General features: G+C 45.4%; 3 protein-coding genes and 1 long non-coding RNA gene across 6 annotated transcripts; 1 reads left to right on the top strand and 3 right to left on the bottom strand.

Annotated features, from left to right (window-relative positions):
* The first annotated feature begins 446 nt into the window (after positions 1 to 446).
* ABL2 (ABL proto-oncogene 2, non-receptor tyrosine kinase) lies at positions 447 to 50,402 on the top strand. Of its 2 annotated transcripts, none has more exons than XM_056355922.1 (11): positions 447 to 932; positions 33,840 to 34,010; positions 34,775 to 35,070; positions 35,726 to 35,998; positions 36,774 to 36,858; positions 38,555 to 38,732; positions 39,373 to 39,557; positions 39,856 to 40,008; positions 41,494 to 41,583; positions 42,812 to 42,985; positions 43,626 to 50,402. In XM_056355922.1, the coding sequence occupies exons 1-11, from the start codon at positions 752 to 754 to the stop codon at positions 45,317 to 45,319; spliced, it is 3,480 nt and encodes a 1,159-aa protein (XP_056211897.1). In that variant the 5' UTR covers positions 447 to 751; the 3' UTR covers positions 45,320 to 50,402. The 2 variants fall into 2 exon arrangements, with proteins under 2 accessions (XP_056211897.1, XP_056211898.1); XM_056355923.1 differs by lacking the exon at positions 447 to 932 and adding an exon at positions 26,369 to 30,206.
* LOC130156914 (uncharacterized) lies at positions 35,080 to 42,789 on the bottom strand. Its single transcript, XR_008824644.1, has 3 exons — positions 42,316 to 42,789; positions 38,096 to 38,199; positions 35,080 to 35,403 (listed from the first exon to the last, which is right to left on the bottom strand). It is a non-coding gene; the product is annotated as an uncharacterized LOC130156914 (long non-coding RNA).
* Positions 50,403 to 50,509: 107 nt separating the features above from the next.
* On the bottom strand, positions 50,510 to 56,772 carry TOR3A (torsin family 3 member A). The gene is made up of 6 exons (XM_056356211.1): positions 56,520 to 56,772; positions 56,023 to 56,136; positions 55,002 to 55,267; positions 54,178 to 54,353; positions 53,424 to 53,548; positions 50,510 to 52,933 (listed from the first exon to the last, which is right to left on the bottom strand). Exons 1-6 carry the CDS (start codon positions 56,770 to 56,772, stop codon positions 52,683 to 52,685), a joined length of 1,185 nt encoding a protein of 394 aa, XP_056212186.1. The 3' UTR covers positions 50,510 to 52,682.
* A 4,500-nt stretch (positions 56,773 to 61,272) lies between these two features.
* Positions 61,273 to 90,338, bottom strand: FAM20B (FAM20B glycosaminoglycan xylosylkinase). Of its 2 annotated transcripts, none has more exons than XM_056356094.1 (8): positions 90,243 to 90,338; positions 80,412 to 80,942; positions 77,579 to 77,665; positions 74,379 to 74,488; positions 71,973 to 72,144; positions 69,041 to 69,232; positions 66,664 to 66,723; positions 61,273 to 65,019 (listed from the first exon to the last, which is right to left on the bottom strand). In XM_056356094.1, exons 2-8 carry the CDS (start codon positions 80,786 to 80,788, stop codon positions 64,788 to 64,790), a joined length of 1,230 nt encoding a protein of 409 aa, XP_056212069.1. In that variant the 5' UTR covers positions 80,789 to 80,942; positions 90,243 to 90,338; the 3' UTR covers positions 61,273 to 64,787. The 2 variants fall into 2 exon arrangements, with proteins under 2 accessions (XP_056212069.1, XP_056212068.1); XM_056356093.1 differs by lacking the exon at positions 90,243 to 90,338 and adding an exon at positions 81,045 to 81,369.
* Positions 90,339 to 122,785: the final 32,447 nt, after the last annotated feature.

Here is a 122,785-nt window from a genome sequence, read left to right on the forward strand (position 1 = left end):
TACATGCAGCCACACGATGACAGGCCACTGCTGCCAGCCATGCCTGGCCACCAACATGCCCATGTGCTCTCCTCTCCCCCCATGCTCCAGGCCAGGAGAGCGGGCCCGGGGCCTGCTGACCCACAGCAGGGGCAAGGCGCAGGGCCCAGGGCAGGGCCCCCACTGCCGGGCACTGCCGCGCCCCCTGGGCCTTCAGGTGACCGGCCCGGCCCCAGCCTCGCACCCCGCGTCCCCCGGGCCCGCGGGCCGGCCGGCCGGCCCCAGCCCAGGGGGAAGGCACGCTCCGGGGCCGGCGCCTGGCCTCGCCAGGAGCGGTCCGGCCCTGGGTCCGCGGCCTGCCCTCGGGTGGCCCGCGCCTGGCCTCAACAGTGGCCGAGACTGGGCGGCCCCCCCCGAGGGCGCGATCCGGCAAGCGAACTGGGGCCTTGCGCCTCAGCCCCCGCCAGCCCGGCCCCGCCGCCGCGCTGCGGGACAGTCCGTGCCGGGGGCGGGGTGGGCGGCCTCCCTCGGAGGACCGGAGGTGGCTGCGGGAGCCGCTCTGTCCCCGCTCGCCCGACGCTCTGTGGTTTAAGATGGCGGCGGGGGCTGAGGGGGCGAGTCCGTGAGTCCCAGGCCGGAGCGCCGCGGGGGCCGGCGGGGGCGGCGAGGCGGGCGGGAGCCGCCGGGCCGCGCCGGTGGGAGGAGCGGGAGGCCGCCTGCCGGGCCGGGGAGCGGCGGCATGTGAGCGCGGGCCGCGGCCGGCAGCGCGGCGATGGGGCAGCAGGTGGGCCGCGTCGGGGAGCCGGGCGCCGGGCTCCAGCACCAGCCGCCGCCTCAGCAGCAGCAGCCGCCGCGGGGGCTGCGGGGCAGCAGCGCGGCCAGGCCGTCGGGCCGTCGGCGGGAGGCGGCCGGGCGCACGGCGGAGGGAGGCTTCAATATCTTCACCCAGCACGGTGAGGGGCCGGGCCGGGGCCGCGCCGCCGGGCGGGAGGGGCCGGGCCGAGGGGGCGCCCGTCGCCGGCGGGCCGGGGGCGGCCGTCCTCCCCTCCCTGCCCTCCCTCTTTGTTGTTGTTGGTGTGACGGGGGGAGGGGAGAGCTGCGGGGGTGGGGGGGGAGCGGGGCTCGGCCCAGCCCGCAGCCTGGCGGCGAGCGCGGGGCCGGGTGAGCTGCCCCCGGCGTGGGGACGGGGCCGCCATCCGCGGCAGGAGCCAGGTGGCACCTCCGGCAGCCAGAACTTGCGGTGCTGGGAAGCTGTCACTGCGGCGGTTCCTAGCTCCGGGTTTGTTTACCAGGGTAAGGGTTACATGTGCCTTGTCAGAAATTCCAGCTTACTGAGGCGCTTATAACTTGCCCTTCTACATGTGTGGGTCTCTGTCGCTGTATAGCTCCTGACAGAGCAAACGATTTTGTTTAGGCTGGGGTATTATAGCTGCCATCCGATTCTCGGTTGGAAGTTTTTGCCTGTCCACTTCTATTCTTACTGCTGCACACTGATACCGGAAATGTTTAATGCAACACAAATAGTTTCTGTAATCTCTCCTAGGAGGACCCCACAACTTCCAAGTTCCCCTTCGTGACTGTGTTTTGTCCTTTTTTTTTTTTAATTATTATTCTGTCTGTTTGGCAACATCTTAATAAAAAGCATAGGTTTTGAAAGGTATGATCAACTGAAACCTGTCAGCCTTGACAAGCACGTTGAGAACAGATGCATGGATGCGCCTCTAATCCTAAACAACTGAATCTGTTATGGAGAGCTTGGCTGGTTTGGCTTGAGGTGGAGAGAGGTGTCAGTGTATAGAGCAGGGTTGCTTCTGACAATACGTATTTTCTTTTGCTCAATAGAATGAGCGTAGGCAAAAAGATTAAGGAACATGCAACCAACAGTCTAAATGTAAATATCATCTGCTGTGACTGCTGACACGTAAGTATCTATGAAAACAAGAGCACGGCGCTAAATCTGGTTCTTAAAATCGCGGTGTTATCAAAGCTTTTGAGTTCAGGGAGCAGTATCAACTTTAAAACCAAAACAAAACTCCATGCTTGCCGAAATGCCTGACCCGCTATTACTACAATTAAACCTAACGGTTACTATTTTACTGTATCTTTCAACCATAGTGTCATCAACTTCACGTTTTACTCAGTCATCTTTGTATTTTTGTACTTTAAAAGGCACTTTGGCAAAAACATTACTATAAAAGACTAAGTTCACAATGTTAGGAGCAGATCTCAGAAGTTATGCACATACCCTGCTTCTTTCTGTATGCTGAAGACTGCTTAGTGTGACTTAGCTGGCAACACCATGTCTGCTAATGACAAACTCTCGGTCTTTTCGTGTCTTGGTACCAAAATGACTACTTGGTTCTTGCTTTTACAAGGCAAGGACAGAAAGGACGTTTGTGAGAAGTGCGGTACAGCATTGTGAGGATGTGTAGTTACTTTAGAATAACACAGTTGAGACTGACTCAAGTGCATCTTTTAATTTATTGCTGCATGTTTTAGTAGTAATTTAATTCAGCATCCTACACAAATCCTTCTAGCTCCTCCCTACTACATTTTAAAGGTAGAAGGTAAGGAGAATTATTTAGATGTAGTGGCAGGGAAATGGAGAGGAGAAGCTTTCTTAAGCACGCATGCACACCAAGACGACAAATTATGTGCTCTGCCAGCCCTTCTGCTCTGTCTTCCATTGAACTAGAAAGAAGAATGAGCCTGGAAAGCCAACATGCTCTGAATAAAACTGTTCAGTGGCATGTAAAAAGAACATTTCTCTGTGATGACGACTGTATCTTTTAAAATAATTTCGCTACTATTTGTATGGCTTCGGTTATCTGCTTCAGTGGTAAGATGATGGATATAATTTTACTTAGGTTTTTGTTGCTTCTCTTATTTTCTTTGCAGACTGTAAAGGAAGATGTATCTATTGAAAGTAAGATACAGCTTTTTGTTCTGTTAGATTACGTGAAAGGGGTGGGTTTTTTTGGCAATCCAGTTTTTGAGAGTTTCAGGGCAGGCTTCAAACTCCTGTCCTGTCTTGGTGAATGCCTCAGCTGTGTTAAATTGTTCCCTGATTCCGTGCACATTGTACTAGAAATGAGCGAACAACTCGCTATTAATAATCTATACCAAATGCTAGCCAAAGTTGGGTACCTATTTAAATACTTGTCCTGTGCAATAACCAAAGATTTTTGTCATGTTCCTGAATCCTTTCTTTCTCAGAGAGGTTGTTTTCTTGTGATCCTGACTCCCCTTGTCTGAGGGAGGGGTGGTTTTCCTCTCAACTTCTGTTCTTATTTTTCACTTACTGACCTTGTTCTCCTGTTTTACTTAAGCTGGCTTTCTGCTAGTTTTCTTTAAGTGCTACACTGCTTTTGCTGCGATGCTGTTGATACTATGTGATCCAGATTGCTCTTTTCTAGTCATTTCTTTCTGAACCTGACCGTCCATCCTGTCTCTAGGACATGTATTCACAGTGTATGAAAAGTGGTGGAGAAAGCGCAGGGTTGTGGGTTAGCACTCTTGGACCAGTGACTAAGCCAGCCAGTCAAAGGATGAGCCTGGATTATCTACCTTCCTTGGCTTTCCTTGATACAGTCATTGATGCGAGGACGACAACCTGTTGACTCTGCTAGACTCTTACAGGTATAAATCCCTGTCTCAGTTCATGTTGGCAGATTTCATGCTATACTGTGCCGGGAGTGACGTGAATCCTATTAACTACTCTTGCCAAAGTTCATTTTGAGGGGGCTGGTGCTTCCGGATTGTTTACAGAAAGGATGGAAGTAAACAATGTTTTCAGCCTCAGACCTGTTTTTGTTTCAGGATTTTGAAGAACAGCTTGTGTCAAATCAAAAATGTGTAAGATCTGTTATGCTAGGCTACTGAAAACCTGCGGTGAGCAGTTCTACGCAACTAACTTGGAAGTGTAGTTGCCCTTGAAAAATTGAGAGATTGAGCTGAACCAGTTTGTCCCAAGTGTGTTTTCTGTGTTACAGTTGTGTAGGAGAAGCACTAAAGCAGGTATACAGGCACTACATACTTCAGGACAAATTTTTGGAAGAAGCAAAGAGATGTTTTGCATTCTTTCCTTGTTCTTACAAGGAAATCTGTATTGTAGCACCCCGCTATCCTATCATGAGAACAGTCACCTAGACTCTTGGGGGGTTTCAGCTCACCATTATACTGAGTTCTGTGGGCACTGCTATGAAGTTGAGCAGAGAAGTCCTAAGCAAGCTGATATACTGGTGTGATTTGTTAGCCATGGAGCAGAGTTCTCCAAGATGCAAAAGACAGTAATGGATTTTGCACCTTTTGCAGTTAGCCCTTCAAAGCGCCCCTTTCGAGCATTCCTAGCACATAATCTGTGGCTTACAAAAGCAAGCAATGGATCATCAAGCATGGTGGTTGCTAGTAACATACTAGAAAGGAAGAGTGTAGTGAGAAAGATCATTCAAACATCAGTGTTCCCGTGTATGCTGCATCAGAATTAACAAGTACCACCGGGACAACTACTCAAGAAGGAGAAGCTGTAGGGAACACTAGTTAGGATCAAATTCTTACAGTTCGGCACAACCAGAAAAGAACTACTTGGGGCCATTACAGGATGACCTTCCCTTTCAGAGAAGGAATGGGCGAGAGAGCAGGGAAATAGGTTGTCTACTTATGCTTTCGGTAGTTTCCGTGAGGGAAGGGGTACAACTGATGACAACCAGCAACTTCCAAGTTGCATGGGCTGTAGCCGGCTCCTCGTATGACCTTTGAACAGTGACATGCTCTAATATTCTTCCTGAAGAGCAGTGATAACTGCCTACCGTACCAAGATACTCTTTGGAATGGTGTTAGCATGCTTTTCATCTCTGAAAAGACTTGCTGAGTGTTGTAGAAAACATACTGCAGGAAAATCAGATTATTTAAATCCTGGCTGGGAAGACTTTGCAATACCTGTTTGCAATACTGCTACAGTTGCCTTGGTAATATATTTTGGGGTAGCGGAAGGCTCTGCCACACTTGAGCTTTTGATCCAGCAGGCGCAGGACATTTGTTCCCTGTTTTGTTTTCTAGAGGAGGAGTTTAGCAACCTTTTACTATGTGCATCAAGGTCAGGCAAGATAAGCCTATACTTTTAAAAATAAAATTATCATTAAAGCTCCCCTAAGGCAGTCAGAGTGCTATGCCACATGATAAAAACATTCTAAAATAGGAAGAAGCATAAATACACTATCCCTTTGAAATTGAGTGAAACTGAAGGGCTGGATGCAGGAAAATGGAAAGAAAGAGAGAAAATAGGGTCAGTTTAACAACTGCACTTTGTGGGCCGCCTAAAATGTTCTTTATTTTTCATCCCAGTGAAATGCAGCAAGCTCGGGCCAGAGCTACTTGCCTGCAGACTTTCCTGTCAGTAAATGCCCTGTGCAGATGGAATATAATCACTGTATTCAGTGCCTGAGTCTTTGTACTGTAAATCAGAAATCTTCTGGGACCATAATGTATAAATAACTCTTAACTAATTATTTGGGGAATAAAGGATAGTTCAGCTAAGTGTCTAGAGGAACATCTCCTGCAGAACATGAAATTATAGGCGTGTTCTCTGTTGCATCATTCTACGTGATATCTAAATTATTCCTGCAGATCCAGTTGCATTCAATACTTGTTTTTATACCTTGTCTTAAGTTGGGATTTTTGCGTACTGCATTTCGCAAACAAAAGGACTCTTATCAGCTCGGTGGAAGGGACGATACAATAGACTACGGATCTGTTGTAATTCCTGGCATATGTATATTTCCTGTGTACTTTTCACATAGTCTGAAGAAGGTAAGACTGAAATGAAGTTACTTCAAAGGATGTGAGCCAGAACTAACTCAAAAATCAAATTTCAAAGCCCAGACAGATCTCCGATTTCTCAGTTCTCCACATATAGCAGATGGTGTGGTACAAGTTGTTCTAGCAATATTTCACAAACTTGCTGTTGCTTGTGAGTGCAGTGTTTTGCAAAAAAAACATTTGTGGGATTTTTTTTGGAAATAGGGACATGGCCAAGTGAACAAACCGGTGGAAAGTGAACGTGTAAGGTATTGGACACACAAGCAAATTGTCACAAGCAGCCTAAACTTTTTTAATCTAGCAGGACTGACAGCTCACATAATTAGAGTTGGAAGATAGTTGGACTATCTCCTAGAGATGCTGTAGCAGGGTTGGCTTCAAGAATATTTTACGGCTGGTAGTAATTACGGATTCTGGGACAGTAGGCTTGAAATCATGTTTTCACCGGTGTTCAGGAGAAGTGACCTGTTCTGTGACCCACTTATGTCAGCATATGTCATGTTCGTTTGTTCTTAAAGCAGGCCAGTCCTTGCTGAAGTCAAATAATACTTTTTAGACCTTTGTTTTATAGATAAAGCTAGATGATCGTTAGTGTGATTTATTCTAGTCCATTTCTCTTAGTTGTGACAACTTAATGTTTCCAGTATACTTATTGTCTGTAAACTGTCTTCTAAGTACTGCTGACAGCTGACTAGTTCACACTCATAAGAAATGTTAAAATCCAACTAATGTAAAACAAGAAACAGCAGTTTGTACTTACACCAGTAGGGATGCATATGATAGTTAACTGAAAGTAATGCAGTTAGGATTTGTTCAGTGACTTGCCAAGTTTCTTTTCACCTGGTTGTATTTCAAAAAGCCAAGGCTAGATGGCCACAGACTAAAGCTTCACCTACATTATAACTGTTTCAGAATCTGATGTCCTAAATCACTGCCTGCCAAATGCTTAGTCGTTCTTTCAACAGTGTAATTATGAGTGACACGAAGCTTGGTAGCTGTAGTGCAGATGGCCCCTTGAGTGGCTTTGCAGGTGAATATGCAAAGTAGGCGAACAGGTTCCTTCTTAACAGCATTGAGGAGAGTATTTACCAGTAGAGGAATATTTCTCGTAGTTGTTTGGACCACCAGCAATCTCTCTTTCCCTCAACACAGCAGGAAAGAAACAAAAGCTTGTGTTGAGTTGGGTAACACAGTTGACTTGCTGGGTCTGAAGTAATGGTTCTCTCACGGTTACTGCATCAGCCCTCACATTCATCTGGTTTTGTGGTTATGAAATACTTTATTTTAAAGGCTGGTCTTGGTATTATCCGTAGAGATTATTCTCTCTAGAATAAGTGACTGTTACAAAACCATTGAGGCTTCCTGTTGGTAACACTGTAAACCACAACAACAAAGCTGAGTTATATTACCCATATCTGCTTAGGAAGTTTCATGTGCTTTGTGGGCTTTCTATAAAGACATGCACGTCTCCCAATAAGATTGCATTAACTTTTTAATAGGTGGCTTTCTGTATCAGCTAAATCAGCAGAGAAATTTGAAAAAAATGTCTTTTTTTAAAATGACTTTGCCATTTTTGAGGGTGAGACAAAGATGCACAGAAATACTTTGCTAAGAATTGGATTGATTTTGTTTCAGTCTTCTAGTGCTCTTTAAAGGCTATTTAAACATATTTATTTTAAGACTGAAATTTTTCAAGAAATTCCTTTCTTCTTCTCCTGCTCTTTCCTCCCAAATGTTGTCCTTAGAATCTTAATCTTACTATGATACGTCCATTAAAAACAATTACAGGTGTTAGTGAACTTAGAGCTTCACTTATGTTGATTTTAAGGTATTCTATGACAATAGTGATATGAGAATTGGGAGTACAGTTGCGTAAGAAAAGTAGCTCTTCAATGAAGGAAAACTAATTTTCTATAGGACAGTTCTGTATCTCCTCATCCTTTAATTTGACAATGTTACTGGTTTGGATTTTGTGCTCTTCCCTGGCTCGTTGTTATTTAATACTAAAGTGAAACTGAAGTAGCTGCTTCTTGTTATAAGTGATATATGGCAAAGACACAGGAACCATCTCCTGCTGCTGTTGGGGTCAAATTAGGATTCAACTTAGAGGATAGGAAAATGAGATCATTCTGGTTTTGTGACCCTGTGCACCTCCCAGTCTGTTTCTCCTTCCTTTCTCCTATAACAATCCCAACAACTAAGCATCGAGCATGTCTCTGCTGTTCCTATTTATCATCATCTCAACTAGAATATGTAAGATGAGCAACTGTGGAGGAGAGTGTCTCTAGAAAGACAGATAATGCTGGAGAAGAACTAATGGGAATAAGGGAAGACTGGAAAAAGAGAAAAGGGTAAAAGCTGATGTTGCACCTTCTCCCTGACAGTGCATTTTGATACACTGGAGATGGTATTTTAAAACATTGTCTGCAAAGCTGAACACTCAAAATACAATCATGGGCGTGTTTAATAATTGTTAAATGAGACAGGTGGGCCTTCTAAACCGATCTATGGTAAGTTAGAAGTGGTTTACTGACCGATGTCCTTGTAGTGGGCAGCATACCGGTTGGGGAGTTTCCCCACATAGAATAGAATGGAATAGACTATTTCAGTTGGAAGGGACCCGCAGCGATCATCTAGTCCAAGTGCCTGACCAGTTCAGGGCTGACAGAGCTGATGACTGGTATAAGGCACAAAAAGATGAGGAGTTCCAAGCTCCTTGAGCACAACCAAATGTTAATTTGCAGGACTGAAACAAACAGTCCTCCCAAAACAATGGGAAAGAAAAACCCACCAACAAGTTCTCCTCCTCATCATCCCTTCTTACCAGAGGTAGAATCAAGTACAATGGAATAGTGAATATGTATATCCACTCTTTAGAGTTCACATGTGGGATTTACAGTGGGTTGGCACGAGATACCAATAATCGCTTTTGTTGCAGGCTAAATGTGCTTAGCACCATGGCCAATTTTGAAACAGGTGCCAAGCTTGCTTCTGGTTGAAAGAAATTATATTAATATTGGCTATTATGGTGGTAGTATGTAGCACAGGTCACAAAGTGTTGCTGTTTTTTCACATTCCGTGTTCAATTAGATGCATAGTTTTTGGAAAAGTTGATTGTAGAGTAGCGTGCCTTTACAGGAGACACACCAGAACACAGAGGAATTGCAAAGTGAAGAAACACTTCTTCATCGCAAATCTGTGTACACTCCAACATGGCCCAGCCTAGAAGCTTGTTTAAATGTTGTCATATCCAAGTAGATTAGTATTACCTTCTACATTTACCCTAAACATCAGGCGTCTGAAAGGTGTTTAAAGAACACGGATCTGGTTTCTAGGCGAAACACAAAAAAATTTGTACATTCTAATTTTGTAGCCCCTGTATTGTGGAGATAACCCTTCAAACCCAAGCTGGAGTGTAAATTAATATAATGAAGCCTTCCTTAGCTTACAGGGTCAGCTCAGTTTCTCAAGATTATTTCAAAGCCTTTGCTGGTCAGGGTTTATTTTACCTACCAGAAGTGTCACAGAGTTAGCAAGACTGTTCAGTTTTACTGCTGCTATTCAGAAACCTGTGGGAGGCTGTGCAACTGATGAGAATATCAATTTTGAGTTGCTACTTAGAAAAGAGCAGAAGAAAAAAAGCAGAAGTAGAGGCAAGATACAGATACAGTAGTAGCTCTGAAATTTACTTTATAATAGAATAAAACTGGAAAAAATATTTAATTAGCCTTGAAGTGATTTAAAAAGAAATAATTGTAAGTGTTACTTCCAGTCCAGCAATCTAGTATGTCGGAACTTGCCAATTAATGAAACTATGGTGACTGTTTAGCAATAAAAAAAGCCTGTTCGTGCAAACTTTTAAAAAATTAATACAAGTTATTCATCTAGGAAGAGTGAAACGGATTCTTCTTTGAGATCTGAATAACCTCGAAGATCTTTTGAAATAGTGGCATGGCTTCCTTCCTCCATTAAGTCACTGGGTGCAGCGGAGTCCAAGCTTATACTGGCCTGAGCTGGATTGCGTAAGCATGGACTTACTTGCTGCTTGTGTTTAATGCAGTTTTTTCTTACAACGCAGGTTTTAATTGTAAAGCTTTCTTTATGTTCACTGCTCACTTCAGTACAAGTGAAAGAGAAACAGTGTCCTTTGTCTAAGAGCCAATTTGTGGTTCCTTTTCTCCTATAGATTGTTTTTCATCTTCTCACCTATAAACTGGCAAATAAAAAATTCAGTCTAATCGTTCACAGCTCTTGGGCTCAGAGTTAATGTAAGAAAGTTAAAATAGCAAGTTCTTAAAACTTGAACTTTAAATTGCTAAATGTCCTACATGTGCTTTTTAGAATGTTGTTGATATTAATAGTGTCAAGTCTTAGTAAAGTTACTCTTGGAGCGGCACCTTGATCAAAGCATAAAGGCTGTGGTATAGGCAAGACCTTGAACAGATGCTCCAAGGTTGTTTCTTTGATCATTTTGTGGTGATACCACTCAGTTCTGGTTTCTTTTCAAACCTGCTTTTTCACTGACTGGATTGGCAGTAAGTAAGCCACTATGAGCTTTATAATTTGTGTCAGTAACGTATATAAATAGTGGGAGCCAGCTCTCTGCATGTCCCAGAGAATTCTTGCGCTTTCTCCTGACTAGGAAGTGAGGTTTTGGTAGGTTTTGTCATTTTTAGGCAGGGAGATTTGTACAACTTGGCGAGGGATGAACCAGTGCTTTTATAATTGATATCAGTGTTAAACCTGTGCTCTGGCCCAGTTAGTTACCCAGTGAAGCACAGCAAAATACTTTTTCATTAATCATAAATTGTATGCTTGTTATTCAGGATGATATTTGTTCATTTTACTTAATTTTGATTTATGGCTTTGTTTTAAAAAAGCTAGGTAAACTGAGAAAGTTGAGATGCTTTATCTAGAGAAGATCCTTAGGATAAACAGGAAATTAGTATATAGCGTCCTGTGGTGCTAGTATTCCAAATTGTATTTAGGGTTTTTTCTTCAGGATCTTAAACTGTGGCTTTTAAGGTTTTCTACATAGCTGTGAGAAAGGAGCTGATTTTTCATGTTAGAAGAAACTGAGATCTATTTTTTTATGAGTAATCTGATATGTACTACAGAAGAACAGTTAGCCCACAATTCGTAAGTTTTTCTTCCAGAGGTGCATTAGATAGCTTAGGATTGATGTGCAAAATCAGCAGATGCGCGAATGATGATTTGAGTAGCGTGCCATAGCTATACTGTGAAACAGAAGTCTAGCAGGTTTAAGTCTTGCTTTTGTCATAACAATACTAGATGTGTTTCGTCAGAAAACTTTTTCATTTTCTGTGTTTATAGGTCATCATAATAAAATATATTTAACTTCTTTAGGGGTAAAATGTTTAAAGAGGGCACTACCCTCTATATTAGAGTCATTTAGTTGTGTGATAATTCCTGCACTTTAGCACCTAGTTGGAAGTCCAGATATGCTTTGAGAAGCTGAAATAGGCCACGAGCTTAAGTCTGTCGAAGCTTATCTTGTCTGTAGTCTTGTAAGAAGTTCTAATTCTTTCTTATTCTGATGTGAATAAGTCTGTAGAGCTTCCATTCGCTTTTTTTGTCAAACGGTTAAGCTAAACTTGAATATTATTCTAGGTATGTGTCTTTCCATCAACACACAAGCTTGCGCCATGGTAGTAGAGGTGCAATTACTTTTTCTTGTCATTGTCTGCACCTTGTTACTGTTTCTGCTAAATTAAATGTTTTTCTCATTTTAGGGGTTGGTGACAAAGCACGTAACTACTGCGAGGTGCAGCCTAGCTCTAGGTAATGCTTAGCTAGCCTCTCGGTACCTGCTCAGCCACAGGTGGATGGACTTAGCCCTGGTATTATACGCACTTGTGCTTTAGGCTGTGGAAACAGGTGTGCCTTAAGGCAACGTAATCCATAGGCTGTTTAGATTCAGGTGAGCTGTGCCAGTTCCCTTGCTTTACCCATGGGGACATGGTATCCCCAGGTGCTGATTTTAGCATGTTTTCTGTTGTGCATCAGCTGTGACAGAACTACAGTGCAGCTGATATGCTTGAGGCGTTGCCATTAAGTATTTTGTTCCTGAACAAGAACAGCACTTGACTACGAGGAACCTCTTAAACAGCCTTTCTCCTTTCTTTAGCCTTCTTCTCTCCGCACAAAGCTCACCTTGTTATGATGTTCAGGCAGGGAAGCAGGCTTTGAAACATGCACCGCATTGTCAGCGGGGAGCAGGTGAGTACGAATGAGTACAGACCCACGCTGGGCAGAACTACCACATGAACTGAGGAGCCTGGGCAGCACACAGGAGGCTGTGTGAATGTAAAGTAAGAAGGTAGAAGGATCAATTACATAGCTGCTTATGGAGAAGATGATTTTCCAGCCTACCACGAGAGGGTGCTACAATGCTTCGACTTAATTTATCCATTGCGAAAAAGTTTTTCTGGTAGGAAAAGTTAAGGGTGTTTTTCAACATTACTGTGTTACAGTGAAGTTTTAAGTAACTGTTGGTTTATGAAAGCGTGCGAGATCCATGTATCAAAATGCAGATGTAGCTGTCTTAAAATTTAAGGAAATACACGTTCATGTTGCTTTTGCTTTTAAGAGCTGAACTGCTTCCTTTGTAGTTGTTTTGTTTCTGTTGGGCTTTATCCTAGATAACTTCATCTGCCAGTAAGAGAGGATTTCCAACTTGTTTACGTGTAAGTGTGCAGGCAACCTTTCGTGCATGAAAAAGCATTAAATCGGATACTTCTGCTAGGTAATCTGAGCCCTCAAATTAAGAGGCACTTCTCATCTGTGAAATGGCAGTAATGCTTGCTTGCTTTTATGGAGATGTTTAGAATTAACTTTTGCAGAAGCAAACACAGAAAAGCTGTCTGCAGGCTAAATGTTCAGTCATGCACTCTTGTCTCATCCTGTAAGCTGGTTAGAGAAATGTGTTTGTTGTGGTTCTAGCCTGTATTTCAAAACACTTGTGGCATGGTAATGGGTCTGAAAGAAGTTTAGTGTTTGTGTAAATTGTTTAACTTGCCTTGAAATGGAAGCTCAAAGCACTGTGCTTTGCTGAATGTTATTTATTAAACATCCATAAAGAGGCTGAAGCTACAGAGAATTAGCAACAGATAGAGAACTTTAGTATACTGTCTTTGGTTGTTCAGCAGTAGAGCAATACAAACAAGAGAGTGAATTGCACTAAGTGTTCATGCAGTTAGGTGGGCTGGCAAAGAGATCCCAAACCTGGTGTTTAGGGTTGAGGCATGTAATTACTAAGAAATAAGATCACTTGACATTACTGTGGTGTAGTTCATCATTGACTGCTCAACTGTGGGGTAGTTGTTAAACTAAACTGAGGTGCATTTGTGTTTTTCTAAGTCACTTATCATTCCCTTCAATACTAGTCAGAAAATGAAAGACCACATTGAAAGAAACACATTAATCAGTCCCAAAACAGACTACTAGAAAGGAGATAAGAAAATCTGTTTAAAATGCAACCAAGACAGACTGCCTGGCTTGCATACTATAGTGTAAGAGCAAAGGCATGACTTCTGGTATGCTGTAGCTGTCCTTTTTTTCTCTCCTCCACACTTCCCTAATTTGTTAGGAGGTTGAGATTTTGCCTGCATTTCAGGCCCAGGCACCTGGCTTTGTTTCATCCATCCATCTGTTATTTCCTCATACAGAAAGATTAAAACACTCTTTATCACATGGTTACCCCCTGTACTTCACCCCCTGAACCTACAAGGAAGTGGGCTAGTGATTTTTGAAACCATAAAAGCTACTATAGAAGCAGCATCTTGGCGTTAGTATGTAGTATAAACTGCTCTGCTGCAGCAGTGTTCATATCACCAAGGTGAAGGTCACCCTTCCAGGGGATTGCTCTTGTGCTTTTAGAAGTTAGATAATGATCCTGTGCGGTGAGAACAAGTATCATTCCACGGTGAATACTGTGTGCAAAAGAGGTTGTCTGAGGCTTAAGGGGAAACAGAACTGAATGTCCAGGAATTGGTGCTGGTGACAAATTAGAAGGAACGGTTTCCTTTCCTATGAGCATTTAGCATTCTTACTCATCTGCCTGTATCTTTATTTGGAGTCATGTCTGGTCTGAAAATGAGACAGGTGATGCACAGTCTATCTGACTGTGTCTGCTCCTGGGGAAACTGTTCCCAAATTCCTTGCCTTTGCTGACAGACAAAGTATGCCAGCTCTAAAACAAGGAGTACAGATAAGCAGGAATAGAAGAAAATGGTTTCATGCTCGTGAAGGTACTATCTTTGTTTAAATATTAAAAAAAATGAGATAGTGTCATGAGTAAAAATCCCTGCAGTTAAGAAACTATTTTCTGTAGTAGTTAGCTATTTAGTCTTGCCCCCCTACACACTAGTAGAGTAGTAAGTTTATAAAAGGAAGACAGTGTTTTAAGTGAGAGGCATGAGTACACAAAATGGCTTATGCAGCAGGTCTCTAGCAGAACTACTGATGCAGCACCCTTTCCTCAGGACCATGTTTTCCTTTTCCAAGTTGGACAGTAGAGGCTTTCTATTATGCTGTGACAGATTTTCTTCCCTTTTTTGATGCTTGAATGTAAAGCTACTTGTTTTATTGCTACTTCATTAGTGTGATGAAGCGTAGGAGTTTTTGTTTAGAGAACATCAGTAGTTGAGGCAGTAGCTGTTTTCAGTGTTGCGTGTCTCTAATTGAAAGTGTTACTCATTAGGGAGATACTGAAAGGATTTTGTAAGGAAAGCTCCAAGTATTGCACTTCAGGAAGGATAGCTAATCAACACCAGTTTGAGTCCTGCTCTGCCCTAGTCTGATATTTAGCAAATGACTTTGTTTCCTTGCTTTAGATCTTCTGCGTAGTACAATTTTTACCCTACTCTGTAGGACTGTCAAGAGAATAAAATACCAAAACTGTGAAGCACTCTATGTATCAAGTGCAACAAAAATATCTCATGTAGTATCAAGTCATAATATTAGCATGCCCTGACTTGAGAATGTTCTGTAGGCTGTGAATTTAATGCGTGTGAGAGCCAGCATTTACTGCTGGTGAAGGGTACAGCATAATTAGCACTGGTGAGGGTAGTCGCCAACAAAACATGTACAGCCTCAGCAGAAGCCTGGGATCTGGTACATAGTCTTTCTCTCTTCTTAAATTATTAAGAAAGTGTTTCAGCAAAAATTGTGGATCTTATTGTTTAGTTGTAGATGTCTGAGCAGGCTAGATTGTTACCTACTAGAGGGTTTGGAATAAGTCTTACTAGAACTCATATTCTCATTGGGAAAATATTGCATCTTGTCTGGATAACAATTATCTAGATTTAGGAAGACTTCACTGCTTGGGATGAGATCCTCATGCTGCTGTTTCCTGATTGCCTCTTGTATAAAAGAACAGGCACATCACTGGATGTCTTCACTCTCAACATTGTATGTTAGCACTCATGCAGTGTGAAATCTGATAAAAATATGACTGTGCATCTCAGGCCTGAGCTCTGAGGAGGAATGCCGAGTCCTTTCAGCAGCGTGCCTCCAAAGACAGCTGCGCAGTTAGCATTTGTGTCTGCCAGGGTCTGTGCTCTCCACAACGATCCCCACCCCAAACCTCCGGACAAAAACAGGAGATGAATCTCAACAGCTGCAGAAAGCTCAGTTTATGAATCTTAATTAGGGTAAGGAGTTATTTGAAGTGCTTCTTTTTGTAAATCTCTAATGATGGTTGTAAGGGCTACGTATCCCCATTGAAGTTGTCAGGATAATGCTAACCTTTTTATTGAAGTGGAGTTCTGGTGGTCTGAGCTGCGCGGATGCCACATCTCTCTAAACATAAATAATGCTCACATAGACTATAGTGTTTTTCTGTGCTCCACCGGTGTGCTCTCAGTTCTCCTTCCTCTTCTCCCCTGTCCACGTTGCACCATTTTTTGCACGTGCTGATTTTTCCAGTTGTACTTTTTGCCTTGAGGAGGCTACCACCCTTACATGATATACTGCTTTCATAACATTGGCAAAATGCCCAATAAAACTGGTTTGAGACCTCCACACCCAGACCTGAATATTTTTCCTCCCCAGTTTAAAGGAATGACCTGCATTTTATGTATTTGTCTTAGATTACAGCAGACACCTTCATGTATTAAGAACAAAGCCAAGACTGTCCATTTCCCCATAATTATATTGTACCTGTCATTATGTAGGAAGCCCTGCCCTTGCTTTAGAAGTCATTAGATTCCATATATTTTAATTGGGTGAGTCATTTAGTTTCAGTCCAGCTGCTAGAGCATGCATCTGTTGTGTCTAATGTAATTTCCCCCTAATGGGGCCAGCAGTAGCCATACCAGTAGCGTGAAGTCTGTTACAAATAAGCTGTCTACAATATTCACAGTGCGTAATTTCTAAAAGGTTCACTAGGAATTTTCAAATTAAGAATAGCTGCATTATTATTTTTTTTCTGTTATGGAGAGGGTTATAACTTGATCTAGGAAATACTTAATCTTGAAGTAAACTTTTAAAGGATACAGCCTGTTTATATCCTGGTTGTCTGAATTACAATATGATAAGGCTTAACTGATGAAAACGTGTCAAAAGAGAAGCTTGTCCCCACCACCACTGTGCTCCGTCTTTACCAGGACTGGTTCTTGTCTGACCCTGTGGTGAGCCAGTCCAGGGAGCTAAACCAACAGAAAACTCTGAAGTGCTGGTTTGGTTTCCCGACCCAGGTCGCTGCACAGCAGATGAACGCGGTGGGTACGAGCACATGGGAAGCAGCCAAGGAGGCAGCTGGGAGCAGGGGAAACAGCCACAGACCTGGCAGCAGCTGCTTGCTGGGTTCATTTAGCCACATGCTCAGTCTGCACCCTCAAGACCTTAGCGAAATATTTCAGTGGTTTTGTTTTTATGTCTGGGGAGGGCTTTGATGAATCTGGTTTAGGATTACTAAAAAAAAAATAATAATCTAATAGGTTATACACATACACTTTGCATTGTATTTCTTTAGCAAGGCTGCTATCTGAAATAAGACCCTGAAATTTGTTCTTTTAGAAATCTTTGAAATTCAGAAATGTGTTAACTCAGATATGCTTAAAGAGTCAAAGGCAGTTATCTCTTCATAAGAGGTTACTTCTCTAATTTTCTAAGAATAGGATCACCTCTTATCTGATTTAAGGGTGGGGATTTTGTAACCGTTATTTTACTTCAGTGGTCACAGAGTTCTTGGCATTAATGGCCATACGTGTATGTCTTGAATGAAAAGCTGATTATTACCCAGTGGCCATAACAGCAGCTCTTCATTGCAGTCCTTGCGTTGGTGAGACTGACAGCTAGAGGAAAAGGCTGGCTGTCCTTCAGGCTGCTGACCTAGGTGTGAACTTAGAGTTGGATAATCAAATGGATTATTTAACTGCTGTTTCTGCCAAAAGAGGCTCAGTTCTGTGAATAAATCTGTTAGTCTAGTTTCTCTAGTAATTAGGAATTAAGTTCTTACACTGGTAATTTGCTGCATTTTAGTTACACCCAATTCTCAATATACAAGTTTTTACTAAACAGTCACATTTGGCGTCACAAGAGAATATGACAACCTAGATTAGTCAGTCCTTTTGAGGGCTGATTCTGCTTGATGTATTTGATCATGATAATTTGATGTTTGCTATTACTCAGCTTTTCCGGCTTTAGAACCTGAGGTTTGACCCTGCATGTTTAGTTTACTCGTATTTTAGTGAAGGAAAAAACCCCCACAAAATTCATGCTTTTTGTAGGTCTGTGCTGGATATTCTCCAGGCTGTCATCTTCTGTATTTCAGTCACTGATTTGTGTGCTGTTCACCTTCATGGATTCACCTCCATTGGTCTCTGTGGGTGCTTCAGAGGTTTTCTTTTTGGGGGGGACACAGGCAATCTGCTGTTCATGATGAAAGCACGACCTTAAAGGGTGTTTGCCCCAGCATCTCTGCTGATGCTTCATGCAGGAGCTTCAGCATCCTTGCTGGAGGAGTTTAAATGTGCTGTGTGTTTCCAGGTTTCTGAATTTCAGCTCTTGCTTCAGTTTTTCAGGGACTAACCATCAGGCTTTATAAAAATTTAACATTGTTATGCTTGTATGGTTTATTTTAGATTGCAAGAGACTTAGATCTTGAAGCAGTAATGTGTCCATATAAACATCTTTCCTTGCCTCACTTCCCTCACTGTTTTTGACAGTTTTGGCATCTGCTCAGTTCTATAACCTATCCAGGATCTTGTTACTTCCAAGCAGCCCATGCAGCACACTTACATTGGCTTTAAGTAGCTTGAAAGCAATGGTAAGATTGTTTCTGGCAATGATGTAGATTGTGCAGGTAACATGTCATTAATTCTAAAGACCCTTCAAATACTTTCAAATATTCATTAGCTTCTGGTTCTGTAAAGTTCTTCTGAGCTGAAAGACCTATTTTAAACCAACATGGTGTAGCGCCTTTCAGTCTGAAGTTATTTGTAACTGCTTCTGGATGCTCTGTTGCTTGCAGAGTAGTAACTCTTCAGCTGAGGCATATGTTGTAGTTTACCACAAGGGTACTTTTTCAAAGAAATTTGAGAGTTAAAGTAACATGTCACAACAGCATGGAATTCCAATAGGGAAATGCCCTAAAAGGCATGGTTTAGTGGCATCTCAGGAAGCTGGCAGCAATTGACCATCTTGCAGTAGCGCTAAATAAGATGTCTCCATAAGGATGGGACAGAGAAGCCCTAGGCTGGAAGCAGTGTCTGCATGGTTTGGCAAGTGTATTTCTTTCCAACTACTGCACTGAGAGCTACAGTTATTTTGAAAACATTCAAGTACAGGATGGCCATAGGTAACTGCTGTAAATAGTATTAATGTAACTGGGAAATCTTCTGCCAAGCTACCAAAAGCCAGGGCTTCTTTAGTTTCCAGTACCTGGACAAAAGGCAGGAGACGGCATTCTGCCCCTTTGCTTTAAGAGGCTAAGCCAGAATGGAGTACAAGTTCACCATGCTTTTGGTTATTCGGGTATCTGATTGGGAGTAGATTTGTACTGTAAGAGGCTCAAGAGAGAATGATTTTGAGAGGAGCATTTGCAGGACTGCCTGTTGTCTTGGAATTTCCAACTTCAAGACAGCACCTGGTGTGTTGGCACAGCCCAGTAGTGAGCCCTGGTCCCAGAGAAAGCACTTAGTGTGGCTGGTTCTTGAAGGGATACAATATAGCCCTGTGTAATCCAAGCAGTCAGCTGTCCCCACAACCTATATAAGCCGGCAACAACTGGGAATGTTTTTCTGTGGAGTAGGAGGAAGAAGGAATGAGGTGGAACTCTGTCAATTTAGGAGAAAAAAAAAATTACCTTAATTTAACAGGATAAAGGGACCTTTCTTGGCCTTTCAAACTGGAAGACATGGGGACGCTGCAAGCAAGGTCCCTTCTGGGTGTCACAGTTAGGCTTCGGTTTCAATCTCAATTCAAAATTTCCATTTCATAAAACAACACTCCTGGACTCAGAAGCAGTTTCACATACCTCCCTCAAAGCAAGCTGTACGGCACAACTGGCAAAAATCTTGCCAAGAAACCGAGTGCAGCTAATGTTCTTTTGTCAGAGACCTTATTTTCTAGCTTAGGTTAAGTCATCTTGCACTTAATCTTCGTTAATTTCCCTATTCTTTGATTAATAGTGATAGTAGAGTACAGATACCATTCCTCCTGTGGCTGCAAGTATCCTGTACACCATATGAATGGATTGATTTCTCCAATTTGTGTGACCTAAGAACATATTTTTGCCTTGTTCACATGTTATGTATCAGTGATGACTCGTATCAACTTGAATGGCAGTTTTCTGTGCATTTCTACTTGTCAATGTTACCATTGCAGGCGTAAAAACTATCAGTGCCGCAGGAGGCAAGGTAATACTGAAGTGTCCTCCCAGTCTGTGGTGTGCTGTACTCCTTGTCTCTATAGAAAAATGTTACCATGCACAGTAAAATCCACAAAAGCTGATGATGTAGATGGATGCAATTTAGGAGCTAACCAGTACTTTACAGAGTGAGAGGAAACGAACTGCTGAGTGAGCTGCAATGTTAGACCTCCCACTGGGAATTTCCAGCCCTTTCCCTCTTCCTTCCTCCCTGAGAATATATATAGTAAATGGAGTAAATTAAGCATTGGGGGAGGTGGCACCCAAAGGCAGAAGCAGTAATAGAGGCTAGAGTAACCTTTGGTTAAAACCAGCTGACAATATATCGACCAACCTACTCTGAGCATCCCAGTCGTACCACCACAAATACTGGCAGCAGGAGAGATGTCTCAGACAGCTATGCCAGTATTAAGTGGGAGGAAGGCTCTTTAAATAACTGGTAGTGGGTTATTATTCCCTGACTGTCAACATTGTTTTACCCTCTGAACAGGAAAAAATTAGTTAAATAATTGTGTGGCAAGCAACTGACAATTTTTTTTTTCTTTTTCTAGTTGCTGGATCTGTTTTAGATGATAGCAGATACTTTGTCATTTTGTATTTCAATTCAAAAACCTATAAACAACAGATGAAAAATCAGAACAAGAGACGAATAGATTGGTTGGAACTGAGGGAGTAGCACTCTGTTGTATTTCATTCAGTTGCACACTGAAGTAGTCCAAAAGAACACTTGTCTATGTGTTGGTTTTGGAATATTTGCATTTTGAGAGGGCTAAAGGTGGCATTCGTCCCTTCCTCTCTCACTGTTAATTTTAGCTTGCTTTTAAGTTAGTGTGCATAATCCTGTCTTGAGAAGCCTGCCTGACTCTTACAATATAGCTTATGTTGTCTGTCTCTTCTTATGCCAGGTGAATAGATGGTTTTGTGGTACCAATTCAATAAAATAGGATTTCGTTTCATTAGGATTGCCTCAAAGCCCTTTACAATCCTGGATAAATCCATACAACTGTTTTCCTCTTCCATATTTCCCTAGCGCAAGGGGGGGAAATGTTTGAAGTGTTATTTTGAAGTGTTATAGAAAGACAAACTGTTAGTGTTCAGGTTAGCATTGTAAGTTGGCAACAGAGCTTGGCTCTGGTGGGGATTTGTCTTTTGATGAGTTATTAGGTGAGTCTGGAATTGCAGCTACCTCTTTTTATGATGTTTATTCATCTATAGATCAGAATCTGGCCTAATTTAAGGTTAATCTAAGCATTTTCCATGCGGTTTCTGGTTTTGAAATGGCAGTCTAACTTAGTCAAAAGATGTGGGCTAACATTTCTGGGGAATTAAGTCACTCATTTCCATGCTGTTGTACGTTGTTTGCTTTTCTTTACTGCTCTGAAAACAAATTAGTAGAAAAAACATTATCTATGGGATGTTTCTGCTCTGTTTGCATGCAGGCATATTCAGGTTTCCCATCTCCTGGAATATTTCTCCCTGGAGCCAATTACACCTTCTTTAACCAGTCTTCTAGTCCAGCAGTTTCCCTTGCAAAGTAATTTTTGTCTTTTTTTTTGTCAAGTGCGCCTCACCATAAGACAGCAGTATCTGATGATACTTAACCAGGTCATTCACTGTACTAAACACTGATTGTAGCATATAACTTGCTGGAACACATTATTGGTTTTTGTTTAGTGAAATGGTGCTAGAAGTGAAGCAGCTATCAAACAGGAATAAAGAAAATGTCTTTCACTCAACTTTCTAACTGTTCTTCAATTCAACTGTTTAATTAAAATCTGCTATGAGACTAGGACAAATGATGCAAAGAGGAAGAAAACAAATAGCAAGGTGGTAAAGTTGCTAATATTATTAAGTTATTAAAGACACTAGAGGCAAAAACTGACTGAAGAATTGGAGAAGGTTCCAGGCTGAAGAAGTGGTACAAGACTCAGTGTAACCACATGGAAGGTGGTACTTAGAGGAAAACGGTTCTAGCTTTGCATGTGAGGTATTTAGCTCAGAGCTGACTACTATAACAATAAAAATAAATCTTTAAGCTGGAATATGACTGTATCGTGACAACATTTAGAATGATAGTCCAGAAACCAGGGCATTGGGAATAGAAAAATAGATCGTTCTGTCACTGCACAAAGTTATGGTTTGAATGCTGCGTGTAATACTGATCTAGTTATCTGGAGAGGGGCAGGTATAGTAGAACTAGAAAAAACTCAAAAGGAGGACTGTTTAAAGGTGACCAAAGGCAACATCATCAGACTGCCTAAGACAAACTCTTTAGCCTGGTAGAAAGGTAGCTTAGGTAGAATAAGATAAAGGCCTATAAAAATCACAAGTGACAGGGAAAGCACCAACAGGTAGTGATTGTTCAGGGTTCATCACTGTAGAGACTGAAGATCATCAAACGAAACTAGCAGATGTGTTCAAAACAAGTAAGAGCCTTTATTCCACATTATTCCACGATGTGCAGTTGAGCTATTAACAACACTGCAGCAGGATACCGTTTGTGATGAGTGTAGTTTGCACTACTTCAGACAGTAACTGGACAAAATAGTGGAAGAAGCCTATCAGGAAGTTTAACTGCAACGCCAGCTCTGGCTCAGAAAGACCTTGAGCTGCAACATGTTGGAGGCTTGGAAAATATTCTGGAATAATATCATTATCCTTTCCCCAGGCAACTTCTATTGGCAATGGTGACAGCAGGATGCTGGGCTGTAAGTGACCCAGTACAGTGATGTTACATGCCTGAGGAATCCCAGTTGTCAGCTAGCTGACTTGCTTGTGACATTCTGAAGTGTTCTGCTGAGTTCAAGAGGCAGGACTTGTTTTTCCTATCATACTTCCCTTAAATGTTCTAGAGTTTTGATGTTTACAAGTAGTACTTGTACTTCCTAAAAAGAAAAACTTATCTCAATGCCTGACTTCATAGTAGATGCTACCACTTTAGTAGCAGGCATACATATAATGAATGTTTCTGTCTTAGCTGCATAAAATTCCTTCCATTGAATATATTGGCTAGTCTTACCTCCCTTCAATTAATTATTTTAAAAACACTGGGTTTCTTTTATTATTTTGTCCAAAAATATCAGATCTACTGAGTAATATCCATCACAAACCTACAGAATTACATAAGCATTTTCAATCCAGATCCATTTATTCATAATCTTTGTCTATTCATTTCTAGTTATCCTTGTTCAATAAAACTGGCTTTACTACGACACCAGCAAGTCAAACAGTGACTTTTTGTAGCTTTGATTACCTTTAGAATAGGAGTATTGAACTTTCTCAGTCTGACTGTAGTTTCTGTTCCTTCAAAGCTGTATTAATTCTGCCATAACCCGGAAAGGATTTTCCAAAATTGTTATTTCAGTGAGTACGTTCTCGTCTTAATACTGGCCTCAGACACACGAGGGCTTAGCACTGCTGTTAGATTTGTAAAAGCAAATGCAGTGACACAGCCTAAAACTGCAAAGCTGTCGGTGCTGGGCTAGGAATTCTCCTTCTGCCGTGGCCGGGATTCGTGTTACCCTGGTTATTTAGCAGCTGTTGGACACGGCGCTGGTGAATGGAGGCCCTTGTCTGCTCAGCCGAGCCAATGACAAGCGCCTGGCGTTTGCCAACGGGCAGCAGCACAGAACCAGTAGCTAAGTTTAGTGCAACGGACGTGTTTCTTGGACTTCATACGTGCATATTTACACTGCCCCCCCCCCCCCCCCCCCCCCAAGTGAATCAGCCTGCAGGTCTGAGAAGGAGCAAGAGAAGTTAAGACGCCGTCAGCCAGGGCTCAGGCAAATGCCAGACTCTGGGGATCTCCTGATAAGCATCCGTATTAAGAGTTTTCCCTGGTTCTGACATTAACAAAATGGCATACAATTTTTGGGCAAGTATTCATGCTAAAGCTTGGCTTTTCTTGGAGGAAAGGAAATGCTGGTTTATTTTCTAAGACAAATATATTTCAAAGGAGGCAAGATCACGAGAGTATTTTACTCAAACGAAGTAAATACCTTAAAAAGGAAACCCCTTCTTTGTTCAAGAGAAGAAAATGGCTGTGGACAATGCTTGAACAGCATATTGGTTGCTGACAAATGAGGTTGACAGTTTTGTGATTTATTTTTAGCTAGAGATTTTTTTTAAAAAAAAAAACAACCAGAAGTACTGTGTAGCTTTGGCAGTTGCTGCATATTCAGCGTGGGTGGATGGAACTGAGAAGTCGCATCTGTGCTAACAAGCATTTTGGGATTCCATTAAAAAATTAACTCATGTACTGGAAACTGAAGCTATATCAGCTCACCTGGGGAGCGCTGCCCTCCGAATATCCTCCAGAAGGTAAGCAGTGCTGCCTGTCCAAGGCACTTGTAAAAATAATTACTTGGGCCTCAAGATGTGACATCAACTCAAATTTGGGCGGTTAGATCGACGTTTTCTTTCACTCCCGAGATTACAAGTCAGTGAGGTAGTCTCTACCCTCTTCTTCCAAGTTTTACTTTTTAACTAGAAAGGCTAAAAATAAACTTCAAAAAGCCAGCTGAGGAACAGTTTAATGTGGTCATTGTTCGGGTGCCGAGTCTAAGGAGAGTACCTAACACTGGAAGACTTCCAATAAGATGTAACTATGTTACTTGGAGAGCAGTTTGGACATTTATGTCATATTAACTCAAAAGTCTGATAAGTTGGTGCTTTACATCTGCAAAATAAACCTCTTGCCAGCTAGACTTTGTTAATGTAGGTATTTCTGGCTTGCTTAGAGGTTAGTTGAGCCATGATTTTTCAAGTAGTCTTTTTGCAGAAGAGCTCTTACTTCAAATGTTTTTCTTAACACTGTGAGTAAATGACTATTAATTCGATTTGCTAAGAAGCAGATAGTATCTTGACTTTGATCTGGCCGGTATTAACAACTCATCAGAAATTCTGTTTGAGTGAAGCGTAATCCACATTAAGCAACTTTTCTCCCAAAGTGCCGATTAAAAAAAGTGCTAAATGACTTGCTGTAAGCTGTCATAATGTTTGGCCATCCCACCTTTCCTGGAGAAGGACTGGGTGACCTAATCCTCCTTACCCTTCACAGTAGAGAGGTTTACTGGAACTTACTATGACAGAGGAAGGATGTCAAATAGACTTTTGATCTACACGTATACAGTTTCCCAGTTACCTTTGAATTCCGGTTGTCCCTTCGTAGCACTCCTTTCCCCAAAACTGTCGTTGTGGGAATTGTTACTCTACTATAGGCAGGATTCAGAGGAACAAAGCCTACAACTTCATCACCTCGGCGCTCAATGGAAAGAGGTATGTAATATAGAACATCTGAAGTTGGTGGTCTCACTACTTGTTTCTAGATACCAGCAACTGCAAAGCTGAGTAGCTTCATAGGAGCTGAATAAAACCTCAGTAATTAAGGTAAACACTTTGATACAGTATTCAAGATTTTGCAAAGAAGTTACATTTGTAGCTTTTTGTTCTAAAATTCTTTTTGTATATAATTGTACCTGCCTTAGAATCTCTCATTTCAGGGAGTGTTTTTCTCTGTTGTGTTGTTGGGTTTTGGTTCCTCACCTAGAGGCCCATTCAAGTAGTCATACTGGTAACTTGAGTGACTACTGGCCCTTGCCGGTACCGGTGACAGGAAATGTCCATTGTACCTTTTAATAGCTTAGGCCCAGCTCTCCTGGGTTTACATGAGTCCCTCACCCTAAAGTGTTCTTTAAATGCATGTAAAACCAGCATCATTTTGCTAGCTGCATATATCCCAGAGCAACTTTCCTGCCAGAGTTCTATGAGGACACAGAATCTTAAAAGGTAGTGAGAGCCAGTCTATTGAGTTAGCAGCATTCGTACTGAAGATGCTCAATACTTAGTCTACTTTGAAATTCTCTCTTAAAACAGCAACACTACCGTATGCTTTGATAGAAGGTTTGGTCACTTACAGCCTAGACAGTTGTTGATCTATGAAGAGAATTGTGCTTCTTGGATTCAGAAAGGAATGAATGAAGGTTTTCACGTGAATACTTTGGAGCTTAAGCTTGATTTATTTTATACTGGATTCTGTGCCAAAAAGATACTTGTTTACCAGAAATTAGTTGATGAAAAAGGTAGGGAAGTGCTGCACTGGGTTGATACTGGGAGAAGTGGTATACGTGTGTGTCACTGACATCTGAGCAAAGGAATGAGCTGAGGGACGCCTCTCTTTGTCTGATATTATTAATAAAAATGGTGAGCCTAACTGGAACCAGTGAAACAGAAGGCAGGCGGTTCCTTCTGTCAACACTGGTTTGTGTGGGTTTTGTTTTTGTTTATTTTAAATCTTAACATAGCTAATCTCTTGTAATGTTCAGGTAGACAGACAATGTCTTGAATTCTTCATACATTGGTGTAACTAAATAGAGATCAATTTGTCTGCCTCATCCTACCAAGTAAAATTCAGTAACACAAAAAACCAAACCTTGTCTTCCCTTGGAATTTTGTTTCAGGCTAGCTAAAAAATCACGTCTTCTAGGTAAAGTCCCACCACTTTAACCATTAAATAAGTGCAGAGGAATATCATATGCAGCAGTTTGTCATGTTGCAAAATAAATCTGCTCCTAAGAGTTGAGGTGTACGGAGAGCTTTTAAGTTTCTCCATATATTTGTCTCTGATACCAAAGATCCCTTTTATTAACCTTTTCTATGTAAGATATATTTTGATAACTGAGGCAAGGCATTGCCACCAGCTTGGCTTGAAATGTTTCTTTTTATATGATGTGAGCTGTTCATGATGCAATTTTGTCACTGATTCTGAAGCCTCCTCCCATTCAGTCTGTCCCAGCATGGTACCATAAATAGAAACCTATTCCTTGCCCATCCCAAGTTCTTGGCTTGGAGCTGTATTTCTTGGCTTTATTCAGTGGGTTGTTTACACTGCTTAAACCTTGCACCACTCTGTGGGAGGCCCAAAGGCTAACTATGGATCTGTGCTCAGCTCAAGCAAACCACGTTATTAAGAGTCTGGTTGCTTGCAGGAGAGGAACACCTAGGAATGGCATTTAGTTAGGTTGCCTGCATTTTACCAGAGCTGTATGTGAGCTGTCTGTCCCATTTAAACTGGTGTTTTTCATGGCCACATGTGTGTCAGCAGAAAGACTAGGTGGTCCATTTAGGTAAGGGCTGAAGTCTGTTACAGGGTAAAGAAAGTTCATCGGTCTGCTTCTGTGCCACCACATTATTAGACAGCAGGAACTTGGCCTGTTCAGCATTGGTTTGCTTTTTAGTATGTAGTTTGCCTTGAGTATATTTGGTTAGTAGGAAACGCTGAGACTTGGCTTCAGAAACAAAGCTACTGTAGAACTTGATACTTTTCCAATCGTGTCAGCAAAATAGGAAACCCGCTTGCTGCTGTGTTATCAATTTTGTTTCCTTGTATTCATTAAGGCAGAAATCCTCCCACTAACAAGCTGGGTAAAGATCTTGAAGTCTAGTGATGTAAAGTGATACATGTTTTGAAGATGCAGTGGAAAATACCAATTGTACTAGCCGTCTTTAGTTACTTGATGGTCTACGTTCTATGCTTTTAAGTTGACCAGTACCTGTTCTTTGATAGTCTTAAAAGCAAGCATATAAAATGAGCCTGTGTGTAAAATAAGCATCATGGATATTTATATAGGTATTTAGTTTAAAAACTCAAAGTGAAAATAAAGATGTGGTACATGCAGGAATCCTGGTGGGCTTGTGTTCAAGTGTCCCTTTGTGGAAAAAGGACTGTAAGAAGCCAGGAGATAGAACACCGTGCGTGTGTATATACACACCCACCCCCATGCTTTTTGATGTAAAATGCTAAGATACCAGGTTGAGACTGTATGCAATAACCAGGATTTACCCACCCTATAACCCTTACTTTGTCCGTCTTCCTTCCATTGACAAACTAGTCACTTTGGCCTGCTCCAAGCAACACCAAGTCCTTTTCAGAGCTGTATTTCCATTTACACGTTCTTTTGTTTAAAAGACATCAACAGTTGGTTCAGAAATTCAGAGTACAGCAGATTTGTTAGAAGCTTTAGAAGCTCCCTGAACTATATATTTTTCAAAGTAGCATAGTCAGCAAGATTTCCTTTTATTCAACTTCTTCCCACTGCTGGAAGAACAGAGAAATGTTTCTAAGTGGATGATTTAAGTTGTACAGGAAGGGTACCCAACCACTCTCAGGAAACTGCTTTGAAGGACACCACAGGGAATAGTCTAAAGAGCTGGGAAGAGCTGCTGTGCCTGAAAGGTGGATTCTTCCACCGAGGAAGTTAAGTACACCAGAATTAAGATTTTATATTGTGCACTTACTGCGAAGGGAATAGGAACAGGATGCAGATGTGGTGGATGCAGATGTCAAGGTGACGGCCTACAGTACTACAAAATAACTATCTAGGAAAATCAGTTGTAAAAGAAATGATGCTCAGGTAGAAAGATGCCTGATTTTGTTCTGCCTGAGTGCATTTGACAGGACCTTCTGAACTGCTACACACTGTGCAGGGACACTCCATATCCTGCCCATGGAGGAATGCCTTCAGGAGGGTGGCTGGAAGGATGCAGCCAGAGAATTGCCCTGTTAGGGGAAACTTCCAGCTAGGGTATTACTCATCCACAATGCCAATGCTGGCTATGACTTGGTTCCCATCAGGAGCTCATTAACAGACCAGCCAGCCCTTAGGCTTTGCCTGAGGATACTCTTCTGACAGAGGCTAAAATTGATAGGGTCAGTAGATGTATTTGCAAGTTACGTTCTTAATCCAACCTTTCTGCTAATCCTTCTTTGTTCCAAATACCAATTACTCATCTGTTTTATTTTAGCTAAGAAGTAAATCTGTGATTTTAGCTAAGGTTATTAACTATTACAGCTAAGACTAATTTAGCCACAGATCCACATGTAGCTTGCCATTTCCTGGTACCATTTCAGCAGTGTGTTTGTCACAAAGTTCATCCACGTGTTTATGAGGCTGCATTGTTTTTCTCTACAAATTCTGCTTATTCTTTGTGTATTAATAGAAACATAAGGGTAGTACTAATACCAGTGTAGTTAGGAGTACTTGGAGCAAATAAGGGGAGAAAACAATAAACTGCAAGAGACAAAACCAAAGATGAAAATGGATAAAATAAACCCTAGGCATCTCAACCTGTAACTACTGGCTAGCATGCTGCAGGATTCACTCAGCTTGGTTTTGGAGAAGGAAGGAAAGAGGTCACCCACTTGTCAGAACTTTAGGAAGACAACAGTATGTAGGTATCCCAAGGTATTTTGTCTAGTTATTTTTTCCACATACATTAGGCGATGGTGGTAGAGGAAATAACTTATATCGCAGACCATACAGGGAAAAGCAACTCCTCACCACCACAAGCATACCCATAGTTACACAGTGTTTTTCCGCATCCACAAAATGCAAACATTTGGAATAAGGCAGGTTGCTCGTTTCTTACCTTTAGCCTGATCTGAGGCCTCATCACGTGGTGCAGCAGTCTTTCTTACAGAATGGTGGGTTATAGAAATGCCGCTTCTTTTGTACTTCTTCCTCCTTGGTGGGCTGCAGCAGCTCCTCTCCCCTTACAAAGGCCAAACCATTGACTTTCCTTTCCCTGCTCCCTTTTATACCCCTCTGCAGCAGCCCCCACCCACCCCCCAGGTGTGATACTGCCATGGTGATTGCTTGTTCTTTAACCCTTCCTTGTCCACGTGTTAGGAGGAGCTTGTCCTGCTAGAAACTATACAGCCTTTGCTAGACAGCTATGGCTTTTAAAGAACTCATCCTATAAATCTTGTGTTTTTTGAGAGATAATTTGATGATGCCCTTTTAGAGAGCTGTCCTGAGTCTTACTAAATCAGCAAATATGCAGCTCAGATTGGGAGTGCTGTATTGCCCTTGCTCTCTGTTTCTTTCTGAAATGCTCAAGAGAGTTTGCTTGCTCAGTGCTTGTACATCTTAGATGTATGTTTTCATTAACATCATCCTGTGCCGATTCATGTAAATAGTGGTCCCTCAATGGTATGTGGAGTAGAAAAATGAATCAATCTGAGCCGTCCCCTTAATGGGTGATCTGTTTTGTAATTTGTACAAAGGAATTTCTCCAAGGAAACTGTTTGCTTTCTTCCCAAACACTTTGTTGCCCAACTTTTAGCCGAACAAAACTCTGTCTTCATAGCTTATCTCAAATTTGTTTCAACTTGCAGTCCATTCCCCACATCCTCTGTTTAGCGTTCCCTGGGAAGCTCCACCCTCACTTCCAGCTAATAACCACGTTAACCCGCAGCTCGATTTCCACAGTTTCTCCTTCGCCCGCTGGCAGCACTTGGTTTTTCATTGGCGCCAGCCTTGTCAGCAGTGATCCTCTGCACGTTTGTGCTGGCAGTAGCAGTCCAGGACTTCTCGTGTCAAGCAGCCTCTTCTGCTTGCTGCAGAGCACAGCATGATTGTGGGGACGGTCCTCTTCCAGTCCAGCAGCTATGGCAAAGAGGGTAAGCTGCTCTGCTGCCTTGGTGAGGAAACTTCTGAGCCTGGCGTGAGTTTCACAGGTATGATGCTCAGGGATGTAATGCTGTGCTATCCCTTTCCTGTATTTCTCCAAGTGTTTCAGAAGGAAGGTATGGGACTGTTCAAGTCCTATCTTTGTCTTGTAGAATGGGACCAGCCATGGGCAGGACTGAGATTCCCTGCTTTTATCTGGGTTTGGGGATTATTGAAATGCTGCATCCTTATGAGCATTTACACAGTTAGCATTTCAGAAATAGAGACCTCTTCAGCACTTAACGTGACTCTAAAATTTAAGAGTTAGCGTGTACTACCTCCTGCTCTTGGACCAAAGAGGTTGGTAGTTGCAGTGTTGGCAGCACAGGGTGGGGGACAAAACACCCCTTACATGTTGGCTGAATAGGAAAAGCATTCGTATCCGGAGAGAAGCAAATTGTATTGTGGGAATAAAGAAAAGGAAGGAGATGGGTGAAGCATAACCTTCTCGCATGACTATGTATTACTCTTACTAAATGATGATGTAAGTTTTCCATTGTATAGGAAATGAAAGTGGTAATATGTGATTTATGGCTAGCCTTTAAAAGGAACTGATATGAAACAGAACTTCCCAGCTCATTTCCTCACTCTTGGTGCAGACAGAGCTTGCAGGCTATTCAGTTGGAGGGGTATCATTTGTGATATGCTTTGGGTTTCTTAGTTTCCTTAATAAGGCCTATGCGATTATCTTGTTTCCCTGACCTTCCATATCTTTACTTATTGGATGGTATAGATTGCACACCATATTGAGCAGCATAGGTTATTATGTAATAACAACCTGCAATAGGTACTCGTATGTCCTGGTAGATTTCCCGTAAATACATATTGGGTAAACTTCAGTTACTTAAGCATCCAAGCCACTCTAGAAATGAAAGTAGAGGAAGTTAGTGAGACATGAACTCTTAAAAGCTTTTGATTTTTAGGTGATGTGTTTTTTAGGTAAGCACTATAGCTAAGAGATTGAAGCTCCTCATCGGACATTAACTTCTGCTGGCTTTTTTGGTACATAAAGTGGGTGTTAAGAACATGCGCCAGCCTCCCCGGCGCTCCCAAGGAAGTGGTGGTAGTCCCACACCTGCTTTGAATCCTTGCTGGCAATCCAGGACAGCACCAGAAATGGTTTCATGTGGGCAGAGCTGCTCAGCACGTGGCAGCAGGTGGCATTTCTGCTGGTTTTGCCTTGGCTGAGGTGCCTGCTGCTGGGCTCCCCATGGGCAGGCTTAGCTGGTCATGGCATTTGCTGCAGCAGCTCTAAGCTAAGCTGATACTAGGCTGCTTCAGGCTTACCCATCCAGTGCGTGGTTAAATGCTTCACTGTGCTGTCTGTTAAGTCAGGGTTGAGTGCTCAGTTCATGAGCTTTTCTGGCTTGAGAAAGAGACTTGAAGTATGCTTTGATTTAGAACAAATGCATGTAATTTTGTAATGCATGTAATTACAGCAGACATGTAATTGAAAATAAGCAAGTTATTTAAACACCATTAACACATTTTGGAGCTGAAAGTTTGAATGTTTTTTGGAAATGCTGCCTACTTTTGCGTTTGCTCCTCAGCAGAGATGCGTTAAGTCAGATTCCTTCTACAGCACATTTGCTGAGTGACTTTGCTTAAGGCACTGAAACACTCTCTAACGCAAGTCACTGTAGGAGTATAAAGAATGTATTATTTAATTAAAGATGTATTTTTACTCCATAAAGATAGATGGATTTAGGAACCCGTGTTATTTCCTTTTGCTTAAAAACTGGACATGCATATGCACACACTCAGCCCTAAAAAATTAGAGTGGGATGTGGGCAGCCATGCTGTAATGTAGGTAGCAGAGCAGGCATTGGGATTTCCTCTCTTTTCCATGATAGCATCCAGTCTGATGGGTTAGTATATTGTAAAACTAGTTGCAGTTGATAGTTAGGAACAAGTTAGGAACAAGAACCATGTGTCAATATTGCATCTGCAGACAATGAAGTCGAAGAAGTGACATTTTGGTAGCTTACTTTCTAGTCACTTCTGTTCTTGCCAGGAGAACCTTGATAGAGAGCAGCTTTGGCAAGGCTTGGGAGGTAGGTTATATTAAGTAATTGCAAGATGCAAGCAGTGTAACTGAGTAAGTACCAGAAATGCAGTCAAAAGCCACTTAGCTAACGTGTTTAAAAACAAAACAGAACAAACCTCAAGTATTTACTTTCTCATGTACTACAATAGGGTCAAAAAATTGCATATAGATGCTGGGAAACCCCTTACAATATCATTTTCCAGGCTTGAGCTCCGTCCTGTGACACAGATTTGGCATATGTTTGCCTGTAACTTGGCACGGGCCTCTTCCTGTTTTGTGTCTCACTGACTTCCCAGTTTTCCCGTCCTGTATTGCGTTTGAGCTCTTTGTTCTCTTTTAAAGTGCCTTATAGACTAGCTCACGAATGTTGATCTCATGGGAGCGTGGGGAAGGAGTAGTCAGACACGTGTTCTCTGGCAGTGGTCTGCTTAAAAACATCCTGAGCCTGACTCTCAGTCCCTCAGAAATGGGCCAAAGCAATGATTGTAAAGCAAAGAAATCCTCAGTTTTTTTAAGGAGGACTTTTTATATGTAATACACTTAATGAAATCTCTTTTACAATGTACGTTTCCATAAGTAAGTTCAGCAAGAGAATTCAGTAATATATATTGGGACGGGAACGTAATGTCAGTTGTGCCATCAGAGAAAATATTTATATTTTTACACCTTCTTTTTTTTTGCTTCCTTGAGCAGCCCAAATGTATGAAGCCACATCATTGCTCTTTCTCTTGTCTTAATATTGAAATTTATTCTGCTACATGTTCCTGGAAAACCTCTCTTCACTACAGTTCTTTCCAAAACCCTGTTTATTTAGATTGTTTTTCATCATCAGAGGAACTGTAGGGACTTTCTTCTTTTGTCTATAAAACAAGTCTGATTCCTCCCCCCCACTCCCTTGTACTATCAAGATTGCATCAGTTGTCCTTTGAAACAGCAAAATAGAACTGGCGGGGTATTCAGAAACACTGCTGCTAAATACCTAGCATCGCCCTTACTACTTTCTGTCCCTGTCAGTTTTCCACCTCTTATTTACACAGTCTTGTATGTATTACAAACACCGTAATTCTTGCTAATACTGAATCGGTTACTGTCCCAACCTATGGATCTCATTTGTGTCATAATTTGGTCTGGTTTACCTGTATTTGTAATGTCAGTTTCAGATCCAGGCTACCTACTTCAAACACAGAAACAGTAAAGACATGAAACAGCGTTGAAAGGTTTCCTTCACTACTTCACATAGTCAAAAAAAGCGCTTTTAATTTCTCACCCATTTCTTATCTGTGAATGCTTAAATACTTTCAGAGAGAGGTGTATATAAATAGAAGTATATCTAATAAAATAAATATAAAAGGTGTATACATAGCTTGCTGCTTGATATATAGGTAGTTAATCACCTTCTCCAGCCCGTTAGAAGTAACCTATAGAATGAAGAGGCAGCACGGTGGGGATTGAGAACCACTGATCTAAGATGTGTAGCTGTGGTGTTCCCCCTCCATAAAGAGCACATTATGCAGCAGGAGCTTTGCTGTGCTGTATGCTGGGTTTTGGTGTATTGACAATCATACACAAATTTACTTTTCTGCTCTTTCTTCAGAGGCCCTGCACCGCCCCTATGGTTGTGATGTTGAACCCCAGGCACTGAATGAAGCCATCAGATGGAGCTCCAAGGAGAACCTGCTTGGAGCCACTGAGAGCGATCCCAATCTCTTTGTTGCACTTTACGATTTTGTAGCAAGCGGTGACAACACGCTCAGCATCACCAAAGGTAAGGCTGCAAATCGCAGAGCAGCTACTAGGTTGAAAACTTAGCAACAGAAAATAGGAAGCAGAATCCTTCCCCGGATAGGAATAGGAGTGCAATTAGAGAAAGTTATTCTCTGAACTGATGATTTTAAGCAGACGGCCTGTGTCTCACTTGTGCTGGAGGGCCACCTGCCGGGCAGTTCTCCTAGTACGGAGACAGGCTTGTGTGACACTGCTGAACAGTCCAGCCCAGCTACGCTTGTTCCTGTTCTAGGCTGCCCAAATCACTGGTCCTGCAAGACACCTATTTTGGGGAGGGCCAGAGGAAACACGTTACATTATGGATGATAACAGAATTCAGCACTTTCAACTGGAGCAAAACTAAGAATTAAGAATTGCAGAGTGATTTTTTTCTATTTCTGTTCAGTACATACATCAGAACGGCCTGCGGCAGAACTGTTTTAAATCACATGCCATTTCAGGCTTCAAGAAGGAGACAAACCTCATCCCTCCAAGAAAAAAGAAGTCTTTCTAGTCTAAAAAGCTGGATTACGGGAAGCTTTTTGAGTTCATCACTCACACTGCAATAAATTAGGGAACAGTACCGTAGGTATTCTGTCTGAAACTTTACTTTGTACTTTATATATAGCAGTTTAGTTACAAGACCACTGCTGCAGACTTTTATCGTTAAGCTACAAACCCATGCTTAGTTGTGATGAGTTTGTCCCTCAAAGAAACCCAACAGATTGCACTGTGCTTATTTTGTTTTTTTCTTTCTGGTCATAGGTGAGAAGTTGCGAGTCCTGGGTTACAACCAGAATGGTGAATGGAGTGAGGTACGTTCGAAGAATGGGCAGGGCTGGGTACCGAGCAACTACATCACACCAGTGAACAGCCTAGAAAAGCATTCATGGTACCATGGGCCAGTGTCACGCAGTGCAGCGGAGTATCTGTTGAGCAGCCTCATCAATGGCAGCTTCCTGGTTCGTGAAAGCGAGAGCAGCCCAGGGCAGCTATCCATCTCGCTCAGGTACGAAGGACGTGTTTACCACTACAGGATCAATACCACCTCAGATGGAAAGGTAAGGATCTTGGCACAATGCTGTGGGAGAGGAAATAAAGATAGTAATTAGGAGCTGGTACAGAATCTCAAGTTGCAGGCTGTTAAGGGAGGGGTGTGTATGAGAGAAAATGGATCCACTGGCTGGTTAATATAAAAAAAAAAAAAAGAGAGCGAGAACATGTATGCCAAGAGTTTGGTGGTAACTCACCAAACACCTCTTTGGAAGAAGTACAGACAGTACTTACCCTGGCTGAAAGCAGCTAGGGAGCAAAGCAGCTGTGGTTTGATGTGGTGAGGTCTTTCCATTGGTTCACTTGGAACGCGCAGAGCTTGGTAAGTCACCATTTTTAACCTTGATGAAATTGCAATACATTGCATTGAGAGATGCAGAAACAGGCCTAGCGCTTGGCCACAAGAATTCCAGTTTCTAGTCCTGTGAAGTACAAGGCAGGAGGCAGTACTGCTCTCAAGAGATAGCTTACATGTAGCTGCCTTCTGCAGGTAAAAATATCCCACATTTGCCCAGCAAGATGAGAACAAATACTCTAAGATCTGGTTGTTTGTTGGGTGTTTTTTTAAAGATGTTAGAATGTTTTTACTGAACCTGTTTTCCAGTGTTAGTGAAAGCTTCCAGCTGCCTTCATTTAAGTAGATTCCTGGTTCTTTTTTAACAGGTATATGTGACAGCAGAAAGCCGTTTCAGCACTCTAGCAGAACTGGTGCACCATCACTCAACAGTAGCAGATGGACTTGTGACAACTCTGCATTACCCAGCACCCAAGTGCAATAAGCCCACTGTCTATGGAGTGTCCCCCATCCACGACAAGTGGGAGATGGAGCGGACCGATATCACCATGAAGCACAAACTTGGGGGAGGGCAGTATGGCGAGGTGTATGTTGGTGTCTGGAAGAAATACAATCTCACAGTTGCTGTGAAAACATTAAAGGTGAGTTTTCAGATTATTAGGCACTGTTCATTCAGTCACCATTTACAACAAGGGTAAGGGAACTGTAATGTTCTCAGTTATACCACCTAATGATAGAAATATCAGAAAGTGGAGTGTGCTATCTGAAAAAAAAAAAAAAAAAAAAAAAGTAGCTTTGCAGAACAAAATGAGCTTATGAAGCTTGTTTCTAAGCCACATGCACCGGTGCAATTTCTAACTTTGGCCCAGCACACACCTGCATGTCCAAGTCAGATCTGTAGAAATGGTTACCAAGTCTGCTTCCCTTCCCTCAGAAGAGCTGTGGAATCTTTCAGAAGTCAAAGGTGTTGGAAATATCTTCTACAACCTCTCCTCTATTCCTGGAAAAATTCAGCTTCCTGAAAAATTTCAAACCTTTTTGTTTGTTTCAACGGCTACAATTCTGTGTCCTCTCTGAGTAAGGAAGCTTTCAAGCCTAATTTTAATACAAGGCAGGGAAACTAAGAAGCAGATAGTCCTGAGTGTCTTCCTCTCACCAGCCACAACTGCTTTGGTAGCCACAACAGCTACCAGACGAGAAAGCCTAGAACTCCCTGGGTGCTGCAGGTCTGTCACTTAGCCATGCTGCAGGCCAGTCAGGCAGCTTCTCAGGGCTGTTGTATTTTGCTTTGGTAAAAGCCAAACTGGCAGAATGGAGACAAGGTTACCATTATTTCTATTCAGCTAGGATATGTGGTGTTAAGCAGACCTCGGTCATGAATATAAATTTTCCCTTCTTTTGTCTCTGTTTATCTAGGAAGATACCATGGAGGTGGAAGAGTTCTTGAAAGAAGCTGCTGTGATGAAGGAGATCAAGCACCCAAATCTAGTGCAGTTGTTAGGTTAGTGAAATACCTTGCTCTTTCTGTCTTGAGTTTCCACCAAAATGAAATCTGTCTTGTTCAAAAGCAGTGGCAGATTTTCTGTATTTATTTAACTTTTTGAATCAGGTTGGTTATGGGGCGGTATTTCTGACAGCTTACTCCTTTATGTCATATTGGAGCTGAGAGACACTAATTTTAAATAAAACATCAAATATAGTCACTTACATCAGCAGACAGCTTTGCTGTTGAGGCATGACTATGCATTATATAAAAGTGTGCAATATCAGCCTCCTGTTAGTTTGTACCCTTGGCCTTAGACGTACTCCAGGGTTCAGTTACCAGGGTCACATTACTTTTCTGTGTTAAATCGGATTTACAGAATTTTCTGTGACTTATTTTTCTGTTAGAACAGAACAAAGCTACAAGAAAATTCAAAGCGAAAGAAAAAAATTATATTGGAAGCACAACAAATACCATTCTTTATACTTCTCAGATCAGAGACATTTCTAGAAAAAGCTCCACTGAATAGAAAAATTAGTCTATAATGAAGCAGAACACAACCAGATCGCTGCTGCTATAAGGGACCCTTGGTATCACCAAATAAGTACATGAGAATAAGGCAACAGAGATGCAAGTCAGATCAAACAACACGTGACTGGAAGAAATCTGCAGGCTTTACAGGTTGGCTGTGCCCTGTTTGTCTCACTGGCGAACGCATGATATGCTGATCGCTATTAAATAGTCTGCATAGCAGTTAATTCTACGAGTACAAAGATTCTTAAGGAGACACCCTAAACCTTTACTAGTGTTTAATTGCCTCTGGACTTGCTGCTTTCAGGAGCAAAGCTGTCAAGCCAAGCCTAGGATAAAAGGAGAAATGTGAAGAATGTGAAGGCTTTTAAGAATGGCAACTATTCTGTACCCATTTAAAAAAAGGGCACAGATGAAGTGTCTGCCCAGCCCAGTCTGGTTCCAGGTGTAGAGACTAAAAGATTTCTCATCAGAGAGATGCATTTTTGCTCTTTCTGATGCACAGCGTAGTTACGTTTTACTGCTGTATGTGCGTAATGGTATGAGCAGGCATTCAGCAGTGCTGCAGTGGGAGTTCACAGAGATTTGACGTGAGTATCCCGTTGCCCTCCTCCTCCGCTAATACATGCTTTGTACATAATTGCAATGACTGTAGCGAGTAGTCATCTGAGGAATGTGTGAGACTGCTTCGTTAGGAGCAGGTCCCACCATGCTGATCACTTACCCTGCTAGCACACATAGGAGTGCTTCACATTGCTCTGTAGTGACATTTCACTCTGGAGATCTTGCCAGTTGACAGGTACCTGCTTCCAGTTGGCCACTCTTTAGCTTTACGAAGGAAGAGAGGGAAAGAAAAGTAAATCGTATGTTTCAAAATAGCTCCTGTTTCATTCTGTAACCCTCTAAAGAAAAGAACTGCTCCTTCACATTTATTGTACCGGAACAGTGGTGCTTTGATGGACGTGTTTCTCTCTGTCCATAAAGTGGATGGACAGATAAATAGACAGAAGCACTGAGTTTTAAGTTGGGCTGCATTGGTCTGAATCTTGTAGAGGGAAGTCTTCACTTTTCAGAGAAACACTCACCAGTAGAAAACTTGACAAATGGTTATTAAATCAGGAATAGTTGTAAGCTAGGGAAGAAATGGAAGCTTTGTTCACACGCTCCCTCCTCTCACTGCTAGGTGTATGTACCCTGGAGCCCCCCTTTTACATTGTGACAGAATACATGCCGTATGGGAACCTGCTAGATTATTTACGGGAATGCAACCGGGAAGAAGTGAGTGCTGTTGTGCTACTCTACATGGCTACTCAGATCTCCTCTGCCATGGAGTACCTGGAGAAGAAGAACTTCATTCACAGGTGGGCGAAGTCACATTGAGCTGGTACAGTTTCAGGTTGCAATGAACAGGGCACCAGCATGGTGGCCCAGGAATTCCTCCTTTTGGGGAGGTTTCTTCCAGAGTTAGGTTTCACTCTGGCTTATCCATTGGCTGTTTTGGTTTCAATACTGTCTTGCAGTACCTTCTCCCCATGACTTTTATAGAAGACTGACAATCCGACGCACAACTGTTCTGACAGCTGTGAAAGTTGGTGCTGTCCTGTTCTGAGGTATCCCCTATGTGCAGGACATTGTCAACCCCAAGTCCTATTTTAATCCAGTCAGATAAAGTCAGGCCATAATGCTGTTAACAGCATGTGATGAGCTGCTGATCTCATCCTGTTCTCGGGAAACATAAACTGTGCGTCGTAACAGCTGTCATTGCTGGAAATTTAATAGAGTTTAAAGAATGAACACTAACCCTGATTCACCTTATTGCTCCTAAGAACAAGCAACTCAGTTGCTGACACTGTTCAGAGCAAAGCTCACATTGCCTTTACTGATGTATAAAGGGAGCGCTTCCCAGTTCAGAAGAGAGGGACAGGCTGTGCAACCACAAGACTGTATTCAAAAGCCCTGCTCTTGCTCCAGTAATGGAGTGTGCTTTTTTCTTTTGTACAGAGACCTGGCAGCACGGAACTGCTTAGTTGGAGAAAATCACGTGGTGAAGGTGGCTGACTTTGGCTTAAGTCGACTCATGACTGGAGATACCTACACAGCTCATGCTGGAGCCAAGTTCCCAATCAAATGGACAGCTCCTGAGAGCCTGGCCTATAACACCTTTTCAATCAAATCAGATGTATGGGGTAAGAAAACTCCACTTCCATGTTCTTTTTTCTTTTTTCATTTTGTTTTTCTTTGCCAGCCTAGACAGTAACTTGCTTTCTGGCCTGGGCAGAAACGTGGGGATGAGATGGCCACATGCCAGGCCACAACTTCATTAATCAATAGCATTTTTATCATGTAATGTCTTCACCTAGACTGGCCTGAAATATCTGCAAGAAAACGAGGCTACCACAAGCTGCAATAAAGGCCCCAATGTAATGAGCAACACAAAAGGAGGGCAGATTTATGACCAGGAATTTTGTTTTCCTCCTTTTGCAGCCTTTGGGGTGCTGTTATGGGAAATTGCTACCTATGGGATGTCACCATACCCAGGCATTGACCTCTCTCAGGTGTATGATCTGCTGGAAAAGGGCTATCGGATGGAACAACCGGAGGGGTGCCCTCCAAAGGTTTACGAACTGATGAGGGCATGTGAGTATCTTCTTCCAGTTTGGGGGACAAAGCATGGGAGGGGTGGGAGAAATCTGTAGTTAACTCTGGAGTCTTTGCTTCTTACGTGCCGTTCCATTTGCTAACGTGGAAAAGGCCCTGTCACCTGAGACGTACCTGGTTACTGACGCACAATGATCTCTAGGGAACAAGAATTCACTCTCATTGTAGCAAATCGTACTGGTGTTTTGTCAGTAGGACTCTTTACTATGGAATCACCAAATTAGAAGGAAATTTAGTTCCCTGCAAATACAGCATCTGTGCAGGAGAACGTAGTTGATGAGATTGCACAAAACAAATCCTCCAAGCACGCCATGAAAAGCTCCCTCATGCTCCATAACGAATTGAAAATTTACTAATAAAAGGCCAAAAGATACAGTTTGCTAACAGAAGAGAGCAACAATGTTTAAGAGCACTGTGAATCTCCTTCAGTCCAGCAAGAGCAGGGAATACACAGGGCAAAATGCTGAAGATCCCAGGGAGCAAACTAGGCCATGCTGTTTAAGTAAGGCAAGCAGCTCTGAGCAGAGACCCTGTCAGTGTGACCAGGGTGGGAAGAGAGTCCTTGGCGCTAACTCAGGCAGTCTGTGTGGCCCTCAAGGTTAAACCATGACAAGGTACAAGACAGACAAACCAGGGCTTAAGAGACCATTCAACCTGACTCCAGCAATGCCTGATCCCCAACATGTCAAAGAAAGTCAGGGCAAATTTCAGTTATGGAACAAAGAAGCTGGGTAATGATGAAGGATATTGCTTTAGAAAACTTTCAGGAAGCTGATAAAAGCCCAAAAGCAGGGAATTCATATGATACTAACGCAACCCAAAATGAGCAGAAGACCAGGCACTTTCCAGACGCTATGGTAATATCGGCAGATAGTGCTTCCAGCATACATTCCCCTAGTGCAGATGTCTAACTACAGAAATTACACTTTTTGTGATGATACCCTTCTAAACTTTCCAAGATCCAACTTAGATCAACGCACTCTCTTGTACCTTCCCCCACAGGGGTGCATACATTCTCCTTTTGGAAGGCTCTGCCTGAATTTCAGTATTAGGAGCACGTGAGCAGAATGTTGCCTGGAGCTTTGCACACACAGTTATGTGTGACTGGGCTAGATGTGTTCAGTCCAGACTGAACCAGCCAGGGTAGCAAACGTGGAATTCTCCTTTGCCCAAAAAATTCAGAAGGAGGGACAGAGAGATCAGACAAACCTGTGGAGTTGACAGCTGGGATTTTCAGAATTGATTCCTTCCTCTCAAAATCTGTTTGTTAGGATATGGCAGAGTGACTGACTGCTGCTATGAGTTACTATCTGTGAATGAATCTAAAGCCTGTTTAATAGTAGGAGATCAGAGTCTGACTACAGTTGAGAAAGCGTAGGTATTTTCTGTCTCCTTGGACAAAATAAAAATTTATCTCCTGCCTGTTTCAGGCACTGCGACTTATCCTGCTTTCTCACATTGCAGGCTGGAAGTGGAACCCACCAGACCGACCTTCCTTTGCCGAGACCCACCAGGCTTTTGAAACCATGTTCCACGACTCGAGCATCTCAGAGGGTGAGACCCTGTTGCTTTCTGAAACAGTACTGGAGGTTATCCCCTGGCGTGCTGTGTCTTACGCACAGGCCCTTAAGTCTTGCCTGCTAGCAGTGGAGGTTGTGATGAAGCTTCATCTCTTACTTAATTTCTTAAACATAAGTGGGTAGATATGTTCTCTTACTTGCTGCACAAATACTGAATAACCTTTAGACATATATCAGCGCAGGGGACAGTACGGTTTCATTTGAGCGCTAAGGTGCCAAAGACTTAATTGAAAAAATACGAACTCCTCTGTTAGAGGCAGACTGAAGAGTATGGAACAGTGAGTGATGCTGAGAGAAAGATATATGCATATCACAGTCCCTTGCTGACTGAAGCAATTAGGTCATGAAATATTATTCTACCAGCCTTCACTTTTACAAAGCGCCTTAATCTCTGGATTTTCTACTTAGCTACTTCTAGGAGTGAATCCGTGCAACTCAGCTCTCAAATATAATTGGCTAGGAGGTAAATACTGGTGAGAAGTGTGATACTAGACAGCAGACAAGCAGAAGTGTCTGTGTATCTTCTACGTTTTAATATTAAATATGAAGCTGATCCATCCACTTCCCTACTACGGAAAAAACACACCAGGTCGAATTCTATCAGGGAGGATCTAGAATAGGCACAGCAAGTGGCCCACACAAATGCCACCCTGGGTGTGACCAGGAGGTTACAGGGTTTTTCCCATTTTTTTTCCCAATCACATACCTTGTGTTGATGTTGGGAAGGAAACGTGCACTCTTCATCTCTGACAGGGATGTGCAGTGCTTTTCCTTAAGCGAAGCAGCTTAAATCCAGATCCAGAGAGGACACAACTTTGAGGGGATCCCAGGAGCATCAACTGGAGGCACCTTAATTAAAAACAGGGGCAAATGCTTTCAGGGCTGGCTTTAGCTCTTGAGCAACCCTCAAGCCTGCAGAGAGCTAGATTCATACTAGACCTCTTGTACAGATCCTACCACTGGGGTTTTTTTGCTGAATTATGAAGATGTAAATGAGTTTGAAAGCATTATGATAAACAACTGACCCTGAATACCTCTAGACTTGAGCAAAAACTAAATCTGTAAGTGTGTATTTCTCGGTCGCGTATCTCTTCTTGCCAGTCTGCGTTTGTAGTAAAGACCAAGATTTTCTTTTCTTCTGCTGGTCTCTGTTCTAACTATTCCGTTTTTGGTTGTTTTGTTTGGGTTTTTTTCCCTTACAGAGGTAGCAGAGGAGCTTGGAAGAACAGCCTCCTCCTCATCCATAGTACCTTACTTGCCCCGGTTACCCATGCTTCCCTCCAAGACTAGAATGCTGAAGAAACAGGGAGAGAACAAGGAGAACATTGAAGGAACACAAGATAGTGTGGAGCACTCAGCTTCCAGCTCAGCACCAGGTATGGGCACTGGGCCAGTGGCAATGAGGCCATGTGTTCTGGGCTAGGATTGCTGCTGGTGTAAATTGCCAGAGGAACAGAAGACAGAAAAACGTGACATGAGAAGGGGCTTTGTGCTGCTACACCATTAGGGCTGTTGGCCTCCTCAGCAGCCCCACTATTCACTAGCAAATAGAAAACACTGTAGTTTTTTCAATGTTCTTTTAGTAAATCCAGTTGTATTTTCTCATTTTAAATTTAGTTCTGCTGCTTCTTTTAAATGACAGCTTCAAAATTAAAGTTGACAATGCAATGAGATTTTCTATTATGCTTGTGGTATTTGGGGAAAGAGGAAAAACTACAGGAAGGGAATAAGAAACTGGAAGGAAAGAGCAACTTCACTTTTTCCTGAACCCTCTCCTAAGTGGCCTCCTCGGTATAGACAACAGACAAATCACACATGCAGAAGCGGAAAAAAAGTTCTTAAAAAACTCACAATCACACCAGCCTCGCACAAGAATAAAAGCGCTAACTTCCTCTCTCAATTTATCTCTGCAGAACCTGTGCAGCTAAATACGCCAGGCCCACAAGGCCCACTGCAGGATAGGGAAGTGGGAATGGAAATTGATTTTGCAGATTCACACTTGTTTCTTCTGTCTAGGTTTTATCAGAAGCACACAGCTGACAAGCGGGTCTCCCGCGCTGCCTCGCAAGCAGAGGGACAAGTCACCCAGCAGCCTGTTGGAGGATGCCAAAGAGACCACTTTCACCAGGGACAGAAAAGGTGGCTTCTTCAGCTCCTTTATGAAGAAGAGGAACGCTCCCACACCTCCCAAGCGCAGCAGTTCCTTCCGGGAGATGGAGAATCAACCCCATAAGAAATATGAGCTGACGGGTAACTTTTCATCTGTTGCTTCCTTGCAACACGTGGACGGGTTCTCTTTTGCTCCCACACAGCAGGATGCAAGCCTGGCGCCACCCAAGTGCTATGGTGGGGGCTTTGTGCAGAGGACCTTCTACAACGATGACGGCACTGGTACCAGCAGTGGTGGGGGCGTAAGCACTGGTGGTGGGTGGTCGGGCATCACTGGTTTCTTTACACCACGTTTGATTAAAAAGACACTGGGTTTACGAGCAGGAAAACCCACTGGCAATGAAGAAGCTTCAAAGCCTTTTCCAAGGTCAAACTCTACATCTTCCATGTCCTCAGGGCTTCCAGAGCAGGATAGGATGGCAATGACCCTTCCCAGAAATTCCCAGAGGTCAAAAATCCAGCTGGAACGGACAGTGTCCACCTCCTCTCAGCCCGATGAAAGCACGGGGAGGGCCAATGACCTGCTTCCCAAAAGGTTTGAAGAAGGCCCTGCTTTGACCAGAGAGAGACCAAAAGCAAAACTCTTGCCGAGGGGTGCCACGGCACTCCCTTTCCGAGCCCCCTCCGGGTCAGAAGAAAAGGAGGGTCCAGGGCTAGCAGCAGCTCCTAAGGGCAAAGAAAAAAACAGCGGCCCACGGCAAGGGGCCCTTGAGGACGGTGAGAGACCGGGGTGGTCGTCTCCAGTAAAGGCTGCAGCAATACTTCCAACCACTCATAACCACAAAGTGCCAGTCCTCATCTCACCCACTCTAAAACACACTCCAGCAGATGTGCAGCTCATTGGCACAGACTCTCAGGGTAATAAATTTAAGCTTTTATCTGAGCATCAGGTCACTTCTTCCGGCGACAGGGACCGGCCCAGACGGGTAAAACCAAAGTGTGCTCCACCTCCACCACCAGTGATGAGGCTCCTACAGCAGCCAGCTGCCTGCTCCGATGCAGCAGAAGAGCTGAGCAACACGGCGGGAGCGCAGCACGGACTGGAATCAAGCGAAGGGAGTAAGAAGGCAGCAGCAGCAGCACCTGTTGGTGGAAAATCTGGGAGGCCTGTGATGCCTCCACCTCAAGTGCCTCTGTCATCGTCTTCCACCTCCCCAGTGAAAATGGCCAATGGCACAGCTGGTGCAAAAGTAGCACTAAGAAAGACCAAACAGGCGGCTGAGAAAATCTCCGCAGACAAAATCAGCAAGGAAGCACTGCTGGAGTGTGCAGATCTTCTCTCGAGTGCCATCGCCGAGCCAACACCAAACAGCCAGCTGGTGGACACAGGGCACCAGCTGTTGGATTACTGCTCAGGCTATGTGGACTGCATCCCGCATACACGCAACAAATTTGCCTTCCGGGAAGCCGTGAGCAAACTGGAACTCAGCCTGCAGGAACTGCAGGTGTCTTCAACAGCTGCTAGTGTCCCTGGGGCAAACCCCGTCCTTAATAACTTATTGTCATGTGTCCAAGAAATCAGCGATGTGGTGCAAAGGTAGCTACTGTCAATCTGGGTAAGAGAAATACACACGGGGAGGGGGGGACTTTTTTCTGTACTGATGCTTTCAAAAGGAAAGACTGATACTTGAGTATGTGAAGTACCTCAGATCACTGAGTTCTCCTCACGTTTACAGGTTCATCTCAAAAAAATGGGGATGGAGAGGGTAGATTAAAGCTGTAAGGGGCAGAACATCAAGTATTTGTCCCTACCTAGTCAGACTGATCTGCTTGGTATGGCAGGGGAAGGAAGTTCCTCGTTCCTCCCCTGGAGAGGCAGGAGAATCGATGGCAGGTTCTTGCTCTGGGAAGGATGATTTGATGTGTGATAGCCGGAGTACTGGAGCAGCTGCAGGCTACGTGGCTGTACGGATCCTCCCCGTCTGCACTAACGCGTGCTTTGGTCTCCTGACAGGGCAGAGGACTGGCACGGGGGCTGCGCTGGGACCACCGGCCGAGCAGCCTGAGCTGGAGTAGCTCGGAAGCGGGAGGGCGCGTGCAGCTGGGGGAAGGTCTAATGCACTGACAGTATTCAGAGCTGCTGGAGGTGGATGCACTAGCCCAGACGGCTTACTTCCACAGCGCTGCTGCTGCTGCTGTAATGAGAACTGCAAAATTACTTAATATATGAAACTATCCCTTTTTCCCTCCTGTCCACCTCATCTACCACATGTTCTCATCTTCGTTGTATTGGAAGCGTCAGGGATGCTGGGCAGACTTACCACTGGAATACCCCCTTCCCCACCACACAGCCTTCACTTAGCTGATACTGATTTCTAGTGGTCTAGCACGAGTGCTGCTTGATGGTCCTTTGTGGGTAGTTCGGGGCTCTTGCGCAACTCGCCAGTGTTGTTAGTGGGGTGGGTGGATTGTTTTTTGGTTGTTTTTTTTTAAGCTCTAGTTTTTAACTTGCTACCAGGTTGACTCCCCAGTTCAGTTTCATCACTTTAATGGACCCACGATAGGTAAGGCAGAGCCTCTGCCACCCCTGGCTGTTCCCCGCTTTCCTTTAGCAGTCATGGCACTGCAGGGCCAGCTGGAGAGCCAGAAGGCACAGCCTGGCCTGCCCACCACGCACCCTTGCTGCTGCGGGATTCCCTGGAGCGGTCCCTGCTCTTGGCCTAACACTAACACTTCCCTCCGACGGCTTCCTAGGATTTGTTCAGGTGCTTGCGGGTGCTTTCAGCTTCCCTGCGTATGGAGGCGACTAGGTGTGTCAGCACACAGGGGAACCATAGCTATCTTTTTTTATTTGTTCCTGTATTTTAAAGGCTATGCCAGAATCTCATGCAGTGGCATAGGGAACATGCACAGACTGCATGCTCCTCCGCCTGAGACAACAAATGTTACAGCCCTGCCTTGGGGAGCTCCCACTGGGTTACGGTCTTCTGATGCCTACCAACAACCCCAGAATGAAAGCAGTCACGTGGTTGAGATTGTTTTCCTTGGTCCTAGTGCTGTTTGTAGACTGCTGTGGCCTCAAAAAGCTGGTCTTCTGTGTATACGCACAACTCCCTGAGATTTAAATGTACTGGCAAGCAGGAAGACCTCAGCCAACTGTTGGTTTGCAAGAGGAAAAAAACCAGGCCTGATACCTAGCTCCAAATACACGTTACCCTGTGGGCTGCTGCTCACTTCACACTTTTGGTGATGATAGAAGATCTCGCTTGCTTTGCACCTTAAATCTTTTATTTTTGGCTAAAACGCTTTTTAAACTTGTTTTTAAAGTGTGACTGTGCTGCTTTTAGTTTGAGCATTTAGAGTTGAGCTGGGGCACAGGTGTGAATTTAGAAGATGGGCACTTCCATTTCTGTCTAGAAGTGTTGCCCTATTGGTGCTGTCTCAACGAGCGTTCCCCTTTTTTCCATGGAGCATAGCGAGACGGGGCCTGAAAAAGTCTTTATAAATGGGCTGGTGTCTGAGAATCCTCATTTTATTACTGGTCTGTGGTAAACAAAGTTGTGTCACAATGCATGAATGCACACCAGTGGAGCAGTATGTGAGATAAAATGGACCACGTGAGCTTTACTGTCAAAGCGAGTGAAATGGTGACGAAAAAAAAGAAAAGCAACCCCTCCACCACAACTGGCAAGCATTCAAGTGAATTAATTATTTCTATGAGTCAGTTTTACTCTAGTGAGCTGGTACGTAAGTGGCGACAAATGAAAGTACAGCGTGGGTTACTCAGCTTACCCAACAAAGCTGGCTGTCCAGTTCTGCAGTAGGATCTGCAGCTTGCCCAGGCTGTCCTGCAGCCCTCGGGCCAGCCGGCCGGGGGAGGCTGTGCTGGGGCTCTTTCACGAGCACCAAACCGTTATCTTGTAGACTTTACTGAGGGCTTTTGTGGTTTACCTTATCTCTTTCAGTCGTCTTTATCGAAGGTGTGCATCGCTGCACACCAAACTAACTGCCTTTGGAAAGGTGACCTGCAAAGGGAAGAAGGCTCGTGGTGTTGCTTCACACGGCCTTTTGAACAATCAAAAGGATTTAAAAGCTATGGGAGCTTTCTTTGGGGCAGAAGGGTAGGTCTTGTTTGGCAGACAATCGTGAGGTTTCATCATTGTACTACTACTCAGCCTAGGACAAACGGACCGAAACTGAAGTGATTCTCAGGGGAAAGGTATTTTAACCAGAAAATTTTAAAGCTGTTAGTCCGGTTCTGATGAGTATTTTGAAAGAAGCCTTTTTTTTTTTTTTTTTTTTTTTCTTCCCTGAATGCCAGTCTTCCAGAAAAGCTCCAACAAAAGTGATGAAATAGCAAGCAATTCCTAACTACTAAAACTCCCCTTTTGGCCCTTTCTGAAGAAACTAACTGTGCCCCAAGGAAGGACTGGTTCCCCCCGACTGGTCACCCCCACTTTCCTTCAGGTGCCACCTGGTTTCTCCTCCCCCACGGCAGAGATGCCATAGCCATCATCTGCTTTCACAGTCACGGAGTGGCTGAGGTTGAAGGGACCTTTGGGGATGGCCAGGTCCAACCCCTCCCCTCAAGCAGGGCCATCCCCAGCCGCGGCAAGACAGATTTTGAATGGCTCCAAGGATGGAGACTCCACAACCTCTGTGCGCAACACAGAAGCCAGTTCAGTTCTTATCCCTATGTGGTGGATAAACAGAACAGTGGGAGCCGGGAATGTGCCCACCATAAACCCTGTGGAGAGTGTTTCCTCCGCTCTTCCTTGTTGTCTCACATCAGGTACATAGATGGTGGCAGAGGCAGTGCTGACTTGAGCCTATTTTTTTTTTTCCCCTCAGGCAGGGGCTGCAGACTTGTTGCTGCTTCTGCTACCCGACAGCATTCTTCCTAAACTGGAATTTTCCCCTGCCCCCTGGCAGGATAGCAAAAGGATTGTATGTGGGAGAGCTGGTTCTGCTGTACATCACCATTCAGTTGTTCTTCCTTCCGCAGCTATTCTAAAATTGTTACTGTTCCTTCTCCCTTTTGCTAGGTTTGGCTTTCTGTTCAGCCCTAAAGGTCTCTACCATAGCAGTTTCTCTGCTTTCAGCCTTGCACAGTATGTTCAGAGGAACGTAAGGATGGTGAAGCCCCGTTGTTTGTCCCAGCAAAGAGCACTTCTCGCTCCGCTGTTTAGGGAAACAAGGCACAAACTCCTGTCGCGTTTCCTCACCACTGTCAGGCGGCCTTGGGGGGTAAGGATGCAATTGCAGCCGGGCTCTCTCACTTGCACTAGTAAGAGCTAGAATTTAACGTAGTCTTTGCAACAGGGGGTGGCATCACATAGGGCCTGGTAATGCCAAGCACAAAGCATGCGCTCACACGAGTGAGTTGATGTGGGGCACTTTCTCTTCCTGCACTGTACACCCTTTTTAACCCCAGAGGTGGTGCACGTGGCTGGCTGACAAGCAGCACTTTGCTTTAATCGTATTTTCATTAGTGTGGACGGGGGTGAAGCTGAATTAGGAGTCTGGGTCTTGGGACTGGATCAAATGTAGCCACTGGGAAAACGGAATTGAATGGGGCGGCGTTGCTGATGCAGAACACGATGGGAAAGGGGGGCAGGGGGGGCTGTCTGTTCCGGTCCTCCTCACAGGGGCATTTCTCCTGAGCACCGCTGGCCTTGTGGCAGTGAGACACGGCCAAACACACGCATGTTGACATTCCCATCAGGTGTGCTTTTGCAAGAGTTTTATGGCACACCACTCTGCAGGCAGCAGGAACTAAACCCCACAGCGTGGGGCGGCAGCTGCACCAGAACTGCTGCGTTAACAGAGCAGCCCCTCGCCCAGAGGCAGCAGGTGTGTGAGCAGGTAGGATGGGTTACACCACGGTGCAGTCAGAGAGGAGAGAAATCCAGACCCTGATGTCTGTACACTTACCTACGGCAGGCTTCCCCCGCAGCTGAGGCGCTCTGCCTTTTGCTCATGGGTGCTCTCGGGCATCAGCAGCCACGACAAGCACCAATGAATCCAGGAGATCGGTTTTGCAACCTACCAGGCTGCTCTCTTCTCTTGTAAAACGCCCAACCCAGCCCTGCCGCTGATCAGTAGCTGGCGGGAGAGCCGGAGGGGAGCGACTACAGCATGCTCGGAAACCTCTCGCTCCAGTGAGTGGCACCATCCAGCACAGATGGGCACTGGGCTCGCGCTCCGGTTCCCTGCAGTGGGCAACAAAACGTTCAGCCTATTCCCTGGTGGTAGGAAATAAGAGGTTATGGGACACCTGATGTATTAGTAATACCTACACAATAAGAAATGTCTGTACCAAAGGAGGTCACTCTTCCAAATGTGTCTGTTGTGCATGGGAGGGAAAGCCCAATCGGCTCAGCACGCTGTTTGTATCAGTAGTGAACTCATTGAGAGCAGGAATGGATTAAAATGAAACACGTTAATCACCAATCACTCTACCAGTGTTGTCAACTGTTTTTGTTTTTAATTGTTATTGTAATATATTTTGGTTGTTTTTCTAATTTAATTCTCTCACTATCGTCTGACTGTGAACTGCGAACAGTGTTAAACTTGATGTAAATAAGGCCCTTTGAAGGGCCTCTTTGCCTGTCGTTCCACAAAGTTTTGCCAATTTGCATTTTGTTTTAAATAAAGGTTGCAATATTTTATTGGCAAAAACCACTTTGAGTATATCCTGCTTTTTTTTTTTCTTGAAGGAATATTTCAAGCTGCTCATTACTAACCTGAAGTTGGTTATTTTGGGTAGAGAAGACAAGATTATTATAAGCTTGTTAAAAGAGAAATAATTTAATTATGTTGGATCTCAAAGAAAAGCAGTTTATTTATGCCTTAAATTAAACTTAATGTTGTCATGGTGGGGGGTCAGAGGAGAGCGGTTCTTGCTGCTGGGGTTGCGTAATCAAATGCTCACTTAATTCTGAAACATACACCTGTGACCTGACAGCGTGCAGGGTCTTGCATCATCCGTTTGACAGTTGCCCTCATTAGTGACACCACCTCTTTAATCAGTGACAGAGCGAGAACCGCTTAACACGCCAACTTCATACCAGCTGGTGAAATGGCCGAAGCGACACCCTGCCACGCCAGGCAGCACCAGCCTCACCTGGGCACAGACACTTCTCTAGTTAAAAAAAGTAAGTCTAAAAGTCATCTAAAGTAAGTCTAAGGTCATCCTGGCTTATAGACCCTTCAAAGCAAATAGCCTTCAACCAAATAACTAACAACTGTCCAAACTGCCTGCCCAGGTCACACAGCACAGCCCGCGCAGTGCCCTGCGGGGCCGCATCCTGACCCACGGGCGCAGCTCCCGCCGAGGGGCGCAGCGCCCACCGACATTTCCCAGGGGCGCAGCTCCCGCCGACCTGTTTCGGGCTGGAGCTTTAGGCCTGACGCTTGTGGTGAAGAGATTAACCATCAGCCCAGGCTGGCACGGGCCCCGGGGCCAGGCCGGAGACAAGGGGTCAGTCCGGGCTGACCGCAGCCGCCGGTGCCCGCAGGGAGCGGAGCTCAGAGCCGGCACGCCTGGGCAGTGTGCCCGGTCAGCGCTTTGCCAGGGGCTCTGCTGCACCGCCGAGAGGTACAAAGCCTAAAATAGACCCAAGGGCCGCGGGTGGGAGCCCAGCCTGGCCTTGGCGTGCGCGGCCTCCCCTCGCCGCCCTGCACCGCCGTGTTGGAAGGGAGTTTTGACCCAGAGGTCACAGAGCCGTTCCCGTAAGGCTGCAGGATGTTTTGGTCCTGCTGTAACACGCTTATCGCCTGGCAAGTACCCAGACAGCAAACAGCCCTGCAGCGGGGTAACGCTGACACCAGCCAAACCACCACAGCGTGCAACACAGAGAGAGGGAAAAGGAAGAGGGGGGGGGGGGAAGGGGAAAAAAAAAGAGAGGGAGAGGGGAAAGGGAAGGGGAGGGAAAAGGAAGGGGAAAAGGAGGGAAAAAAAGAGAAGGGAAAAGCAAAAGGTAAGAGGAAAAGAAAAAGAAGGGAAAGAGGGAAAAGGGGAGGGGAAGGAGAGAGAGAAAAGGGGAAAGGAGAGAGGGGGAAGGGGGAAGGAGAGAGAAAAGGGGAAGGAAAGAAAAGGGAAAAGGAGAGAGAGAGAAAAGGGGAAAGGTGAAGGAAAAGAGAGAACCCCAAGTTTACCACATCCCCAAAAATCTGAATTCAACTGCAACCTGTTCCTTCAGCCACCATGCTCCTCAACTACCCTTTGGCCTTGAAAGGGGAATTAGTGTCTGCTTTTTTCATTTTGCAGTGAAGCAAGCAGACTTTTCGCCAAACTGCTTAGAAAAATAATTTTGGCAGAAGTTCAGCTCATCCCCGCAGCTGCTTCCATACAATGAAAGACTCCAGTGAGAAGGGACACTGAAGCGAGGGACTACGGAGCTGACACCTCCCGAGGAGATCATTCCACCATTTTCTCTACACAAGGGCCTCCCCGCACAAACCGCGGCCCTGGCGTGCGCATCCCTGAGCAGCAGCAGGCACCTTGCGAAGGCGGGAGAGCAACAGAGAAAACCCCTCAACTCCAGCAAAACAGTTCTGTGCAATCATGTGAAGAGACAGAGAAAACCGGGGACAGGGATGAGGATGTGGCTTCTGCTGGACTGCCTCAGCAGGACCGGCCTGTCCAAGGGCCACCTTCATGACGTGCTAACGAACCAAGGATTTGGGCATCCCCACTCACACCAAACAAAGTGTCAGCACAACCGCTTCAGGCTGCTACCTGCTAAAAGAAGGGCCTTGAACCAAGGATGGGCTTCCAAGGCAGCCAGGTGCAGGCTGCCCTGTGTCCCAGGGGGGTGCCTCCTTCCCTGCAGACAGCCCTCGGAGTAACAAGGGGTTAAGTCTCTGTCCCTGTGCAAGCCGCGGCTGGGTAACCCACTGGCTGGGTAACCCACTGTGCGGCACCACCTTCACCACTGGTGCAGTCCCACCTGGTGGTATTCAAGGAAGGAAGTAATTGATGCGCTGGGATATAGATTTGCAGCCCTGTGCGGAGAAAAGCTTCACCTCTTTGGGGACAAACACCATCATCCTGGCCACCTCATCCAGGGCTGCCTCGGTGTATGGAAGTCCACGGGCCAGGAAAGCATCCCGTGCGCAGAGCTTCACGTGGTGGTACTCCAGGGGCAGAAACGGCACGAAGAAATCAATGAGGTTCTCTTTGATGAGGTGGCTGCGGGCGTAACTGTTCTCTGTAGCAAAACACAAGACAAAAACTTCAGAAGCTTCATCTGAGGGCTGTCATCGCTCTGCCAGGCCACGCTTGGCTCTTCCAGCCCTATGTGGTGGGAGAGAGACACCGCTTGTAAAGGGCTGGCCAGCACCTAGTCCGGACACAGAGCATCACTGCGGCTTGCCCATCTCAGGCCAAAAGAAGCCTCGATACTTCCCTGCGGTGTTCGGCTGCCGCCCACAGCCTGGCCGTTTTCAGGGCTGAAGGGGCCACAGGGGACTTGCAGCCCCCTCCTCGTGTGCCGCGGTGCTATGCTCGTGGGGCTGTGCCAGTGGGGACGAAGGAAGGGGCTCACGCTGCAAATAACCCTGGGGTGGGGGCTGGGACGAAGGCTCGTCCCACAGTGCACACACTTGTGCAGCACAAGGTGGATGGGGCCGTGTAAGCAGCGCCCCGCAGGTTTGGGGGCAGCCTGCCCACCGCGTCCCGCCAGCGAGCCCGGCTCTTACCTGCAGGCTCCTGCAGCTCCAGCCGCAGCCGCTGCTCCAGGAACTCCACGGAGATCTCCTCCCGCGCCCGGCCCGCTCGCCAGAAGTCCAGGGCTACCTCGTTGATGGTGTTCCCACCGAGATTGCTGCGGACACAGAAGGGAAGGCACTCAACGTGCGCGCCCCCAGAGGGGGGCTGCCAGCAGCCCCCCCATGACAGGCCTCAGCAGTTCTGCCAGCCAGGCAAGGTGTGCTGTGCAGGATCAGCACCTGAAACATCAGCCCATGGAGGAACCAGCTTCCATCCCAAAGCCCCTTTCTACAGGCACCTATACAGCCGTCTTCCACCCCGCCAGCTCAGCCTCTGGGGCAGCTGCTTTCTCCCCCCGGGGGGGATCAGGAGCCAGCAGAATCCTCCATCCCCGACAGCCCCCTGTCCTGGCTGGGATGCCATTGACCTCGCAGGTGACACTCGGCTCCACACCAAACTCTCAGCAAGCCACCACTGCAAATCCAGGTTAAAGGGCAGAGCACATGGCAGGAGTCCCACCAGCAGCAAAGGTCCAGGGCAAGGATTCAAGTGGCAGCCCAGGACCTGGCAAAACATCCCCTGCCCGAGGGACAAAGCAGCAAAACTGACCATGGAGGCAACCGCCTCTTGGAGGAGCCAGACATCTTCCCCTCCCCTGCAGCCTGAGCCCCTCCTGTCACACACCTCAGGAGATAAATCCCATCACCCTGTTCCTCCCCATCCCTTTGGGGACCCAGAAATCACCTGAGGAATAGGAAGATGGATCTCCGGTAATCCACCTGGCTCTTGTGGTCGTAGTGAGCCATGAAGGGCTTGATGGTGTCCAGGAGGCTGAAATGAAGTTTCTCTGCCTCGTCGAAGATGAAGAGGGGCTGCCTGCAGAGCTGCACAGTCTCACGTATCTGCTTCTCCAGCTGAGCCTGCAGAGCGGCGGGCAGGGGTCAGTCACGGCCGCCAGATCATCGCCCAGGGGCTGAGCCTGGGTGCTGGGGGCTAATCCTGCCGGCAGCTCAGCACCACACAGCCGCCTGCTTGTCACCTCCCACCCAGCAGGACAGGGCGCAGAGCAGGAAGAGTTAAAACAAGTGAGTCAAATTAGAGATAGTAAGTGAAGGGGAAGAAGAAAGGGAGAAAAGAGAGCAAGCGACACGGAGGCAGCCACTCACACCGACCGCAAACGGACTGATGCCCAGCCACTCTCTGAGCCATGGCCCCCTACCCCAAAACACCCTCCCCTCAGTTTTATTGCTAAGGACGATGGTAAATGGTGTGAAATATCCCTTTGGTCAGCTGGGGTCACCCGTTTGGTGTCCCCCCTCCCAACTTCTCATGCACCCCCAACGCACTGACCACAGGGGCAGAGGGAGAGAGGGAGGAAGCCTTGAGGCTGCAGGAGCACTGCTCAGCAGTAGCCGGAACATCGCTGTGTTATCAGTTATCAACGCTGCTTTACTCACAAATCCTAAACGCTGCCCCGGACAGGCTGCTGCGAAGAAAACGAATCCCACCCCAGCCAGACCCAGCACTCTGGACCATCCCCAGGGGCACGCCATGCTGCTGGCTCTCACCTTGTACGAGTCCATGTACGTGTGATGGGGGAAGTGGAAAAGCGAGATGAACGTCTTGACGCACATGCTCTTCAGCCCATCCCGGTACAGGTGACTGGCCACCATCCGCGCCACAAAATTCTTGCCTGTGCCGGACCAGCCATGGAAGGAGAGGACCAGCGCCTTCTCCGGCCGCGGGCTCTGCAGGAACCCTTGCACTGCCCGCACCACCACTTCTTTGGCCACGTGCTGCCCGTGGAGCTGCCCGGCGAGGTCTGCTTCCAGCCCTGGGGGGGAGAGAGCAAGAGCTCGGCCTTATTGCAAGCCCAGCTGGGGCTGAAGGTGGGGAAGGAGAGGAGGTGTAGCAGGGCACTAAGCCCACACCGCTCTGCTGGCGGGGCTGCCTGCCTGCAGGGACGCAGTGGTGGCACGAAAGCCACCGGGTCGGTGAGACAGGCTGCCCGCACCCTGCCTGCAGCAGCTGCTGGCCGCAAAAAGACACAGATCTCCCACTGACTCCCTGTTCCCTTTGGGAAGCGGAGGAGGTATCTGGCAGCTGCAGAGAGCACTGAAGCCCAAAGGCCCTCATGAGCTGCTGGCAGAGGGAACGGACACCAGAAATCTCAGGGCCAGCAAAATGCAGTGACACCCATGCAGGGCTCAGCCAGGCTCACTGCGCCCTCCCCACTGGGGGCTGGATACTGGGCCAGTTTGGATCTCCCTGCGTATGCCTGGGAGCTATGGGATGAAGGCAGGGCTTGTGGCAAACTGGGGATCTGCTGTACTGGAAGGAACAAACTCAGCCTCAGAACTACAAATGAATAACAGGGAATAGGACTCGGCTCAGCCCCTCGCCCTCCCACCAGCTCAGCACCCTGCTCAGAGATGCCATTTGCTTACATCACTTGCTAAAGCACACTGGTTTTAAAAGCAAAAAAAAACCCAACAAAACACCACCACCACAAACAACAAAAGAGACAACAGGGAAAGGCAGCAAAGGCAAGCACTGCTCAGCATCTCCCAAGCACAGCACAGCACCCACCTGTGATGTTGTTGACGATCCTGCAGTCTCCCGTCTTGCAGCACTCGCTGAAGCTGCAGTACCAGGCAGAGAGGATGGCCAGGTAATCCTGACCCACCAGAGGCAAGCTCCAGCCTAAAAAAGGCAGCGCTCTGAGCAGAGATGTTCCAGCAAATACCTTCTCGCATTCCGGGTGGACACTGAGCCAAGCCCGGTTCGGCGCTGCCCTCCCGCCAGGGGACCGGCCGCAGGGGCTCGGAGCTGCCGTGCCGGGCAGCTCGGGGTGCGGGGAGGGGGATAAGCCCCTGAGGGCAGCCGCACCAGGTGCCCGCACGCCCCCCCCCCCCCCCCCAAATAGGTGTTTGTGGCAAGCCGGGGCACGGCGAGTAAGGGGGGAGGCGGCCCGGGCAGTACCCTGGGGAGGGGGCGGGGGGCACAGACCCCGTGCCGGGGCACGCAGGGCGTTCGGAGCCGCCGCTGCTTCTGGCCAGAGGGAGAGAAAGGAGGAAGGTGCTTACCTGGGCTGGGGCCGGGCTCTCCCTCCTCCTCCTCGCAGCCCTCCTGCCACACCTTGCAGGCCAGGTACCGCCAATACCGCTTGGAGAGAGCCCCCACGGCTCCCAAGTGCTGCTTCACGGCTTCGTACCTCGCCCCGCCCCACGCTCCCCCCGCCGCCGCGGGGCCCTGCTCCCCCGCCCAGGCGGTCCCCCGGCCCCCCCCGCCGCCCAGCAGCAGCAGCAGGCAGCAGGCCAGCCCCGGGTGCCGGCACATGGCTGCGGGTGGGCGCCAGCCCTGCCCGCCGGCTCGGGCCGCCCCAGCCGTGAGCTCACTTCCTGAGCGGGGGGGTCACCGCCGCGCCACCGCCTCCGCCCGCCTGTCCCAGCCCCGCCGACGGGCCCCGCTACGAGCCACGCCGCGAAACCCATCCCAGCTGCCAAGGGGAGGCAGCCGGCACCCCCCCGCTCTGGCCGGTGCGGAACCGGGCCCCCGTCCCGAGCCCAGCTCCTGCCGACCCTCGCTGGGAGCGGGCTGGAGGGATGCCCCGGGGAGCCCCCCGACACCGCTGCCAGCCCGCTCCCACGGCCCCGCACCACCGCAGCCCCCCTCTGCCCCCGCGCCGCCCCACAGCACCGGCAGCAAACACCGGGGAGTAAGAAACGGTCCAGCAATTCGTGGCAATAGAGGGTTTCAAAGGCAAACGTTGGGACCTGGATCTAGGGGACCGGAGAACGAAGGAGTTTCCAAACGACGGTTAACTATTGCACGGGACGCTCTCTGCAATTTTTTTGCAGTTGCAAGGGACAAGTCTCTGACATCCAGCCAAGAGATTACCAAAGAAGGAAGAAAAGGAAACTGAAGGCCGACTGGAGGACAAAGCCTGGGAGGCAGACTGCGAGCCTTCAGCCCAAGAAACTAATTGTAATAACCCTGCCTTTCTTAGAAGTAGTGACGAATATGTATTAGCTCCGGAACATAAAAAACCAGCTGCCTGATGTAACACGTGTGTGTGTTACAGGAGCCCTGACTCCCCGCACACCCAGCGCTGTTTACTTGCCTTTTATTAACCCCATAAATATATAAAACTAAAAAACTTGTAATTTCTAACAGGGGGAAGGCAAATAACCTGGGTTTTAAGCAGCCCAGGGGCCCAGCCGAAGCTTTGCTGCCACATACGCAGGAGGTGGTGGCAGTTGTTGTTCAGCAGGGTCGCTTCCAAGGGGACGCAAAAACACAAGGGAGCAGGAGGCAGGGGATGAGGCAGAGCAGCAACACAGGGAGCTGCCCTGCACTGCCTGCCTGCATCTGCTGCCAGGCCAGTTTAGCAGTTAGATCAAAGCTCCAGGACGAAGGGGTTTGCTGCTGGCTCTGGGCCAGGCTTGCTGTGTGACACAGGTGTGTGGGGCTCCTCACCGACTCCCCAAAATGATGCCGTTTCGTTTTACATCGGCACACCTTCGCATGCCACGCACCCAAACACCGGGGCTGGCAGGGTAGGCTCCACTCAAGCAGCCAGGGGAAAAAAAAAATAAATTCAGATCAGCACAGAACTACCACGGAATCGCGTACAAGAACCGAGGTATCCCCTGCAAAGCCTGCCTCTGATTCTGCAAACAGGCACATACACCAACTCAGCCCCGGGGGGAGATGACAAGTGGATAAGCCCCATCTAACTTGCACTTTACCTTAAGCCATACCTACTGGTGGCTTCCGACAGGAGACAAACACCTCTACAAGTTACTGAGCATCAGGACAAGTCCACCCATAACTTATCCTAACCGAGCTGAGGACACAATGCTTTGGACATTGAAAAAAAATTTCCAAGGTTATCCCACATGTTCAGAACAATAAAAATAAGAAGCATACTAAATGCAATTCATCCAGCCTGGCAACTCACCCATCCAGGTGGGTGGGGAGCAGGATCCCACACGGCCAAGGCATGGAGCAGAGTGGATCTCCATCAACAGGTGGTTGTAAATATTATACATCAGCATTAAAGATACTGGTATTAACATGACTGCCCTCTCCAGCTTCAAAAATAATGAAGCTAAAACCTTAACACCAATTGCAAACTAAAGCCAGCCCATGTTAAAAAAAAAAAAAAAAAAAATCAATTAAAAATCGAACTCACTGTAGCCACAGCAAATAAAACTGCCATCAGCCTTTCTGAAAACTAGCTGAAGCACCTGAATTGAAGCATTTATATATATTTATAAAAAAATGCATAGCTGTAACATTCAAGCTCTACCCTCCTGGGGATAGGTGCTTTAGCTGAACAGAACTTATCAAAAGGGACAGACTTCATAAAAAAATAGGTGTTTCTATGTGCCAAAGGAAAAAAGAAAATTTTAAAAGATAAAACGACTGACTGTCCAACACCACACCAGCTCCATGGTACTATGGTGTAACTCCTAGGGCGTCAGCTTTGCTCACGTGCATAAAAGCTAGAAGGGAAAATAAAACCAGTTGTTCAGTAACCTGCCAGCTATGCCCTGCGGTTATCGAGGCACTGAAGTGCTGAGGGGGTGGGAATCACCCCCTTTGAAGAATTCAATTCCCTTCGTGGGACCTCAGGGGTGAAATTATCCCCATGGATTAGAAGGGATGCTGCAGGAGACTGGAAGAGATCCTAACGCACTACATGGAGGTGAACTCGCCTACACGCGGCTTGGGAAGGATGGGGCTAGGAAGCACAGCAGTCAGTGCCCTAGTACAGCTCGCTGGGGTTGTGTCTCCCCCCCCAGCCTCCAGTGTCGGGTTGGTTTTTTTTTTTTTGCTTCCTCTGCTGAAGCAGCACTCACTGTGGTATCTGCTCCTCCAGCTGCCAGCCTGGCAGTAAGAGGCAGCTGCAGGGCCCGGACGATGCTAGGACGCACGGCTTTTCACCTCACGGCTGGTCGTTCCAAGGTAGTCCTGGTGAGCTGCAACCACCTGATTAAAAATCCATCATCTTGGGTCAAGTCAGGCTTTACAGTGAAAGTGTCATCTAAAAAGGAAGGAAAAACAGCACCACAAAAACGGCGTTATGCCTGGCTTACTCAGCACCCCTAACACAACGTATTACAAGCAAACAGGCAGAGGGAACCTCGTAATCCACAATTTTATACTCCAGGGTGTATCTGCTGGACAGTCCAGAGATGCCATGTATCCATCCTTTTGTGTTTTTTTCCAGTTTCCACATAGCAATGCCTTCTGCACATCCACAGATGAACTCTGACAGAAGGCAGGAGGAGGAGGAAGAGGAGGAAGAGAGTCTCCTTCCAGAGCTCAGTACAACACAGCTACAGATTAGATCACTAAATAAAACGAAGATTGGGAATAAAGGATGTAGGGGCAGTCCTTTCCCCGCAACAAAGTCGTATCCCCAGTCTCCTAAAAGTATCAAGACTCCACAAAGAAAAAGCAACAGAGCACCAGTCCCAGACTTGGAATATAGGAACTAAGATCTTCTTTTAATTTCTAATTTTTAGAATCAATAAAAATTCGTAAGGAAAGATTTGAAAGAAATTCAGGGAAAAGGGCTAATTCTCAAAACCCTTCGGATCTCCACTGGCTCCAAGTTGTTCATAATCAGAAACACTCTTAACATCTTCCAGTTATCCGAATTCTCCCCCTGCTACTAAGACCAACCACTAGCAGTAACACAAGGGGCTTCTAAAAACAGCTGTCCAACTAGCAGTCTCAGCCTTTCAAAGCTTAAAAGCATCTGTAGTTTCTGCAAGTTGCTGAACTGTTTATACACAAAAGAATCCCGTCCTCCCCCCTGAGCAAACTGGCACCTCCGAAGCAGAGATGAAGAACATGAAAAATCATCGCCACACAATGCCAAGAGACACCCCCCACCCCTCAGAACATCCTCCCCCCCAAACCAGTTCTTCCAAAATTCAGCTATGCAAAGTTTCAACTGAGAAACTCTAGTCGGGGAAATAAATAAAATAAAAAAAAAATAATTAAAAAAAATAAAAGCAGGTCCCTTCGGTTGTTTGCCAACACGGAGCTGACGCCACAGAGCAGGTCACAGACACACACCCCCCCCCCCCCCGCGCCTCCCGGAGCAGCACGGCTCCGTGGTGCCCTGTCCTCAGCGCCGTATGGGCGCTGGCAGCAGCTCACCATCCTGAGCACACAGCAGCTCTCAGCACCTCCCGGATGCCCAACGTTCCCAACTGCGGGCATCGCCTCCTACCTCCGAACCACTCCTGCAGGGGGTTAAGAAAACCAGCCAGATTCAACCCTCGCACTCTGCGGGCACAGGTTCTGATGCCTGTTTACTTGGCCAGTCTCATACAAGGGCTTCAATAAAAGCTTGGAAAAGCCAGCCGTGAACACCTGCCGAGCCGACAGACGTCTCTTGCCGACTCTGTACACATCCCTCGCTCCACAGAACAAAGCCAACCTACTGGGGCACCACCAAGAAATCAGCCCAGGCGCTTGGGAGGTGCGGGGCCATGGGATGTGGTTTCAAAAAGTGTCGGAAGAGTCTCCTGTTCTTCTGCATCACTCTGGGACGCTCTTCTTACAACACATCTCTCCTCACCAACAAGGCTCTCGCACACAACCTGCACATTTGACCCCGTTCTCAGATATATGTGACCGGAATAAATGGCATTGATATTAGCAAATGAGTAACTATGGAACACCAGCAGCAAAACACTTTAAAAATTCAGTCCACCACATGTCAGAACAAGAGAGACAGACAGACAGGAGAGAGAGAGAGAGAGAGAGAGAGAGAGAGAGAGAGAGAGAGAGAGAGAGACTTAAACAATCTATCAATGTTGCTTTATTAAAATCTTTATTCACACAACGTTGCTTTATGCAGAATCTGACCCTGGGGGATACAAGTAGAACGTCATGATTGCGTTCCGTTTTCTTATTAGCAACCTCCATTTGTGCAGCTGCTCCCAGGGGCGATCCTCCGACAGCTCCAGGAGGGGTGTCTGTTTCGAGCATCTTGCTCCAGCTGCCACAGCAAATAAATTACCTTCTTAATAAATTAGTATTTTTCAGCTGAAGTTTGTTTGGCAAGACACACTCCAGTTCATTAGCTGCTGGAAGAGGAGCAGACTTCAGTGCCTCCTCCAGCTTGACTGCTGACTTAGGAAGGAGGAGATAAATAGCAGATGGCTGATGATGCTCTCTTTTTAATTAGTTCTTGATTTCTGTGCTTCAAGCACTCCGATATTACTAATTTCCACAACACAACCATTTTGTAACATCTGGAGCCAGTGGATTACAGCGTGCGCAGTGAACGAGAATTAGAAGGTGTCACAAAAACCTCATCAGCAGAGCTCAGCACCTGCCTCACAAATGACGCTGTTTTTCAGAGATTCACGCAGACCCTGTTCGCATGTGGATGCTGCTTCTTATTTCTTTTGCAATGGTTACAATCTAAAATTTCTCAGGGCTCTGTATTCAAGCAAAACAACAATCGCTGCCAAAATGCCAGAGTTTATCACAAGGCCAAAATCAGATCTTCCTGATTTTGGGTAAGAGAGAAATTTATTCTTCTTTCCTGCTGCAGAACACCAAGCTCCAGTGGTGTTTACAATGACCAGAAGCATCAATATGAAAAAAAAAAAAAAAAAAAAAAAAAAAAAAAGGAAGAAAAAAGCAACTCTTCGTTCCTTACTTCCTTTTGCTAACAATGCTGGACTTCAACGCCCTTTGCTCACAAGTAAACCAATACACTGCTGTAAACCTCTGATGTTCGTACCGGGGAAGAACTTATCCCCAGGCTCCATCTGATGGCAAAACCTTCAGCTTAGAGCCCCGTGAACAAGCAATACTAAGTCCTGAACGCTCATTGAATTTCCTAAAGACAGAAAGACTTTTTTGGGAATCCATTATTAAACCAAACATAAATGGTCAAGTGATCGTATGGAAATCAAAACATCAAATTTTGGTAGATCCTTCCCAAAATATTAAGTGCTTATGATTAAGCTCAAAGAGAAGAACATGCTTTTAAAAATACTACAAGCTGCTACCATGTGCTTCGCCCTCTCGCCTTTCTGTAAATCATCTTAAATTTCCTGGGAAACAGTTTACGCCAAAATGCCTCAGTATGAGCCTATTCTGCTTTCGAATAAAAGCACTCACTAACCACCCAGCTGTGGCCCACAGTACTTCCCAAAGCTGTCCTGCTCAAGCACCAGGCTGGCTCAGGCGGGGGCAACCCCTGCGCCGCTCCTGCCCATGCTCCCGCTGCCCCGGGGGAGCCCAGGCACAATCCACGGCGGTGGGCGAAGCTCACCGAAGGACCGTGGCTTCTAAAGCACGTGTTACATTATCAAGTGCAGCAATAAAGAGGCGCTAGCTTACCAGTGACCTAAAAGCTGGCTGCGCATTGCAGTTCTGACCAGTGACACCAGTAACTAACTCCAGATCCTATCCTGGCTCAGGGGTGGCTGTGTGACGTGGCCAAGTCCAGAAGAGGTCTAGCAGAACATAAAATTCAATTTCAGATAAACACTGGCTTTCAAGATACTCTGCTCATGCAATGACAAAAGGACTGCAACAAAATAAACCTGCGTTTTTAGAATAAGCTCTCACTAACTCCTCTTTGATCAGGTCCCTTTGAGCAGGCAGGTGCAACAACAGGAACAGCACTTTATCTGCCCACCACACTACAGCAGAGCTAGAAAGATTTTGACGGACAAATCACGGAAAAGGTCTTAAAGTGACATTTTGCTGCTCTTGCTCACAAGTCCAGTAATACACAATCGCTTTGGGAAGTCAGCTCTTATCCTGCTTCTAAGGACCACACCGTCCAAACTGAAAATTAATGCAAAGCTGTTCAATTTGGAAACGTAACCATGAAGCTGCTTCCCTTCTAGACATGGATTCAGACCAACAAGTGTGACAGGTCCTACGGCCACAAGCTCACCTGCAGCACAGGCAGACGGTGCCGAAGGGTGACAGGACTAGCACAAAATAAATGCTACAAGTCTGCCCTGAAAAGCCAACTTACACCAACTCTCCCCTATCTATGGCAAAACCGCTAGGAGTGAGAACCCCGAATGCCCACCCCAGTCGGAACATGGCAGCGGGGGTTAGGGGAAGCAGCTGGGAAAGGCAGAAAACTTACTGGAAGCTCTGGCAGCAGCCAAGCTCAGCCACAAGCCACCAGGTAAACCCGTGGGACTGAAAAACCTGCCGGTGCCCCACTAACAGCAGCAGGGAGCTGCGGGGACAACAGCGTGCTCTCTGCGTACGAGATGAAGCCAGACCACAGCTCAGGGTTCCCTCCACTCCCCAGGGCCTGGCCCACAGCTGTGGGTTACTGGGAAGCCCAGCAATACACCTCTCCCCCCACAGTGCAATGCCCCCAGACCCCCCACCTTAAAGCAGGCCCACAGTAAGCAGCATGACTTCGCGAAACGGAACCTGCTTCCACGGACAGATTCTGTCCTCCTCCTCCTCAGCTACAAGATAATGAAAGTTTGGTTAATACGGACACAGGACTGCAAGGGTATTTTCTCTACTCAGACCTTGCCAGATTCCTTATAAATGGAAAACAGTAACGGGAACACATGGAAACATACTTTAACTCCTTAGATGCCAAGTGCTGTATAACCACCCTGTCCTCCCCTGAATCTCCAACCCTGTGGATCAATCTTTGATAGGCCTTCAGCAATAACTCTGAAGCATTACCACGTACAAGGCAAACCCCTTTCCCAGCCTTTTATCGAGGAAAAGACAACTGAGCAGCAGAGGTCCTCTCTCCCACCCCTAATGGCATTTAGAAGAACATCCCACCCCCAGGGGGGTGGCACAACTCTTCAGTCTAATAATTGTTTTATTCACCACTTCCTCTCTCTCTAAAGAAGCAGTAAAATGCCTAACCAGCTCACAGCTGATTATGCACAGCCCTGAATCAGACAAAAACTCGCCAGAGTGTATGTGGGGAAGAGAAGGGGAGAGGATCGTACTGTTCGTCAACATTTGTCCCCTCTAGATTCAGTCCACAAATTGGCGTCTACGTTCCGCACGCTTCCACCGACACCAAGAGCCGTTTTTATCCAGTGCAACGTCCACTGCCGGCAATGGACACAGCACAACGGCCAAGATGCCATTACGGGTACTGAGCCGCCCGAGGCTCCAACTTGCCACCTCTCACCGCTGTCAGCCCAAGGTAAAAGCCAGTGCCACCTCTGTTTCTCCGGCTCGGAAGCTTTCCTGTTCATTTCAGTCCATCTTGGCCACAGCCTTTCTGAACCGATTGTGCTGTTTTTCTATCACTTTGTTTTGTTTGTTTTTAAAAAGGGAGTTTCATCTGTGTTCCACTACAATTACAAATGAGACAGAGTCATCCTGTCTTCCACCAGCACAACATCTGGCCCAAATTGGTCTGTGCACTGCTTCACTGTGGCCAGAATGCTGAGAAGCCGCTGGTCTAGGGCATCCAGATGCGGGTCAGAAAGCACTGGTGAGATGGGGTCATGCGACATAGCAGTTTTTAAGGCAGACTTCAGTACTCCATTCTTCAGGTAATTAAGTCTGTTCCAGGTAGAAACCCGGATGCTGCAAAAGAAAGACAAACACAGTCATCATACCACTGTCCAGCTGAATTCTCACCAGCAAACCCAGAGCCAGCCTGTCAAGGGAGCCTGCTACATCAGGATCGGAGTATTATTCCCCGGCAGTTTGGGGATGAGATGTCCAGGTACAACTGCATTATATGCAAGACCTAAGTGAAGCCTGAGAACTGAAGGTGAAGAGGAGGAATCTAGTATGACATAATTCCTGTGTTATACAGGGCCACTTCCAACTGCTAGCAAGGAAGTTCTTCGGTCCTGAAGATTTTCAGTTTGAAAAGGAAAGGAAATTGACAGTCTGGCTGTTAATTCAAACACAAAACTGGCGTCACCTCAGAAAGAGCATCGCTGACCAACAACTGATCACAAAGGACCAAAGTCAGAGGACTGAACTTCCAAGAAGGTGAACGCAGCAGCGATCTTCCCGCTTCACTGGTCACCGAACTTGTTCGTGTCAGCTCATCTGAGCTGTCTTGTTCCGTGAAGTCTCTTGGGATTCTCCCTCAAATTTTTGTGGTTTAGCACCACTGGTCTACACTCTTGGCTTTTGATGATCTCTAAGGAAACCAGAAATATAAGCAAGTGTCGTAACAAACCTATAGTTAAAACAATTATGCATAAGAATCGGTATGTGGCATTTGCCTGGTATCAGAAACAAAGATGAGAAAGACTCCAAAAGATCCTTATAAAGCAGGAAATTAAATATGCATTTAAAATTAATGCAGGAAAACTAAAGAACTGGAAAGTAACTTTAGTTTAACTGTTCTCCACATGGTTTCTAAGGGAATCTGGTAGAATGTAGGCCAGGTATACCACAGCACGCATAGAGCCTTGCTTAGTTCAAGCAGGAAGTGACAGCTCAGGCTTTCCGCATAGTTCCCAGGTTCCCTGAGGAATTTGGGAGACAGAACCTTCCAAGCACAGGCTCCAGGAACTCTCAACTAAATGGTTATTTTGGAAGCCTTAAAGGAGTTAATGTTATTTTGAAATAACAGAGGCAGGAAATATATACCAGCATTTTTCTCCCTGGAACTTTTATCTATTTGTTAGCGAGAAGAAGCAACGGCCTGGTGAGGGAGCGAACATGGAGAACAGATAGCAAGTCACAGTCTCGAAAAATAAAACGAACACAGCTCAAAAGGCCCAAGTCGAAATGAAATCCTGCAAGAAAACTACAAACTTCCTTTTGAAAGGAGCACGCTGAGCAGTGCTGCGGTCTTGTTTAGAAAGACCCTTTGGAAATGAAGGTAGTTAAGTTGCCAGACACGTTGAGTCCTTAGCTTCTGTCAGGGAGAACTCAAACTGTGATGTGAACTTTTATTCAGCAGGAGCTGGATGGAGACAGCTGCAGAGGCAAAGGACCTGTCATACTGACTAAGGAGAGAGCTGAACCAGTGACCTGGAGGCGAGACTACTTCCTACAGCCTACCGTCTGATTTACTACCTTAATGAAAATTTATTTCTCGGCTTCTTAAGCAGTGATAACACATCAAACGAACGTCGTGCCTCAAAAAAATAAAGCACTATGTGCCCAAGTGAACATTTTCAGGTTGCCAGAAGGCTTCAAAACTTAATTATATTGCAAACCTAAGGATCGCATAAGTGAACAGCATCCCTGCGTTTCACTTACATGCAGCACTGATAAAGAGGAGCCAAGATGCTTCTTTCATCCAGGGCAGGGTTTCCAAAGCTGAAAAACAAAATTAAAACCAAGTGAACCAGCTGAACTCCTAATGTTGTTCTCAACATCAATGGCATTTGTGAATAATTAAACAAATAAAAATAAAAATCAATACTAGGCAATTTCACGCTCCAACAGATCAAATAATTTACATTAAAATGTAAACAGGCCATGCCCAATTACAGATATAACTCTCAACAGCATCAGCTAACATACCAAGTAAACGGAAGCAACAACAGTGTACCTAGTTCTTTATCAGACCAAGGCACCTTAGAAATGAACTTCAGAGTAGTTTAGAAATTGAGCTCATCTTGCAAAGCCAGGGAAAAGAGTAATTGGTATTCTGGACACAGAGAGTGGGAGCTTTGCCTGCCTGACACAGCTGGACAGGGAATGAAGGAAACAGCAGCCACGTGCTGTTTTAGATGGCCAGGCTTAGATCAACAGTTCAACTAACAAGGTGATCAACTTTAACATTTCACGATCATGCTCTCTAAGGAAGGCCTGTCAAAAGGGTTTCATAGTATTTCAAGCCTCACCTAAATATTTCTTTAAAAAAAAAAAAAGTTTCAACCTGCTCATAATGCTGTTTTCAACAAAAAGCTTTCCCCTCAATGAAGATAACTTATTCTAGGAGTCTGGCATTACGCTGCTCAAATAGCTATTAGTAGCCTTAAAACTGGAACAGGGTCCCCAGATCATGGCACCAAGGAGTGTCTGGACAATGCTCTTAGTCATATGGTTGAGTTTTAGGTAGTCCTGTGAGGAGCAGGGAGTTGGACTTGATGATCCTTATGGGTCCCTTCCAACTTGAGATCTGTGATTCTATGAAAAAAAAGTCCCCCTGCCCTTTATCTCAAAGCAGCTAAAAGCACTTAACTTAAGCTTTCAAAAAAACAATTAACTTCTGGGCCTGCAAAGCTCCATCAGAAATGTTTTCATACCGTCATAAGCACGTACCATAATGAAAGGTATTATGACATTATGACAAAAACAAATGAATGACCTTCAACTACCACAGTCACTTCCAGTGACTTAACACATCAACTTCCTCCTAGCCCATTGCCAGAGCATTACAGAAAGACAATTTTTGCCAAATTCATCTAAAACGGTCTGAAAGCAGCAATAATTAAGCAGCCCCAAGGTGGAACACATCCTGCTGACATAACTGAAGGTGCGTTACTGAACAGGCTGATGCATAAAGACAAAACAACTCAGCCACTGCAGGCAAATTAGAAACAAAGGAAAGAAGGAAGGAAGGAATCCACTATAGGAAAGGCAAAAGGGGGAAGAAATCCTAACTCCAAGCCTTGCAAGGATCTGTCTAGAGGTCTCAACTGCTGTGCAGGCTTCGTACAAGTGGTACGCAGAACCGCAGCAGAACAGAGCCCTGCGCAGGAGCTGCCAGCGCTACCCATCAGAGGCTGCCCCATCTGCAGCAGGGGAAATTCACTGACGCTGCAGATGGCAGCACCCGTCAGGGAAACAAACTGGCGTCTCTGGACTAAATTGTGAGGAAGTGGAATAGGTTATCTGTGTCTTTAAGAAAAATTCAGCAAATTGTTGTGATTTAAACAAGGCTGCATATTCAATAGGATTTTTAACTTAAACTATTCCAGCCACTGTACAAAAAACATAGCAAAGACAGAACAGCTTACTTTTAAAACACATACACATCCTAGTCTGGCCACAAGAAGGACTTCTCATCAGTTCCTCCCAGTTACTACATGCTCCATTTTTGTTTTGGTAATAGTTAATATCCACGCTCAGGACATCATCATATTTTCCTCTCATATCAGTTTTATCTCCATTTTAAACTTCTAACCTTTTAAAGTCAGAGCAGACATATCCAGAAGGCAGGGAATGCCAAATCATTCAGAGACACTTTTTGAAAAGATCTGCTTTCACTACGGCACTCACTAATACTTACTGGGAAATAAGAAACCGTAAGTTTCTAATCTTCCATTAATTAAAAGCATAAAAGTGAGGGGCTTTTCTGGGGATAGGAGGAAAGACACAAGCAAACTCTTGAAAGTTGCCTGGGGGGAAAAAAGGTCATACTGTGCTAATTTGTGGGTTTCTGTAGTTGGGGTACGACTTTGCCGAAAGCAGCCACGGTATCTAGAGCACAGACTGAGCACCACAGCCTTTGAAGGACCCCAGCACTTGGCGAGGTAATTTCTGGTAAGAAGGAAAGCTTTAGGTTTTTAGCACAAAAGGTAATAATGAAAAAATCAGAGAGAAAGAAAACAGAGACACAGAAAGCAGATAAACGTGTGCCCTTGTGCTCGCCACTACCTGGCCACCAGATTTCCCTCACCCTCACCTTTTGGCGTTATCCAGGAGGATGAGCATACTGGCTCCTTCATCATCCTGGAAACTCTCGTAGTGATGCCGGTCAGCATTCCCAATCAAATAGTCAAAGACGGCGGTGTCAATGATGTCAAGGAGACGAGGGCCCGAGTCATATGGTGAAGTCTTTTTCACAGCATCACAATAGCTTTCGTCATACTCCCACCTGTGGGCCGTCAAGAGAAACCAAATCAGATCCTCAAGGAACGCTCCATCATCGCACACCAACACTATTTATAGCTGTCCCTTTATTCCCTTATGAGTGCATAAGGAAAAGGTGAGTGCAGCAGTCAAGGCTATATAAAGAAGAAAGAGTTAAACAAAAGTGTTTTCTTGAAAGAGTAAGCCCTGTACTAGCACCCTAGCGTAAGGGGCAAGCTGTAGTTTCAGTGCAAGGTTACACACCACCTTCCTACAGAAAACAAGGTCAGAGATTGCTTCCTCACTGCTCACAATGCAGCAGTGGCTGGGCTGCCTCATGGCATGGTTACTGTCACGACTTGCCTGCCTCAACTTCCTAACTAAGGACTCCAAGGCCGGTCTCTATTTCTATTGCACTGACCTGCTTCCATCAGTCTTGCCTTCCAGCGACCCTCTTCATTTTGTCTAATGCAAATAGCCTCATCACGCTTACTAATGACCTCCCGTGCCCTGAACAGAAGGGCCTCACGTACATTCGTTCTCTTTCACTCGCAGTTGTCCTTTCCTCCCTACTTTCCTTTCAGGGTATCTCACCTTCTTCTCCACCGGCAGGATTTCAGCTTCCCTTTTCTCTCCTCTCCTTCTACAGGTAACCTAGGCATGTACTTCTGGTCTTTAACATGGATGTGATGTCTCAGTTCTCCAAAGCTGGAGAAATTTCTCATTTTCTTCTTTACAGTTTTCAAAGCTATTCAACACCACCACCGAAACAGCCAAATCTCTGGTGGATATCCATTCCATCTGTCAACCTAGATAACAAGTACATCTATAACATCTTCCATGCAAGGACTGAAACGATCCTTCACAAAATAGCAGTTAAGTTGGAAATGCCTTAAACCATCTGTGACTTGGAAACAGAAATGGAGGAAACACAAGCTGGAGAGGCTCACTGACATACTCCAAATTACAAAGTTGTAAAAGCGTGGAGAAGATCAGAATTTAACTATCAGAACAGCCACATACCCCACGCCATCTTCTGGAGGTCTGGAGCCTAAGCTCTCGATATCCCATCTTTGCTCCAGTTATCCAAATCAGAGCAGCCAAAAATTTATCTTCTCGATGCTTCTGTTAACACATCACACACACTCCCTCAAATGCTGTCACTAGTTCCCTTTTGCATCAAGGTCCAACTCACATTCAACTTATAGCACAAATCCACAAAGCTACATTATCAGAATGTACCCCTCCTTGTACTGGATACATTTCTTTTATGCTACATCCCTCTCTCCCTCAAGTCTTTCCCTTTCCCTCATTTTACTTTAGATCAGTATTTGAACTCCTTCCAACAATTTTTCAGACATACTATGCTCTCTCCTCTCATTTTCCATTCAGTCTTTCAAGGCAGACCTTTCTCCCACATTTATTTCTGATAATTTATATTGTACTAGCACACGACTTCGAAGGTCGGGGATTTTATCTATTACACGTCCATTAAAAATCATGTACACTAATGTGACTATATGGATTACGTTCCAAAGGTTAACTCAGGACAGAGTAGAAGCAGCTAGATCAGGAAAAAAAAAAAAAAATCCCACAAGAGTTATTTTTCCATAATTACCAGACACAGAAAAAGGAGAGCACGACATCTAGAACGTTTAATCACCCTGCTGCTCTCAAAGTGAAAAGCGCGACATGACAAAGTGCAAAAGAACAGAACCACGTAACCCCATCTGAACCAGGCAGGAGCAAGCAAGTTTTAAATACAGTGAATGTCAAATTAGCATAAGTATCAGGGTAAACTCCAGTGTAAGCAGGCAGTTTATGGCGCAAAAGTCTCCCCAAAAAACCCCACACCTCCAAGAAAGAGTCCATTCATTACTGCAATTCACCAGGCACTAAATACAGCTGATGTTGACCTGTTGGAAAGGAGATAACATCTGCTGCTAAAAAAATCAGACTTTGTACTTAATACTCTAAAACAATTCAATGAAGCCTTTGGATGAGATTCTTTCTGAGAACAATCACATCATTGGAAATCAACGGGTATTTTAGATCAAGAGCTAAAAAAGAAAATAAAATAAAAAAATCTTTTTAATGACTTGTTCAGGGGACAGACTTGGAAAAATTTGCTAAGAAAAAAACATTTGCTCTGGTCATGGCAAAAATATCTCCAACCCAAATACTCAGACATGTTACATCTATCGTACAAGACTACCAGATCCCATGTTTGCTCTTCTCTAAAAGCATTCTTTAGATGCTGAGCATGGTCACCAAACGCTGACGGTATTCAAAGCAAAGAACTTTTCAGCGCCTACCTACTTAAGCTAAAACAGCTCCACAACTCCTGAAGCCAACTACAAGGACCATGAAATCAGGTCTGGCAGAAAATAGCACAGCGCTACCGTATTTTAGTGGGCCACAGAGAGGTGCAGGGTCAAAAGAAGGTCTAGTGGCACAAGAGAAGAGTCTCTGCTTGCCCAGAGCCGGGACTTCCAGAGCCTGGAGCGACTGCATGGGGGAGTTTTGTTCCAGCCAAGAAGCAGGAAAAGGACAGCACTTAGTATCGTGGAAAACCAGATTTCTTTCTTGTTCGTTTTAATTTAAATCTCATCCTAGAATTCTTGACTTTTATTGTCATATCAAGAAAGCTGTCAGGAAAACTCTAGGTTTTGAAAGCACATGCTCCTTAATTAGCCACTGTACTGCAAGGGTATTTCTAGTACAAATTACCATGCGTAAAGAACAACCTTATCATGCTCTCATACCTGGCCAGTTTGCCTTCACGGTAAGTCCTACCCCATGGGTGCCGATGTTTCTGAAGAGGCCAGACATCGGGCAGCCACAGAGTCACTGACCCCTCCATGATGTCCCCATCTGCACAAGCTGGTTCTGTTTCCCGACAATAGTAGCACTTCCCATAGAAGCAAGTGTTATTACCTTAAAAAATAAATAATACATATCAAAAGAGCAGAACTTAATGCAAGGGATGCCAACTGAAATTCAGGAGCATATTGTTGCAGCAGAGCCTTCCTTGCAACAGGATTTCCTCGCACTTGACGTCATGCTTCCCATCGCTGAGAGGGAGAGGCTCAAAGGAGGTTAAACAGACATCTATTAATTCAAAGGAACATGAAGGATTAATATTCAAAAGACAGTAAATCTATTTTCTAATGTTTCTGTCACTCAGAGTTAATACAACACTGCACAATCAACAAGGTTTTGTGACCCCTCCCTAGTCTTTAGGACCTTGACTTCGCAACCTTAGCACTGCTTGCTTTTTAAACTTCACGCTTCGTGTGTCAGTTTTCCCACTTTTTTGAAAAAGTTGACCAAAAAGAGACAAGTGAAAAAAATACTAAGCAGAACTCAGATGGATTTGGAGCCCTGACACCTGCCACACGCCTCAGTTACTTGAGCTGACTTAGCAGGGGAAATTCAAACAAGCTGTCATCCCTGTATGATCTAGGAATGCAGAGCTGTCAACATTTTCATGAGTGTCTTCTGACAAGGGAGGAACAATGAAATCCTGCCACCTTTAGTCCGTTAAGGCCTACATAGCCTGCAGCGTAAAGTAACCTACGTAGCCTAGATTAACATTTTCAGCTTTTCTGTTTCACCCTTCTAACCTGCCTTGGCTTGACGCTTGCCAAGTTAATTCCAGTTCCATATTCACAGATGTTCCTACAAAGTTCAACTGTGTCTCACTTCCTTGTCATTCCTCTTATTCCCTGCCCTTTCTTCCTTTGCCTCTGCATCCAACACCCTCCTCAAACCAGGCCCAGCTCACTGAAAAAATAAAAGCATTTCTCACTTTCCACCCTTACACACCACAACCCCTCAGCCAGCCAGCACTCCTTTGCTGTCCTCCATCCAGCCCCGGCTCCTGTGCTCCCACTAGCCCCGTCAGACAACTTGAGGGCATCAGAGAGATCATTACCATCGACATGGAGCTTGCAGCAGACCAGACCTCTTACCTGTGTGGAAAGCCCTGCAAGCCTCTCTTCCTACCCGCAGCCTGCAGCAGGTCTAGCCAGAGGCAGAATTCTTTGAGATTCTAGCTGCAACTCAAGCAAATCTGCACCGAGTACGCACGAATCATCTTTTCTTCAAAAAACTCAGAAACCTGGTCAAACGGGGGTTGACAAGAGATCACAACCTTGTCCCCAGATCCACCCGTTTCTTTGGTTCATGCTCTATACAGCAGGCGGTTCCAAGGAATCTATCTATGGGAAGGCACTGAAGTTTTGTGGAGCCATACTTTTCCAGTCAGCATTTCTGCTAGAAAACTGCTTAGTTATCTTGGCTGAAATTTGAAAAAGTAAAGTCTGCCTGAGGCAGACACCCAATCTGAATGCAAAAAGAGTTTGGCAAGGCAGAGCTACTCTCATCTGAAAGTTACACCTTATAACTGAAAGTGTTAGGCAAACTTAGTAGGTGAGAGTACCAACAGTGCTTGTAATAGAAATAAACACAGGCACGCATATTTACCAGCTGTAATGAAAAACCACCTCTATGGTCTTCTTATTAGGGGGGGGGGAAAAAAAAAAAGAAAAAAGTAGTAACTGGGTATTTTATAAAAGCCTGAAGAACTTAAAGGCTGCTGCATAAGTCATTTCTTGGTGCTTAATGACCACCTGGTAGGAGTTCACATTAAGAATTCCCATTAGGTGCCCTTCACAGCATTACTGCTGCAAACAACGTACGGAAGTTCTGACACATGTAGTTACAAATTCTCAGCAGACTCTGATGGAGCACAAACAACATCTAATACCAACCAACGCATCAGCCCTAAAAATCATCCCAAATCACCACTGTGTTTGTCTTACATACAATTCCGTATTTTTTTTTCCTTTCAGGTCTCATCACAGACTTTTCTAACCACCTCTGACAGCAGAGAGAAAATTCTTACTCAGAAAAATTCCCACCCATAACAGCAGCATGAGGGAACACAGAGAAGTTACAGAGGAAAAACTATTTGGAGAAAATGGAGCCCTCCTTCCCCACCAAATGGGGTTATACAAGCGTTAAGATCACTCTTGGCAGAGGAAGAGACTCAGCAGCTTCCAGCATCACAGTTAACTGTTCTGTCGCTGTACCAGAGTCCCACAGCTCCTTCTCCCCATTAAACAAATTTGTCTTACTGGGCTGCACAATCCACAGCCTCCACTTACCCACAGTCATGAAGGTGCCCAGAAGCTGCTCCGTGGCTACCGGTTTGATCTCCGTACGTAGATTCACAAACCTCCCAACCACCAGCGGAGCTCGTCGGAAACCCAGAATTCTGATTTGGGGGGAAAAAAAACCACATCATGAGAATGTGCAACATAGGCAGCAGTTCTAAATTCAAACAAAACCAAACCACAGTCTCTGTGCTGTTGTCTGACATCGAGATGACAGACCAAAGAATGAAGTTGGAGAAGGGAGGGGGTTGCTGCAGGGCTCCAAGGTGAAGTAAGGAAACTAATTTTTCTTAAGTGCCTGGATGTTAAACTTGCTTTATAAGCCATCAGTGACACTATTAAAGCATTTGCAGCAGAGCAACAGAGGATGCACCATGCTCCAACTCAGAAATCAGACCCCATACCAGAAATATCCATCATCTGTCTTGGGTGCAGGCTGAAGCAGTAACCATATGGCCTCTGAGCCGGTCACCTGGAAAGATCATTTATAATTTGTGGGAATTACCATCTATTACAATGTTATGTTTAAGCCCAGTTCAATTACACTTGAATGTAAACAATCAAGGAGTTATCTCATTTGACATGAGGGGAGAGAAGGGAAGAGAGAATGGTAGAACAAAACTGAATGCCTGAAAAACGTCTGGAAAAAAAAGAGGTGGGAAGAATAATTATAAAACTTGCAGACACAAGATCCAGGTTCCACTCCCACGTCTGCCACAGCCTTTGGTCTGTGACCACAAATGACTTGAGTATTTGTAATGGTATTTTAAAAGTGCTTAAAGGAGGAGTACAAACATCAGTGTATCAGCCCCAACTCTCCCAACGTACTTTTGACATCCTTTTGGTAGCCTTTGCATCTCAGAAAAAGAGCCTGAAAAGGGAATGATCCGCATTCCACAGACATACTGGGACAGCCACTCTAATAGCAGGGGTTTTAGATATTCAACAAGTCCACTCCCTTCCATAAGTATAAAATACCTCAAAGAAAGGGCAACACCAAACATCTGCCTGAACAAATCAGGTATGCATAAAGACAAAACTCATAGCAAATACAGAGTTACGTACAGCTTGAGGAAAACACAAGTGTTCCAAGTAAACAGGCACAGAGCTTAGATCTGAAAAACTTGTCCCTGTATTTTCAGACCCACAGCTGAAAGGCCACTATCCCGGCTAGCACAGCCTCCCCGTTAGCTGTGAACATACAATAGGATTCAGATCCTTCTTGAAACTACGGCATCCTTGGACAAAATGTGTCACTGTCACCATTCAAACCAAAGGTACATGCTGAAGTTCTGAGGGCAGGTGTTGCTAGGTGTTCTTGAAGAATACAGAGGTGCAGACCCACAAAGCGAGGAGAACGGCCAAAGAAACAAGCACAAACCCACAACTGAACAGACAGCAAGGAAGAGCTAAGAACAAGGGGGCTGGACACCACGAAGAGTTTGAGTTGGTGCTTTACCATGTTTGATTGCTGCTTTTTCAGGGGAAGTGAAGTCTAGGTGTTTCTTGACAGACAAATGGACAACAGCCATCTGGCTACATCACCTTTGTCTGGGCTTAAAATAACCTGATTCTGGCCAACCGCCTCAAGACTGCAACAGCAGCAGTGGCTATTACACAAGTAGTTAGCACCAAACCTCCCTACAAATACTAATGTCCACTGCCTGTGCAATCCCACAGATGAACCAGGACTAACAAACCTACCCTTTACCACCTATGAATTCTGTCACAGTGATGAGCCTCTTATTTGTGTGCTGAGAAACCTCACTTTAAGTGCAGCCATTCTATTCTTTATTGTATTTTTCCCTCCTTACTCCTTTCCCCAAGATTTTAAGTCTCTTCCTGTAAAATTTTTTTGCATCTTCAATTCTCTACTGAAATCTTCTCCCATGTGCCACCATAGTCCTCTTACCATGAGCAGACCAAGACTGCGCTCATTTATTCTAGATGATACTGCACCTCTAGCAGTATTGTTACCGAAATCTCAGAATGAAGAACTTATCAACACCAACGTGATGCAGATAAGCAGACACTTCTTTATTGATGGCTGGGTGCGTGAGTGAGTCCTCTCACGATCAACGCACACCAAGCTTCAAAATCATACACCATATATAGAACTTATTCATGCATATTCATTAAGTATTCACGCATAATCATGGTATTTCCCAAAAATCATTAACATACCCTCCTCCCAAATCCGATTCTGCACAGTAAAGGTTAGAAAAGTCTAGAAATGGGTCTAGGGTACGATTTGGGTAGGTGGTACATGAGTCAGGGGTCGCGATCTCCCCCCTGCCGGAATTACCTTTTACTAAAGCTCACGGTTTCTTGGCAGGTAACTACAAGCTGTTCCAGTCGACTCTTCTCCCCAGTTCCCATTAATTCTACATTCTGACATTTCAAAGCATTCTCCCAGTCTACTGTAAATACTGTATCCAATTATCTTCAATCATCTTGAATCTTAAGTCTATTGTCTAAGTATTAATCATTCCTACTAGGTGATTCTGACCTATTCTTCTGGCCTTGGTACAGGGCTGTACAGAGGATTTCATAGCAGCTTTTGCTGTGCAACTACAAGTTTCATTAAAATATATTTCTTATTCCAAATGATTTTATAAAATCAAATAAAATCAATTAACTCTAACTTATTAGCAGATCTGTAACAGTATTTCACAGCTATCAACATGCAGTGTTTGTATTTTCAGTCCCATTCTTTGTACTCCCTGTAACTTTGTTTTTTCTTCTGGTAATTGCACCTCCAGCTCAGGCCCACACACCCACCTGGGTACCTGTATATGAAGAGCTGTTTCTCCTCTAGGATGCACCGATTCATAGTTAGTCTAGACATTAGGCTTAACTTCTTAGTGTACTGGACATTAACTCAGCACATATGTGCAGCATTTCACACTCTTCCACAGCATTTGGCCAAGTTATTTCTTCCAGATAACGTGTCAGTCCTTTCAGTGCTCACTCTCCTTTTCAAAATTTTCACAAAAATCTCAAATGTTAGAATCTCACACAGATCTCCGAAAAGAAGTTTCACGAAAAAGCTGATCCTTGGCCTCAGTGTGGTATATCGGCAGGTTAGAAACAGCTTGCATCTGAGAAGTATTCAAGGAGCTCCTTTTTCCCCAACTCCGATAAAGCATTTACCCGACACAATAAAACCCGGTAACCCAGTAATTCCATACCTGTCCAAGTGAAAGGCTGCCACTTCTGCGTTGTGTCTGTCATAGCCAGCGTATGGTTCTCCTTCCACTACATAATCCCTGGCATATCTGTAATTGAAATAAGTCAAACAAAGTGATTCACGCAGGATTTCCATCAGTTTCGCTGTTCAGAGTAACAAACGCAATAGCAGCGCTACATTAAATAGACTCTGGGTCACTTTGAAAATGATTGCCAGTAGGAGAGGGAAAAAATATTAATGAGATTAAATAGTGTACCAACTGTTGAAGTAGTAAATAAGGAGGAAAGGTCAGTAATGTACTCAAGAGTTTGGGAAGCGCTGCCCATTCAGACTAACGGGTTTTAATTCAACCATATGCCAAGTCACATCTAAGAACAAAGAGCACAGACCCAGCTACAGAACAGAGGGCTATTTATACTGGAAAGCAGCAACTGCGCAAACGATTTTGGGGTTAGAATGGATCGTAGATTAACATGAAAATACAATCTGATATTGTGGAAGAAATGCCAAATGCAATCTTTAGTAGCTAGATGATCAGCAAACATGAACCCGAGGACAATACTGGATATAAAAAGACCCTTTATTCTGGTGGAGAAAAGACATAATGGACAGCAAGAAACAGAAAGTTGACACTCATTACAACAACCGTGGTATATTTTGGTGAAGTGTTGGGCTTTTTTTCCCCCCCTTTTTAAAAAAAAATAAAATGTTACATAAATAGTCAAGGCAAACACAAATTTCCAAGATTCATGACATTTGAATCAGGTGTAGATACTGTTGAAGAAGCGTGCTTCAGATGAGCATGAAATACCACAATCAATACCAAGCAAATGCGTGACATGCAATAACATTTTCAAATAAAGGAAGGCCAAATTAGATTACCTATTTTCTTATTTTTATCTGTGTCTCAAACTGTGTCAACCGGATTATTTCCAACAGGCCTGCGGTTCAAGCAGTAGCACCAACAGTGTAAGAGAAGCCGCAGTACTCTGATGTTTTAACCCTGCTCAGAGAAGATGTGGGGCAAGATGACAGTCCATTTCATTAGTCTGAGCAAATGCTTTAGCTTCTCTGCACGGCAGCTCAAAATGGCATTAACCAGTGGCAGGACGGTATGGAGTTTTTGGGTAGAGCATCTGACAGACTCCTGCCAAACTGGAACTTTACACCAAACCAGCATCTTATTTCACATACACCACTGGCATGCGATGGTAGCAACTGTTAATCATCAGCGATTTCGGCTGGATTTTAAGTCACTTTGAAATGAGACAGCTAAACCTCAGAGCATGCCCTCCAAGGCAGGTCTTTTGTACATACTTAGAGCAGGCTTTGGAAAACACGGCCACATGCTGAAAGCTGCAGAGCTAAAACTTAGTGGTAAAAGAACCAAATTCTTGCTTCCATGCACAGTAGGCACCTAGTCCTTTCTAAAGCAAAGGCAACAAGAGAATTCGTTCTTCCCCAACCAGTAAGTTTTCTCAGAACGTTTTTTAGTAGTAACTTCGATATACCGTTCAGGTCAAAACCGAGTTCAATAGACTATCTTTCAATGCCAGAACAAGTCTCTACCTACAAGCCTAACTATTTAGCAGTCACAAACACAACACTGGTCTACCAGTATGGCTAGGGCCATACTGCCTAGCACTCCCATAAACTCCTAGCACTCCTATAAACACTCCCCGCTGCACACGTCCTTGATGGAGCATAGTCACTGTGTTCGCCTGCACAGACATTCTATTATGGGAATGTAATTTAATGCTTGGTGAAACGCTTTATGGCACTCAGTTATACAGAAAACACTACAGAAATGCCATGTCTTGTTCCTGCATTTACTGGACGCACCAACTGTCACACTGCTGAGACCACTGCCTGAAAGGTTCACACTGTTCAAACACAGCCCAGCCCCACAGCAAAGCTCCAGCCAGACCAGTAATTGACCATACAGAAAAGGACTGTGAATTCAAGAAGTGGAGAGCAGATTATTTTTCCTCATTCTCTGATCATTTATTAACATGACAGGAAAAGTTCATGCTTGCTCAACCCAATATCCTTCGGAGAGAGAAGTACTCATCCTGTGATGACACCACTTACATCTGTACTCCAGTAAAACACACCTGCCTTACTTCTTTCCCATCTTTCTTTCTTCTACTTTTCCCTGAAGGCAAACAGTTCAAAAAACTTGCAGGCATGCACAAGATTCTTCATAAATGTTCAATCATACCAGATTTCCCGGTGGATCACTGTAAGCAGAGGCAGTATCACTACTCACCCGTCCTTACATTGCTCCTTCAGTATTCACTACCGCCAGAGAGAAAAATCAGGGGCTTTCACTCACCTACCAAGCCATCTTTACAGCCTTTATGCAGCTACACCAGACACCCAGGTCTACGTTTACGACTACTGTCAACTTTCACTCCTTCCCTGTTCTCCAACTGCATCCCCTCGTGGCAGTTTGACACGACCCTTTCTCGGAAAGGGTACCGAGACTTGCCTCCACACTGCCAGAACCTGCACTTCCACAGTGCTTCCGCAGTGCTTCCAAACATCAGGTTGCACCAACACTCCCTCAGGACTAAACACGGTGATTATTCTTTTAACCTAAAGGCAGGCAGTTCCACACATCAAAGCTATACAGCCTGAGCGGCAGCTGGCACAGCAACCTAATGTTACTAGAGCACCAGCAAGGCTCTATCCTGTCCGCCTCACAAATAACAGAACAGACTTTCTATTTGCATGTAAATTTGTAGCTTAAATATTAATGCAACAACACGGAGATAAAAAAGAAAAGTATACACAAAACAGTTATTGATCCAGTCACCGAAAGCAGTATTTACCTCTTGGGTTTGAAGACAACCTTCTGTCCTCCTTCAAGTATTAGCAAAGCTTTCAGTTGGGTCCCTTTGTATCCCACATCAGCTTTTATTATTTTCTTTGTTGTCATGGCATGCATAACAGCCCCCAACTCGGGGGTCTCCTCGGGATACACCTCCCGGGGCACCACCCACTGGGCTGCAATCTCCCAAGGGGACTGCAGCGTATGGTCGAGCCGGGGGTCCAGTTCCACGTGGAGGCTCGCCATCATACGGTGAAAGGCGCGCTGGTCCTCCCGGTTGGCAGCTGAGGTGTCCAAGTTGTCAATGAGGAAAACTTTTGTGAAAATGAAGATGACAAGGAGGATGGCCAACAGCACAACTCGCTGCTTTAGCTTCATGGTGACCTTCAACCCTTCTCCCCTGACCCTTTCTTCCAAGCGTTACAGGAAGTCTATGGGAGATCAGGGTGAGGAAGGGGACGTTAGTTAATGGATTTCATTCATAACTTGCATTGTGAAAGAGGTATGACCACTGAAGCATCTTCTGGCACCCCTAAAAATAAACAAAACACAAACTTACAAAACTGCATTCCTGCAGATCCCACCAAACTCAAAGTCCAGTTTATGCTTGGAACATAAGTCTGCATTTACGTACACTTGTATCCTAAAGCCCAAACATTTCTGCTAAAGCACATGGGGTTTGCTGTCTTCCTGTAGCCTTTCAGTGATCTGCACAAAAGGGGAAATCGTCTGACAGCATCTCTATACAGCTGGAATCACAACAGCTGCAACTACCCCAGGCAAGACTTTTGCAGAGAATTGTAGTACGAGCTGATGGCTCCAACTTCACAAACACTTTTCCATTAGTAAGAGAACCCACGAAACTCTGGTTTTCCCTAAAGATCTGTCCCTCAAGAGAAAGCTCCCAGGTAGATTCTCTGGCATCCAACAACCAGCGACAACAGCTGCAGCCTAGTTTCCTGAAGGTATAAGACAGAAGGAAAGAACATGCTTAATGTGTTTATTGTCTTTCATTTGCCGCCACTAGAATTTACTCAGCTTTTTTTCCCATTTAAAAAAGGAAAAAAAAAAAAAGAGGGGGATGAGAACATCTTTGCTTCCTTGCAGTTAACCACATATCTTCTGCAGTCAACTGTAAAACCAATAACCACAAAACCCATACAAAATATCTGCAATCTCAACACCAAATTAACAACAACAAAACCCCCCAAAACCCAGAATACTAATAGTGCCTCTTCTCAGAAACCTCACCTCTACCACAGTGCCATGGTTTAGCCCCAGCCAGCAGCTAATCCCCACGCAGCCGCTCGCTCGCTCCCCCCTGGCGGGATGGGGAGAGGATGGGAAGGGTAAAAGCAAGAGAACTCGTGGGTTGAGATAAAGGCAGCGTGACGGGTACAGAGAAAGTCACATGCACAAGCAAAGCAAACCCAGGAGCTCATTCACAACTGCCCATGGCAGGCAGGTGTTCGGCCATCCCCAGGGGAGCAGGGATCCAGCACGTGGAACGGCGACTTGGGAAGACCAATGCCATAAGGCTGAATGTCCCCCCCTTCCTTCTTCTTCCCCCAACTTGAAATACAGAGCATGACACCATATGGTATGGAATATCCCTCCGGCAGTCGGGGTCACCTGTCCCAGCTGTGTCCCCTCAGCTTCTTGTGCCCCTGCTCGCTGGCAGAGCATGGGAAACTTGAACAGTCCTTGATTTAGAGTAAGCACTACTTAACAACAACTAAAACATCAGTGTGTTATCAACATCATTCTCATACCAAATCCAAAACACAGCATCGTACCAGCTACTGAGAAGAAAGTTAACTCTGTCCCAGCCAAAATCAGGACACAGAGTTAAAAGCCACATCTGTGTTTCTGCCTTTCTGTACAGGTGGCAAGACGTGTCTCACCCCTCAAGCCTTGGCTGGTACAGGTTCAGCAACGTGCTCGCAGCCCGGAGAGCCACCCGTGCCCTGGGCTGCGTCCCCTGCAGCGTGGCCGGCAGGGCGAGGGGGGGGATTCTCCCCCTCTGCTCCGCTCCGGTGAGACCCCCCTGCAGCGCTGCCTTCAGCTCTGGGGCCACCAACGCGAGAAGGGCACGGACCTGTCGGAGCGCATCTGGGGGAGGCCACGAAGATGCTCGGGGGGCTGGAGCCCCCCTGCTATGGAGACGGGCTGGGAGAGCTGGGGTTGCTCGGCCCGGGGAAGGGAAGGCTCCGGGGAGACCTTCCGGCAGCACCAGTGCCTGGTGGGGCCGGCGGGGCAGCTGGGGATGGGCTTTTACACGGGCACGGAGTGATGGGACACGGGGCATGGTTTTAAGCTGAAGGAGGGTAGAGGTAGAACAGTTATTATACTGTGAGGGTGGGGGGACACTGGCAGAGGTTGCCCAGAGCAGCTGTGGGTGCCCCATCCCTGGCAGTGCTCAAGGCCAGGCTGGACGGGGCTTGGATCAGCCTGGTCTGGTGGGAGGTGTCCCTGCCCAGGGCAGGGGGGTGGAACTAGGGGATCGGGGAGCTCCCTTCCAACCCAAACCATTCTGTGAGTCTATGCTGTAAGGACCACATTAAGACACAAACAATTGTATTTCAGTTATGAGGACAGAAATTATCTTTGCAGTATTAGCTGAACATAGTCAAAACCCAAATGGAAACTGATACTAAGGCAGATCCGAGGAACACTCAGAGGCAACAGATTTCTCTCTGCACAAGTGACGTTAATCATGAAACCCACAAAAGGCATCCTGAGCTGTGGCAGGACCAATATAGAAAAGCCTTCTCATGCAATTTAATATTGAGCGTATAAACCGGTCATTATTAATCATGACACTGGAAAAACAAGCTGCTAAGCTAATTTACCAGCAGCACCCAAAGGACAGCCAGACTATGCCTGACTAGCCAAACGCAGACCACGGCCACCTTCAGCGTCTGTGTGGATGCGGTGCCTGCAGAGGTCACGGCTGGTATGATGGATACAAGGAGCACATTGTTGAGGTCCATCTCCACCAAAGACTAAGGCTGCAGCAAACAGCAGATGACAGTAAGGCACATTCTTTGAGCAAGTCGTGAGTGCAGAACCAGGTTTGGTGCAGTATAAGAGTACTAGTACAGTAGGACACGCAAGCCCATTTACATTAAGCGTACAGCAGACCCACCCTACCTCCCGGCTCCATGGCTCTCCCACCTTCCCGTGCATTGGGGCAGCATTCATACAACCCAGCTGCAAGGTAGCTCAACGATCCAGGCTGCCAACCCACCCAAACATTAACCACTTTCTCCAATTTGTGTGTGAACCACCTATTAGTAGCAGTTCTTTGAGCCAACAGCACAGGTTTCATCTGACCACAAAACACCACTACCCGTGCAAGCCAGAGCCAAGGGAGGGTGGCACAGCAGCTCCGACAGTGGGAGATGACCCGTCATGTACCCACCTACAGAGGGGCACCTTAACTTACTCAGGTCAGCACTGCCACCCAAAGAACGGCCCTGCCCTCCACGTACTTCTTACCCTCATGGAATGAACTCCATGAAAGACCTGATCAGTGCTAAAGCTTGACTGTTTTTCTTAATTTATTTCTTCCCTCAGCCCTCCTCCCCCCAATCTGGTGTCCAACACAGTTTCAAAAGCATCTGAGGGCACGCAACCAGGCCAAGAACAAGTGTTTCTCCTGGCAGCAGCACGAGTGTTTATACATGTAGGTAAAACCATGGCCCAGGCCAGCCCAACAAATAAGAAGCAGCTGAACCACTTGGGAACAGCCACAAAGAGCCCAACCAACAGGGATGAGGAAATCTGGTAACAAACTGCCACATCTTCCTGTTTTCAAAACCACTCTTTTCAGCATAGCGACAGAGCCAAGCGCCACTCAACTCGCAGGTGACAACACTGTGACGACGCAGAAGCGTGCCTTTTAGCCCAGCTTAGCAGCTGAACTGTTTCGCTGTCATTGTCCCGCCTCAGGTGACAGCTCAGTTCAGCTTGGCCCTTCCCAAGCTATGCATTTTGCCTCTTAAATACCTCCTATAAAACCTGTTCACTGAAGCAGTAAAGAAAGTGAAAGTCTCCTAATGACAAGGAGTTAAAACTGAAATGCAAACCATTAATAGCAGCTACTTAACAACAATATAGAAATCTCCACGAAGGGTAGAGGGTAGGACAAAAGCAGGCTACCAAGTCCCAGAGATGCTTCAAAGTAGTATTATGGTCCCCTGTTAACTGCGTAATACTGATTTTAATCTACTGGAAAGTAAGTGCTTGTGCTAACAGCAAAAGAACAAATCACGTGTTTATATGGAAATTAAAACATATCATCGTTCATCTCAGTTCTGTTTAGGCAGCCTCCGTTTCTCCAAACAGCAGGTCAATCTGCCTATCACACACGGCAAGCGTGAGAATGAGAAGCACAGACAACCAAGATGCACCCCACCTGAAAGCCCTTGTCCTTGCAAATACAGACTCGCCCAGCAGGAGAGCCCTAAATAATAATATTATTCTTAAATTTAAGGAAGTGAGCAAAGGAGATCAGGCTGTAACTTCATAATTTCACTTCCTTAAAACTAGTAATTCTAAATCACTTTGAACATTGCTGTTATAAAGATCTGCTTTCATTCATTTTTAAAATCCATTAAGAGTTTGTAAGAAGTTACACAGAAGAACACAGTTCATTTCAGAACGGTTACTCCTCATTATGAGATAGGTATATAGGAGATACGTATACGTGTACACACATGTTTTAAGAAAGCCTCACAGCCCAGTGTTAGCCAGCTAAAGCACAGGACAGAAATGTTCCGTATCTCTGGAGCTCAGGCTGGGCACTCACTTTCCTAGACTGATTTTCAAGAACACGGAGTCTGTCTAGAGGTGTTCTTCCTAGGGGTGTGGGGTGGAGAATATAACCAGAGCCACTGCTGAAATTAAAGGTCATTTACTTAGTTTATCTTTTGCGACAGCTTTGAACCTAATTTTGGCTGAAAACCTCCAATGATACAGATAGAATTTGCCAAAAAAATTAAATATTTGCTATTAAGACATTTCAGCGATTCCCTTAACTGAACAACCTAGCCTCACCAAACATTTCTCAAGTCACACAATTCCTCCCGACATCCCAACTAACCCCCTACCCCGATTTTGCTCTCTCTAGCTTTCAGCAGGTGACTCGGCTCTGACTTTTTACTGACATCTGCTGAAATGAGTCATGAGCTGCTCTCCTCCAACAAACAACAAACCACCCCTGAGGTTGCCATGCCATCGATTTCACAGGCTACCTGCGGAGCCCGCACATCACGCCTTCGGTGCCAGCATTATGCTCACTGCTGTGCAAGCCACCAAAAATGAAGCCCCTCGTGAAGAAGTTTACTGTGGGAAGAACTTAAGCTTTATCGTTTTCAAATGAAGATGGCAAGAGTGACAGTGTTGAGGTGTAAGAAAATATTTACAGTTATGGAAGAAAGTAATTTGAAGAAAAGGACAAGTCTTTGGAAAAGTCTCAGATTGGAAAAGAGGATTGTGAAAGCTCAGGAAGCATGAAGCTGATCCTGGAACGAGGACAGAGATGGGAAAGGTGGCCACAGAAACAAATGAAATAATAATAAACCCCCAAAATTTTAAAAAACTGAAAACCAGGGTGAGCTGTGAATAGGACTCTGTGGAACAAAGGGCAAAAGGGTCTAGGACAACAACAAAAATAAACCCGGGGAAAATCTCAGAAGGAGACCCAAAAAGGAAACAGTTCCAGAAACTGGCAGGGGTGAGAGGATAGGGCAAGGGTCTTCACACTTGACCAAAAGAAGAAAAGGGACAGAGTAGCCGCTTACTTCTACATGAGTCATGGGAACATGGGATGTGCAAAATGACAGCAGATGCTCTCGGAACCAGAAGGCATCAGAGAAGGAAAAACCCTGACAAAGTTTTCAGAAGTACATTTTAAGTGTCTGACCAGAGCTAACACGACAGAATGACAGAGTAATCCCTGTGTACCTGCAGTCCCAGAACAACACACATTCCCTCCTGCTGCTCGACGGCAGCTGCTGATCTCTTACCAAGGTCAGGTAACTCCAAGCGTTTTGTTTGGTTGGGTTTTTCAGGTTTTATTTTATTCGTTTGGGGTTTTGTTTTTTTTCCTTTTTCCCAAGCTTCTGCTTAGCATTATCTCCAGCTACCATTACTAAATGGAAGGCATAGTCCAAAGAGTTTCGCTGCTCTACCACCCAAACTCCATCTCCATGTTACACAAGTACAGAAAACCTAAATTCCCTCTGTACCATTTTCTGATACTCCTGATCAACCAGGAAAAGAAAATAGTCAAGAAATAAACAACCACACCAGCTTTTTAATAGTGGAGTCAACTGGCCGGTTTGCATAAGAAATGCTTCCTGTTTTTCACTACCTCTTCGGGATATTTCCTGATCAATTTTGCCTCTCATTACCACCAGGTCTGTATTCTCAGCAAGTAAAAAGTCTTCCAAGTCAATATCCAAATAACAGCATCTTTTATATAGCACAGTGGGGTCACTGTGCACACAAACGTCCGAACTAAAGCATGCCTACTGGCATTATATACCAACATCATACCACTTTATGCCCAGATCAAAAAACAGCATGAAACTCGCCTGTTACAAACAACAGTAAAATCACAGCTCCTGTAAGCAGCCTGCAAAGTTAGCAGAGGACCACACCCCAGAAAACCATTTTTATTGGAGTCACAAGATCAAGGCTATGCCACGAACCATGAAGCTCGAAAACTACTATCTCAAAAACACTTGTGTACAATTTGCAAGGATTTTGCCATGCTCCAAGTAACAAATAAGGTATGAGGGCAGGCAAAGGTTTGGTTTGTCAGCACAAGTACACAAAAAATCATCGCTCAGACAGATGCCAATGTGAAATAAATATGATTAAGTATGCTCTAATTCCTGTTTAAACGCACGTTTTCTCTTTCCAAATACACTGTGCCTTTTGGGATCTCCTATCAAAAGGTCTTTAAAAGTCCTCCAGTAAATCCTGGAAAATGCCTTGCAGAAACAGTGTATACAGTAGTGCCATTTTCCTCTTCCCAAAGTGTACTTCAGTCTCACCAGATCAATCTTTCTCCCTATCCTCCCCTCTCTGGCCAACTCGTCGGTAGCTCATGCTTTCCCTCTCTGTGTAAGCCTCGCTATTTGAGTTTTCACAGGCAGGCTCCTACAGACCTTTGTTTAGATTTTTCAGACTCATTCTGTCACTTCCACTCTCCGTATGCTGCCTGGTTTGTGTACGAGTTCAGTAATCCAGTGCATGAGGCTTCACACGTATTTCCTTGTCTGCTATTCCTCCATCTCTCTTTCTGTTAAAACCCCTGCTATCTATAGGCAAAATCTTTGCGACACTCTCTGCTCAAACTTTCCGCACACACAACTGCATCCCCGGTTGAGACCCAGAAAATAGATAAATATAAAAGCTCACAAGCATTTTAACCACTGCATTATCTATACTTGCAACTGCAAACGTCAGTGACTGCCTGATATATTCTCCCACGTCTCCAGAGAGAAATGAAAGAATTTCGTCCATCTGTCTGTCCGCCTTGCCCCGTTATATTCCTTAGTAACTTTAGAATCCGTTACCGACATTTCTGCCAGATTCAGCAGAGGAATACTTGCACGGCCTTAACAACCACCACCGCCAGATGGAGGGCAGAAGCCTCAAGAAGCCAAGGACAACTGGATATATATCCTCAGCCCTTCCCCGCGGCCGGCTGGCCACTCGGCAAACAGGAACACCTGACTCAGCCGGCTGCACAAATACAGATGGGGCACATCAGGACACAGGCAGCACCTGGGCGCAGGCCTGGGGGAAGAGAAGCTACAGGGGGGACGGAGGGCGGTAGAAGACAGACAAGAGTTACTACAGTAGGAGGTGGCAAAACAAGTCCTCAGGAAACCAGGTTTCATTTTCTCCTCGCAGAAAAACTTTCTTTCAAGCACAGTTTCCTATGGAAACAAAGTTTATATAATCACACTTTTCACTAGTAAGCTTCTGGATCCATCCGAGGGAACAGTAGATGTTTTGAAGACAGGGTTTCTGAGTTTATTGGAAATTGGCAGCTGGGGAGCGCTGTGGGAAAGGCTGCAGCATTAGCTCAACAGTTGTCTGTTCGCCTTGGCCATCTGGGCAACCAGCGTGCGCACAGCTGGTACGAGGAGGGAGCTGGAAACGCTGCACGGGAAGGAAGGAACGGAAAGTACTGTGAAGTGGAACGGTATGAGACGCGGGCAGGAGCCAGGGGTACCGAAGCTGGAGGGAACCTGGTCAAAAACAACCAAAACCGTGCTAGTTGAGCTATGAGAACAACTGCCCCTTGTTCCTATCCCAGTTAACGAAGCTCCACCTGACCATCCCAGGCAGATAAGCCACAACAACAAAGCGAGCTGGAAATGTTTTAGGGGGCCTTGTTCAACTTGGAAGCGAAGCCAAAGCGGTAAAAAAAATCAGTAGTTTTCCTTCTGAACCTGACATTTCTATGTTAGTTCAGCTCAGCCATAAAAAGGGCACCAAATATTTAAGCAGGGCCCATATAGCTACCTGACATTTAGCAGCGACGAGCCTGTCTCTGCCGCAAAATAGTGCCAATCAGCCTCCCCTGCTCCCAAGAAATGAGGCTGTGGACCACAAGGCAAAGGACGAAAAATCTGGGGGAATCAGAATTGAGCTGCCAACTTTGTTACTGTGTGAGGCAACAAAACCCGCCTTGCCCTCCCGAGATGCTGTACTGCCAACGGAGAAAGATGTAGGTCAGGCTTAAGGACATAAGGAGTACAGGGAGTAATTTTCGAATTAAAGTAAGACCAGGGTATTAACTTGCTGTTGCGTGGTAAGTACCAAGTGGAATCTATTCATACGGTATTTGCTGCAAGACTAGAATGTACGTGTTGCAGTTTTCCCTGCTTGCTCAGCCCCTAAAGCCTGTACGTGTATGGTGGGGCCCGGGCCGCTGCTCGCAGACAGCAAAGCAGCCGCACTGCTTACGGGCAGCTGCATCGAGAAGGGTTTAAAGACAGATGGCAACTAGAAACGATTAAACCCACGGTAAAGCCGCGGCTTTTGACGATGGCGGCGGCACTCCCGCCGCACGGCGAACACCCCATGGCTCCCGGGCGGGCAGTGCCCTGAGCCGCGCTGCCGGCGGGGCCGGGGGGGGCAGCCCGGCCTGCGGGGGGGCCTGGCTGGCAGAGGGGCACCGCGCACCCCGGCTACGGGCACCCCGGCTGGCAGGGGGGCACCGGGCACCCCGGCTGCAACACGGGGCCGGAGGGAGCAGACGGGAGAGCGCCGGTAACCGGCCAGGTCTGCCCCAGCCAGGCCCAAAGCGCCCGCCCGGGCGGGGCACCGGGCCTCCCGCACACCGACACGGCGGCGGGACCCGCAGCGCGGCCGCCCCGTTCCCGCCCGGCGCAGCACAGGACCGCCCCCCCCGCCCCGGCAGGCCCGGGCCCGAGCCCGGCGGAGCCGCTGCGCACTTGCGCGGCGCGCCCCGGCCAACGGCCGTAACGGTTCTAACGGCTCCTCCCCCCCCGCGCCGCGGGGCTCCTCAGCCGGTACCCGGCAGCCAGCCCCCGCCGCGGGACCCCCGCCGCCCCCCCAGAAGCGGGCCCGATGCCCCGCCGGCGGGCTGGCCCCGGCACCCCCCGCTCCCGGGCCGCTGCCCCGGGCAGGGCGAGGCGGCAGGGGCGTGCCCGCCCCTCAGGTGCCGCCGCCCCGCCGAGCCACGCAGGCAGGCGCGGGAGCGGCCTCCCCCCGGCCCCGCGGGCCCCCCCGCGCTTCCCCGCGGCCGCCGCCGCCGCCCCCCGCGCCGCACCGCACTCACCGCGCCCGGCGGCCCCGCTCCATGCCCCCGGCCGGCGCCGCCGCCGGCCCCCGCCAGCTCCCCAACATGGTGCCGCCCGGCCGCCGGCCCCCGCCCCGCCGCCAATGGGCGCCCGCCCCGCGCCGCCGGCCGCCCGCCAGCCGGCCAATGAGCCGCCCGCCTGCCGCTCGCCGACGGGCCGCGGCGCGCCCTGCCATAGGCCGGCTGCCAGCGCCCCCGGCCGGCCGCCTCCAATAGGAGCGGCGGAGAGAGCGGCGCCGCCGGGCGGCCAATGGGGGCGGAGCGCGGGTTAACCCCGTCCTGCCCGGCGGGGCCCGCGGAGCGCTGGCGCGGCGGGGGCGGCTTTGGGGTGAAATCACGGGAAAGCGGCTCTTCCGACGGGGCAGTAAAACTCCTCAGGCCTGACTGCGCGCCGCAGCGCAACGCCTGCTGTCGCGACACGCAGCACCCCCGAGGAATGCGGGTATCCCAGCACCACCGTTACCTGCGCTGTACGCCGCGGCGATGCTGCGCAGCCCCCGCTACTCCGGGTATTAGCACCACATTACAGCCCTAAACAATACATGTCCCCCCCCCTGCACGAGCAGACTTTGGGCACCTATGCGCAGGCGATTGCAAACAACATTAAATTTCATTTCCCCCCCGCTGCTCACAGGGCGGTAGCAGCCGCTGTGATCCGGCAGGCGTTACTCGGAGCGTGGCAGCTGGTGCGACACACCAAGCTGCCCCGGCGGGAGGCACCATGGAAGGGCACGGAAACGTCCCCGGAACAATATTACGGCAGGGAGGGCGGCGGAGCGGGGGGAGACAAGGCCCCGCTGTTCTGGCCACACGCACCCCCGGGCACACCGGCACGGCACGCGCTCCCGCCCTGCAGCCTGCCCGTCCCGTTCCTCCAGGGTTCCTCACTGCCCAGAACATTTTCTCCATCGTTTCCACTTCCCGTGCTGATCCTGCACGGTTTTTTCTCCCTTTTGCCGACCCGGTTTCCACCTCCTCCGGGACTCAGTCCGTCAAACGATGGAAGGTCGCTTCCCTCCCTTTCTTCAGACCTCCTGAGGGCACCTCCTGTAGTTCTTCACCAACCCAGCACCCTCCATCCACCTCCTCCCCGCCTGCACCTTGCATTTTATCACCCAAAGCCAAGACATCACATGTTTTTCTTTCATTTAGGTGGGGAAAAGGGAGAAGTCCTATCAGCTGGGAAGATGGTCTCCTACACAAACCACTCCCAGACCCTTGGATGAGAGGTGCCAAGGAAGCAGGCCTGAAAGCCGAGCCAGGAACAGGGAGCACCAGCTCTCACCTAGGGAACAGGGGGAAGGAGCACACTGCCACTGCCAGGACACGGTGGCATCGGCCATCAGGAAAGTTGCATCCTGATCCATCTGGCTTCCACCACCTCCTTCCAAGCCAAAGAAAGTTTCTTTCTCTGGTGCTGGAAAGCAATCCCTTGTGGAGAGACAGGCAGAATGGGGTGGGGAATGTTTCATCTTGCATGTGGATCTAACATGTCCTGCGCAGAGCATCCCCAGCGTGTTTGGTACCACGCATCCCAACACCACTATCTTCATTACCATGGCCTTGCCCTGACTTTACAAACAGTTGAATGCAATATCTTTGGTTACTTCAATACTGCAACAAATACTGCCGTTGCAGACTGGCCTGTCTGAAATGGAAAATAAATAAATTTCTTTCCAGGAATTTTCCCTTCCCCTCCTCCATTTTTAAGCCTCAGAATGAAAACCTTTTTTAACAGGACTTTTTAAAACCCCTTTGAAAAAAAATCCTACCTAGTGCTTTATGACTTCCTGCTCCAAGCTTCCAAGCGTTGCAAGCAAACATCTTCACAGCCATCCAGAGGCAGGATACTTGTGCAATGTTATTACTAGAGCAAAAGATACTTTAAAAAAAAAATAATCTATATATATTAATAGCGCAGTTTCATTGTTATGGACTGCATCTCTGCTAAGTCCTCACCGAATTAAAATTTTATACCTAACTACAATTACTGTTTTCATTATTAATTAGAATGTTAATATTTAATATTTAAGTGCCAAGCACTTGACTACAGCTAAAGAAACATCAGGAGCTGGAAGCAGCCAGCTGGATTAGGTTATGGACAAGCCAAGGAGATGGGGATGGTGGATGGCAGAGGGACCAGGAGGAGGCAGGGTAGTCATGATGGGCCAGTATCTTCCAAAGCTGACAGGCAGAGGAGCTCCATTATCCCTTGCCAAGGAGACAGAGGACTCCAGGAAAATCAAGGAAAAGCTGATAGAGCTGCCTACAAAAACCTGTAGGTCATGGGAACAAGGACTGTCTCAGGCTGGAGAACAAGGTCTGACTGGGGGAACAGCAGTCAAAGAGCCGTCTCAAAGGCTGGGGCTGGTGTGGGAAGGAAGCCAGAAAGGCTGTTAAATAATTCTATCTGCTCCAGGAAAATCTCTGCGTGCTCAGAAGGAGAAAGCTTTAAATCAACATACGCACTGTCACCAGATGCTGCACAGATCTTCCTATTCAAAGAGGTGTATGGTCCTGGCAACAGACCGAAATCGGATTATGCAACACAAAAGAAATTCCTGAGTCAAGAACAGCACTTAGACCCAGCGAGCGATGAGAAGTGTTGCTTTGCAGAAGATATCTACATAAAATAAAATCATGTGCCAATGGAAACAATAGGCTGAAGTTACAGAAATCATTTCAGACAGGGTGACGCTGAGGTCAGGTATCAAGCACAGGCTCTCGGATAGAAACTCCAACTAAATAGCTGCTACCCCCAACCCCATCCATTTCTCCCTGCTAGGTGGTGGTGAGAAGAGCAGGTACTGATGCCTTCACTTACCTCTGAAGATGAGTTCTTGGATACTGTGAACCGGGAATGGTGAAAGAACCTGAAACAGTGGGACCAGCAGAGATGAGACAGAGCCTGGGGAAGGATGGGGCAGGTGGGCTGAGGAGCACTTAGGTGCATGGGGTCTTCTTCACCTTGCCAGGCTTGGCTGCATCCCACCACGTTACTATGGTGCTTAGTGCGACCCAGCAGCCACCCTCTTGCCTTCCCTGGGGTGCTACCTTTAGGCAAAAGGAAGGGCCACAAGGTCACTGCTCAGTGGAAAGGTGCCACAAGAAAGCGTTCACCGTGACTAGGAAGCAGCAAAGGGCTCTCTCAGTATACGGTCAAAAAGGTCAGATCCTTAGCACTGGGATTAGGGGGATGGGATCTGGGCTTCGGGCAACGTGTAGACACGCAGGAGTCTCCCAGGCGAGCAGGAAAAGCAAGCGTGATGCATGATGACTCAGTCAAGGTGACCTGATCAGTTGACAGCAGGTTTGCTGGCACCTGAGGGGCAGACGGGCCAGGCAGGGCTTGCTCTCCTCGCCTGGACCCATCCAGAGGGAAGGATGGCACCAGACCTCCCTTTCCAGCCCCAGGCCCCACCACCGCACCCTCTGGCTGCTGGTCACCACCAGCAGGTGAAGTCACTAGCACCAAATTTCTGCCCGCAGAGAAGTTCTGCATCATCACCCCCTGATCTCCTCCAGGGAAAAAATCAGCCGGGTTCATTTGTACCAGCACTTTGAGCCACCTCGGGTGATTCTGCCTGCAGCAGATTCGGGAACGCACACCCCAACTGCTCCCCAGACAACGCTGGGTAGAAGCGTTACAGTAAGAAACTACACATGGTAGTATTTTAATGGAGTACTGCACCCTGAAGCGTGAAGTTAAAGCACTTATACAAGAGATTAAAAATCTTTTTATAGTGGTGTCAGACTTATTTCTACAATTAGAATGTAATTTTTGTAATTAAATACTTGGGCTGTTTGGTGGTGTTTGTTTTTTTTTTTTTTCTCTCCAAACCGGTGTTTAACTGGAAAGACAAAAGCATACGTTTAACATTTAAACTTCCTTAATTGCTTTTAAATGTCACTACAAATTAAACAGTGTTTATCTGCAGCGTAACTGACAGGCAGTGCTAAGATGTCACCCCTCCACCTGAGCTGGAAGGCTGGCAAGGGAATAGCGCAGCAATGCAATCGTGCATCGCACAGGCTGATTTTATACCCCCTGCCTCCCCACTGGCCCCTCCGCGCATGTGTGTGCCTACCTCCGACGGACCCGTCCCCAGTTCTCCCAGTTTTCCTGCCAAATCCCAGCCTCGTCCCCCCTGTGCAGCAGCAGCCAGCTCAATACAGATCGAACCTGCTCGTGGCGAGGGGGAAGAGGCTTGGGTCCTGGGGAAGAAGAAAACAAAGAGCAGTCAAACGAAGGGCAGGCATCGGCTGGCGTGGGTTTCCCGTGGAGCACAACAGCATCCTTCCCACCGGAGGCTGTGCTGGGAGAAGAAAGAGAACTTGAGGATCAGTAAAAATCTCATCAGAGCTGCACGCACACAGAAAACCTGGTTGCAGCACTGGAGAGGCCATTTCAAATCGGTCAGTCCAGTCACAGCAAAAACACAGTCCAGGGAGTTCAAGGCAGTTTTCTAGGTTTTCATGTTTTGCATGAAAGAAGTGAAAGATTAATTAATTTTTTTTTTTTTTTTAACTCAGAGTATTTTTAAATTACACTGCAACTCCACTTTGCTCGTTTCGTGAAGCATCGGTGGCCAAAATCAATTTTTGGAAGGTGGAATCCAGTGAATAAAAGCTGTGCACGTCATTCTGAACCTTTTAAGAATTTAAGAGATTAGTGTTCAGCACAGCCTGGGAAAAAGCAAGGGAGAAGCAGGGCTGCCTTGCTTGGAAAACAAACTCCACAGAGCAAGGCAGTGCCAAAGAAAAGAAGTAATACCTACAGCACGGAGATTTTTCCCTTTCTCACTAGAAATAATGGAAGTGTTAGAGGTATTGGAATAAAATGGTATTCCCAAGCTTCTCATAGCAAGTGAAGAGGCTGGAACAAGTCCCTGTGCCATGACAACACGCCAGTCAGGCTTTTGTATACCTTTCTTCTTCTCTTGTGTGCCTGTTACCCTGAAATCATGCAAAATGATTTCAATCATACCTAGCTGACTTCAGAGCAAGCCAAGCCAGCCGTGCAGGGGATCTTAGGGTTCTCCCCATCACTTTTTCAGGCTGTCAGCAGCGTCACGTGGGTGTTTCTCCTCTGCGTGACTGTTTTACCCGACCCCCAGGATGGAAGCCCTCCATTCCTCACGTGAGCCTTCTGAAAGCGCGCTCAGCTGTTTTGAGAGAGGTCAGGGCAAGGATCCTAAGCGCAGGCTTGAGAATCAGCTGGGGAAACTTGTCTTTCTCAGTTACTTAATCTTGACCCCAACTTGGCTTGCTTACCCGACAGCCACGGTTCCAGGGCTGAGAGAGTTGCTTTCATGAAAAAGGTTTCCACAATTCCTCTCCTGGTGAGACGGGACGCCACCCAAACTTACCCAACCTTTATTTAAAAGGAGCGATTGATGCCGTTTGTCCCCCAGGGCTACAAGCTGACCCCCTTCCTTACAGATCACCCCCTTGATGGTTTCCCTTCAGGGCTGTAGGCAGCTGCGGCAGAACACAGAGTGAATTCCTCTCTCCCCTGTGGTTCAGAAGGTGGCCGTGACACTGTTCGGTGGCCGTAAATTCAGGAGACCACCAAAAGGAGGAACATCTCCGCGACTGGCAGCCCTCATCACCCCACCTGCAGCTGGCAGGGCCATGGGTGTTGCAGCTGGAGCACAACCAGGAGGGGTTTTGGGTGCATGGGGATGGGGGGGAGAGAGCAAGCCCAGCCATTTCGGGGCTAAGCTATTCACATGTTGAGTCTAATCCTATTTCCATGAGCGTTTCCAGTCTTGGAAGCTGGATCAGTCCCTAAGATTTTATTTTTTTTTAAGTGTCTATAAATACTTTTCATCTCAAAGCGTTTTACAGACAGACACGCTGGATCTGCGCAGAAATCCCTTCCCGATGGCTGAGATAGGGCTCAACTGCTTGGCCAGCTTACTGCTCCCCCACGCAGCGGCTTTGCACAGCATATTAAATATTGATCTCGGCAGGGATGGAAGTATGGAGCTCATGGGAGGGTTGACAGAGCTAGTAAGTTAAGTAAAACCATACTGTAATTTGGCCACAGTCCTCAAGGATCCGTTATTTTGAGAAGTGAGACGGTATCTTTAAAGCCTTCGACACGCTAGAGCTTGAACCTCCTCCAGGATGGAAGGCATCTCCAAAGACGGAGTGAGGGTCTAGCGCTATGGCCGACTGACCAACGTCATTCCTGCAGTGGGGAAGTGATTCCTGGACACGGCGTAGCGCTAAGTGTATCCAGCCTCGCTTACCCACAAAACCAAAGATCAACTTCTCGCAAACAGCTCTAGCAGCCGTCGAGTTTATACCACAACTCATTTCTCCTGCATATTCTGTCCTCACTCAGCGCCGTCTAGCTCACTCTTCCCTTCTGCAGATGATGTAAACACGAGAGAATTAAACACATTATCATCCTCGGAGGAAATTACTTAGACCAGGCAATTCTCGAGGTGAATAATGCACTTCCAGCGCTCAGGTTCACTGCGTTTCAGACAGCGTAGGAGAAAAGGGAAACGCTCTCAGACTGCCAGCAGCTCCCGTGCAACGCCTGGCTGCACTCACATCACCAGGAGCCTCCTCGATAACCGTCCTCCTATTTCTGATCTTTAGCCCTGCACGTAAATGGGGGTCCTGTGCTCAACTAGAGTGAAAAGGGAAACTCACCCTTTTATTTTGGATGCCCTCTGCCCAGATGTAAACACAAAACGGCACCTCAAGAGCCAGACAGTCAACCCAGCGACTTGCAGCAAGAACATGCGAAACACAAAGCTGTTGCTCTGCTTATTCGAAATGCGCGTTTACAATCAGACAAACCTTACTCGCTCCTGTGTTTTTAAATAGCAGTCCAGGCTGGGAGGAAAATTCTTAGCATCCTGACTTCACCTAGGCATGGAATTCCCTCCAATGCTCCTCGCTGTGCAGAAGAAAGTCCTTTGGGAAACAACCCATTACAGGTAACTTCTTCAGAACTTGTAGAATATTCCTCATCCTCCTCCTCCTTGGCAAATGAGCTTTTGTGGGTTTAGCTACAAGATTAAAGAAAAATTAATGAATTAGTTCTAATAGAAAAGATAGAAAGGATTTTTATTTTTTTAATTGGACTTAGAAAAAGAGGAAACTTTCCACTGGAAAGTAATTAAAGTTTTCTCTAAGAGAGGACACAAAGGAATCCAATTACTGGCCTAAGGAACAAGGATCAGCAAGACCTGCAGGACTCTCCTCACATCTCCACAGGGTGTCAGTCTTATTTCAAATTTGGGTCATTTTACACTGGAATCAGACTAATTTTCTCACCACATTATTTTTATGAGTCTGCTCCTCAGAGAGCTGCTGCCACCACAGCCTGCTTGTTAGAGAGCTCCCCCTTTCCTCCCACAGCCAGCATTAAAATGAAACCTCTTAAAATGGGGGGACAGAAAAGCGTAGTCACGGTGGTCTGGGGACCACGGGAGGATTTCAGAGGGATTTGAGACAGGGTTGACATTCACCACTCCAAACCTACCACCAGCTTGCTGGTGGGATTCCCAGCTCCTGCTGGGGGATGATCTTCCAGCAGGTGATCCAGGGCTCTCTCCCATGCACCCAGCCAGGGCTGCGTGCCCTTTCCCTGACGGACCCATAGCCACAACGAGCATCTCTGGCACTCCACGCGACTGCTGCAACCCATTCTGTGTTTTAAAGCTGTTGGAGAGCTGACTCCGAGGCAGAATAAAGCTGTTTAAGTTGACCCTTGCCAAAAATTATTTTCCAGACACGTTACTAATATGGCTGTGCTGAAACAAGGTCCCACTGTACTCTGGCAGCTGTGGCAGATGTGTGGTGCGACACACAATATCCCCACCGACGGGCGAACTCCGAGGGACTGCACAAGCCGGCTTCAGTCCTTCCGCGGGGGCTCTGCGAGGATGGACACCCCCTGAACCAACGCTCCCCCTCTCAGCAGCTGCCTTCGGTTCCCCTTGGGCCAGCCTACCTTCTACAGTACTTCTAGTCCTACAATAGCTCCCCTCCGAACCTGTAATTTTGGGAATTATTGTAGGCACGCCACTGTTGAACGTGCAACAGGGATGAATCCCGGGTCACGAAGTTTCAACAATTATTAACTACTCAGCATTTCAGTTCTTCATCATATTCTTCAGTGGGCCGGTTCTCATCAATATTAAGGTCACCATCCCAAAGAAGCTTTCCTGAAAGCAATGCTCGAGCACGTGCTTGTACAGGGACAGGCAGCAAACAGGCAGCATGTTGTGTGCTTAGTCCTGCGGAGGACATGCTCTGCCTTAGGTATCAGGCACAGTTTGACGGGCAGCAGTATTTTTTCAGCAGAAGCACCAGTTTAAGTTGCCCATGCCATGCTTCTCACCATTTATCCTCCCACCCCTACGCTAGCCCTCTGCTTGCACCGACACAGTAGCCTGCACGGCCGTGCAGTAAACTGAACTGCAGAATTGACCTCGATTAAAAGTGATCTGGCAACAAAGTCAGTAAGCATATGTTTAACCCAGATTAATTATCCCATCTCATTCACCAGCTGGCTGCACAGTAGCTGTGCCACCAGGAACAAGCACAGGCAGAGCGGCGGGTGGGAAGGACTTGCCGGACACCCCCATCAGCACTGCTGACCCCAGCCACATTCAATCCATACAGCCTTGGAGTTTGAGCTGCATTAGAGTAACAAAGACATGTAACCCCGGGTCTCCAAAAATACCTAGGGGTCCGGTTTCCTATAGGTTTCAAGGTTTTCATGATCCTCCTACACCAGCAACCAGCTTGCTTTCTCCAAGGAATCTGCCCCAAGCTCTGCAAGCAGCCAGGCTCGGAGGTCGGGATGGGGTGGGAGGACTCCTCATCTTCACCCGACACTCGCTTCCAAAGCTCAGCTGCTCCAGACGGTCCTTCGCCAGGTTACGGTTAGTCAGAAGCTGGTCAGTGGCCCCTCCACTCAGTGGCCAACCCTCCTTGCCATGGCCCTTTGCAAAGACTGTTCTACACGATGACCACTACCTCTACCAAGTTACAACAACTTTTTCGGTTTGAAGGAAGCTGGAGGAGTTGGGATGTTACGGTGGCAGGTCACGCAAGGGGATAAGGCCCTCGTGTTGGACAGGTGACCCGCTGGAAGGTCAGGCTCTGGGATCAATGCCAACACTTCCAGCACAGAGACAGCAGAGGAGGACATCTCCTCTAGCTGCAGTTCTCAAGGGGAAAGCAAGGATGATCACACGCCCCAAAGAAACTCTGAAACAAAAAGTTATTTTGTTTTGGTTGCAGACCTTTGCCAAGACTCCAGAGCAGCCATCGCACTGTGGGTTTGTCCCCCGGACTGGGAGAGCTGGTCCTTGCCACCCGCCCCCAGCACAGCCCAGCAGGGCACCAGGCAGGCTACCAGCCACACAGCGAGCCCTGCTCCAGCTCCAACCCACCTGGTGGTCTGCAGAACATCAAAGGAGTTTGGAACAGCTGCACTACATGATGGTAGAGAAGGAATATTGACTGGGACTGCTGTGGTGATTTCTTAAGTCTTTAAAAAAGAAACATCATGGCAGCTATTTAGTACGGGGTTTGAAAATTCAAATATTGACAGAAGGAAGTTTTCCAAAGGATGCCAGCAGCTTTTGCAGCAACCCCAGTAGTAGAAACACACTGCGGCGTCAGATGTGGGCTGTAGCATGGACCAAACCCACAAGCTCCACGCGGCGGGCGGCAGAGCTACCGGCGGAGCAAGAGCAGCGCTTCACCCCTCCGCAAGAGCGTGCGCTGGAGCAGGGGTGCTGGCGGTGGAGGGTGGAAGGGAGAAGCTCAAATGCCCCGAGGAACTACAGTCGCACTTGCCAAATTCTGCATTTTACTGGGAAAGGGAGAGAGTGACTTCACTTCTTACCTCCCCTTCCCCACTTCCCCTGCCCCAAACAGACAGATGTGGCTTTGCAAGAAATTAATTACAGATGGAGGCTGAAAAAAGCATGTGTGTGTGTGGGGAAACCTCAACCACAAGGCTTTTTCCTCTGCAGACTTGAGGATGGATGGGGCGACCTGGGAAAACTGGCAGATGGAAAACCCATTACAGACGTGAGGTTTGGAGAATAAGGCCGAGGGACAATTTGAGAGTTGTAAATTTTAAGTTTGAGGGTATAAATGCATTGCTTAGCAACAAAAAACAAATAGGAAACAAGAAGCCTCACGAGAGAGACGCTTAAATATTTTAGAATCCCTATTTGAGATGAAGACTACATTACCAGAGACCTGAGGGGCTGCTATTCTCAACAGTTAGAGTCAAGATAGAAAGAAAATTAGGACTTTAATCTCATTTCCACACAGAAATGTATATAACTTATTTTGGGCAAAAAAACCCCAGTTATTTGTTTGTTCCCATACGTGTTTTGCACGGTGCGTACCTGGTAAGATCAGAATACACTGTGTATCTGCAAGCAGTTTTCTACCTGGGAAAGATTTCTCATAATGTGTTCAAATAAATGCAGGAAAGCTGCTTTACTGGGATGTGCAATCATTGCTACCATATGTCTGACCCTCGCTACGTGGTCCAATGCCTTTTTATGCTGCTGCATAAATCTTCTAAAATTCCTGACATCTCAAAGGATGGCAGGGGCCTCCATCTCCAGGGAGAGAAGGAGAAGGGTGAAAAAGAACAGATCACCTGGAAACAAATGCTGAATGTTTTACAGTTTCTTTGCCATGAAAAGACAAGGATAAAGGGGAAGGGGGGGGGGGAAGACATTACCGGCTTTGGAAGGTCAAATGTTAACTGCTTTTGCTTTTTTTGATCCATTGAAACACTAGACATACAAAGTAAAGCAAAGCACAAAGCTTCCAAACAAGCCTGTGACCAAAGCCTCACCTTCTGCAGCAAAACACAAAGGGAACTTATTAAAGATTAAAGAAGAAATCAACAAGGAAGCAAAACTCCCTTTTAAAATTCTTTTCTTCTAAGACCCCGTAAGAGCAGCTCCTCAAATACATATACACACACATATATGCATGCACACACTGAAATACAAAAAAAAATATGTAAGCACCAGGTAGTTCTTTGCCTTATTATGGGGTATTAGCCCACCGTGTTACCTCTGGGATATGCTGAATCAGTGGCAGCACGCTCCAGTTCTCTCTTGCACTGCTGCACATGACATCATTCTGTTTCCTTCATGAAGGAGGTCCGTCCACATGAGTGGAGTTCAGAAATAACCCAGACATTCCCATTTGGTTTTGCTGCTTGAGCTAAAAGGGATGCTCCAGACCTACTTTTTATTTTCCTTTACTTTTTTTTTTTTTTTTTTTTTTTCCTATCTGAAAAAAACCCCAAGCAGACAAGCCCAACCGAATAACAACTCTGGAAATATCTAAAGCTTGCAAGAGTTAAAATCAATAGGAAAGTTCCTTGGCAGCTTCGAACTTCAGGTCAGTAAAACCAGCTGTTCGTTTTTAAAAATTAATGAAAAAAAAACCAGAAGCATCACGGACACATCTTGTTTAATCTACTTAGTACTTAAGTACTTTAAGTACTTAGAGAAAAGGCACTCTGACAAGAGACAAAAAGTTTGTCACTCTCACACTTCTCCTAATTTGGAGAACTAGAAGAGTTTTATAATTCTCTAGAAAGAGAAGACAGAGTCCAGTATCAAAGGCAACTGATATTTTTGCCTAGAAATGCATTCAACTGCAGTCTTTGGTATACTAACGAAACCAGTTCAGAGTTTTGGCTTGTTTTGTTGCTGGTTTGGCTGGTGGTTTTTGTGTTGTTTTTTTTTTCTAAAAAAGGTAGGAGGTTTAGATACTGATTTTTCTTTACCTCAATACAAGATAGAACGCCTGGAAGGGCTACCCTGGATCAGTGCCTCCTGTCCTCTTGCCTGCCTTGGGATCACATCATTCTTCTAAGGGGTGCGTTTGGTTTTGTTGTTAATAAAACAGTGAAGTAACACCACACAGGCCACCTGAAAATGAAAATGTGATGAGCTTACATGACAAACATCAATAAATGTTGAAGAGCTATCAGAATATTACAGGCCAGGGTTACCTTTAAAGACAAGGGAAGTAAGTATTACTATATAGATCCTCAACAGTTTTATGAGTAACACTACGTCAGCTGAAACTACCAGATGCAAATACCATGGACAAGAATCAAAGAACCAACTCCAACTGTGGTTATTCTCCCAGCATTAAGAGATGTTCAAAAGACCAATCTGCAGGCGTGCTATGAAGACAGTGTAAGTCAGAAAACAGTGTCTGCGGCTCAGTATCCGTACACCTGCCCGAAAGCCAACATTGAGCCATTCCTGGAAGGCAGCCTTTTGGGAAACGGCTTGATCTTTGGCCAAAATTGTCATGTAAGAAAAGCTCATACAGGGAAGATCTCAGATAGGTGGTTTTAGCTTGGCCTGGGACAGCAGCAGAGACCATAAGCAGGCTGATGGTGGGAACACAGCGTGCTGAAGGCACACAAGCTCATGTTCCCCTTTCCCATCTCCTTGGCTAAACCCACGCCGGCAGGACTATCAAGACTTCTTTCCTCCCCTGCCCTTGCAAGATGTTTTTTTGCTTTGCGGACCAAAGAAATGAAGAAGCATCCTTCCAGTCCCTGAATTAAAGACTAAGTTATTAAATTACCCACATATTTCATTTACCAGACTCAATTTGAGAAAACGCCTGCTGCAGCAATCACTGGGTAGATCAGCACGAGCAGATGACCTTCACAAACAAGCACCTTCACCTTCACAAGCAGCTCCCAGTAGAATTTTTTCTACAATTGGTTAAAACTATTTGACAAGATGGTAAATACACCCCAGAAACTGATGGTCTCATCTAAGCACAGGCTCCCCGCTGCTGCTAATGCTTAATAACGCCACTAACCCAGGGTAATGTTAGCTGGAAAGTTTTACAGAGTTCCCTCAGATAGCCAGGGGTCTCTATTTCTGGGATTAAAAAGGCAAGAAAGCCTGGGATATTACACACACACACACAGACACAAAGCCCCTATAATTTCCTCTGTTTTCCTCTCTCCAAAATTCATACGGATCCTCACTGCACAATGCAAGAAAGCAAAATAAAACACAAACTCATTATTCCACCTTTGCCAGCTGCTTTTCCTCACGAGGAAGCTTTTTCCATAATGTTCCCATCACAGACGTGTCGTGAGACTGGGCTGCTGCAGCACTGCTTCCCAGCCTGGCTCGCATTTTTTTTTTTTTTGGAAGCGAGTGGCATAGTGAGAAACAAGCCTCGCTTAGTTGGATTCTTTCCTGGATAAAGGTAGGAGCTCCTACCAAACCCCACGTGCTGGCGGCCAAAAGCGTTGCCCGGGCCGATGATGTGACACCAGGTCACTTGACACAGGGAGCTTAACAAAGGGAGAAAAAAAAAAAACCAAACAAACAACAAACCCTTAGAGTTGAATCGTGCTCTTGAGTGAAAACAGGCTGCTAAAAATTGCACTCAAATTAAAGAGCATTATAGTGTGGAAACTGAAATCTCATCAGATATTCCACTGGAAAAGAGCAGGAGTGGCTTCTCCAAGCGCGAGACAGCACTGCTGCTCTTGGAGAGCCAGAGGCAGCGAGCAGCCAAGGGGCCGGGCAGGCTCGCCCAGCTGAACAAGCCTCGGTTTTTTGGATGCTGCTGAAACTTGCCACTGTTGCTGAAACCCTGGCTTTGATATGCGCTTCACGCAGAGGAGATAGATGTGGGGCAGGAGAGACGACGGGGAAAAGGGCACACAGAGAGATAGGAAGGGAAAGGGGCTGCTCTGTTCCCGAAACCCCTGCCTGCCCCATCCCTCGTGAAAAGGCTCCTTCAGCCAGACCTATCTGTCAGTCTCCAATCCGCCTTTCAAGATTATGATGCTCTTTGATTTTATTCATTCCTGCTGGAGGCTTTGCTTAAACATAAACAGCAGAGCATTTCAGCAGGAATCAAAAAAAAAATAATACAAATAAAAGAAATAAGAAATTCCCCAAACCTCCAGGCGCATTTTAAAACACATTAAAAAAGACACAACAGTAACAGCTTCATACATAGCACAGCTGCAGTGATCTGGAGCAAAAGTAAGGGACGCTGAATGCGCTAGTGTTTTGTTTTAAAATACGGCCTATAGACCTCACACTCGTGCAGGAGCTCTCTACCACGCTGGAATCTCCCCTTCTTTCCCCTGAAGGAGCGAGAAATCCAGTGATTCCCACTTTTCCCACCTTCATTTCTGCTCCTCCACGTGCCGGGCAGGCTGGACTCCAGGAGAGCAGAGGCTTTCGTGCGGTCCCCCGGACTCCGGGAAACACAGGCAGCTTTACACTAGGATTTACAACCAGTAGGTAAAGAACAACTCAAGAGGTGTTTTATTACTTGTGATGAGGGACTATCAAAGAAGCCACAGGGTACTTTGCCAACCGTTTGGTGGTGTTTCTTCAGTTCTTATTGGCAGCGCTCTTGGTTACTGCTCTGTTTTTCTTTCCCCTCCTGCTTGCTTATCTTTCATCTTGCTGGCCCCAATGTTGACTTCATTGCAACGCACCATATCTTGGAAATAAATCCACACAAACGCTGAAGAAATTTCGGCTGCTAAGAAGCAAAAAAAAAAAAAAAAGACAGCAGCTCAAGCTCCTGACACACACAGGGCAAGATACCACTCCAGAAAACAGAAAATAAAATATTGGCCTTGAACTTCAGGGCTCCCAGTAATCCTGAGCCCAGGACGCTCAGCTCAGCAGCACCTCTTTTCAATTCTGCCCTGCCAGCACCAGGGCTACAGTGAGACGAAAGAGGAACCAGAGACATGACCCTTTGGTTGACCAACCCCATCAAGAAACTCCCCCTGTAAGAGACGAGGAATGACCACAAACCTATGAGCTGTTTTCCTTTCCAACCTTACCCCAGATCCTTTTCTGCTTCCCCTGTTCAGAAAGGAAAGCGTACTGCCTTTGCCTGAAGTCAGCTCTGCCAGTCCCCCGGGCTACCAGTAAAGGCAGAAGGGTCTTTTGCCCAGATTTTGACATTTTGACATTTCTATTTTCTAGCGTGAAACACGGCTGAAGGATGAACAGCTTCTCCTTCAGCAAGCGCAGGGCTTTAACAATGTGTCCCACCTTGCAATTAACAGTCACGTCTTGGTTTCTCGACTCCTTTGACATGAAGAACGGAACTAGATAACCAGCCAAACACCATGTGGAAACAATAAGCATTTACCATATTCGTTTAGCCTTTCTCAAAGACTGCCCCAAATAAAAGCTCAGCCTTGCGCTGCGAGTGGCCCGTGTACGACTGCTGTGACAGACAAAGCAATCTGCCAGGTTAAGAAATACAGGTGAATATCTACTGACACTCATTTGCACTGTGTGCAAATAAAAGGGCCCACACCAGGGCAGTTATGTTTTATAGCATCACAAATGTCAATTGAGATGGACTAGCTGCCGGTGCAACTTAAACAAAAACGACGAGAGAGGTGGCGTACGCTGGGAATCTATGCTGGTGGATTTAGAAGCAAATAAACCTCTATCAATCTTTTCTGGCTCGTATGTACAGATGTTTTGCTTTTTGTAACACTATTTCAAGTTGGACGCAGATGTTGTAAATCAAACTGTAATACTCATTAAATATATATATAAGAGAACATGAATTCCATCTCTCCAGCATGCCGGGCAGTTTGGCAGGGCAGAGCACCTACCCTCCGCAGGGAGCGCAGAGGGCATACGTGACCCTGGCAATGAAAGCAGTTCAAGCAGCAGATCCTTTTGTAAACTGCTCCTCCTCGAGCCAAGACTGAGCCTTCCAGACCAGTGCCTCTCTGGAACAGAAGGCACTGGTTTATAAAATGCACCTACTTTCTCAGCTGACAATAAACACAAGTATTGGACTGTGTATGCAGTTCTTTTTAGAACCAGATTTATTTATTTATTTTTCTCTCTCGAGAGCTACAAGGCATCTTCAATACCAAAACTGAATTTAAAGAGTGCTAACAATTTTTCTTTAATTTTTTGTAAATTCTGCCTTTGCCGAGAGCCCTACACGTTCATGAAATTCCCTATTCACCTTTTTCGCAGATTGCACTGTTTGGTGGCGACTGTTCAATTCTATACAGACCGCTGTGTAAATGGCCAGCTGAGCCCAAGCAAACATTCACCTTCTTTTTCCAATCCCACCATTACTTTTGTATTTACTCCTCTTTGTTTTCTGTTTTGCGGTTCCTTTTCTTGGCCTTGCAACCATACTTACTCACTACTACAATCCTTTCTATTACCAAATTGTTTAAAAGCAACATCTATGCTTTTATGTAATAAAACATTAAAAAAACCCCAAAAATAGAAAACTGCAGTCCAAAGTAAATCACAATGGGACACTGATAATAAACGAACCTTATTCATGCCAGATAAAGCAACACATCCTCATTTAACACACCAAATAATTTATCCTTAGCCAGAAAGACACTCGGTCCGACATTCAAACAGCCGTCTTTGTACATACAGAGAAGCTGCCAAGTCTCCATACTGGAATGATCTCATAGACTCCGGGGGGGGGGGGGGGGGGGGAAGAAAACCAAAACATTTTACCATACAAGTTGAATACACAGGGGCATAAAAGGATCAACTTTAAAGCATTTTAGTGGTTTGGGTCCTAGTACAGATCTGCAGACAAGCTTTGGGAAAAATTATGACCACAAAGTCACAGAAAAATAAAAAATTAAGCAAAACCTCCTTTAAGTTTTCTCGCCTACGACAGTGCTATCAATGAAGAACAACCACTTCTAAATACCTGTTGCTGTTCTCTCCCCTACTCACACCAAGCCCAACTCATCCTGGTTTTGCAAACAAGGGAAATGTATGCAACAAATGATAACCCCTGTGGGAGAAGTTAAAGGCAGTAATGTTTTTCTCAGAATCACCAGAAAAAGGTGATCAGTTTTCATCTACGATGCCTTTTTGCCTTCTGGTGCCAGTGAGGCATCGCTTGGTTGAGAGGGAAAGGAGAAGGGGGGAAGACATGGATACAAGCGAACAAGAGGACATTGATCCGTGCTGCTACCTGGGAGAAATACCTGCGTGCAGCCCAGCTGGCTTGGGCTTAGGACGGAGCACAGATCGCTGCTGAGCTCAGCTTGGTGCCCAGCTGTGTACACTGGACCCGACTCCCTACTTGGGTAAATTTCCGTAGTTCAATTAGGCTGTGAACGATGACAATTTTACCAGCTGGAGACTGGCTACATTTGGGGTTTCTAACAACACTGCGGTGCCTTTCATCGTGCGGCTGCACATGTGAAACCGGCTCTGAAAGAGCACACGAGGTACACCTTACCCTGCCCAGATGAGACAAAGGCAAGCAGAAATCTCAGGTTTAAATAACAACCCATAGGGTTTGGATTTCTCCTTTGCCAATTGCTGGGTCAGGATGGGCTGAATTTCCAAATGTGCCGCATACTCAAACTCCCAGTTGACAAGAGAGACTCAAACAGTCCATTATACCACGGAATATTACGTCCCTTGAAGTGTTAAGCCAAATATGCATAACCAATCTTAAAAAAAAACCCCAATAAACAGGAGTAAGTCACTTTGCCTGATGTAGCGCACCAACTGCACATGAAAAAATAACAGGGAACCTTTCGGAGGGAGCACGTGGATTTCCTTCACGCCTTACCTACTGGTAGCTAGTGTTTAACTCAGCATTTCACCGTGCTGTTTCGCTGCTGCTCACACATGAGGAAAGTGACATCAGATGCGAGAATCAACTCTGTCTCAGCATCCCTCACTCCACCTTAGCCTCTCCGTGCTGCTCCCACGCAGCCAGGTCTCCAGCGTTCCACCAGATTCATTTGCACGACCGAAACGGCACCAACGCTGCTGGGTTTTGTGCATTTGAAGATGCGGGGTGTAACCTCAGCGCTGCTTGCCTGCGAGCAGGGCCAGCCAGCTTTTAGCCGCGTAGGCACGGACGGAGCTGCGCCGGGCTATCGCGCCCTGCTGCACACCTGCAGGTAGTTCACACTCAGCATCCAGCTCTGGAATCTCTCTCTCTAGTCCTTTCTGCATAAATCAAGCAGCAGGGAGGCTCAGCAACATGACGAATACGTTGGCTAGAATATCTCCTGCTGTAAAGACACAGGGAGGAAGGGGGATACTAAACTAACCTTGCCTTGGATGGAAAAGCAGCTGGAATTTAATGTTCTTGGAAGCTGGCCCTGGCTGTTCAGACATGGATCTGCCAGGGAAGTCCCCAGCGGAGGCATTGCTCATTCCCCAAAACTCAAATGTCAAAAGAAAGCACTGGAAATCATTAAGCACTCCGTTCAGCATTACTTGAACAATCTCAGGCGGGGTGGGGGGAAGGAAAAAAGGCTTCTCAACCAGAAACAAAACAGAAACAAATTCTTAGTGTTCATGCAAAACGGGGGTGCGTGTGTGCGTGTGGGTGTCTCATCAGGAATCTGAAGTGGGATTTCGCTTAATTGTGTCAATCTGATACAACATCAAGCCAGCCTTAAAAAAAAAAAAAAAAAAAGGCAAGAAGGAAGAGAGCAGCAAGCAGAAAAAGCAGGAAAGATAACCAGCACTGTGTTTGGTCTGGGTTTTCAGGGACATCACTGTTCCAGCCCACCTTGTGCCACTGCCCTGCACCAGCTACGCCACCCGCACACAGCAAGCTCCGCTCCGGCACCAGGAACTCACCGTGGGACAGAAATGGTGCTCGCATAGAAGGCAGCAAAGTCAGCTTTCCCCCGGGAAGGGCAAGCAGATCCCCCAAAAGTTTTATCTCACTGACAGAAACCCCGTTTGGAAGTACGTCACCACTTTTCCTAGAGTTCAAATTAAGAAAAACCAGGAGGTGACTTTGCCATCTGCCACAAAAGCGCAGCTCTAGAGAAAGCACATGTGAGATTTAATCCTACACCAATTTAGACACCAGTACCAACCGGCTATTACGGAAATACGTTCCCAGAGTTTGTACCTCTCAGCCCTTCCAGGGTGAGGGATGATTTTCTTACAGATGTTGCCTCTTCTCCAAACACTTTGCTAGGGAGGTACCTTCTAAATCACCGGCAGAAAGGCATAATCAGCACTGAATTTTGATGCCGTGCTATGGAAATACGCACCATGGGAACCACCACCTTTCAGTAGGAATATAAATAACACAGTCGTGCCCGCTGAAATAGCTAAAAACCCACTGGCCATTTTTGCAAAAACAGAGGCAAACTTGGTAAGTGGCAGGTTAAACTGAATAGGTCTTTTTGTTTGATGTCAGAAAGATTTGTATGTTCTAACAAAATAAGGTTCTGTATTTTATGAGTGGGGTAAACCGGTTGCTTACTTGATTGGCTGATCCAATCGGTGCCAGAAACTATTTCCCTTTTTCTGTACGATCTGTAAAGCATTTGGCAATCCCTTTTGGAAGAAAGCTGTATCAAGGAAAAAAAATATAAATAAATCACACTATTGTATGCAACTGAAGTGTTAAATTCTCAGGAATCGACTGAGAAAGTACTCCACATTAGCTAAACTTCATTATTGTTTTCCAGTTAGGATTACTAACATTTCTTACAATGCTGGAAAACACAGGGAACAACTTTTTTTGGAATGGTCTTACTGAGGACCGCTGCAGATTGATGAAGCATCTAGTCTTACAGCAATGGAAATTAATGGAATAAATGGGAAAAAAAATATGGAAAAACGGACTTTATCCTATTCCCTGAATGCCTGGTGAGGTTCTGGCTCAAGCCGTGCTCTGGGGCAGTGGAAGGGGCAGGTTTTGAAGCATGCTAGAAGAAGGGTGCTTCTGCTTAACACGGTGGAAAAACTCATAAAGACAGAGCACAAGGTATAGGTGAATCCAGGAGCTGCTCATATGGAGCAGCTGACGGGGACCAAAAAGGATCCCCCCAAAGCAGCCCCGAGGGGAGCCTGGCACTGCCGCGCAACTTCTTTGAGGGCTGGAGAAGGAAACAAGAAAAGCAGAAATCTGAGGTACACGGGAGGATTTCTCAGATTTGTTTATATACATGTATTAATGGACACATTCCAGCAGAAAAGACAGATATTGCTTAAAAAAAAAAATAATAAAAATCAACAAAATGAGAAACAGCCTTTGTGCATTGGGATGAGACATGCCTTCCCAGAACAGGCTTCCAAGCAGAAATAAACCACATTTATTCCAATATCTAGCAGCGTACATTGGATTTAAATTGACAGGGGTGGGGAAAAAAAGCAAAAGAAGTTTTATCCTCCCACAAGCTGGCTGGTATAGCAATTTTCATCTAAAGCTGCAGCAGATCACCAAGACAAACATATTCATAGGGATTTCCTGTCAAAAGTCACTCTAATGCAAACATATTTTAGTGGGAGAAAATAAAGCTCACTAGTGACACCAGCAGAACGCTATTTCCATTTAAAATGAGGAGCGTGGCAACTTCAGTTTTAATGGAAATTAAAGCATGCTGGCACCGTCAACTAACTGTAAAGCCACTTGCGGGTTTTCTTTAATTTTTAATTTCAAAAAAATAATACTTCTGAATAGGACATAGTGTCAATACTTTTACAGCTCCGATCCCACTTTCCACGTGTGCTAATGGAACACTTACAGTTCTCAGCTCACATGACTTAAATTTGAGAAACCACAAGAAACGTCTTATGACTTCAAACCTTTAGCCTGATCTTTTAGGGAAAATTAAAAGAATATTTTTCCATAGCTTGTAATTACTTATGTACAAAATATGTTTATCCTTTGTTCCAATTAATCTTCTAATACTAACAAAGGAACCAGAGTCCATCTGCAGAGAAGTTGCATCAGTTAAACTCATATTTTTCAAGTAGCCGAGACCCCCACCATTTAAATTAGGACAGTCAGAGGCTCAAAGGTATTTGAAACCTCAAATTCTTTGATGTTCAGATATAAGAACTTGAAAATGTTCATCTTAGAAACCTGAATTTCGATAGAAGGCATAATCTCAGGAAATTCTGGGCTACCCTGTGAGCTCCCAGAAAGTGGCAGATTTTAGTAAGAGTTGCGCCATTCCAGCCAGGGATACTTGTCCCTGCAGTACAATTGGGCTCAAATTAATATTTTGTACTGCCTACAAACTAGAAATAATACGGTATTTTAAAAAGTACCTTTAGAAGATGACATCTCCTTCACCACTGAGAATATTCCTAAGAGACCCCAGCCCAGAAGAGGCCTCCTAAATCACTGCGTGCTGTCTCGTGGTGCTGCAGACATCTAACAGTAGTACAATTTCTTTCATGATCTGATTAAGCCCCACAAAAAACCCCACAGGTAGGGACCTGCTCCCCACGGTTCCTTTGAGAAGCTGCAACAGAAACTTTCCCTCCTTGACGGTGTGAAACCTATCAGTTATTTACTGCAAGTTTATGCACATTTGTTCATGTGAGCATCTTCTCTTACTTTAGATGTTTCTTTCCTATTTCTTGGGTTCCAGGATAAGGGTAAAGAGCCTCTTCAGGTTTCACAAGTGTAGGAATAATACATTTTTAAAGTAGTAAAGTGAATTCTGAACTAGATTTAAAACAGCAACATAACTTTAAAATATGGAGTGTTGGGTGCCTGAATAGCTCTTTAAAACAAACCATGAGAAATTAAAATTCATCCAGCTACCAACATTCAAAACAGCATTGACTTAATCCAGTTTGTTATTTCCTTGCCAGCAGCAGAGTTTTGCTTTAATCTAACCGCCTATTACATTTTCATTGCATATCCTTGACACTGAAGGCACAAATACTGGGTTGATATCATCAGAGCATTCAATGTCATTATCTAACTCGAAATGACAGGCAGAACAGTGTATTAAAGAACTCATGCTTAACTGAAGGACTTGATGAGCTCAAGGTGAACCAGCCTGATGCATCACAAAAGCCTGCTTTGGAAGCTCTTCATACATGCACAGCAGGAGGAAAAAAATCCCACTGTATTTGCTGGTTTACATTCAGCACTGAAAAAAGCAGCACTTCAAGGATCAAAAGGCAACACAAAGCACCGAGTTACAGAAAATAATGAATGTGTAAGCCTTGCAGGATTTTTTTACCTCCTCTTACTCTTGAAAAGGACCCTAATATGGGGGTGAATTAAGATGTTTGCGTACTTTCCTTTTTATACTTGGACCTAATTAATATTTTTTTCATTACCTTTTTAATTTGAAGGTACTGTTTTACTCATGTTTTCCCTGGTCACTTTTTGCAAACCAAATGGCAAAAGGGCCGGTGGCTTACCCATCCTGAGACCGGCAGAAGGCTGAACAGGAGCAGCATCCAAATCCATTACTAATCTTAAGTAACCACTTCTTGGGAGCATTGCTTGACACGCTATTGGAAAGTCTTCAGCTCAGTAAGCTTTGTCTAGAGACTATTTTCTTATAGCGGTTTTGATATTATGAGCTTCTTCGAGTGCAAGAGATCATTCTGTCTGCATGGAGCCCCACTGAAATCCCTGAGGCTGCACTTCCACGTACACCCACCTACAGCCCTGGCAGTACCAGGATTTAAATGATTTAGCTTGCCCAACGTTTTTCTTGGTCTGACTGCCTGGGAGACACCGCCAGCCCACTGATGGGCTTTACCTCCACACATCATCAGTGTCAAAAATAATGATTTAAATCAGGATAAGGGATACACTTTTGCCAGAAACACTGGAGCAGATGTGCTCTGACAAGTTCTTGCTTGATTCTTTTATGTGTTTAAGACCCATCGGAAAATGCACTGGATATAATCTCAGCAGAGCTGGCTTAATCTCCAGCCTGGCACTATTACTGCTGCATACCGAAAACAACACTTACTACTATTACTCTGCTGTGCCTCAGTTTCTCCATCTGTAGCACAACGACAGTACGATACCAGTTTCCTCTGCAAGGCATTCCGAGACCAACTGATGAATCCCATGGGAAGAGCAGACATAGTGACCGCTTCCTGATATTAAGATTCGGGCAGTGAGGCATCACCACACTCTTGAGGAACGGCTTTCCCTGAAATCTTAAAACCACCGGGTCACTTAATTTGACAGCTTTCATTCAGCCGAAAGTGAGTGGAAGAACAGCAGCACAAGGAATACGATTTAAGCAAGATGGTGTTTAGTAAATATTTACTAGACACCATAGTAGCGAGCACGATACGTCTCTACAGAATGGCTAGCAGGTACTCTCAGATAACCAAATGGCTAATGCATTTATCCTGAAATAGTTTCCTTATTCCAACACCTCACAAATTCAATGCAAAGCTGTGCACAAGAATCTTATGCGGAGACATTACATGAAGTATTTTGACTCCTAAAAATAAGTAATACTATACAGATGTCTCTGTCAGGATGTAAACCAAGATTTAACACAAAGCCTCAGGCGTATTTCATATTGGCTTTCAGCTGGTGCATTCATGCCACACTGGTTCTGCTCTTTATCATCTTACATGCACAGCTTCAATCCCTTTTTGAAAAACATTCTTTCTAGAACAGAGGCTCAATGCACCACCTCTCCCCTCGCCCTATCCACTCCCCAAACACACTGTGGGATTTATAAAAAAAAGTAGGCTTCATTTACAACCTTGCTTCCAGCTGACAGTCAGAAACCTCTCGCACAGTTGCAGTGGTGCACAGCGCTGCAGGCAAGAGGTGTCAGGAACGGATTCTCCTTTCTTTATAGCTGTGGTACTCAGAGACTACTAGAAGCAAGAGTCGAGGCTAACTTCCAACTGAGCAAGTCTATGGAGAACACGAGTGTCAAAAACATAAAACAAAAGAATGCCAAACGTGCTGTGAACGTGCTCTCTCCAAGCCATTATGCCTGACGCGTTTCAGGGATGCTATACAACAGCCATGAAGCATCTCTGTGTGTGTGACTCCTCACAAACATGCAAAGACGGGATCCTTCCTGGAAGGACCAAGACGATTCCTGAGCCTTTCAATTGCTACCCAGTCTTTTAAGAGATCCATTCTGCAATGGGAGGTGGGGCTGTTGTACGCTCCCATGTAATCCCTTGTGCTGTCAAAACTCAAGGTTTTGGTGCTGGTATAAGCTACTTTTTTAATTATTATTTAATCTTACCTGAGAAGTCCCTACAGCTCTCAACTGTGCTGGCTGTGAGTCTGTTCGGTAATCCAGATTACTGAAATAGTCCAACATTTAAAAGTAAACTTCTAGAGAGGGGTTATTTTCAACATAGAGCTCAAGTATTTTTATTATCAGAAGTGTTTTCTGAATCTTCATTAACATACATTTTGATGGATTACACCAAGGAAACAGAGATTAGCAGAAACATTTTCATTATTGCAGCCATCATCATATTGGATGAAATTAAGAAAATGAAAGTATTAAGTTTTCAATACATAAGTCAGTCATTAAGTGTTAGAAGTTGCTTACCTTGCTAAAAGTTCATTCCTCATCTGCGCGCTGTAGGTTTATTCTTTCCTGCGGGCCTCTGATACAGGTATTGGAACAAAAGCAGCGCTGGTGTAACGTTATGGATTTCATACTGTTGGGAACTGATTACTGCGGCAAGAGCAACCCAGGTTTAGGAACTGCCCACACACAGTATTTGGGATATGCAGCAGAAGTCAAGAATTCATAAAATGCTTGCCAATAGCAAATATCCCCAAGAAATATAACAGATCACAATTATCCCATTGAGACCGTCTTGTTTTGGATAAATCTTAGATACATGTTTATACTCTTTAATGAGCATACTGCTGTTTCAGCATTGGGAACTCAATTTGCATACACTTTCCCCAGTTCTATCATATAACGCGACTGAGCTATTCACAATACCATAAATTCTTCTCTAAGCCACTGCTTTGGGATTGCTCCTGTATGAGGCAATGGCTCCCTCTTCTCATGTTTGCTCGCTGTATTTCTATATATCTTCGCCTACAGAATAAGCTGCTTTCTATATTCCAGACAGTTGTTCTAAAACATTAAAGAAAATCTGCAGTCAGGTAGTGAGCCACACAAGCCGCAGTTTAACCTTGGCTGTAATCTTCAACAAGAAATGAATTATTTAAATGTTTAGCTGTATTATTTGACCTTAAAACAGTTCAGCTCCTTATCCCTTTTCCATAAGGAAAGTGAAACATTTTCCTACCTGAAAAGAAAACGAAAGACACATTAGCACTTTGTTGCTGGCTGTATTCTTGTACAAGGTCAGCCTTTAACTTAAAAAACTGGCTTGGAGTCATTTTGTGTTTTGCTACAGACAAAAAGACCCCAGTTTTTTAATCTGGAAAAACCGTGCTTTCACTTTTCCCTCTGCAGGTTTCCTTTGAGCAGACCCTTTTAAATGTTTCAGAATAAACACTGCAACATCTTACATGCCAGAACTTTTTGTCAAGTCAGTCCCTGACATGCTCGGTTCATGTTATACACATCACATACAAACTGCGTCTGTTAAAGAGCGAGGCAGAAATGTTCAGTAAAGACTAATTTTGCACAGCAGCAACTGACAGTCTCCTGTACTGGTTCAGGGAGGCAAGCAGGCAGTTTTCCTTTGGGATCTGTGTTTTGTCCTCAAGTACCAAACTGAATTAAAAATGTGGAACTGAAAGAGGCAAGTACCAGTGCAAAGGTAAATATTACCTATGTAAGGAAGTATGTTTCAGTAATACTGCTCAGTTTAGGTGAAAGCTAATAAAACTACTACTTACAAGTTAGAGCACGGATTTGGTCTTCTGTATTCAATTTATCTGCTATTATAAAAAAGCACATCTCCCCACTGTTCAATCAAGACATACAGTTCATGCCAAAATGGTACCATCTGCTTACAACTGGATATCATCCACCTACCTTTTTGTTACCCAACATTCTCACTTCCAAAAACTAAGCTTAATACAAAAAGAGGGAGAAGACCACCGCCTCTTTGCAGCTTATTTCATGCCTCTGTGGTTTGGATTCTGTTTCTCCCCCAGATACGAAGCCCCCTCTTCTCCCACTGCGGTTCCTTCACACGCAAAAAGACAAAAAGCCAAACCAAAGACGAAGTTACAAAACCAAGGCAGTAGTTTGTATTTTTTTTACAGTTTCAAAAGGAACATTTGTTGATGGACTCAGTAGCGTATGCACCTGGTGAAAGACAGCAGGAAGCATACCCACAACAAAAAGCATTCCAGTTGGGAAGCAAGGAAGGGGTTTGGTGCCCTTTAACAGGCACTGCAGAAAGGTGCTGTAGCCCTGAAGTATTTAACGGCAAGAAAGCATATGAAAGACAGAACTCACAGATAAAATGATGGAGGTAACAGCAGAGAGGGCCAGACTTGGAATCACTAGCATTGTTGTATAGACAGAGATGCAGTTGAAACAGGGGAGGAAAAAAAAAAAAAAAAAAAAAATCTCTTCTGAGAAGAGGCATTTGACCCCAGAATCACTTCACTCTGCTTGTGCCTCTCCACTCGCAACCTCAGGCTCCCACCTGAGAGCAGGCAGTCAGCATTCAAATTAGTAAAGCAGCTCATCAGAAAAACTGTTTGCCAGAAACTGATGAGTAACAAAAAGAGCTTTGAAAAGGAACAAATACAAAAAAAAACAAGAAGAGAAAAACAGAAATCACCAGCTAATTAATTCTGTGTTTCTTTTTACACTATCGAGCACAAAGCATTTCCTCCAACAGTAATCTGGAACTAAGAAAAAGGGGGTTTACCAAAATCTACTTTATTTCCCTCTCTGTAAATCCATTTGCAATGAATTCTTCCATTAAGAGGGGGAAAAAAAACGCCAAAACAAAGGAGGAAAAAAGAGAAGGACCCCAAGGCTTACAATCTGACAGGCATTTCCCAGCCTGACCCCACAGCATTTCCCACAGAGGGCTACATGACCCCGTTCAGTAAGGCTTACCAGATTTTAAAAGGCACAGAAAGTAGAGGAGCACCACCAAACAAAAAGCCAGTGCAGTACAAAGCTTTGCAAGCTATTAATTCATTCTTTGGTTTTACTTCATCTTCCATGCAGTCGCTTCTTAAGTTTAGAACCAATCTGCCTGATGACTGCTTTCAGTGAGTTTAAATTTATTACATCTATAAGTGTAGTGACGGCAGACAAAAAACAACTGGTAAACTACCATGGAGAGAAAAAACCCACATCATTTAACAGAATATCTGCAACCAAATATAAATCTTGTCTGATTTGAAAAACGAACTGTATTTTCCAGCTAGTTTTTGCATTTCTTTTGTACCAACAGACAATGGTATGTTTACGTACCACATTTCAGAGGTTCATTGAAAAAAGCTACTAAAATTCCAGCTGATGTCAGCATCATTCTGACAGACAGTCACAGACTGTGTTTCAAAACCTGGATGCAGTATCAATGCAGCTTTCTGACGAGAAATCAAAACTTCAGACACAGGCCATCTTTTAAATCATTTATTTCAGTAGGAAAGATTTTTGAAACCTGTACTTAAATTCATTTAAACTAGCTTATGCAAACACACAATTTTCACACACACACACAGAGTAAAGTATTAAAAAAGTTGAAGAAAAAGGCTAGAGGACAGCCAAATTGCACATCACTCAACGAGATCATGGTGCAATCCCTCTATCTCTAGAACGCCTCACGCCAGCAGGGAATATTAAAAATGGCTTGTTTACTGCATGACAACTTTGATCCCCCCTTCCAGTGATGGTTGGTCCTCACAGGATTATTATAAAACACTGTCTACGATTTCCTGGTGCTTTTCACACTTCAGTACAGTAGTAATTGAATGGATATGCTCCTGTACCCGAGGAGCTAGAAGTGCCTGTAAACAAGGCACCCTAGAAACCTTTATTTCAACATTTAATCCATTTATACTGCTTTTCAGTTTCATCCATGAACAGCTTTGGAATGGTAAGAAATACCTTCAGGAAACACGTGTGAAGGCCAGAACCTACCCAAATAAAGAGAAATAATATGCTAATCAAACACACAAAGGAAGCAGAATATTTACGATGCTTTTAGTCACTGGAGCAAGATCAGGTTAACAGCCACAACCTGCATTTCATTACATTTCATACACCTTTTTTCTTAGCAACGTAACTTCAAGAAAACTTGTCAGCTCTGTTCTGCAACAGGCACGGCTAAACTAAGTAACTGGTCTTTCCCCCTCTGACCTAACCCTTCTATTGTCTTTCAAGATTCTTAAAAAGAATAAGATGAATTTTCAACCTATCCTTCCCATTCTGACACCTGGATTTATAAGAACTACAGTAAAACCGCTATGTTTTTATAAGGATGTGTTCCAGGAAAACAGATGTTTAATTGCTGAAGAACAACACATTCCTTCTCTCATTTCCCCATGCGAAGCTTATAAAGTCTTGCTACTAAAACTATCTCTAGGAGTTGTTTCAGTGAAGGACAGTACTCTCTACAGTGTTGGCACGAGAAATACAATATACATAACTGAGCTTATGGGATATTAAGAAAGAATAAGATTTATCCAAGCCTTCTCTTTCCCCGAACAGTTTTTTCCTGTAGTATTTATTTTACGTTAACAAAAAGCTTGTAAGAAATAAATCTCCTAAGAATGTTCTCCAATGTTTAAATCAAAAAGGGAGAGAGGAAAGCAAGCTCCTTTCTAATAATGTGAGGTCTTAAGTTCATGTGGTCTAGACCATGACTTGGACTAACCTCTTCAATTTTTCTCTCCTACTAAATCCATTTAGAGACATACCAGAATAGAAATAAATTAATTTTGAAGAAGTCTGAGCTAGGTCTGATAAAAGCTGAGCAAGCCCAAGCTACCAAATACCTCTGCATTTTTCCTAAAAAGAGGCTATTCAAACAGAAAAAAAGCCACAAACAACTAAAGCAACTCAAGCCACAACTATTTCACATTGACCAAAACAACCAACTGCCGCAGAAATGCAACGACTGCAAGGAACACTGCCCCTTGGTACATCAAGGACATGGTACGCAGGTCTGCCACCGTGGTACTCTCAGCACTGAAATAAAGGAATTGGTCTTCAAGTTAATAATAAGGCACTGACAAAAGCCTCCTTAAATCCAAGCACTCACTCTCTCTTGATGCATTACAAATTCGAATGATGGTTTTAAAAATAGGATAACGGTCTACAGACAAATTCAATGTCCACTCGTACAGATTCTTTTAATGACACCTGTCCCAAGCCAAATCACCTTATGCACAAGCCACTTTTAGAGAAAAAATGAAAGAAAAAGCACAATACTTAAGTAATAACAGAACTTTTAAAACTTGTCCTTGTAGGGAGAATGAGGAATTAACTGATGTGATTTAGTACCAGCCCTGGTGTCCTTGCAACAGGCAGCATACTGCAGCCAGCCGTGGAAAAGATTGGAACTAGTAATGCTGTTGAGTTAGCATACCGAAAAAAAGGACAAAGAATGAAGAAAAATGCCACTGAAAGAGCCAGAAGCAGCAACATCCCACGATTTATCTTATCTTGATTTAGACAGGATTTGCTAGAGTTAACCAAGACCACAAAATCAATTTGCCTTTTATCAAAAGGGACCTCACCTCCTCCAGTGCCTTAGCAGCACAAAAACCTGCAATTACTTCTGCTGGAAAGCAAAGCATTTCCTTTTAACATTTGTTATGTCTGATGCCAAAAGAGGAAGACTTATTGTTGAAATTGTATAAACGCAAATACAGGAGGCTGATATTGCATGCAAAATTAGATTAGATGCATTTACTTCTAGTGAGGAAAAAACAACTAATAGAATCCTGCTGGTTTTTTTATGCTTCCTTTTGTTCCCAAGATGTTTTCAAATATGCATGCTTCTAGAAACGCTTTTCTTGGTAGAAGTTCAAGTGCTCTGTAGTAGCGTTTTGAGGAGGAAAGTTAATCAACTGATTCCCCAAAAGAGGCACCGATTCCTCGGGCAGTGGGCTAAAACATCTGCGTAACTAGGGGGCTGCTTAATGCAGCTGCAGAGCTGACAATAAGGTCTGCCACTGCAGTATTCTCCTTTTCAGATCTTTCTTAAGTAGGATATGCTTTTCACAGTAATTTAAAAGAACTAACTAACACAATTTAAAGCTGGGTGCTAAAGCTCATTCATGTAAGTATTTATGAGCATTCATTTATTAGTATTTGTCATTTTAATACCTGTAACTTGCACCTAAATATTTAATGAATCATAATATCCTGAGTAATATCCCTCTAGCATGAAATGTCTGCAAAATGAAATACGTGTCTGGGATGAGCTGTGTTTACTCAAATTATCAGAATTTTTCAAAAATAAATCTCCTTACTTGCTTTCTGAGAACACTGGAAGGGAAGTCAGGTTTTGAAAAACCTAGCCAAAAGCAGCATGGAGTAAGTTAGAAAGATAAAAGTTAGCAGTAAGTAATCAATAATCAGTGCAATGTTACGTATTTCCAATGCGCTGCACCAGTTCCATAAACCAGACATTCCCTGGTGTCCAGTCTTTCCCAAGACTGCTTGGCTAACAAAAAGGTTAGCAGGCAGCAGACGATTAACATTTGCACGTGAAGTCTTGCTAGGAAGATCTACTCTGAATACTTTTTGCTCACACGCCTCCAAAACAGGGAACTGTAAAGGGGCATCTTTAGTTTAAATATCAAAACTTTAAGAAATGAAAGTGACAAACATAAGCTGAAGTATTTCAGCAATTATTAACAAGGTAAAGAATTCGAGCAATATATTAAAAATAAAAGTCAAAAGAGAAACTGCCAACTATCTGAAGTAGTCTGGATGACAGTCTTACCTGAAATACGAGAGCTTGTTGCTGTCCTTGTTTTCTCAGCACTGGTTTTAATTATTTCAGTCTTTTGCTTGTTTGTTTGTTTTTTGCATTTTTTTGAAAGAGCATTACTATGTTCTTTACAGTGTATTTGACTTGTCAGTCTTTCCAAGGTTAGCTGAGGCAGCTTTCCCTCGGGGAACAAATCCACCACCTCTTCCTGAGCACCAATTATCTCAAAATATGTAACATTTCAGTCTTTCTGTGTTGCCTTGTAGGACTAGGTGGCTAAATAGGAGATCAACAACAGGAAAGTAGGGAACTACTCATTGTAACAAGTGCCAATAATGTTTTCCACATTGTCATTACTCACTCCAGTTACACTGGCTACACATTTTAAGAAACTCCTCCCACAACACTCAATTTCTCCCACGAAAAACAGCATATCTGTGGGCAGAAAAACAGCATTATCTGTGGGTAGAAAACCAAGGAAGAGTGGAGGCCGAAGAACAATGAAAGCTGGTAAGAGCAACAATTCACTAAATGATGATTTGTGAGCTGTTTCCCTCACCATCTTCCTACCATAAAAACCTAACTCAAAACAGCTGGAAAAATAAAAATAATAATAAAAAAATATAAATGACACCTTGTGACCTGGCTCTGTCTTTAGCAAAGCTGGGTGATGTCAGGCTGTGGCTCCCAGGTGCACGTTTCCTTTCACTAACAGAAGAACAAATACAGTTACACTGCAATAAACCTATAATAGCTTATTTAAAAATTCAAAATCCACAGGCTATTATCCACAACGCTTAAAAAAAGTACACACACTGTTAAAAAAACACTTAGTCATTGAGAAGAAACACACGTTAAGTCATTTTTAACATAAAAAACCCCAAAACTAAAGTTGTGCAAAGTCTACTCCAGTAACACCGCTGGCTATGAAGATGTTGCCTTTGCTACACACCCAACATGGGTAAACTTGGGAGATACGTGAATTGCAGAGGGATCCAGCACCAGTAACCCCTTCCCAAAATACATGACTTCAGGATCAGAACAGACTATTCATTCCCCATCAAAACAACAACAAAGAAAAATTGCAAAGGGACACAAATTCCCATGGTGCTTGTGGTGCAGTTCTGACAGAAGCATCCTTCTACTGTTTTCTTTCTACCAAGTGCCAATTTGCAAGAACAATTCTTGGAAACATAAACCAGCCTATTACCCTTTACATCACCAAGAAGGGGTTGGGGGTTTTGTGTTTTGTTTTTTTACTGTGAGATTGGATTATTCTTCTTTTTTTGCCCCCCCAGTCATCAGAAATCAATCATTTCCATTAAGAGATTAATTTGACTCTGGAAAACAACCAAAACATGAATTTATAGGCTTCTACTTCGGTGCAATAAACAAACTGTACATTTTCAAACTAGTAACTGCTAGTAGAAACCTTTATTAGATAGTCAGAGAACTCTGCCACAGACTGGTAGGTAGCTTGTTTGTTTTTTAAAAAAGGAGTATTCATGGTGGAATCTGCAAGCGTATTTACGGCCACTAAACCACAATGTCATGGAACAGTTACTACTTTTTCACAGACTTCAAAGTTTTGATATCGGAGTCATATTTTGGACAATGTTTCCTTGCTTTACAAAGATAATATTTTTGAAGACTAAAGAAAGACTAATCAACCAGGAAACTATATCTAGGTGACGTCAAAGAAATCCAAATAAAGCAAGAATCAAAGTCTTAAGCATAAAACACGCACAGAAAGCATGGCTCCCTTTTTACAACCATAATGTTTTTCTCCGTGAGTAACTTCAGTGACCAAGAATTACTCCTGTCAAGGATGGAATTTTGGTAGTCCCACACCTTTTCTCTCCTTAGGTTATCCTACTT

The sequence above is a fragment of the Falco biarmicus genome, chromosome 11 (genome assembly GCF_023638135.1).
Source record: "Falco biarmicus isolate bFalBia1 chromosome 11, bFalBia1.pri, whole genome shotgun sequence".
Lineage (NCBI taxonomy): Eukaryota > Metazoa > Chordata > Aves > Falconiformes > Falconidae > Falco > Falco biarmicus.

Coding starts and splice junctions, on each gene's coding strand:
- ABL2 (XM_056355922.1), top strand. CDS start 752: ATGGGGCAGCAGGTGGGCCGCGTCGGGGAGCCGGGCGCCGGGCTCCAG. Junction 35,071..35,725: donor ATACCACCTCAGATGGAAAG/GTAAGGATCTTG, acceptor CTTTTTTAACAG/GTATATGTGACAGCAGAAAG. Junction 41,584..42,811: donor CGACTCGAGCATCTCAGAGG/GTGAGACCCTGT, acceptor TTTCCCTTACAG/AGGTAGCAGAGGAGCTTGGA.
- TOR3A (XM_056356211.1), bottom strand. CDS start 56,772: ATGTGCCGGCACCCGGGGCTGGCCTGCTGCCTGCTGCTGCTGCTGGGC. Junction 56,137..56,519: donor AGAGCCCGGCCCCAGCCCAG/GTAAGCACCTTC, acceptor TGCCTTTTTTAG/GCTGGAGCTTGCCTCTGGTG. Junction 52,934..53,423: donor GGAGCTGCAGGAGCCTGCAG/GTAAGAGCCGGG, acceptor GTTTTGCTACAG/AGAACAGTTACGCCCGCAGC.
- FAM20B (XM_056356094.1), bottom strand. CDS start 80,788: ATGAAGCTAAAGCAGCGAGTTGTGCTGTTGGCCATCCTCCTTGTCATC. Junction 74,489..77,578: donor GCAGCCTTTCACTTGGACAG/GTATGGAATTAC, acceptor CCCCCAAATCAG/AATTCTGGGTTTCCGACGAG. Junction 66,724..69,040: donor CTCCTGGATAACGCCAAAAG/GTGAGGGTGAGG, acceptor TTTGTTTTTCAG/CTTTGGAAACCCTGCCCTGG.